The sequence below is a fragment of the Lepidochelys kempii genome, chromosome 1, assembly GCF_965140265.1.
Source record: "Lepidochelys kempii isolate rLepKem1 chromosome 1, rLepKem1.hap2, whole genome shotgun sequence".
In the NCBI taxonomy this organism is placed as follows: Eukaryota; Metazoa; Chordata; order Testudines; family Cheloniidae; genus Lepidochelys; species Lepidochelys kempii.
This window is the reverse complement of record NC_133256.1, coordinates 256,660,177-256,797,288: the sequence shown is the minus strand read 5'-3', so window position 1 is coordinate 256,797,288 and position 137,112 is coordinate 256,660,177. Positions and strand designations below refer to the sequence as shown.

At 53.3% G+C, this 137,112-nt stretch overlaps 9 protein-coding genes across 16 annotated transcripts in view; 4 read left to right on the top strand and 5 right to left on the bottom strand.

The window, feature by feature from the left end:
• The window catches only part of LOC140903872 (arf-GAP with dual PH domain-containing protein 1-like), a 9,834-nt gene extending 5,118 nt beyond the window's left edge, over positions 1–4,716 (top strand). The window contains exons 6-11 of the mRNA XM_073325792.1: positions 322–468; positions 1,063–1,146; positions 1,806–1,868; positions 2,436–2,507; positions 3,140–3,371; positions 3,494–4,716. Of these exons, the coding sequence (XP_073181893.1) occupies positions 322–468; positions 1,063–1,146; positions 1,806–1,868; positions 2,436–2,507; positions 3,140–3,371; positions 3,494–3,522 (627 nt within the window). The 3' untranslated portion in view covers positions 3,523–4,716. The remainder of the gene's footprint in view (positions 1–321; positions 469–1,062; positions 1,147–1,805; positions 1,869–2,435; positions 2,508–3,139; positions 3,372–3,493) is intronic.
• LOC140908649 (urotensin-2 receptor-like) lies at positions 4,554–8,861 on the top strand. Its single transcript, XM_073336275.1, has 3 exons — positions 4,554–4,610; positions 7,249–8,133; positions 8,811–8,861. Exons 1-3 carry the CDS (start codon positions 4,554–4,556, stop codon positions 8,859–8,861), a joined length of 993 nt encoding a protein of 330 aa, XP_073192376.1.
• Positions 8,862–11,205: 2,344 nt separating this feature from the next.
• On the bottom strand, positions 11,206–15,527 carry LGALS1 (galectin 1). The gene is made up of 4 exons (XM_073330347.1): positions 15,445–15,527; positions 13,399–13,478; positions 11,722–11,893; positions 11,206–11,412 (listed from the first exon to the last, which is right to left on the bottom strand). Exons 1-4 carry the CDS (start codon positions 15,451–15,453, stop codon positions 11,266–11,268), a joined length of 408 nt encoding a protein of 135 aa, XP_073186448.1. The 5' UTR covers positions 15,454–15,527; the 3' UTR covers positions 11,206–11,265.
• Positions 15,528–24,389: 8,862 nt separating this feature from the next.
• On the bottom strand, positions 24,390–27,503 carry PDXP (pyridoxal phosphatase). The gene is made up of 2 exons (XM_073325786.1): positions 26,852–27,503; positions 24,390–25,977 (listed from the first exon to the last, which is right to left on the bottom strand). The coding sequence occupies exons 1-2, from the start codon at positions 27,447–27,449 to the stop codon at positions 25,652–25,654; spliced, it is 924 nt and encodes a 307-aa protein (XP_073181887.1). The 5' UTR covers positions 27,450–27,503; the 3' UTR covers positions 24,390–25,651.
• A 2,412-nt stretch (positions 27,504–29,915) lies between these two features.
• Positions 29,916–51,144, bottom strand: SH3BP1 (SH3 domain binding protein 1). The gene is made up of 18 exons (XM_073325722.1): positions 50,739–51,144; positions 48,829–48,871; positions 47,923–48,027; positions 47,304–47,380; positions 46,568–46,679; positions 46,264–46,340; positions 45,519–45,654; positions 44,439–44,507; positions 44,056–44,146; positions 43,350–43,492; positions 43,152–43,263; positions 42,660–42,741; positions 36,683–36,763; positions 36,089–36,205; positions 34,990–35,087; positions 33,279–33,408; positions 32,257–32,357; positions 29,916–31,309 (listed from the first exon to the last, which is right to left on the bottom strand). The coding sequence occupies exons 1-18, from the start codon at positions 50,798–50,800 to the stop codon at positions 30,882–30,884; spliced, it is 2,064 nt and encodes a 687-aa protein (XP_073181823.1). The 5' UTR covers positions 50,801–51,144; the 3' UTR covers positions 29,916–30,881.
• Positions 51,145–55,163: 4,019 nt separating this feature from the next.
• GGA1 (golgi associated, gamma adaptin ear containing, ARF binding protein 1) lies at positions 55,164–72,728 on the bottom strand. Of its 3 annotated transcripts, XM_073325735.1 has the most exons (17): positions 72,519–72,726; positions 70,152–70,236; positions 68,288–68,363; positions 67,522–67,620; positions 66,826–66,949; positions 66,138–66,238; positions 64,298–64,378; positions 63,591–63,728; positions 63,336–63,417; positions 62,736–62,843; positions 62,212–62,367; positions 61,054–61,109; positions 59,201–59,373; positions 58,788–59,077; positions 58,412–58,581; positions 57,516–57,626; positions 55,164–57,302 (listed from the first exon to the last, which is right to left on the bottom strand). In XM_073325735.1, exons 1-17 carry the CDS (start codon positions 72,547–72,549, stop codon positions 57,192–57,194), a joined length of 1,992 nt encoding a protein of 663 aa, XP_073181836.1. In that variant the 5' UTR covers positions 72,550–72,726; the 3' UTR covers positions 55,164–57,191. The 3 variants fall into 3 exon arrangements, with proteins under 3 accessions (XP_073181836.1, XP_073181846.1, XP_073181855.1); XM_073325745.1 differs by lacking the exon at positions 67,522–67,620 and having other exon boundaries at positions 72,519–72,728; XM_073325754.1 differs by lacking the exon at positions 62,212–62,367.
• Positions 72,343–87,844, top strand: LOC140903857 (uncharacterized). 3 transcript variants are annotated; one of them, XR_012156353.1, is made up of 2 exons: positions 72,343–73,893; positions 87,188–87,844. XR_012156353.1 is itself a non-coding variant. In XM_073325766.1 (2 exons), the coding sequence occupies exons 1-2, from the start codon at positions 86,206–86,208 to the stop codon at positions 87,799–87,801; spliced, it is 1,017 nt and encodes a 338-aa protein (XP_073181867.1). In that variant the 5' UTR covers positions 86,124–86,205; the 3' UTR covers positions 87,802–87,844. The 3 variants fall into 3 exon arrangements, 1 of the variants encoding a protein (XP_073181867.1); XR_012156355.1 differs by lacking the exon at positions 72,343–73,893 and adding an exon at positions 83,494–83,916; XM_073325766.1 differs by lacking the exon at positions 72,343–73,893 and adding an exon at positions 86,124–86,608.
• A 10,013-nt stretch (positions 87,845–97,857) lies between these two features.
• LGALS2 (galectin 2) lies at positions 97,858–100,481 on the top strand. Its single transcript, XM_073330332.1, has 4 exons — positions 97,858–97,905; positions 98,276–98,358; positions 98,903–99,062; positions 100,277–100,481. Exons 1-4 carry the CDS (start codon positions 97,900–97,902, stop codon positions 100,421–100,423), a joined length of 396 nt encoding a protein of 131 aa, XP_073186433.1. The 5' UTR covers positions 97,858–97,899; the 3' UTR covers positions 100,424–100,481.
• Positions 100,482–102,401: 1,920 nt separating this feature from the next.
• CDC42EP1 (CDC42 effector protein 1) lies at positions 102,402–113,602 on the bottom strand. 4 transcript variants are annotated; one of them, XM_073325709.1, is made up of 4 exons: positions 113,410–113,602; positions 108,126–108,469; positions 107,379–107,844; positions 102,402–105,536 (listed from the first exon to the last, which is right to left on the bottom strand). In XM_073325709.1, the coding sequence occupies exons 3-4, from the start codon at positions 107,809–107,811 to the stop codon at positions 104,710–104,712; spliced, it is 1,260 nt and encodes a 419-aa protein (XP_073181810.1). In that variant the 5' UTR covers positions 107,812–107,844; positions 108,126–108,469; positions 113,410–113,602; the 3' UTR covers positions 102,402–104,709. The 4 variants fall into 4 exon arrangements, with proteins under 4 accessions (XP_073181810.1, XP_073181783.1, XP_073181800.1 ...); XM_073325682.1 differs by having other exon boundaries at positions 107,379–108,469; XM_073325699.1 differs by having other exon boundaries at positions 107,379–108,321.
• Positions 113,603–137,112: the final 23,510 nt, after the last annotated feature.

Below are 137,112 nucleotides of genomic sequence, written 5' to 3'. Positions count from 1 at the left end.
GGACTCCCCTTGCACCTTCAGAGTCCCCCACGCTGGGACACAGTGCCCCTTACTGGTAAAAGGGAGATAATTTCCATTCTCTACATTCCCAGACGGATTCTCCCTTGGTGCTGCCAGCACAGCCCAACCTGGGGAGAGAGCCCCTACCTCGTGCCATGGAGACACACTCCCTCTGCTGGTGCTAGGAAAGCCTTTCCACTCTCTCTGCCCTGAGGACTCCTCTCTGCTTGCCTTGTCAGTGCCCCTCAGTCTCTAGCCAATGGTTTCTATCCCATCTGCATCTTTAGGGCCAGATCTCACCAATTCCATTTCCTTTCTCAGGCAAAAGAGCCCAAAATAAATATTAAAATTGACACCATCAATGCCACATTCCAGCCAGTGAAGATCGGGAACCCCAATGGCCTGCAGATCAGCTACCTCAAGGACAACAAGACCCGCAATATCTTCCTTTACCACAAGGATGGAAAGGTACAGGGGGCTGTCCTAGCCCCAGACAGCAATCCCAGCCTTTAGCAGTAGCAAGTGCTGGAGTGAATGGTGTAGGAAAATGCTGGCAGAATCACTGTATTAAATGTTGTGGGAATGCTGCATGTGTGTGTGTGTCACTGGAGGGAAAGGGGCTGGAGTACTGGCTTGGGGATGAATTGTTCTTGGGCAGGGGTTCTCAAACTGGAGGTCGGGACTCCTCAGGAGGTCACGAGGTTATTACATGGGGGGTCGCAAGCTTCAGCCTTCACCCCAAACCCCGCTTTGCCTCCAGCATTTATAATGGTGTTAAATATATAAAAAAGTGTTTTTAATTTATAAGGGGAGTCACACTCAGAGGCTTGCTGTGTGAAAGCAGTCACCAGTACAAAAGTTTGAGAACCACTGCTCAAGGGTATAATTTAGGAGCCACTGTAGAGACTGGTATATAGGCTTTTGGGAGGAAACCGAGGAATGCTGTAAGAGTGTGGGCCACAGGAGGAGCTCATACATATTCCCAGGAAGCTGTCTGGAGGGGTGGGTTGGGTGGTTCGGCACTGGTCACTCTGAAGTTCTCTGTCCTGCTTCCCTCCGCAGGAGATAGTGGACTGGTTCAATGCCATACGCGCAGTGCAGGTTCATTACCTGAAGGTGGCATTTCCCGTGGCCAGTGACAATGAGGTAAGAAATCACCTGAGAGTAATAACCAGCCCTCCTGCTGGTATCTAAAGCCATCCAGATAGAGGAACTTCTCTGTTCTCTGAGTCCTCTGGGGAAGGAGTCACTACTGTGGCTTGGCTAATGTTCCCTCAAATTTTTTACATCCATGTGCGGAATTAATTTTGCTATTTGCACCAATATGGAAGTGATGTGTGGTGGCAGTGGGGCCAAGGAGTTCAGAGTGTGGGAGGGGGCTCAGAGCTGGGGCAGGGGGTTGGGGTGTGTGAGGGTGGTGAGGGCTCTGGCTGGGGATGCGGGCTCTATATGGGGCCAGGGATGAGGGGTTTGGGGTGCAGGAGGGGACTCAGGGCTAGGGTAGAGGATTGGAGTGCAGGGGGGAGGTAAGGGCTCTGGGTGGGGGTGCAGGCTCTGGCATCCTAACAGTGGTGCGGTTAGAGGGGCCTGAAATGGGCAGAGAAGAGCTGCTCTCTGACATATCCCACGGAGATAGCCCTCTCCCCTGACAAAGCAGGGAAGGTGACATTAGCAGATGGAATTTAGAGAAGGATAGAGAAGAGAGGAGTTGGAGCGCTGAGGGCAGGCTGAGAGGGAGGGAGTGAACAAGAAGAACCAGCTAAAGTGAAAGATGTGCTGGGATATACCATTCTCCTTTTATGCAGATCAAAAGCCGACTAATGCAGAAATTCCTGAAGGAGGGATACATGGAGAAGACTGGCCCCAGGGTAAGATGGGATGACACAAGAAATCTAACAGAGGGGGAGTTGCCACAGAGAAACTAGGGTTCCTGACCTGCCTGGGTTCATTTCAGCATCCTCATGTTTGTCTTCATATCCCCAGACTTCTCCAAGATCCACGGCAATGCTGCTCTGTGCCTCAGCTAGGGCACAGCTGGGGTCTCATCGGGGAGCAGTGAGGGTGGCAATGAGGAGATGCAAAATTAGATGAACATGGAGGCTGAATTCCTCACTCATCCCACAAGAGTGGGTTTATTAAGTGTGTGTACATGTGTGCATGTGGACCTTGGAGACTGAACTTCCCTGTCACCTGAGCACAGGGGCACTTTGAGTGAGAAGTCTGTATGTTGGTGGAGACACTCAGGATTGAAAGAACCTGGGTACTGAGTCCCCTTCTCACCTCAGCAGAAGTGGGCTCCCTCCAGGGCAGGGATTTTGAGCCCAGTTTGTGTGTCTAGATGCAGCCCAGATTTAAATGAAATGCAGTAGCAATTCCCCTCTCTCCCCCGCAGAGGGCACTCTCCTCCTACAAATGTCCCCTCTTCATCTCCACAGCAGAGAGAGGCCTTTAAGAAGCGCTGGTTCACACTGGATCACCGCAGACTCATGTACTTCAAGGATCCATTGGTAAGTCAGAACTTGGATTGCATCCAGCTCTATCGTGCTGTGCTCTGGGGCAAGGAACAGCCAAAGGGTTCCTTTCCCTAGTGAGGTGGAGGTGAGACACAACTCCCCAAATGTCCATCAACAGATGCTTGGCCTCCCCATTCCACACACATCTCTCCCCACCCACCCAGTCCAAGCCCCCGTGCTTGCATCAGTCCTGCAATCAATGGGAACAGGGTTATAATAGCGACATGGTGGAAGTGACGCTATCTCAAGATAGCAGAAAGGGGGACAGGAGACCCTTCTTATCCAACCATCCTCTGCGTAATCCCCCCTTCATGCCCTTCCAGAGCCTCCAGTTCCTCCCTCCACATTCTTTGGTCTCTTATTCCAGAGATCATTGCTCAGTGCCCCCATCCCAGATCCCATCCCTTCTTAGTTGCTTCCTCTGAATATAACTCCCCTGGTGTTCTGAACCTCCAGTTCCCTTTATCCCGTTTGTTGTCACCCCCCCTCCCCTTGGACCTTCTGCACTCATCTGCTCTGCCCTGTCTCGCAAACTCCCCTAGCTCAGGCGCTGCTGGGACCATGACTGTTTGGATGCCTGCAAATCCCTCCCCATGACAGATCTGTCTTTCCCTCTTGCTGTTCAGGATGCATTTGCTAAAGGCGAAGTGTTCGTGGGCAATAGGGAGCATGGATACAGTGTCAAGCAAGGGCTGCCAGCAGGGGCTCAGGGCAGCTTCTCCTGGCAGTACGGCCTCACCATCGTCACCCCCGACCGGGAATATCTCTTCACCTGCGAGACCGAGAGTGACCAGCAGGACTGGATCGCGGCCTTTAGTCAGGTCATTGAACAGCCCATGACCCCCCAGGAGTATGCAAGTAAGTGTCAGGATGGTGTTCACTTCTCTCCTCCTGCGCCCGCCCACCAGCCTCATATCAGACAGAACTGAGGCTAGCCTAGCTCCCTGCTCTGATATACCCTCTGTTTGCCTTCCCTACAGTTGAAGCCTACTTCAAGCTCAGCTCCTAAGAACCCCCCGGAGAACCTGACTACAGCTCTATCTGCCTTAGCCCTGAGAGAGGGTGCTATGGGAGAGAAGAGGAGCTGTGCACCAGAGAATCTAGACTCTCCCAGTACATCATGGTTTGGAGCACTTTTTCTTAAACAGATCAACCAACCTCCCTTTGTTGCTGGGGGGCAAATTAGGCTGTACCCCTTTAAATGGAAGACACATTCCAAGACTGAACACTCAAAGCAACTAGTCACTGAGACCACTCCTAAGCAGTGTTGTGATCGAACTAGAGACTGGAAGGGTCTGTCATCCAATCAGGCTTTGAAGGTTTGCGTACCACAGGTGGTGAAGGAGGCGGGGGGGTGTTGTCTTTTAAACTTCCGTTATTGTACCTTACTGGAAAAGGGGAAGCCACCATAAAAGTGGAAACAGCCAAGCACGCAGTCAACATGGGTGGTTTGCAGGGTGGAGTGCAGCTCTGGCAGTCAACAGCTATAGCCTTGTCAAGTTACATATTCACAGGCAACCTTCCTCCAGAATTCTGCTGCAAAGATTAAAGTACTGTGCATGTATAAATTAGGGGATCATTGATACGAGTATGGGGAAGACACTGTATGACTATCGACAGTATGGCAAAAGCTGAGACTGTTTTCATTCTGAGCTGTACGTTTTAACAGTTGTGTGCATTCCATGATAATAATACCTAGCTCTTATCTAGCACTTTTTAGCAATAGACCTCAAAGCACTTTACAAAGGAACAAGTATCATTATCTCCAGTTTACGGATGGAGAAACTGAGGCACTGGGAGGTGAAGTAACTTGCTCAAGGACCCCGAGCAGACCATGAGAGAGCTGAAAACAACCCAGGTCTCCTGATTTCTAGTCCAATGCTCTATCCACTAGGCCACACTGCCTCCATAGAAGTGTAATCCACTGGATTGGCATGTGGGTTCATGTTCTCCTATTAGTGCCTGGCCCCAACAAGTATAACAGCCTACTACTTACACATAGCTAAAGGAGTTCTTCACTAGCTCAAGCAGTAAAGGCCCATGTTTTGGATTTGGAAGTTGCAGGTTCAACCCCTACGGATATCTGATGTCTCCCTGGTTTAGTACACAAGCAGCATGTGTATGTACATAGTGTCTATTAACAGGGGCTAACTGGACTTAATGGTGCATTCAGTAATGTAATACACAGAAAGAAATTAATAAAAAAATCTCATTGTAGTTTATCTTTGGTTAAGTGAACTCCTGTTCTGTTAAAAGGTAACCCAAAGGACTCCTTCTTGGAGGAAAGAAGATAACATGATAGCAGCATAAAGGGGGCAGAGTCTGTATTTTTCTGCAGTGATAGGCGATGACTATTTCCATCAGAGTCAAGTGACACCCTACAAAGAATTAATGTAGCCAGGCTTCACTTTCCTTCTCTGCCCCTGTTGGGGGAATCCCTTTCTTCCTTTTGGCCTGGAAACACCATGATCTGAGGGACTTTCCATCTTCTGACGGAGATCACCTCACCTTCAGGGACGAAGACAGGGGTTGACAGCCTCGCTCCCCTGGCATGATGGCACTTTCTTCCATGAGGGTAAAGCTCATCTCTGCAGGAGCCAGAGCTCTCTCAGGGGCTTGTCTGAGATTGTGGCATGAACTCCCTCAGGAACTAAGGACCAACACAAACCCCACCCCTTCCTGTGTAAGTGCAAGGTGCGTTTCTTTGCCCTGCCTTCGCCAGTAAAAACAGCAGTGTGTACATTAAAAAGAACAACCCCCCTGAAACAAAACCTTACAAAAACAAAACACTCCACTGCACACTTAATTCTCCTCCTGGGGAGAGGATGAGAGCAAGAGAATGCACCACGTGACACATATTGGTCATAACACTTAGTGAATCCTGGGACGGCACTCAGATACTACAGGGTTGAGGGCATTAGAGACCCTGTACAGACTGCTTCCCCGACCTGTTGTTGTACACTCTAATCCCTGCGATACTGCCAATAACTAGATACAGTCAGGGGGATTTGGCTCCAGCGCAGATAAGCAACAATACTGAGGATGGAATCCAGTGGATCAGGAGGCTCCCAAGAAGCCTCCCCAATATACACACAATGGTACATTTGATAACTTTGGGTTACATGTAGGCTTATACTATGCAAACCCACGCTTTGCTTATGTAACCCCAGCCTCAAACCATGGCTGTCCCCAACTGGATAGCGAACATGGCACATGTCTGGGCAAAGGGGATGGATGTGGGAAAGTTAGTAAGATGTAGTAGAGTGTGTGGACATGCACAATCCAGTTCATCCCATATCTAAAGGAGCAGCTCCAGCAGCTCAGCTAGCAAAGGGACGTTACCCTCTAGAAAGGCAGATCCCTCATATTCCACTAGGGGGCAGTGATGCAAACAGAGACACCCCATTGTAGGTACACTGGGTTGAGGGGTAGTGGACAGGGTATCACATTTTGGGGGTCTATGAGTGGTGCTCACACCCCATAAAGTGCTGTTGAAAATGGGACAAGTGGTGGACGCCAGCCCCATCAGCAGCAGAGGGAAATCTTGCCCCAGTGTACGGCTATTGATGGGGCATATGTGGGGCTTTACAGTGCAAAGCACCTACTGCATTGATTCAACCCCAAATGCCACTCCACAGTGTGCCCAGTCCACCCAGGTCCCCCTTGGAGAAGGAAGCAGAAAAAAAGGCCTCTTTTCCCAACCCCTTCCAGGTTAGGGGCAGAAAAGCAGTGTGTTGCCTGCCCTGACAACTTGTTCCCTATGAACACATTTCCAACACTGACCCTGGCATTTCTAGTCTGACTCTGGGATGCAGTGACTTTCCCTGATGCTCTCAGCCAGCCAAGGGAGTGGGAGTGTCATCCTAAGGTCTAAAGCCTCATTCAAAGGAGTAAAAGAAGAAGTAGCAGCTGCAGAGGGGAAAATTAGAGGCAGGACCAGAAGAGTGAAAAGAAAGAAAGAAAAGCGACAGGAGGAAGAAAGAAAAGGAGAAAGATCTGACAGTGGGTGGAGGAGGGGGAGAAATCTAATGCAATTCCTCACCTAGTGGCTAAGAGCCCAGTACAAACTCTGAGAGCGCTGACACTTGGGTGTTAAGCTGTGAGTTATACAAGTTCCTCTGCCCAGAGGGGATGATGGGATAGTTTTGGGGTGGGGGCGGGGCGGGGGGAAATCACAATTTTTCCTGTGGTTTTCTCCAAGCTGAGAGGAAGGAGAGATCCAGAAGAAAGACAAATTACTTGCCCACTGAGGAGGAATTTCTGTTCGTCTCCAAGTGCCAGTGAACACTAGGGAGGGGAGATGAAGGTGAAGGTGAAGAGAGCAATGGCACCTCACTGGACATGGAAGGGTATTTAGCTACCCTGGATCTGAAGGCATACACCTCTTCTCAGCTCCATGGTGGTGTGACAACTGGTAAGGTATCCTGCTGAGCCGGGCTTGTAAAGGATTGGGACAAACTAATGAGCTGTATTGTTTGGTGTGAGAAATAGACTCTCCCTGAATGTTTTAGTGTCAGGTCAGCCAAGATCTCTTCTCACTCCTTCCTTCCCTAGCTGTCCCTACATTGCGTCTACCGGAGTCCCACACACCAAGGGGAAATGTATCTCTGGCAGCGCATGTTGTAGTTTCTCTCATTACCAGATCGTGTGTTGTGACCCTGGGCCAGTGATGGCAGAGACGGGAGAGGAAGCACAGTGTGGTAATTTCTCAGATGATGGTCCTAATTTAGAAGAGGATAGCCCAGTTACTGGGCTCTTGGGCACCATCCTGACAGTCATGTGCCTTTTTGGGATGACAGGGAATGTCTACACACTAGTGGTGACATCCAGAGGCGTGTCTGGCCACTCAGCTGGCTCCCTGTGTGTCTATGTGGTCAACCTAGCCCTGGCTGACCTACTCTACCTCTCCACCATCCCCTTCGTCGTATGCACGTACTTTGCCCAGGATTGGTTCTTTGGGGATATGGGCTGCAGACTTTTGCTCAGCCTGGACCTCCTCACCATGCATGCCAGCATCTTCCTGCTGATGGCCATGAGCCTGGAGAGGTACTGGGCAGTGACTAGGCCACTAAGGGCCAGGCAGACCGGGAACAGCTGCCGCAAACTCACCAGCCTGGCTCTCTGGCTCCTCTCGCTGCTGCTGACTGTGCCCATGATGGTCATGATCCAACTGCGGGACAGCAGCAGCCACAACAAGCGGATCTGCTTCCCCACCTGGACGCCCGAGGCCTTCCGCGTTTACCTCACGGTGCTCTTCATCACCAGCATTCTGGCTCCTGGCCTGATCCTAGGCTTCCTGTACTGCTGCCTTGCCCAAGCCTACTGGACCTCAGTGGCGGCCATGCAGCCGCGGGTGACAGGCCGGGCCTTGAAGCAGAAGCTGTTCTCCAGGATTTTCAGCATCATTGCAGCCTACTGGGCCTGCTTTGTACCCTTCTGGGCCTGGCAGCTCGCTAAGCTGTACTGGAGTGAGGGCCTGGGGATCAGCCCTACCGCCCAGGCATACCTTAACTTTGGAGTGACCTGCCTGACCTACGGCAACAGCTGCATCAACCCATTCCTCTACACCCTGCTCACCCGGAACTACCGAGAGCACCTGGCCCATAGCGGGGAGAGGCAGGCTGGGGAGCAGGCCTTCTTCTTGACAGGGAACCAGGGTAGGGCCCAAGCAGAAGGCATGCCCATGGCCTCCAGGGGACTGCCAGGTGCGGGACTTGGGAAAGGAAGGTGGGGGGAACCTCTGGCAACTAAACTCCAAGAACAGCTGCAGCCAGGACTTAATGCAGCTTTCTGCTGATGCTTATAGTCTCCCAAGGAATATTAAATCCATCTCCAGCTCTGCCTTCTGCACTTACCTGCAAGGTCTCCTGTTCTCTTACCGAGCAGCACTGATTGGCTTTGACCTGGCACCTCCTCCTTCCCAAATATCTCAGAGCCCCTGCTCATTCGCTGTCCATTATAGCCCTCCCACCCACTTAACCTACTACCAGCCCTTAGTGCTCTCCAAGAAAGAGACACTCCTTTGAATGTTAATGGTTCCTCTTGTGGATTCTTACTTGGCCCTCTGCTTGTGGGAGAAAGGGAATTCAACCCTAGGCTTCCTCCCCCCTAGACACACAGTTGAGGCCTCTCACCGAAAAGCGAGCAGGTGGAGAGAGCAGGAGGACCAGCAGCTGATTCCAAACAGGGGGGCAGACACACATGTGCTATGAGTGTCTCTAGTGGGGAAGCCTGCTCCCTCCACTCTGGCAACAGGCTGAGCCATCCTGAGCTCTGGCTAGCAATGAGTCACTGCAGGCTCTGGGGAAGATTAGCCTGCAGAGTCATTTCCAGCAGTACCCAATTTAGCATCAAGGCTGGACTAAGGGGCCGGGCTCCTGGAATCTCAGCTTTCAGGCAAATAAATGGCGCTCCAGGTGTGACCAACGCACTGATGTTTGCATGAGATGGCCTGAAACAAGGGCTAGGAGAAGCATGAACAGCTGTCATTCATTTTAATGGGGAAGGGACTGAACCCCCCCCCCCCGACTTCTTGCGGGGGGGGGGGGGGAGGAATGAGCTGTGCACAACCCTCAGCAGAGACATCTGAGGGTAGAGCCTCCCTAACACCCCTTCACAGGCAGGGTGAGAGAAAGTCCTGCTCAGACAGGCGGAGAGACTGTCCTACCTCCTCCTAGAGATATGTGTCTGCCTAAAGATAGAGAGTGATGGTCTAGGGAGCTGGATGAAGCCTCCATGGCCCAAAGAGCAGGCCCCTATCCAGCCCAGTAGACAGTTTTCTTGTGGGTGGTCCCTGCAGCTAAAACCCCCAATAGGGGCATGGCTATGGCACAGGCTGGGAATTGCCTTAGTTTGGCCCTGTTTAGCAATTAGCATGAATATGGGGACAGAGTCCCTGGCTTTCCCATGTTCCCCACCCATGGCAAGCCCTCGCTTTTAAGGCAACACAGATCCAGCAGGAGGGGGGTAGAACCTCGGTGGAGGGCAGGGCCAGGCTCAGGCCAGCTGACTGGCTTACCCACAGCAGGAAGAGGAATGTATCATGTGTTTGTAACATACCTCATCATCACATGCCCAAGATGGAAGGAGTAGGGAGTGGGGAGAGTCTCACCATGCCAGGACTAGCCTGAAAGAGGCACACAGGGTCACTGGCACATTAACAGGGATGACAAAAGCACAGCTTACGTGCCTTGCCCTAAGCAACAGCTCCTGGGAGTAGGAGTGTGGCTCACACTCAGTGCTGACAGTGCAGTCTAATTTTGCTGTGGGAAGGGGAAGGTGTGGGCAGGGGTAGACGTATGCTGCAGCCCAGCCAGCACGCTGCATTACCTTTTCTGCACAAAGGAAAGCAGTAAGCACCACAGAAAGTGGCTCTTATGGGTGCCACAAAACAATCCGAGCCCACTGTCGTGGCCCCTATTTCCCCCTACCTCCTAGTCTCTGACGGATCCGTGCAGGAGCAAGCATGCCTAGCCTCTGCTTCCACCTCCATCGTTCTTATTCTGCAAGCACCCAAGTGCTACAGCAGCGCACGTGGTGAAGAATCTCTAGCCCCCAGGAGAGAGCTCTCTGGTCAGCCCAATAAAACCACCTCTGAGCGGTGGCAGCTATGTCGGTGGGAGATGCTCTCCTGCCAACATAATGCTGTCCACCCTGACGCTTAGATCAGTGTAATTAGCATTGCTCAGGTGGCTTATTCAAACCCCTGAGCGATGTAGCTCTAGTGGCATAAGTGGTAGTGGGTACAAGCCCTCAGTGCCACATAGATGTCATGCTTGGACTTCAAAGTAAACTAGTAGAGGGGGACCCTAGTGTAGTCTGTAGCATGGGCAGGGTACACACTAAGCAGGGACAATAGGTCTATTATCTTGGAGTGTGGCTGGCAAAGAAGTACTGCACTGCTCTTAGTGTAACCCACACCTCTCCTGGGTGTGATGTTCTGTCCCATCTAGTGGCAGCGAGACCACTTAGAGAGGTTAAGGAGTCTGCTCTATAGCCTTAGCTAATGGCCACTTGGCTTTTAGTTCATGCAGTAGAGGCTCCTGCACTAAGCTCCAGAGGTCCCTGGTTCGATCCTGCCCACTGATGACGGCAGTCTGTCAGTGTTACACTAGTGCTCCTTCAGGATGGCTAGCAGCCCTGGGAGACAGTACAGTGTGTGTTGTGGGAGTGAGAGGGGCCTTTACAAACAAATGTAGGTAGAAGGGAGACAAACCTAGTACACCCCACTCCTATGCCTCCATACAACTCTACACATTCAGTGTATACATGGGAGCAGCCACCGTTATTTTAGTCGAGGTCTTAGACCTCTTGAGCTGTTTAGTGAGGTGTAGAGTCAGGACTAGACACATTTACCAGACTCCTCTCAGTCTGAAAGAGTGTGAAGCTAGATCCTGATATTAAAAAAATTAATGCAATAAGCTAAGTAGAGCAGCTCTTGCCTTTGTTAGTGCCAAGCACAACCACACGGCTATAGAAAGTACTTTGTTATTGATATTTTGGTCACATTATCCTAGTCCTTCAGGAAGTCCACCCTCCAGTGTCCCTAGAGAGGCTATTGGGCAACAAGCCAAATGCAGGCCCAATTCCACTCAGCTACACAAGGTGCCATCAGGTCTGACAGAAGGAAGTGACAAACCCAGGGAATGGCTGTGGGAAATGCAGCAGACACAAGAAAGAGCTAGTCACTAGGTTTAGTAGACCAAATTCAGTGGTATTTATTGTGTTTCCTTTTAAATATCCCTTTGGGGAGTTATTCCAACTGGATGGATTTGATTGTGAAGTCACCTTCTGCATTCAGGAAATCGATGACCTGGAGACCCAACCGGTTAGGGAACTTGAACTGCTGGTTGTTTGGCAAAGTAATGGTTAGATTACTTGGGTCATGAGTGAAGAAGATCTGCAAGGGAGGAACAGAGGACATGTCTGCCAGGGTCTGCTAGATGTCCATCTTCTCCTCCTGCCCAGGTAGCAGGATCTTTTAGCTAGAGCATGGGGCTGGAGCAGCTGATTACTGGTTGTCAGGACTGTGTCTAACCAGCTTGGATATGTGGGAGGTGGGTGTAGTCTCCTGCCCAGACAGGGTCCTGCCCAACTCCTTGGACTGAGCCCCCTCTGTGTAATACCTTAGCTGTGTCCCCAAAAGGGAGGGCTGAGTGTGTCCCATGCACAGGGGCATCACCCAGATCCACATCATTCCAGGCCTCACCTCCACATTGGTGCCCTCCTGGAAGGGGAAGGCTGATTCCCTGTGCTCAGCACCCCACTCCCCTTTGTCCTTGGAGTTGCACACAATGGTGTTCACATCCCCATGAGCATCAAAACGTGGGTTGAAGTGCAGCACTACGTTGGCTTGGTCTTTCCCTAGGTTCAGCACAAAGCTGCAAGATAGAACAAACAAGTGAGATACTGGCAGCCTCATGCATGGCACCCTAGACTGTGGCAGCATCACACACTCTTACCTCTAGGGCCTGTGGCCTTGGTGGTCACCTCAATCTGACCAGCACCAGGTCAGAATTTGTATAGAGCCCTTCAAGAAAGCCCTAGGATTCTGCAGGAGGAATTGAGGAATGAGTAGGGGGGTGCTCTTTCCTCAGAGGCACTGCCCCAGAAGAGTGCAGTCTTTTGGCTAGAGACAGAGGCCCTGGGTACTTGGATCCATGGCAATTTTCAGAAGAGTGGGGCATTTGCCCTGACCAGCTTGGAGAATTGCATTCTGCACCTTGAAGTCCCCCTGGGGTTTCAGTTGGGTGCTACATTCTTCCCTTCTTGTCCTAAGGAAGTAATTGTTGCTGTACCCCATTAAACAGCTGCCACCTTCCACCACAGAGGCAGCTGAAGGAAGCAGTTACCAACTTTTATTAATAAGCACCTCTCATCCCACAGGATCTTCCAGGGGAAGAGCCATTCTTCCCCATGGGGCCCCTCCCTCCCTTGGGGCCACCAGTCATGCAGACAAGATCGTACTGTTTAGGGAGAGGCAGCCCAGAAAGATGTGCACAGATGCTATCACACTTCAAAGGGAGCAGAAAGAGTTGGGACATGTTGCTCCTTGGAATGCCGGTCTGTTCCCAGGGTGGGAGCCAATCTCCCTTCCCACAAGGCAGGAAAACCCTGCCAACCACACACAGAGGAGACAGACTTGCTGGGTTTTGGTGGCCAGACCTGCTGGAGAGACTAGAGGCCCTCCGAGAGTAAGTCTACACAGCAAAAAAACCCAGAACAAACCAGAGCAGTTAATCTCAGAGCCTGGGTCTAGAGACTTGGTTGTGCTATGGCACTGAAAGATAGCCATGGAGATATTCTAGCTCAGATAGGAGAGTGGGTTTCAGAGCCTGAGTCACTGTCTATATAGCCATTTTTAGACCTGTAGTGCAAACCTGAGTGTGGAGACCGGGGCTCTGGCCACAGGATTTATGAGGTTTTTTTTAAATTGCTGGGTAGAGACCCCATGGGTATGTCTAAGCACCAATTCTATCAAGGCTGCCTCTGCCTGGCAGAGCTCCTGCAGATCCAGTTGCCCTCCTCTAACCAAAAGCCCCACTTGCCTGCTCACCACACCCTGAGAGAGGCCGTTTCCTTTCTTCACACAGAGCAGCTCCATTTCCCTTCTCTGCACTACAGGGGATGTGGTTGCTACCAGGGGAGGGGACTGGTGGACTTGCATCTGGTTTTACTTATCTTCTTGGCAGAGGGAAGGAAAAGATTGCCTCCATGTATATTGGGAAGTGACTCACTGGAAAGTGCAGCTTCAGGCATTAACCCTTTCAAAGCCACTCCCCTTTTCCACAGCAAGGGGGAATCCTTCCCTCCACCCCATAGTCAAGAAGATCCTGCCATGTTCCCTAGACCCCTCTGTACATTTCCCCCGCACAGCATGACTTACCTCTTGGCACCTGCCGAGATTTCACCCTTCACACCAATGCGCTTTCCAGCCTTGATGCCCATATTGGTACAAACTATTCCCTGAAAAATCCAGAGAGGGACATGTTAGCCCCAGGGGTTCTGGCTCGGTTAGCTGCTCCCCTTCTGTACCCCACCCAGCCTGCAGTACAAAACAGGGCATGGGTATGGAAGAGAGACTGAGCCTTTTGGGGACAAGAGAAGATGTTGGCACATTACTTCAGGCAGTGAGACAGCACCACCACCCCACATGCCCAAGAATGCGTGCCAAAGACTATACCCCCTAGAGAGGTGACCTATAATGGTTGGGGCATTCACTGCTTCCCCAGCATAGTTTCTGTAGGGGAACAGCTGTGAACTTATTCACCAAGGGGGGTGAAAATAAAAATCTTACCCCACCTGGCTTACCTCCACAAACGTGAGTCCTAAATGGCTCCTGAAATGTAAGCCAGGCTACACACCCCTTATGCAAAATGGCTCTAGCCACACCCAACTCCCCTCACTTAGCAGCTCCCAAGTCTTCACACACTAGTCCAGCTGCATTGGAGTGGAAGCCCCTTTGGTTAGGGAGCACAGACTCCCACACACTGGTTACAGCCCTGTTGTGGGTTGGTTGCAGCTGAAGCTTTTGCCCCAGGCTAGCTACTGTGAAGCATGCTTTTGTATGGTGGGGTGGTCCAAATGGGGTTGTCTGCATCCGCCGGGTGACTCAAGTGGTACTAACTGGCTCCTTGTTGCAGCCTCAGAGCTAGGATTGGAGCGGGCACGTGTCCTTGAACTCACTCCTGCAGAACTGCTCCCCCAGGCAAGGGCTGACCACGAGGTAACTGCCAACTGTGCGGGCCCTGCTTTGTGGCCAGAACCCCTCTGCCCCACCCAGTTTCTCAGCCCTTGCAGATCAGTAACTTTACCAGCCTAGAGGTTCTCTGAACTGCTCTTCCTCCTCTGCACCACTAGGGAAGCAGGAGAAAGAGGGCTACCTGCCCAAGACCAGAGCCTCAGCAGGAGAGTCATGCCCACACCCATTCTAGAACTGCCTGGAGCCACAGGGTTCTGATGAGGACTGCAAGGTGCTTTCACGGTGGCTCAGACATGTCACCCCCTCCCAGGCCCAGCCTCCTAGCTGTGGACTCATTGTGCAGTTTCCAACATACAGGGTTGTAGCCACACACCCCTCTCTGCCCCCAGCAGCTAATGAGCAAACAATACCAACTAGCTGGAACAGAGTCCCTGGGCACAATCTATGCATCTGGGCTGCACTAGCTGAAGTCATTCCTCCTCCCACCACTCTAGGGAAGAGAAAGGAGAGAGAGAGTATTTCCTAGTCATCCCCCCTGGGGGGGGGGAGGGGAGGAAGAGAGAGACCAGTAGGAACAACAACCCCTCCGGTATTAGCACCTTCAAGCAATGCCCTTGCAGCCACTCCCAGTTACAACTCCACCCCGCTGGTCCCTTCACCCTCAGACACCTTTGAAAGCAGGTTAAAAATCAAGAACTTTCTGAAAGTTTCAGGCCACAAGTACAAGTAGTGGGGGGTAGGTATTCTAGGCATAGGATGTTCAGAAAGAGCCAGCTGCTGTTACAGTAGTATCCCATCTGCAGGTAGGAAAGGGGGAAGTTGCTAGGAGGCATCATGTCAGCCTTGAGGCAACTCTGAACTATTTCCCACCCAAAAACCCCCACCCCAAAACCCAGCTTCCCCCATGAAAGGGGCAGGGAAGAGCCTTCCTGGGGAAGCAGAAACAGACCCCACTGCTCTCATCAGAGATCAGTTCTTGTAAAACATCATCACTACCCCACCCTCCTCTTAGATTACAGGACATTAAAAGGGGACTGCACAGCCCACTTCACATCACACCACCCTTTCAGGCAGCACAGACAACCCCTCAGCAAAGCCCCCACAACTCCCTCCAGCTTGCCAGCAGTAGTCACCCTTTGCAACACACCACTGATTTCATCCCTCTATTCCTGCAGCCAACACCCCAGGCACAAGCCTGCCTACCTACCTCCCTCCCTCCCCTTCACTCACACAAGACATGGTGGTGGTCTTCTCACTCTCCCTCCAGCTACCAAGATCTATCAAACAGATGTAGGCAAGTACTGTGCTGCTCCCATGCCCTTAAATAGTTGGGCAGCTGATGAGTCATACACTGAGTCACCCCTCCCTTCAGCCAATCAGAAATAGCTGGGGGGGGGGGCTTGGAATTTTGATGATAGGTCACACCCTCCCAAAAGCTATCAAGGCAGAGCTTTCTCCCCAGCCTCTGGATGCTAAACCCCACCTTCCCCAAGCAGCCAGCCAGTCACTGGAGTCAGATCCAGCTCCAGTGGCCACAGAGCCAGTGGAAAATAGCTTTAGGATGAGAGTGTTTTAAACAAAAATCCAAGATGTTTAAACAAAAATATCCCAAACCGTTAAACCGTATGAGAATTGGCAGGGTGGGGCGGGGCAGAGCTAGATCCTTCATTCCAGACAGCCTTGGGTGGCTAGAAGCACCAGAACCAAAGTGGTGCACGGGGACCTGGAAGCGGTCCATGCAAAATGAAATGGGAGCTTCTCTGCCTATCCAGAGAGCATTGGGGCAGGATCCTTGGGATCTGAGCTCCATTCTCAGCTCCTGACATTGTGGTCACCAGTGCACACCCAACTACATTCCAGATCCATAGAGACTTCTGTCAAGTCAGGGGGGACGAGAGGTGTAACAGCTGGGAGGCAAGTGACTCCAACTCAGCTGTCCTGCATGGTGCATGCCCACAGCCATTCTGGGGGGACAGGGGTGAAGCTTTCTAGGGCACCCAGTGCTTGTGCAGATCTGTCCCGAATTTCAAATCCACCCCTGAGTAAACAGTGTCGGTAGCATTGTGCCCAGCCACAATGGACCGTTCCCATAGGTTCTGCACATTATTTACCACATCAGGTTCGGTCCATGTGAGGGTGATTCGTTGTGGAGTGAAAGGGTTGCTCTGGAAAAAGTTACTTCATTGCAAAACGGCTCAACTATAATTAAATCTAAAGAACAGAGTGAATCTAGGCAGCTGGCCAAGCCTCTGCTCTTGTGGCTTACGGCTTCGCTTGTATTTTTTTGTTTCTAAATCACAAGGCAGGCTGAGAGGCTCCTTCAAGAGTCCCAGAACTTAAATGCACGCGTGCTCACTCTCTGAGAGGCTCTCAATGCCCCTGTTTACTGTGTACAGGAGTCTGGAAACCCCCATAATGGCTGCCATCTCCCCCACAAGGATAAAATTAACTCTAGAGTCTATTCAATTCCTTGATAATAGGGGTCAGGACAGAGGATCATCAGCAGAGCTGGGAGGGAGGACTCAGGACTGGGATAGCAGGAGGGGCTGCAGGTCAGGAATCAGGCATCTGGGCAGAGCTGTGGTGTGGTGCAGGGCAGGATTGGTACAGCAGGAGGTATTGTAGTGCAGGAAAGAGGCACCATGGCAAAGATGTTGGAGTGCTGCAGGTCAGGGCTGTGGTGCATTGGCAGAGATCTGCATATGTGTAGGTGCTGGGGAGGGCAGGGGGACCTCGGACATGCTGCAGGGCAATAGACACCCCCAACCCTGAAAGAATCAGCTACTCCTCGGCCAAAACGGTGGGAATGCTGTCGCCTTTTATATTCAGTCGCAGGCTCCTCTTTGCTGACCCCCCCTCACGAGTCAAATAGCAGAGCTTTCAGCAGATGCCAATGATAAAAGTCAGCTCCTGGCTGCACCTCCCTGGGGTGACTCATCCGAATATGACTGCGCATAGAAATTGAATTAGCAGCTGCAGGAGAGCCTGGTTGATTCTATGCCATGGACACAATCAGCCAGACTCAATAATAGAAACAGTGTTACCAGAGGATGAAAGAGAGAGGCATGATTTCCCCAGTGTGGCTGGGGAAAGAATGGGCCCAATTCAGTGAGACTGTATGAGCATGCCAAGCTACACACGCGCTGCCATAGTGTAAGAAAAAGACAGGCCTCCTCAGTGATTGCCCTTGACTCCAGGGTGTCACCCCAGGACTGGCCTGGGACCAGTGTGTTTGGGAGAGAGGCTCAAGAAAGAGCAGAGGGTGTGCCATTCCCCTTCCCAGCCAGCACTGGGCAGAGCTCCCTTCCCACCTCCAAGGCAGAGCAGATGACAACATGCTTTTGAAAATGCACCTCTTCTGGGAGATGGCACTTCCCCTGGGCAGGGGACTGATTTGTGTCTCATTTTCTCCACAGCTCTAAAACCTCCCTTTACAGATGTAAATGTCAGGGCCCAGCTGCTCAACAGCTGGATTTTGCCCTGCTCTTTCCTGGAAGGGGCTCGGCAAGGCTGATGGACAGGAGGCTATGGCTATACAAGAAATAGCTGCACACAGGTTCCTGGACATTAGATACATTGCATTTGCCTCCTGCCCCTCCCCACAGTCATCTAGTCAGACCCCATCTAGTTACCCAATGTCTCAGCCATGCCCATTTGCTTGTTCTTGAAAGGGTTCCTTGGTTATACCCTCTCACCCACCCCCACGGGGGGACTCTCCTTCTGGCAAGGAGGGCTGCATGCCACCCTTCCTTTCATCAGCCACAGGGAGGCAGTTCCTGGCACATGTTGCTAAGCCTTGTCACTCCTGAGCTGTCTGCACAGCACCCCCAGCCCAGAACAGCGTGGGGCCCTTCCCTCCCTTCAGATGTAGTTTGCAGATTGAAAGGCGCTGAAAAACCATCTGCCCAGCTGTTGTCACAACCACCACCGTTGTGGTGTGAAGCGTCCCGCCTCTTCTTCAGCAAGGGCTTGTCCTCAGTGCCAGTGGCCAGGCTGCCTCGGTTACCAACGTGTGGGAGACCCACTCGACACCTGGGAGAGACCAGCGGGTGAGGCTGCCTACCCCTCAGGAGGCCGTATTCTCTAATTGCTTGGCGAACCCACGCCAGCCCCGCATTCTCAGGGGTCTAAATTGAGCTCAGCACTTGTAAAAGGTGCTGCCCAAGTGCTGGGCGGCTGTATCACCCACAACAAATAGGGCCAGTGCAAGCTTCCCCTGCACACCACCCTGCCCATATGCCTCAGCCCCGCTGCGAAGGAATGTCCTTTGGGATGAGCAGGGAGTTCCTCCTCTGTGCTCCATTCTGCCCTGGGCTTTGGAGGTAGGAATGTTAACAAGGGGGCCGATCACTGGACACAAGTCTCCCTAGGACGTGAACATTGCAGCTCATTGCCGTCCCGATGGCTGAAGTTCTCCATTCCTGCCAGTGGGCGCCAAAGAAGGCCAGCTCAGGGTTGCACTTTAATATGTACAGACAGATGGAGAATGGCAGAGGCACTTCACGGGATTAAAGGGGTGAACACAACCGCAGGATCCCCCCTAGACAGGGCTGTTCTAAGCCGATAACAGCTGAATGCAGCTCTGCATCTGCCTCAGTTAAGTCAAGGCTGTGTGTGCGTGTGCGTCACTGGAAAGAGATGGGTAAATGCACCAACATAGAACAGCAAAGCTGGGCCTTATCTCATGTCATCTAATTTCCGTGCAGTCTCTAGCAGCTGCAGGATGCTTTTAAGATCAACAGTAGCTGATAAGTCATGTGACCACTGGGTGGCAAAGCAGCTACATTTGCAGGGTGAAGAATCCTCCTTCAGCAACAGAAAGTCCCCAGCACCTATGGGCAGGGTGACCCCAGGCAGCAGGAGGAGATGGCAAGGGGACCAGCTGGATGCAGTGACTGCCCCGTCTCCACCAGCTGTATTCTCAGATGCCCAACTTGCTTTTGGCAGGTCTGCCCTATCCCCACACTAGGCTCCATAGTGAGCTCGGTCCTGGCAAGAGGCACCAGTTCAGTGGTCTGGGGGACCTGAGAGTCCTCTCTATGCACAGCACGGGAACAGGACAAACAGCAAAACTGCCGGCTTCCCACATATATCACCCACTGTAGGGGACACATACAGGCTAGAATGGGGAATTCACTTGAGCTCCGGCCACCTTTAATGTTTCTGCTTGGACTGTCGCTAAGGGAGGCAAGTGGGCTAAGATTTCCAAAAGTGACTAGCGATTTTGCGTGCCTTGGTTAAGAGGAACCCAACTTGAGACAACTTTAGGGGGCCTGATTTTCAGAAAGTGCTGAGCACTCAGCCTCTGCAAATCAGACCCTGCTAAGATGCCACATGTCCCTAATTAGGTACCCAGAATCACAAATAACTTTGGCAGATCTTGGCCTTAGCTGGCGAATGGGGTTTACGTGGCATAGCCACCTACTGGAGGTGGACTGAGACCACCAACAGCCTTGACAACAGAGGTTGTGCATCAAGTCCCACAACTATTCCAGAGCAAACAACAAAAGAAAGAGAGGGAAAGCTGCACTTCCTAATTCATTCTCCACATAGGACACTGCCCCATGGGATGAGGGCAGCCACAGGACCCCTTCTTTACCCCCATTGCCACATGCTCCTACAACCACAAAGACAAGCTTGACCCAGCTCCCTCAGGAGGGCTTGTCGCTGGGAAGCGAGGCAAGGTTTTTCCCTGCCATACCCCCCACCCCAGCTCCTTTGAGGTTCCCATTGATCAAGAACAGAGAGATGGGTCCAGTCCAGCAGAGCCTCTCTTGAGGCACCTTCCCCAGCGAGAGGATGCTTTGCAATTTGAAAACAGCTGAAACATCTTTTAGGCAGCAGCAGTTGCCCTAACCACGACATTTGGCTTTCCTTTATCCTGTGGCCAGGGTGTCCCAGGTACTCCACAATGAGAGGAGACAGCACAACCCTCAGCAGGAGGTGGCCCCACCCTCTTCCCAGATTGCACTCTCTTAGCCACCCTTGCACACCGCTTGGCAATGCACACCAACCTCCTATATGGAGGTCAGCGCTTACGAAACTTGTCAGGCTGTCAGCACGACAACCTGGGCGGCTCTGTTAATACACAGAACAGGTAGTGGCAATGCAAGCTTCCCACATGCACCCTCCTCCGCCGGCCACCATGCCTCACCCCTGTTCTGGAGGAACCATACATCGGGCCAAGCAGGGAGTTCACACTTCATGGCCCATGCTGCTGTTGGCTTTGTGACTGATGCTGCCAATGAGGGGGCCAGTTAGGCCCAGACCCTCAAAGGTATTTAGGTGCCTAACACACTGATTTCACACAGAAGTGAGGTGCTGATATACCTTTGAGGATCTGGATCTTAGTACCTACTAAAGGGCACAAGTCTCACTAAAATGGCCACAGCTCACTGCAGTCTCAGTGACTACGATCCTGCACGTATAGCCCCTGCCCCCTGGAAACTAACCAGATGGCCCAGTAAAGAAGGCTAATTTCTGCCTAAGATCCCATTCTACTCTGTATAGACAGAGGAGTATCACCTCATGGGCTTCTAGGGGAGATTATTGGATTAAACTCCCCCAGCTCATTCTCCTGTACATGCCCATGGCTTAAAGCAACACAGGCTGGATTTTGCTCCCCAGATGCTTCAGCTGAGTGCAGGTATGTGTGCGTGCTGTCTGCATGCATTACTGCAAATGATACTGCATGACCCTCTGCATGTAGAAAGAAAAGGAGTACTTGTGGCACCTTAGAGACTAACCAATTTATTTGAGCATGAGCTTTCGTGAGCTACAGCTCACTTCATCGGATGCATACCGTGGAAACTGCAGCAGACTTTATATACATGTACAGACCCCACCAGCACCATAGAGAAAATTGAGGACCCTACCTCATAGCCCCTCTTTGCACAAAGAAGATGCTTTTTAGGTCAACAGTAGCTGTTAAATCACCAGTGGCAAAGAAAGTAACTTTGTAAAGAATCCTTTTTATATTTCAGTCCCTGTGCCTTTCGGTAGGGCGTCCCAGTTAATAAAGAGTGGGAGGAGATAGCAAAACTCCCTGCTGGGGGCAGCAACTGACCCGTCCCCCTAGCCCCTATTCATCCCTCCCCTCCTCTTGCTTCCTGCAAATCTGCCCCAGCCCCATTCTCAGTGCTCCATGGTGAGTCCGGATAAGATTTATCCAAGTATTTCGTCAGCTTGAGATGCAGAGAGGCACCAGCTGGGAGATACAGAAGGGCCTAAACAGATTAGGCCACTGGCTCCCATTGTTTTCCCTCTTTGCCAATCTGGCCTATTAGTTTTAAGGAAACATGCCTATTCCACAGGCTGGAGTTCTGTAGTAGAGAGCAGAGACAGAACAAACAGCAGGACTGCAAGCTTCGTCCTCCCACTGCCTGTACGAGCCACCTATAGTACCTCCCACAGGATGGCGATGAGGGCTCCAAGCTGCTACAAGAATGAACGAGAGGGAAAGAAAAGTCCTCTCCCTCTGATTCTACCTCTCGCCTTTCTGCTGAGCCTGACCTCTAGGGGAACACTAGTGCGAGCAGGGTTTGTTTGTCTCATTCTGAACTGGCCTAAGATCCCCATCTCATTACCCTAGTCCAGTAACTGTACCACACTCCTAATCGTAGCAGCTGCATGCCTTGCAGCAGTGCGCTTGGTGATGTTGCTGCCATCTGTCATGCAGGCTGATTTCCCTCCTCCTCTCCTTCCTTCCCCGGGGGAAGTTGCAGGTGGAATTAAAATAACCTTTTCTCTTAGTCTGAGCTATGCGTGAGGATGATGAAAGGCAGGGTTAAAGCAGCAGTGCACTTTCTGCTTGGAGTGGAAAGTGCAGAGGCTTGTGGTGAATGCATTAGCCTTGATAACACCACTCCCCCCTCCTCTCTCCACAACTATCCTCATGTAAACACAGGAGATAGCAGGAGAATACCGCCTGATGTATCCTCTGCGTGGAGAGCCAAAGTACAGGGTACACAGGGTGCATGTGACCAAAGAACCCAGTCTCTTATCCATCTTCCCATGCCCCAGCCCTTGGAGACTCGATGCAACTCACTCAGGGCCTCATCCACCCTGCTCCTTCAGTTGGCCAAAGGAGGGTTTGTCAGTGGAAAGGCACATGAGGCTCCTCCACTCTGCATGCACAGCTCCCACTGAGTCAGGGGAGCAAATTGGGTTCTTTAACACAGAGCCTCCTTTGGGGCCACAGCAGGAGGATGCTTTGCAGATTGCAAACAGATACCCCATCTCAACAACAGCTGTCACAACAACCAGATGTGTCTCAAGAATCCCCTCCCTCCTTCAACAGTGGAAAGGCTGCAACACCTCTGGCCACAGCATCCCCATTAGCCAAAGGCAGCATGACAGGTTGAGCCCTGCAGCTAGTCTGTCCCTGCACTGGAAAAGGGCAAGCATCCTACACACACACCACGCCCTGGGGTCTGGAACCACCCTTCCAGAAGAGAAAGGAGACCCTTCTCCCTAAGGCACTGGTGGTAGCTTTGGTACTAACAAGAAAAGGGCTGCTTAGCACCAAGGGGTATCAGTCCTACTAGCAACTACACCAAAGCCATCAGCTCATGTCATTTCCGAAATGTAAATCCTCCATGTGCCCACATAACTGTCTCTGTGGAAACCCCTGCAATGGCAGAATAGGAAAAAAAGGTCTGACACAGTCACCCTTATTCTGTACAGAAAGATGGTGTCAGAGAAACAAGCACCGAAACAGAGGGTTGAATTCCTCAACCTCCTCCTTCCCCATCATACACATCCCTGCCCTGAAGCTGAATGCAGGTCCCTGAAGGCTTCATTAACAGTGCTGCTGCCAATGCCTGGGGATGGGTAACTTGAAAGCCTTCCTACTGTAGCTGACTATGGAGCAGATGTGATAAGCCCTGGGAAAGTGGTGCAAGGCATCTCCAGCCTACCAGGCTCTCACTCATCACCTCAGCAGCCCAAGCACCGACCAAGAATCCTTAGAGTCAAAGCTCCATAGCAAGAGACTGCTTTGTGAATCAAAAGTAGTTGTAAAGCCATGGGAAGTGCTGGTGGCCCAGCAACCACACGCAGTGGACATCTTCACACCTGGGAGCAAGGCACCCCTGTCACTGCAGGGGAGGGAGACATCAGTAGCTCCAGAGGGTTTCAGCCACTCTTTACACTCCTTGGGTTTCCTTCTTCCCTTTGCTTGCCCCTCTCATTTACAAGAATGCAGGCTGCATGCCGGACACCTGTTTATCCACGGAAGAGGTGCAGCACACAAGGCATCCTAGGACAATGCTGAAGAGGCCACCTCCCCTCCAGGGGACAGATGGAGGTTTATACTTCATGTCCTCTCCAGTGCTTGAGATTTAGAGTAGATAAGGATAAAATGTTAAAAGCTTTATTCAAAAGGTGCTTTAAGTCTTTTCTTGAGAGAGATCAGCGCTTCAGAGCTGTGGTTCTCAACCCGCAGGAAGCCCAATCAGCCTACAGCGGCAGCCCACGTGACATCCTCAGGGCCACACCAGTAGTATACATAGTGTGGTTGCAGCCCACATAACAGAGAGAGCTGCATGTAAACGGTAAATAGGTTGAGAACCACTGCTTCAGAGTCACGTTCCATTAACCTTAGCTCTCAGCGCACAAGAGCCTGGAACAATTTGGGAGACCCTGATGAGTTGCTACAGATGCCTGACAGATACAAAACCATTTGATTAGCAGCTAGCTCAGCATCCACGCATGTGAGGCAGAGTCATGCTTCCTCAGCCAGAGCCCTGAAGATCTGTGGCCAAGACATCGCTCTCATTCCAGCGTGGAAAGGAAACAGGCAGTGGAATCACATGGCCAATCCACTGAGCTTGGGTTGTATTCTTGTAGCCACCCTCAGATGCAAGCCAACCAAGCCTAATTCAGACACCTAGCATGTGCGTGTGCAATTAAAGGTGCCAGATAGCCACACCAACCGGAGGCCATCATCGCGCCAGGCAGCAGTAGCATAAGCTTCCAATACGCCCCACCCCATGTCCTAGGGCAAGAAAGGGATTCCCATTACATAATCCATTCAGTCCTCCAAGGGGGAAGGACCAACAACTCCTGCCCCCTAGAAACTTGACTAAGACCTCCTAATTTCAGTCCTACATTCGTCATGTTTCTCTCCCTCCCACCCCTCCGCCCACCAGAGATGGGGGAATGAAGGAGGCCAATTCCAGCTCACGCTTGCACTTTATTATATGCTGAAAAATGGCGAGTGTCAAAGAACCACAACAATATGGGACAGAAGCAGCGAGAGGGGCCCAAAAGCACCGTCCCCACCCCGGCACAGCCAATCAGCAATAATTTATACAAACACTTCCATAAATAAGTTAATTCATAAATAAAATTGTAAAAAGACAAAGCAGCAAGGAATGATTTCTGGGGCTGTGGCATGTTCACAGCACTGACAATACCAACGCTATCCCGCACACAGCCACACAACAGCAGCGAGGTAGGGACACATCCCTTTCCCACTGTAGTCGTGGGATCACAACCCATCAGACACAGGCAAAAGCTACACAGTTTGTTACTGATACACTTCACTGGTCTGGCCAGAAGAGCCTTTTCCCTACACTTTCCTCCACGCACAGGAAAGGGTGTTTGGAGGTTGTTCCCATCAGAGGTGAACTGTAAGAGTTACAGCAGGTCTGGGTCATTACAGCAGAGTCACTAGGACAGTCTCTCTCCCCTCACCCATCCAAGACACCAAACTAAGTTAGTGTTATGGCAGAAGCGTCAGGGATACTGGATAATTCAGGACAAGAGACAATCCTTCCCTTCAGGGCAGGAGATCTACGCGCCTCCTCTGTTCATCATTCTCAGAGGAAAAACAAGCTCCAGATGCCCTCCCAACCCCTTTTGAGGCCTCGGTGGGGGGATCCTGGCACTGGCATGGGGTAGGGACAGGAAAGGGAATAAGACAACAGCAGTGACTACTCCCCTGGCAGGGGCTCATTGGCCCATTTCTGCTTGGAAACAGCAGACCCCACGGGGACCACAAGAGCTGCAGCTCAGAAAAGAGAATGAAGGGCATAGCAGTAAAAGGCCGCCACTGGTTATATACAAAAGAAAAATAAGACAGCCTGCCCTCATCCCACAGGGGAGGGGGAGCAAACAGACAATGGTTAGGCTTGTACATGCCCCCGCCCTGCTTTTAACACAAGGCTTCCAGTTCTCCTTTAGAGTCAGTGGTAGCAGGTTTAACTGAAGAGGAAGGGTTCTATCAGGAAAGTTTTGTTTTTGGCAGGAAAAAGAAGGAAAGACAACTACTCACACCCTGCCCCCCCCACCCCCCTGCAGAATAAATGAATAAATACTGGACTGGGTAGAGCCAGAAATTGAGAAAGACGGGAGAGAAGAATGGGAAAGGGTGGAGATCTGGACTGGGACTCAGATTGGGAAAACCCCCCCCCCCCCCACTTCACCTCACCCTCTACTCATCCAGGCCTGGTATCAAGTCTGCAATGCTGTCTACATAGTAGTTGGGCACCAGGTCCTTTGCAGCAGGGTTCTCGCTGGCCATGTAGGCCTGTGCCTCCTCCAGACGGGACACACCAGTCAGAGTCAGGACCGTGGCAAGCCCACAATTCTTGCCGAACAGGATATCCGTCTCCAGCCTATCGCCCACCATGAGGATGCGGGAAGGGTCCACATGAAAGCGCTCTACAATGCAGTCAAACATATACGTGTTCGGCTTCCCCACCACCATCGCCTTGCGCCCCGAGGCTGTTTCCACTGCAGCTGTGAGACTCCCTGTCCCTGGGAAGGAGAGAAACAGGCATTCACAAATCAATATGAGATTTTAGCTACTATGGGACTCAGCCACCAGACACAAGGGAGAAACTCAAGAAGAAATGCTTGTTATCCAAGAACAGACAGCGAGTTAGCAGCCCTACCAGTCAGTGGAATTCAAAGGTCTCCTGCCTGCCTCTTTGAGGCTCGGAGCACTTTATATCCAGAGACTCAGGGGTAGCACTGTCCCTCTTATTCAAGATGGGCCCTTATGGTCAGGGGCAGGCACCAGCTTTTTGTTGTCTGTTTGTGAACCACCAAGCACCATGGGGTCTTGGCTCATGAATGGCACTTCTAGGCACCGTCACTAAAACAAATAAAACTATTGGTGGTTCAGTGGTGTTTAAGGATTAGATTTGTCTTTTCTAGATAAAGAGAGGGAGAACCACTGTCAGTCATCACCATCTGAAGGGGCATGGCACCTCTCACATAAAGGTCCCTGGCCCAGTCCAGCCACTGGCTGTGGGAAGTGAAATTAAAGCTCTGGGTGCAGTTTCTAGTGGGATAGGTGGCTTTTTGTAACATGGCCCCATCACCACAGAAACCAGGCCTCCTTGGCTGTGTCTCTCTCAAGAAGGGACCGAGCCATTCAACCCTCTTCTGGCCCACGGGGCTAGTCCCAGAGATCAGGGCAACTGCTGCAGCTGCCCAGGGAACACCCTGGGGCTCAGCCCAGCAGCGTCAGTGTGGCAAGAGAAGCAGCAGCGCCCAGGCAGCCCCCCACGAGCAGAGGGCAGGCCTGAGTCTCTGGGGGCCCGGAGGCCGTAGCGGCCGCGGAGGGGGGGGGAGGCCCGGAGACCCGCCCTCCCCAACTGGAGATCGCAGCCCCCGGGCCTCTCACCCGGGGTGCGCTGCCCGTCGCTGAGCGGGTGCCAGGGGTCGGGGTCGGTGGCCACCAGCAGGCACTGTGGGTCGCGCAGGTAGCCGCAGGCCTCAGACAGCTTAGCGAAGGTGAACTGATCATCGTAGCCGACCAGCACGGCGCGCACCGGCGGCTCGTCCTTCCCGCCGGCCGGGCCGCCCTCAGCGGCCAGGCGCAGCCCGGCCTCCCGCAGCTCCCCGCGCAGCCCCTCCCCGCCCAGCACGAAGACCCGGCCGGGCCCGGGGCAGGCGTCGCCGCCGCCGCCGCCGGCCCCCAGCAGGCGCTGGCGCAGGTAGAGTGCGGAGCAGAGCGCGGAGCTGAAGACCTGCTCGGCCCGCACGCCGCGGAAGCCCAGGCGGCTGAAGCGCCGCTCCAGCTCGGAGACCGAGCGCCGGCTGTTGTTGCTGACGAAGAACGAGGCCTTCCCGCTGCGGCTCAGCCGCTCCAGCAGCTCGGGCGCGCCGGGCACCGCCCGCTCGCCGGCCCACAGCACCCCGTCGCAATCGAACAGCAGCCCCTGCGCCGGGCCCAGCACCTCCCGCGCGCTCGCCCCGCTCAGCCGCCGGCAGGCCGCCATGCCGCTTTCTCCCGCGGGAATGACCTCAGCGCCGGGCGGGGCGCCGCCGCCGCCGCCGCCTATCAGCGCGCGCCCTCGGCCCGATGGGCAAGCCCGCGCCCCGCCCACCTGGAAGGGGCCGGCCAGTGCAGCCCAATCGCCGCGGGAGGTGGGGGAAGCGTGACGGATAAATGCGACAGCCCCGCCGCAAATCGGGGGCGAGGCCTCAGCGTCCAATCAGTAGTGCGGACAGGGTTGACAGGCAGGGAGAATTAACCACGCCCATGCAAGGGGAAAAGCGAGTGGGGACAGGAGGGCGAGATTCTGTTTGAGTTTCTTCGAGGGCCAATGAGAGGAAAGATAGGGAAGAATTGATAGGTGTTCTGAGCCAATCAACGTCCGTCCACACGCCGCTCTGACCGAGAAGCCGGAAAGAACCCCAGCCGCCATAGCCTATTACAGGGGGAGAAAGTTCTAGGAAGGCGGGCAAAACGAAAATGGCGGCTACATTAGCCTCTCAAATAGTAGGAAATAAACGAGAGGGCGCGGCAGTAAAGATTGACAGACTCATGAGCCTATCAAATATTGCAAAATGCGCAGCCGGTGGAGAATGGGAGGAACGACAGTTACCGGTGGGGCTTTCAGTGACAGTGGCCAATGAGATGCTCGTACCATTGAATGGGGGTGGGGCTAAGAGAGTGACAGGCTCACGGGCCTGTTTAATTTCATAATACCCGAAACAATGGAGAGGCGGGGTAAGGGGAGATGATTGGCAGGCGGACGGTGCGGCCGAAGCGGGAGTCGAGGCCGGAGGCCCGCCGCAGCCAAATAGGGCTGGGCCCGGGGGGCGGGGCCACGTGCGGGGCTGGCCGTGGCTGCAGAGCTGCGGGTGCGAGGCTTCCCTGCGCTCAGCCGACCCGCCTGGGCACCGGCCCCCAGCGTCTGCCCGGGTCGGAGGACCCGCCCCCCAAAGCAGCAGGGCCCGCCTGGCTGCAGCCGGGAGAGGGGACCCCTGTGCCAGGCGCTGTACAAATACCGTGGGGGGCAGCCTCTGCCCACAAGAATAGCCAAGTCAGCAGAGCAAGGGGGAGGGGGGTGTCCTACATGCTAGCAGCTGTGGCCCCCGCCCCACCCCAGCTCATTACAGCCCCCAGTGGGCCGCAGGGTGCTCAGAGCTACTACAGGGAGGGCCGCGGAAGGAGCTAGACATGGAGGTGGACAGATATGCTCCTGCCCGGGCGGCTGCTTGGCCACAATGGTGCAACCACAAGTGGTAAAATCCATAGACTAAAGTGGCCAGTTCCCTTGGCCGGGGACATAGCGAAAGCAGCCGGAAGGAAACAAGTGCTCTTTGGGGGCTGAGAGAGAGTTGCCACAGACCTCAAACCAGGGTGTCGGGGCAGCCCCGCAGAAGGGATGCAGTTAACCACCCTTATGGAACCCAGTGAGAAGTCACCTCTCACCTTTTTGTTCCCTTGCCTCCATGGGCCAAGCACCCACGCCTACTGTGATTTCCCACCCCCTAGAACCATGGGCCCTCTCAGAGGTGGTGGCTGCTGGCCCATATACAAAAAGGCAGAAAGAAACCTGTTAGGAGTAGGGAATGTGAGGTTGCAGGAGGCTGGGACCTGCCCCCATTAGTCATCTAACAGTTCTAACCCATGGTGACTGTAATAGTACCCAAGCTGCCCAGCTGGTACCTTCCAGGTCCATGCTTAGGGTGCACTGCCCATCTCAATTCTTATGGGTCAGTCCTGTATCCTTCACTTTAAACAGGATTTTCCACCACCACCCCGCCTACCCCAAGAGTTGTAATAATTTCGGGCTTGCCTGGGAGGAGAGAAAACCCAGAGCTTATGTGATTTTCATGCACTGTAGAGAACTAAATGCTGTTGTATTCTCAGAGGCTAGGGGAAAACCGCAAGTGGGGATAGGGGAACCCATTGTTAACTCAGTGCTGGGATGGTCCCCTACCTCCAAATATTGTCCGTGAAGAGCGGTGGAGAAGCAAAGGAAAGGAAGGGATCAGCCCTGCAAGCATTCAGTGTGACAAAGTTGAGACTTTTTCTTTAAAATATATGTACATATATATTTGTAAAAGTACATTACCAAAGGAAACCGTGAGATACCGCAAAACACAACAGACAGAAAGCAGCAATTATTTTACTGGGTTTTCTCACATACAATCCCAGGACCAAATTCAGACTTGATGAGTGCAGACTTGATCAACCCACTGAAGTTAGTTAAGTCGTACTTGCTTATACCAACTAGAAATTTGGCCCCAAGTCTTTAAATAACTTATCAGCAACATATTAAAAAAATAGTCCTACCCCAAACCTCACCATGTCAATGTCAGAGATTCTTAGTGGGAGGATTCAGAATAGCAGCCGTGTTAGTCTGTATTCGCAAAAAGAAAAGGAGTCCTTGTGGCACCTTAGAGACTAACCAATTTATTTGAGCATAAGCTTTCGTGAGCTACAGCTCACTTGCTTATGCTCAAATAAATTGGTTAGTCTCTAAGGTGCCACAAGTACTCCTTTTCTTTTTAGTGGGAGGAGTTTATCAGAACTCATTTGAAGGCAAGGTTGGTCCCAAAGGTAGAGAATTATTGCATTGCGTACGTAGAAAACGTCAGAACAACCCTGTGTATCCAAACCTCATCAATTGGCGACTCATCTCCGTCATGGCCTCTGCTGTGTGAATCAATTGCAATTCAGTGCATACACTCCATTTCTCTGAATATGCGTTGAATGGTTCCAAACCATTTTGGATACAGACAAGTTTCCTGTAACTGAAATCCAGTCTTTAAAAGAAGGAAGAGCCGTGAACTCCTTGCTCTCTAGAGTCTGCAGGGTCCTTTGAAAGTGCGAGAGGGGATTTATGAAACCTGAGATTAGTTGAATGAAGCAGAATCATTTGGGAAGGCTAGGAGGGGAATGCTAGATAAACATCTAATGATCCCCTATCTCCTTAGATTGTGGCAGGATCCTAGAACTCCAGGAGCTGGAGTTCGTGTCTTCCTATGGAAAGTTTCTGGTAGCTGGAGGGGAAAGAGAAAGTCCACTGGTACTTTTGCGAAGGCATAGGTAATGAGGTGCCAATAAGGAGAGACGAGGGAAGCAGTGGGAAGAGTCGGGTTCCCCATTTCAAGGGAGAGATTGGAAAACACAGAGACGCACATGCAGGGAGTGTTGGGAAGAGAGATAAGGGAAGCACATGGAGGAGAGGGGAACACTTTCAAGGCTGGAGACTTGTGAACTACCTTCCAGGAAACATAATCCCATGGATCATCCTGGTCCATCTTCACAAGGTCCCATCCGAGCTGCTAGATAGATTTTTGCCATATGTGGTGTGCCAGACTCTGGAGGAGCACCAGTCCATCTTCCCACCTCCTCCCTGGATCCTTGGCAGGCAAGCAGGCAGAACTGATGCCTTCAAAGCTTCCAGTGGGTCTCAGTCATTTTCTGGGGACTGGACCATTGCCTGGGGTATGGCTGAAGAGCGTGACCCTCCTGGAGATGATGGCTCCTTCGGCCCTTCTATCTCTGGGGTGCAGTTTGCAGCAGTTTCTGTACTGTAGCTATGTGCAGGAGGTTGGCCAGCTGCAGAGCCCTCATCCCTCATGGTGTCTGGAGGCATCTTGGGGGTCACTGTAGGCTTGGGGGACAGCGGAGCACCTCGACTCTGGCGTCTGGCAGGCTGGGGTGGAAGCGGAGGTGGGACAGTGGGAGCTCGCATGCACCCACTCACCATTCGGCGAGGGAAGACTTTGGGGTTGGCAGTGCTCTCAGGCACAGGTGGGTTCTGAGGTGTGGGAGTTTGGGTTCGAGGCTGCACCTGTGGCGGGGGCACCATGGGTCGGACTGGGGCAGCTCGCTTCACTGCAAAGCAAACAAGGAAACAAAACTCCTTTTACCAGCTTGTTTTCCATCCCTACGGTCCCTACATGGCAGGCCTGCAGCCTGACTCCTGGCTCTCCCATCCTGTACTCCCATGCCCAAGTCCCATGGCGCAGCTCCTTGCCTTCCAGCCAGGCTGAACTGGACAAGGCAGGGTCCAGCTCTCCATGATGCATTCATACAGTGCCCAGCCCAATGGGGCCTAATCCCTGACAGGGACCCCACAAATAATTACGGGACTGCCCGTAGCAGCTTTGGCCAAAGGCACCAGTGCAGAGTGCCAAGACCTTCCCCATGGCCAGGGGATGAGCTTGCTGCCTCCACAGAAGGGGCAGGATGGGTAAATTGAGAGGCTTATAGGCATTAATGCCCCACAATGGTGTTCTGTTTGCACTAGATGGGCCACAAGTCAAACTGCATTAGAGACGTCTGTGGCATGACAGAGGCTGGTCCTATGGCAGGGGAGAAGCCCAACAGCCAGAGAGGCCAGAGGTCACCTGCCCCAGCTCGATAAATGCTCCCACGTCCATATTGCGTGTTATATCCCAATATGTCCAGCCAGGACCAGCTCAAGTCCCCGGGCCAGTGCCCCTTTCCCCACAGCTCTGGGTCATAGCCTTCCTTAGAGACAGTCCCCAACATTATCACCTGCCAGCATCCCCTTCACTCACAGAACAAGCAGGGCTGGTGAGGGGAAGCCAACCTTGGAACAGGGCAAGATGGGAGCCAGCACTGGTGGGGCCACTCAGGCAGGTCCCTGATACCAATGTACCCCAGTGTGGGCCTCGCCCAGCTGAGGCATACCCCTCAGCAGACTGGTGAGCCCACTGAGCTGCAGTTCCATCGGCAGCATGTCGGTGCCTGGGCCATGCACCAGAAGCGGGACAGATTTTTGTACGCATCGAGGTGTGGCAGCCCGCCAGACTTACTTTTGCGTGCGGTGTCATCAGCCGAGGGGCCCGCAGCCTCAGGAGAAGTTCTGCTCGCCTTTGGGGAGACTGGTCCAGAGGACATTTCGGGGTCTCTTCTGCTGTGGGAAAAGGGCAAGTCAGGTCTCTGTAATCACATCAGCCGGAGACATGAACTATGAGCCTCAAATACGTGTGTCTGCCAGAGACACTTGGTGTGACTGTGGCCGGCACATGGGGTGACACACCTATCATCTGATCATGCTGTTAGCTGCATGGGGTTGTAAATGCGCATGTGCAGAGTTCCGGGATGAATTGTACAGATCGGGAGGTGGGATGGGGTGAGCAGTTACTGGTGCAGGGTGACTGTGCTAAAGACATGTGTCACTGGGGAAACAGATGGAGCTCTCCTCTTGTGACACTGGTGGCAAGGGGTTCCCCTCTCAGACACCCGGGTGGGATATGGCTAGAAGACAATGGTGTTCGATGCAGAGGCAGCTATACAACTGACATAGGTCAGCAGTGCAGCTTATCCAGGATGCTGAGGAAGGGGGACAGAGAAAAAAGGAGAAGATACTGAACATCACTGTTGTAGGATCTATTTATATGGCCTCCTTTACCATAGCATTTGAGTGCCTTTGTAATCGTCAATGTACTGAGCCTCACTGCACCCCTATGAGATAGGGCACTACCATTATCCCCACTTTGCAGACAAAGTGAGGTGCCCATGGTCATACAGGGAGTCTATGGCAGAACAAGGAATTGAACCCACATTTCCTGAATCCCAGGCTAGAACGCTAACGCTGGACCATCCTTCCTCTTGCTCTACCTCAAGAGAAAGCACATATCAGGGCACTGTGAAGCACTCTCTCTTCTGGTGGTGGGCTGTGTGTGCCAAACCTCAAGGTAAGGGAGGAAGATTCAGTTCATATCTAGAGTCTCCTACAGAAGATGACACTGTCTATGATGTGGGGACCCCATCTCTCTGCAGCGGGCAGGGAACAGACAGAACAGCACAGCCTCACTCACTGCCAGACACTTACGCTTCTCCAGCTGTTAGAGAGGGAGTGCTGGCAGGAAGGGGCTGAGGCGACGGCTCTTCCACTGGAGGGGCTTCGCTGGATTTGATTTCCGTGGGGGGAATGAACATGCCCGAAACATTGAAGACTATCTCTTTAAAAAAATAAAGGGAATTAATGCAGCACAGAAGCACCCTCCTCTGTGTCTGCACAGACACTCCCCACACCCAAAGCAAAGCCACCCCATGCAGAGTTCTAGGGGCCTGATCCAAAGGTCACTGGGAGAATCCTAATAACCCTAATGGGCTTTGGATTGTGTTCTGGGAGAGGGCAGCCAACACAGACCATCCTTCAGAACCCACTCACCTACCCACAGGAACCCCTCACTCTCTTCTTCTCGAGTTACTCACAGGGGAATTCTGCGACACTGCACACATGCAAAATTCATGTCCCCTGCAGAAAATACATTTTGCCAGGGAGGCACTGCAATTACACCTTTTGCCCACCAGTGGCTGCTGTGACACCAGAAGAGAGGGCAGCTGGCTCAGAGCTGGAGCACAGCCAGCTATGGAGAGGGAGTGAGCAGTGGCTGCCTTCCTCTCAGTGCCCTACCTGTGGGGCCAGGTGAGGAAGCACAGGATATGGTGGGGACACGAACACTGTGGGGCACCTGCTGGGAGGGTCACATAGATTGGGGTTCAGAAGGGCTAGTGTGGGGACAGAATGGGGCTGGGACACAGAAGCTAGTAGGGTGACAGCATTGAGCTGGAATGGGATTGGGGGTGCTGGGTCAGATGGGGACAGCTGGTAGAGGGGTGCAGGGCCACATAGAGACGGGAAGGAGGGGTGGCTGACAGGTGTTTTGAAACAAATTACGAAAATAATTGAAACTCATGATTACGTTGTGTTATTTTGACAAATAAGATATGCGGAATTTTAAAATATTGTGCGCAGAATTTTTAAATTTTTGATGTAGAATTCCCCGAGGAGTATTGAGTATATTGGCCTCAAGTCTGGGAGCAGGCAGCGCCCCCATCACAATGCACCGAGCTTCCAGAGAACAGCTACCCCCTTATCCTCTCTCAGCCTGGAGGCAGACAGCTCCCATCAATATAGACTCTCCAGACCCTGCATGACATCATTCTCCAAGAGCCCCACAGCCCTCCAAAAGCATGCACAGCAGGTCCCGGGAGCTGGTGCCTCGAGTGTGGAGTGGCTGACAGAAGGACGCCACCTGCCAGAAGGCAGGTCACTGCCAATGTCACTACGTTAGCTCGACCGTGGAGCCCCTGGGCAGCCTTTTGTCACTATATGAGGTTCCCAAGGGTTTCTCCTTGTTCTCACCTGTCCACTTCTGAAACCAGGATCCCAAATTTCACAGTGAGCCATTTGGATTTCCAAGCCCCTGAGGGAAGGCCTGGGTGGGGAGCCCAGCTGTACCGCCTCAGAGATCTCCCTCTTGCCCAGCTTTAAACCATTCTTCATATTCGGCACTGCAGCCGCCAGCCTACCAGTGAGGGCAGGGGAGGAGAAGGGAACCACCCTGGACAGGACACCCCTTCATGTCAGCGTGGCTCACTCCTTTGAATTTGTACCCTTCTCATCTCAGACTCTGAGCATGCAGGGCCTGATTCTGAATAGCACTCAGTCCTACCTGTTCGACTCTGGTGTCACAGCACTGGCTCCACTGGACTTGCCCTAAGAGAAGCCAGGATCAAGACGAGCATTGCCTTACCTCCAGGGAAGAGGGTGTTGGCATTCTGTATCAGGGCCTCCACGATGCCCACCACCTGGATGGAGGACACGGAGGCCATGTCTAGCTGCAACGGGTCTCTGAGGGATAGAAAGAGAGAGAGAGAGAGAGAGAGAAGCCATTAGGATGGAGCTAGAGATGGACAGTTAATGCAGCTGTTGCTCCTCCTCTGGCAACAGCGCTTGCGACTGTCTGTCTGCTGAACATGGGCCCTGTTTGGAGGTGAATCATGGAAGGCAGCAGGATGAACCCATTTTATAGCTAGTCAAAAACTTGTGGGGTGCTATTAGCACCAGGGGTTCGCAGCAGAAAGCGCAGCCAAGGGGTGCAGCTCTGAGGTTGGGCTACGTGGTGCTGTGTGCAATGAGCACACTGCCCCTTTCACCTTGAAAAACCTGGATTCAAGCCCTGTCATAGGTCACACGTGCCACGAGTGTGCTGGGTCTCAGCCACTGCCCAATAGATATTTGCCCCCCTTGCATAAACTCCCTGTGGATTGGCAGAGCTATGTGCTGGGGGACGAGACTTGGCAGAGGGGCGCAGGTCAGCAGGGAGTTGAATCGGTAGAGCTGATCCTCGCAGTGGAACAGTGGGGGGTGTTTGCAGATCAGGACAGGTGAAGGGGCTGAGGTGTGGGATGGGGGCAAGATAATGAAAGGCCAGGATTGAAGTACATTATCACAGCTGGCTGGTGGGGCAGGACTGGAATAGAAAGAGGTGCATCCAGTAAGGATTGGGGTGCAGTTGCAGAGCTGGGGCAGCGGCCTAGAACTGGAACAGCGGGGTGTGGGTGAGATCAGGAGTGCGGTACATTAGTGGAATTTAGGATGGGAATAGCAGCAGGTGCTGCTGGTCAATACTAAGCTCTATGGACCATTGGGGTTAAAAAAATTCCCTTTCTTTAAAAGTTCTCAAACTGCCCTTGATGGTTAATAAATCCCAGCCAGGGCTGGTTGCTTCCCAGCCACAGCTCTTGTTTTGTGGGGAGGCTGGTAGAGGAAACATTCAGAGGTGGTGGTGGGGAGGTTCGTGCCCTGGATCACCCCCAGCTGCTGACACCCTGGGGAGTCCTGTGCATTACCCTTTGCTCTGCTGTGACCACAGCAGGTTGGGGCCCAGGACGATGGCAATGTTGCTAGGGGTCATTTTATTCACTTCCTGATGTTCAGCCAGCTTGGCTAAAAACCTGATCAAATACCTGTTGAAAAAGGCAGGGAGTTAGTAAATATCAGGGGAATGCCACTCCTCCTGGCCCTAGGAATCAGTGCTCTGCATAGCCACATGGGGAGACGGGGATTCCCAACTGAGTCTCTCTCTCCCTCCGAACAAGTGGGGATGCCAGTAGCGTGGAGACCAGGCCCTGGTCTCAGTGTGAGTGCTGTGCAGGAGAGCAGGGTTCCACTCCTGGGGTTAGCAGGGGACATGGCAAAGGCTGTGCCCACTGTCAGAGGGGTTGGCATTGTCCACTGTAACACACCAAACGTCATCTTAGGAGTACCCCCCCCATCCTGGTCTCTGACTGCCGGGGAGACATCCAGAGGCTGAGGCCAGGATGCTTTGAGGACCGTAGCCCCTTGGTCTCAGGACAGGGGATTGCTCACCAGCTGAGGCACTGCAATACCACAGAGATGGGCAGAATGTAAAGCCTAGAGACTGATGGATCCCTGCCCCCTACCTCAGGTTGTTGTAGTTGTCCTGGGGGAGCCGGCTGCAGGTGTCTTGGAGGCTCTGTAGGCGACCCTCTGGCTCCTTAAAACTGAGAGAGGAGAGAGAAAAGAAGAGATTCCATCTGGCCTGAGAGAAGGAAGGACGGAGGCAGTGTCAGAGGGAGAGGTGAGAACCCTGTTTCCCTCTCCATTCCAATACAGGCTGAAGAACAGGGGATCAGACTCATTTGGGGAGAGGGCTGAACTTATTCCTATGTGCTCTGCACATGTGGAAAGCCCTCTGGTGTCAGCTGGGGCTTGCAAAGGGATCAAGGGGAGAATACAGCTGTTTATTAGTTATTCAGTGCATTCTTGTTGCATTCACTACGAAGAAAATCTGCTTCTATTTAGATCACTGATATTCCTGCCCTTTGTCTCTCTCCCTTCCCTGTCTTTGTGAGTCTCCTCTGTTCCTTCCTCTGCATTTCCTTCCCTGCAGCAATTCCCAAATGCCAACCCAACTTGCTTCACTCTCACCACCCCACCCCCATTCCATTCCCTAAAATGACCAGCCATTAAATAGCTAATGTTGACAAAGCATCATCATCACTGCACTTTAAAATTGATACTCCAATCAGATGAATAGGGGCCAGCAGATTTCAATCCCGAGTCCTTGGCTCTCTGCACACTCAGGCAGACAGCACTGCATGCCTTCAACTCAGTTCACATGTGGAACATTCTCTCCGCAATCAAGGGGGCTAGAAACATATTTTTCTTTTTTAAAAGGAAAGCTTAGACTTTGGGCAATAGGAATATAGCGCTGCCCTCTTTCAACCTGAGCAGCTAGTCAAGTCTGGGGCCCCGGGGACGTTCCAGCTGTGAGCAGGAACTGGTATGTGCAGTGATGTCACAGCCCTGTCAGTCCCAAGATATTAGAGAGACAAGGTGGGTGCCGCGCTATAGTGCTTCTGGTGAAGACGCCTTGCGGAGGTGGAATTATTAAGCCAATGGCAGAGCTGCCCCAGTGCAAGTTGGTAGTGTGGACCTGCCCTGTCAGTAGGTTTCCCAGCCCCGAAGAAGAGCTCTGTGTAAGCTGGAGAGCTTGTCTCTCTCACCAACAGAAGTTGGTCCAATAAAAGCTATTACCTCTCCCACCTTGTCTCTCTCTTATGCTGGGACTGACATGGCTACAACATAACTGCACAGCTCCAAGTCACAGGGAGGAAAGGAAGGTGGGGTGGGGAAGAAAAAAGCAGCTGGGGTGTGTGTTGTTAGTGGGTTCCAGATTGTTGCAATAATCCAGTGTCTCTGTTCAGTCCATGATTTTTTGTGTCTAGCAGAGTAGTGAATGTAAGCTCCCAGGCTCGTCTTTTGAAGGTGTTGGGCAGGTTTCCTTTGAGGGTGAGAACTGATAGGTCAGATATTGAGTCACCGCTCTTAGAAAAATGTTCACTCACCAGTGATGTGGTGTGTTTATCCTTTATCTTTTTCCCGTGTGAGTTCATGACAGAGTGTAGTGATTGTCCGGTATCACCCACATAGTTGTTATTGGGGCAGTTAGTGCACTGGATGAGGTACACCACATTTTGTGACAGGCATGTGTAGGACCCATGGATGGCAATAGGTGTGTTATGAGGGGTGTTGATCATTGTAGCAATGGAGACATGTCTGCAGGTTTTGCATCTATTGTTCTGGCAAGTCTGATACCACTTTGAATTGGTGCGTCCTGGTCAGAGGGGAGCTTGCTTCTGATGATGAGCTTGGAGAGGTTGGGGGGATTGTTTGAAGGCCAGAAGAGGGGATTCAGGAAAGATTTCTTTCAGGATGGGGTCTCCATCGAGTATGGTTGTAGTTGTTTGATTATACCCTGTATGGTTTCCTCCATTGTGGGGTGATTGGTGACAGTTAGGGGTGGGAGGGAATTTTATTTCTGTATTGAAGCAGGTTCTCTCGAGGTATTTAGGTGGCTTGTTTCATGATGCAATCTACTTCTCTGGTGGAGTGTCCTTGTTCGGTGAAGGTGGTTTTGAGTGTATTAAGGTGCATATCCCAGAGCATATTCTGCGGTATGCGAGTGCCTGGCAGTAGAGAACAGCTTTCTTAGTGTGTTGGGGTGGTTACTGGATCTGTGAAGGTAGGTGTGGCAATCTGTCGGTTTTTTGTATCTAGCTGTCTGTAGGGTTCCATTGCTGAAGCTGATTGTCGTGTCCAGCAAGTGGACTAGCGTGGGAGCATCCCAGAGAGGGTTTAATGGACGGATGCTGGTAGTCGTAGTTGTGGTAGAAATCTGTGAGAGAGTTCAAATGGTCTGTCCAGAGGATGAAAATATCATCCATGTAGAAACTGGTGACAGTCAGGGATTTCTTTGGTGCAGTTTTGCTTATTTACAAAGAATTTACAAAGTTCTGTGTCTCTGAACGCAGAAGGAATCAGATAGCAGGACACAGCTTCTTTTGCTCACAGCACCAAGAACATTTTTTTCAGCCTGCCCCTCCTCCCCCAAAAGTCCTCCACCCACTTAGTCCAAACTCCCGGGTGGGTTCACAAACCCCTTTTTGTGTTAGGTGGGGGAGCTTCTGATTAACTCATCCTGACAGTTATGTTAACTGAAGAGTGTATTCACACTCAAAGAGGTTTGTGATGGAAGCCACCAGTACCTCTCAGCATAACACTCCCCCTATTTTAGCTCTGCCCATCATCCTGATGATGCGCCAAATGGTGACACCCTGTATGACCCATCCCAAACAGAAAGTAAACAAACAGTTTAGCAAATTAAAAATTATACAAGGTGAATGATTTATATAGATACAGTGGCCTTCTGTCCAGGCGTTTTCACATCACCAGCCCAAATTGCTTTTTATTCCCATCCAGTAGCCCTCTCAGATTTTTCGCTCCCCGCACTATGGACTTTCTTTAAACAACCGGGGAGAGGGCCCCTTTCAGTCAGCCCCGGAGGGATGCCTGTTGTCTCTGTGGAATTTTCTGGCTGAACCAGCCCCTGCTTATTGTTTGAATGGGGGATTCACCTCTGTAATAGCTTTTCCAGCCTCAACTTCCACAGCTACATTCTCAGATTTGAGGGGATGGGGGAGGGAAGAGCCAAACTGAAGCTCTGTCCCCCATACCATAAGCCCTAGCATCTGTGTCCAGCATGAAAGGGGTTTTGAAACACGGATAGGCCAAGACAGGAGCAGTCATCACCAGAGCCTTTCTCAGCTCTGAAAATGCTAAATCACACCCTGAGGGCCAATTAAACGGTTTCCCTTCTTCACTGTTTGCTACTTGTCAGAAACATTCAGCAAATGAACAGAAATCAATTGCTGTTTCAGATTCACAAGAGCTTGAGCAGCTAAGAATTCCCTGAGATTCTGGGTCTCAGAACAGGTTTCAACCACTCCCTTGCTGGAAAGCTACTGCAACATGTACTTGTAATAATGGTTGCTGCCCCTGGGGGCAGGATAGTTCACTCACTGTAAATCAATTGCCTACATACCATTTGTCTCACCTGCCTGGCCCATACCTTTAAAGGGCAATTGCCACAAGACTGACTTTGTAAGGCACCTTTCCTGGCACTGATTCCACAGGCATTAGCCATAATGAAATCCAAGCCAATTCTGAGTTCATGCACTATGTCAGCCACCCAGACTTCTTGCTCGAATTCCAGAGGTCCATTCTTCAAACCCAGTTTGGGACAGGTGCCCTTGCCCCAGTCATTGTCTCCACTTGAAACCAGTTAGGTGGTTCGGTTTGGGAACCCCGGTCCCCAAGATGTTTTAGTGTATCTGGTTTAATAAGCAGCTGTGTCTGAGCCAGTGTCAATCACCGCTGTGCATTCTGCAGATCCTACTGTAGTCAAACTCCCATGATTGTTGTTCAAATGCCCACATATAAACAAAAATGGTGGGGCTGATCCTGGTACCTCCACCAAGCTTTGCCCTTGCAGCTTGGGGTACCCCCATTTCCCAAACTGGGAGAGAGAGAGACTTTCACTAGCCACTTGTGGCAGTCTGTGATGGCCTACCTGACATTTATAACAATCCTTTTTGTGGCCAGTGTTGTCACAGTACCAGCGTTTAACTGAACCGTTTCCTTTAATTTTTACGTACAGGTCAATTTCTCTTCTTTTACAAATCAAATGTGTCAGTTTTTGCCATCATTCAATACGGTCACAAACCAGATTAAAATCCCCTCTTTCATCACACACATCAGACGCAGAGCTGTACTTACAGAGCTCATGGCAAGCAGTTTCCCTCTTCCTCACTAGCAGATGCTTCCTTCCTTGCCTGGTGAACTGCTGCAAGAAAATATTCAAATTCTGCGGCCAATTCCCCCAACCTCTCAGTGTGTCTTTGGCGTCCTTTCGCTGATCTTGATCTTGATCTGCAAGTCCAAGTCCCACTGCAAGTCCAAGTCCCCTTGGTGTTATCTGGGTATGCCATGAACACAAGTCTCTGCAGGCCCTCTGCCAGTTCAGATGGAGTTTCTTCTTTCCCTCTCTTTCTAGCTCTTAGCTGTGCCCTGGCCAGCTCAGGTTGATGACTAGCTCCAAACCACATGTTAAGGGCTTGTACCAGGTCTGGATTACACAGTCTGTTTTCTAGGGGTAAGATCTGCAGCACAATCAGAGCTGGGCCACCCATGTGGGCTGTGAGTAACACCCCTTCCTGTCCTTCCTCCCAGCCATTTATTGGCACTATAATGTTGAGTTGAACCACATAAGCTTCCCAGGAAGTTTTTCCCTGAACGATTGTGGGGTTTTGCCTCATTTGAGTTGGGACAGACCAACCTCTCCCCTCTGGGCCGCTGTGGATTACAAACTGGGTAGAAACCTTGTAAATGTCTGGTCTTCCCCACATCCTCTGGCTGCCTCAATTCCTCATACAGGCGGTGGCCTTCCTCTGTGGTCAGCAACCCTTTGGGTTCCTCTGGACCTGAATTTTCAGCTCCTTAAGTCCTTGCTGCAGCTCATCTCAGTTAGCCCATTCCCGGTTGGCTAAAACTTTCTTGGCTCCGCTGTTTTGTGGGAAAACTTCTGGCCTATGGCAGTCCGATTGTTGGTCACCTCATCAATCTGTTTCATTCCAGCCTGGGTGTGTTTCAGCCGGGTTTGCCAACCTGCCCGGGCACTTCGTCGTTGGTGCTCCAACAGGGATCTCATCTTGGCCTGCAAGTCATCTCTGAGCCCTTTCTGGGAAACCTCCAGCTCTTGTCTTAATGCCTTTTGCAACGTCTCCAGCTCCTGTTTGAGGGCTTGTTTTATATCCTGCTGGCCATTTTTGATTTCTGCAAGCTCTTCCAGGATTTGTTCCATCTTGGTTCCAAGCTCACAGGCTCTCTCCTTGGAAACCAGATCCCACGCCTGACATGAGTGTTGCCCCTTTTCAACCCAAAATGTGAGGCCCTGGGCATGGTTCAGTTGAGAGGAGAAGTTGGTGGTAGTCAGGTATTTCTCCAAGGTAGTTTTGTTTAGTTACAACAAAGAATGTACAAAATCCTGTGCCTCTGAAAGCAGAAGGAATCAAATAGCAGGAAACAGCACCTTTTGCTCACCATACTAAGAACACCCTTTTCAGCCTGCCGCCTGACCCGAAAAACCTCTCCCCAGGCTTCTTCCAAGGTCAGACTGTCTAGACACCGTGCTTTCAGTTGCTCCTTTCGTCACAGACACGCACAAAACACAACAATACTCAGCAAAAGCCCTCTGCCCACTCAGTCCAAACTCCCAGGGCTGATTCACAACCCCCGTTTGTGTTGGTGGGGGGCTTTGGATTAACTCATCCTGGCAGTCACGTTAATGGAAGAGTGCGTTCTGCTCAGTCTCAGAGAGGTTTGTGACCGATGCAGTCACCAGTACCTCTCGGCAGAATGCTATCCATGCATCATGCAGGCCAGATCTAACCTGCGGACCCCTATGTTTGACACCCGTGCTGAAGAGTCCATAATCAGAGCGGTCCTTTTAATAATTTAGCCTGCTTAAGAATGTCCATCTCTCTGGTTCTTTCTTACCAGGCTACTTTAAACCAGTCATCGTAGAGTTCATAGGTCATCAAGGGTTGGGGCAGCTCTCGCAGGTAGGATTTCAGTGCACCTGAGATGGAGGCAAAGGGTCATGCTTTACAGAAGGGGTTCTCAAACTTTTTTTTGCTTGGAACCCCTTTGAAATTATTTCAGGCTTTGATGACCCTCCCATACCATGCCACCCTTACTTTTGCACTGCTGCTGGGGCCAGTGCTGCCTTCAGAGCTGGGCACCTGGCCAGCAGCCGCTGCTCTCTGGCCGCCCAGGCTGTGAAGGGCTCTGGCTGTCAGCTCTGTGCATGGCTGACAGCCAGAGCCCCAGCATGTGCGGGGGCTGACAGCTTGCCACCTCCCCATAATAACCTCATGACCCCACCCCCAGTTTGAGAACTGCTGCTTTAAAGATAATACCATGCTTCTGGGGCTGCCACTCGTCCAGTCAGTGTCTCCGGGGCCCTTACCTTGGGCCTCCAGCACGTACCTGCAACAGCGTGTGGGTCAGAGTAGAATTCCTCCAGTGCGTTGGAGCCACTGGCCAAGCTGCACTTCAGCTTCCTGAGCACCGAGGCCCCCGCTGCCAACCTGAAGAGCCCCTAGAGGAGGGAGGTGAGAGACAGCGTGACAGCAGGATGGACTGGCTGTGGTTGGGGGAAGGAGTTGGGCAGCAAGCGGCACCTACCTCCTCCCTCATGCCTGACGCCAGCAGCATCATGACACAAGCTTCAATGGGAAGGGCAATCTCCCGACCCAAAGTCCTCAGGTGCGTCTCCAAAGGCACCCCATAATACCCCGACACTGGGGTATCCACGGAGAAAGGGGGCTCTGGAAAAGAGAAGAGAGATCAGGAGGGGGTGGAGGACAAACCCCCAGTGGAGAGGGTGCTTGAGTCTCTCTCCTAGTCCTCTGGTTCTAGGCCAGGCTCAGGCTGGGGAGGGATCAGTGCTCATCACCATCCAACAGCCAGCTCTGTGGTAAATGAGGTGAGAGGGGTCAACCCATTTCCTAGCAGGACAGGGACTCCAAACCGCCATCATCACGCCTGGTTGTAAATTGCCCTCCGATCGGCAGTCCCAGCAGGGAGGCCGAGGACCAAATGAGCTGTGGGAGCCAAATTCTCCTCTCACTCCAAGCTCCGGTCTCTCCAGTGAGGACTGAGGTACATTGGCAGGGGTCAGTTTGGTGCACAAAGCTTGCCCTGCTGCATTCATACAATCCCAGGATAACTGGGTGAGGAAGAGAGCTGCCCAGCAAACAGGCTCAGTGGGAGCTTGGAGACACCCTGAGGAAGCAGTAGAGAGAATTGACCCCTTCTGCCTACATTCCATGTGTAGTTACTCACACTGTCATCCACAAAACCCTGCCCCAGCCCGGCTCGTCCCACCCACCTGCCTGGCTGTGGGTCTCCTTCAGCTCTGCCAAGACTGTATCCAGGGATTCCAGAGACTTCCGGTGGTACTGAGCTTGGATTTCCAGCAGCTGCCAGACAGATCACAGGCAAATCGCAAACCTTTACTCTGCACAGTATCTCTCAGAGACACCGGATCTTGGGGGATTTGACAGGGATGGGTGCTTTCAGATGGGACGTGCAATGCAAAGGAGAGTGACGAAGACAGAGTGGGAACAGCAGGGGAGAAGCCTCTTTTGCCAGTAGCGGCGGGGCAGTGGGATGGGACCGAGAAGAGACCAGTGCAACATGGAGATCCTAGGGGACTTGTACACAATGGGAATGAGCTGGGGTGAGGGAACAGCACGGAGGGATGGGACTTACTTTGATGAAGTAGTTAGCATAGCTGTCCTCCTTGGTAGAGAAGTGATAGAGGTCAGCCATGTATTCATCCTGGAAATGACATAGAGCGAACATTAACCTTCTCCTCAGCACCACCACAATGAAGGGGGCCCCCCATCAGCCCTCATCATTAATCCCACCAGTCCCCCAGACAGTGCTCCCATCGCCAGATCTGGGCCATGAACACACAGCAGGCTACATCAAGAGATGCAGGGGGTCTTACTGGCATTTGGAGCAGAGGCAAATGAAGACAGCAGCCCAGAGGAGCTGGCTCGTTAGATTTGGGGTTACACTGGTCAGCATTCGCATTCTCCCTTCAGCCCCCCAGGAAATAAGTCTATGCTTCCTCTTTGTTATTAGGATTGGGGTTGAGGCCCCAGCGAATATCAGGGTCCCGTTGTGCTGGGTGCTGCATGAGAAACAGTCCTTGCATGGAGGAGCTCACCGTCTGGGTCAACAAGACAGACACAGGCAGGGAGGAAGGCAGAGTTGTCACCCCCAGGGACCAGAGGCACAGAGAACTGAAGCGACTTACCCAAGGTCCCCCAAGGAGTCTGTGGCAGAACTGGGAGCTGAATTCAGATCTGCTGAGTGCCAGGCCTGTTTCTGAGCCACAAGACGGACCTTCTGTTCTACAATATGTTCCTCTTTGCTGCAGGTTTCTCAGCTCCATGGTGAGCACCCCACCAAGCTCTCCTGCAGTGGCTTTACTCTCGGACCACCACACTGCTGCTCTAAACCCTTTCCTACTCGATTACACTGGAGCCTGGGGCTGGCATTGGAGTTCGCCAGCTGTCTATCCCTTCTGGAGTTTGGGACACAGCCATCTTACCAAGGCCAGCATACCACTGGTGCTGGCTGCATCTGGACCAACCCTCTCACTCTAGACAGAGCTCTAGCCTGTAACTAGTGACTGACTCCTGAGGCCTCCCGGGACACAACCGCTAACAATGAGTGGATCGGTGCCCAGCTCTCAGAATGAACCCAGACCTGGCCTCCTTTCCCCCACTTCGTGTCATCAGCTTCCCCTCCCCAAAGAGGGCGGACTCATTTTCCACTTGCCTTACACTGCTCCACCCTTCGCTTCACCTCCTCTTCCTCTTCCTTCAGGTTCTCCAGTTTGATGGCAGCGGACGACCCCCCGGGGCCAGGGCCAGCACCAGCACTGTTACTGGAGTTCTTGACAGCTTGGTTCAGCCTTTGGGTTGCAAAAGAAGAATCAGGCCGACATCCTGGAAGCCTGATGGCATTTAATACCAGGGATGCTGACACTTTAAATGGAGAGGCACAGACCCTCCAGCCCTCTCCTCCATCCACATCAGAACTCTGGCCGATATGTAAATACACCTAGAAGCGGGAGGGTTGCCTCTCTCCTTCCCCTTGGCAGAGCATTTACTTGTGGGTTAAACCCTCCATTTCTGCCCCGGCACAGGATTTGCTCATTCAGAATGTGTGAACATAGATAAACCTCCCCCAACCCCTGGTACCAGGACCTGCCCTAGGGGCATGGGCATACAGGCCAATAATCCCTGCACCAGCTGGAGTCACCCACACGAAGAAGAACTGAGCATTTTGCTGCCCCAGGTGACTGCCTGTTCTGCTTGTATAGCAGAATCCACAGTGTCTTTAACAGGAAGGGACTTCACGAGTGCACACTGCATCTGGACTCATCCTTGTGTGTCAGGGACTTAGATCCTTTCTGATCTGAGGGTGCAGCTGTCAGCTCCCCCCGCCCTCAATCCCCACTCTCAAGGGGCAATCATCTGGATCACAGCTGCAACCCACCACTCTCCCCCTCGCTCAGTACCTGCTTTTGATGGAGTTCCAGTCCGAGATCAGCTTCTGAAGATTCTTTTTATGTTTCAGGATGACAGGCAGCTCCTCCTAGCCGAGATTGGGATGAGGGAGTTAGTTACAGATCCTACCCCTGTGCTGCCAGGAATGGCTGCGTTTATGCTGCATTTTGTGCAATCACAAAGAGAGAGAGGCAAGAAGGTTGGGGAGAGAGCAGAGGTGGGCCAGAGAGCACAAGCAGGCAGGAGAGATGGAGGGAGAGTGAGCAAAGAGGGGATGGGGAAAGCAAAGATAAGAAAGAGAAAGATCAGGGCTACCTCACTCAGTTTATTCAGAGGCTGTAGGACGTCTCTCTCTAAGGTGATTTCAAACTCAGACAGGACTTTGGCCAGCATGCTTTGTATGAAGCAGCTCATCTCTAGAGCTCTCCTGTAGGAATGGAAGGGGAGAATCACAGCAGGTCTCAAACACCCTCCCCTCTCCCTGCAGGGTAGTGCATCAGGGAGGCAGGCAGTGCCCATCCTACTGCACTCAGAGATGGAGAGCACAAACCCCCCAGCGTGCGTGCTCAGGGGTGGGGTGCCGCCCTGTGGCTGGCAGCGTTAACCTTGATGCAAGTGCTCAGAGGCTCAGTCTGGGAGCATGAACCCCTGAACCAGTGCCCTGGGGATAGGGTGACCAGGCAGCAAATGTGAAAAATCAGGACAGGGCGGATAATAGGAGCCTATATAAGAAAAAGACCCAAAAATTGGGAAAATTAACAGGAGTACTTGTGGCACCTTAGAGACTAACAAATTTATTAGAGCATAAGCTTTCGTGGGCTACAGCCCACTTCATCAGATGCATAGAATGGAACATATAGTAAGATTATATATATACAGATAAGTTGGAAGTTGCCATTCAAACTGTGAGAGGCTAATTAGTTAAGATGAGCTATTATCAGCAGGAGAAAAAAACTGGGACTGTCCCTATAAAATTGGGACATCTGGTCACCCTACCTGGGGAGTGTGTGCTGATTGTACCATATGCACTGATACTTTTCAGGGCACTTACCCGAGGCTGGAATCGGTGTCTAGTTCTTTGAAGCTCTCAGCCATAGTCATGGAAAGAGCCATCAAGGGAAGCTTCTTCTGCACAGAACCAAGGGGTGGGGACGGAGGGGGGGAGAGAGGAAACAATGAGCAGACAGGTCAGATCCTCCCTCCCCCTCCAGTGTGGGAGTGACACCTTCAGCACCACAACCTGCTGATGGCAGGGCCAGCCAAGGAAGTGCCACCTCACACAGGACACATTTCACATCCGTCCCCACCTCACAGTCCCTCCTCAGAATCCTCCTCACCAGCCTGAGAATCAAAGCAGAAGCCAAGGAGATACACGGGAGGGGTTATGATGCAAATGGCTACTATGGTCTTTAAGGCTCCATGACCCTGCCTCACTCTCTCCAACTAATCCCCACCCTGCACAGATCAGACCCTCCACGGTGGAGGGGAATAAATGTGCCGCTGTAACACTCAGGTCTCAGGCGCTTTGCACCCTTGAAGCATCTTCCACCCAGCAGAGTCTCGCATGGAGCAGCTGGGCTTGGCTGCTGGGGGAGGGGCTGACAACCACTTCATGGGTAGGCTGAAGAGGCAGCTTGCCAGGGAGCGGAGCCAGGGACAGAGGCACTTACCACTCGTTTGTCCATGTCGGCCCCGCACTGCCCCTGCAGGCATGCCTGGAGCTTCTTGGATACATTGTGCGCTGCCCGTTTGGCTGGCTCAATTCTCTGCTCTATCTAGAGAGAGGGAAGAGACTGGGAAGTCAGTGGGGCTGGGCTGGGCGATTCCCTTCCCCAGCCACCCCCCAGTGTATCAGGTTCCAGGGTTGCCTTGGGGTCTCTCTGCTGGGGTTTCCTAGCTGGGAAGGCAGCTGTGTGTTGAGGGAAGAGAACTTCCGTTCTTCCAGTGTGGAGGGTACGGGGTGACCCCCTCTGCCTATTGACATCCATCCATGTCCCTCTGGTGCCTCCCCTGTGTGTGCGAGATCTGGTGGGGTGTTGTGTCCCCATCCCACACCACTGCCAGAGAGGGCTGGACTCTGAAGCCTTGCCTACACTATAGGTACAGCCTGTTTGCATGCTGACCCTGTTCTACCACCGCTTGATTTTGCCTGTGTAGACTGGACCCATGTCACATAGTTTCCTTAATGTGGTTATAACACGGTTTTGTCTGGTCTACACGGGAAAAAAACAACCCACGTTCCAGTGTGGCTAGGCTGTGTTGTAACTGGGGTCCCTAATGTGGCTAGAGACATAGTGTAGACAAGGTCTCAGCAGCAGAACTAGCATGGGAAGCAGGGCTCAGGCTTGAGGTTAGCTCTGTCCCCCACTGATGTAATCAGGGAGGCTTGTCAGAGGTCTATCACCCACTACTGCACCTAGGTACCATTCCAGGATGCAGAAAAATCCAGGCTGAGGCTTCCCTGTAACTTTGTTATAAACATGGAGAGAGAGTAACTCATACACAGACACACCAGATGTTCGCCCCACATGCAGGCACAGGCCCACACATGCCCATGGACCGAACCCATGCCTTACCTGCAGCAAGTCTTCAGTCAGGAACTCTGCTGTTTCTTGGGCTCTGGTGAAGAGGGCGTGGGAGGGAGAGAGAGAGAGAGAGACTTATTACAGTTGGTGACCTCCAGCCAGCCTCCTCCGGAGGGAGGGCTTTGAACCACAGCGGCTCTGGGTGGGTCCAGGGGGATGGGAGATGGTGGGTCCTGAGTCATCCCGTCTAAGGCTGGGCTTGACTAAGAGGAGCTTTCAGGTGGGCCCACAGGAAGTGGATGTGAGGCATGAGAATGGCTCCCAACCTGAGAGCAGAGGGGGCTGGGACTCAGGCACAGGGCAGAGTGATAGCACTGGAGGTCCACGCTGGCTCCTTCTCAGCTGAACAAGGGATCTAGGTCAAGATTTTCAGAAGTGTCTAGTGATTTGGGGCACCCCATCAGAGACACTTGATTGTCAGGAGGCGCTGAGCTCCCACCCTCTAGTGATCAGGGCCCTTCAAGACATGTTGGGGTTGGGCACCCAAAATCACTAGGCACTTGAGCAGCTCTTGGCCCCAGTTCTGGTTCTTCTCCTCCTCCTCGTACCAGGGGCTGCCAGCAGAGTCCATCCAATCCAGGGGCTTCTTCTTTCAGGGGCTGTGCCCAGTGTGAAGGGCAGGTGAAGAGGAGAAGACCACTTTAATGCAGAGGATATGGGGAGAAAAGAGCCGCTGCAAGTGCCCTAGTCCTTACACAGGGGGAAGGGGAATTGAGGGAGGGGACTGCTTTGGGGTAAGGGGAAGACCCTGCAGCAGCATAACCTATTGCTCCCAGTGAAAGACCCACTCGCCTGGCCTGGGGGCTCAGGCAAACAGTGAGATGAGTTCAAGCCATTCTCAGCCTCCTGACATTAGAAAAACCAACGTGGGTGTGTGGGTGAGAACTGAGACAGGAGAGCCCAGCCCTGCCAGGGCTTTCAAGGTTTTGCAAGAGGAACAATTAGAAAGAAAAACAATCAAGCAGAGGTGGCACTGGGCTGGGGAATGGCAGGAATGGAAATATAGTTAGAGACCCAGAGAGGAAAGGTGAGCAGGGCATACGCCCAGAGCCCCCTCCCCTCTCATCAGCCTACCGAGACACTCCCCGCGCCCCTCTCCACCTCAGGCAGGCTTTTCTGAGACACTGGGGGATACAAGAGGAAGCTCCCATGGTACCGTGTGGAGGATTTAGCTCCAAATGGGGCCTCCAGCCCAGGAGGGAGAGCAGCTCTGGTAGGGAATGTTCCTGTAGTCTTGTTACTCCTTTTCCTGCATCTTTGTTCCTCTCTACCCCAATGGGGCCTGGGGGATTCCCTCTGCTGCGGACTTTTACACTTCCCTGGCCCCAACCCCGGCTGCCATCCTGCCACACAGAGGGGCACAATGCGACAGGCCCTCCCTGCCTAGCCTGTCAGGCTTAGGGTCGCCCCCTGGCCTGATTTTCATGGGGCTGAACCATACCATCGAAGCTGAGCTTACAGGGCAATTTGGGGCCTGGCTGGACGGAGGGGCCCTGCTGCTTGGTCCAGCAGGACAAGTGGAGCCAGCCAGCTGCTCTTGGTTAACCTGGCTTTATAAACGACCAGAGGGAGTCGCTACTGAGCACCGTTGCTGTGCCCCTCCAGCTCTCCCAGCCAAGAGGGCCGAGTTAATCAAGCCCCCCGGGGGTTAGCTAAAGCTTCCCCAGAACTGGGGCTGCTCCGAGCAACCCCGGCCCCCTTCCTCGGTCGCTCAACCGCAGGGCCTCAGTGGTCGTCACAGCTTCTCCCCCGGCTCCTGGCCCGGCATGCATCCGGCCTACGACCTGCTGCAAGGCTAGGGGGTGGCGGTGGCGGTTGGGCAACGCTCTCCGGTGCAGCTTCCTGCCCTCCCTGGCAGCCCCACCAGCGGGGAGCTGGCGGGCTCGAGGCTGGGTCCTTACCGTCCCGTGATGCTGGGATGGGAGAGCTGCTGCCGCATCCGATTGAACTGCCTCTTCATCATCTTGGGAGCGGAGAAGAGAGCGTGGCACCGACCGCCCCCACGAGTGGCTTCCCCCACTCAGCACCAGCCAGCTGCACTTGTCATCGGAGGAGCCAGAGCCCACTGCCTCTTCCTCCCCGCTGCGCTTCTCGGTACTTCCCTCTCTCCTCTCCTCCCTCCCCGCTCGGTTCTTTCGCTCCGCTCTGACTTCGCTTTGGACTCCCGCCCTTTTCTCTCCTCCCTCCTCCGGTGCCCTCACTCCTTCTTGCTCATGGATTTCCTGCCTTGCTTTTCTCCTCTAGCCCTTTCTCTCACTTCTCCTTCCCTCCTCAGTTTCCTCTCTGGTCTGGTTCCCACCCTCCCCCTTCCCCCGTCACTGCTGAGCAGGTAAGAGCTGTCAGTGCTCCTGTTGCTGCTCTCTGTTCCTGTCACCACCCCGCAAGTATAAATAATTTCAGCCAAGCCTTAAAGGGGAAATCTTTTTACAGCAAACACATAACAAGGCAGAACAAGCATCCGCCACCGCCTAACCAGAGCGCAGGACCCACATGCTCTCCCTCTCGTTTCCCACGCGCTCTCTCCACCGGTGCTTACTCTGCCTTCCTTACGCCTTGTCAAACTCGCTTGGGGAGCCAGGCGATTGATCCCACTAGCTAGAGGCAGGGACGGAGCGGGCAGGAGGCATGCTAGTGTCCCAGCAGCTCTGCCAACGCACCTCAGTCGTGACCCACAGCCTCCCTGGCCAGCTCTGCCAATGCCCTTCATTCCTGGCTTTTGGTCAGATGAAGAGTTTATTTGCCAAAAAATGCAGTTTTGTTTGACCCAAAACCATTTGTGAATTTGACACAAATTAACCAAAACATTTTGGCCATTTTTTTTTCAAGACTGAGGTGCTATTCATAAAATGGGGGGACCCCAGTGTCTTCTAGCTCTGTGGTCAAGGTGCTCCCCTGGGATTTGGGAGGTTCAACCCCCCCTCGGCCCGAGATGAAGAAAGGATTCAAACTTAGCGCTCCCACCCTGCAAGTGAACACCCTAGCTGCAGAGCTATGGGATAATCTCTGCTCCAGCTCCTCTGTTGAAACTGTTCCTCTTTGTATAAATAATGTGCCATCAGAGAAGGGACTTGAACTTGGTTCTCCCATTACCTAGGTGAGTACCCTAACCCCCACGCTGTTCCCTCCTCCTCCTCCTGCCTGATGACTAGTCATTGTTATTCATTATAGCAACTCATGGTCATTCATAATGACAATGACTAGCCATACTGAGGGAGGATGACTCTGCAATCTGGTGGTTAGGGTCTTCCCACAGGATATGGGAGACCATAATTCAAATCCCTTCTCCACATAAGGGGGTGGGGGGGGCGGAATTGAACCTGGCTCTCTCACCTCCCAGATAAATGCCCTCACCCCTGAAAGTTATAAACGGGTGAAAGTTATAAGGAGGGCACTTTCTTCTCCTGTTTTGTGAAGCCTTCTAAAGGCCTGAACCAAAATGTGTTGGGTCCCACACTTTGCGTTGGTCACCCCAAATGGATTTGGTTTCAATTTGCTGACTTTTTCTGTGATTGCTATTTTCAGATTTGATTCAAGCCAAACCATCGTTTTCCCTGAAACTATCAGCAAACCAGCGCATCAGTTATGCACCCAGCTCCACTCCGGACCTGCTGCACTTCCTGCTATTCCAGTCCAGCCCCACACTGCGACCACAGGGCTTTTGGTGTGTTGCCCTCCTGCCCTGACCTAGCTGCTATTCCTGTCCTGCCCTTGCAGTATCGCCACTCTGCCAACACACCCCAGTCCTGGCCAACAGAAGTCCCTCCTGCTCCAACCATGATCTCCTCCCCACCTCACTCCTGTTGTACGGCCCGTCTAACAAGGCAGGGATGGTCATTTTCTATGTACAGCACCTTGCACAATGAGACACCAGCTTTGCTGGCCTCTAGGTGCGGCTGCAATAATAAATTATAGCCCATTGCAGTCCTGGGAGCTCTCCCCCAACAGCTGTCAGCGTACCTCATGCCTGATCTGCAGCCCAGGCTGTGATTCCTGTCCCGAGACCCCCACCCCAGTCCTGATCTGCAAGCCCCTTGCCATTGCAGCAAAAAGATTCTAATCTGCACCCCCAGGGTGATAACAGCGGTGCTGCCGGCTTAGGCTGGGTCCCTAGGTGTTGCTTGTGCACCCTGTAGAGAGGCTGTGGCAGTGGGCTCACCACCGCTTTATCCGTAAGGTGCACTGCAGCACCTCCCACGCACACGTCTGCAGCGAACCACTGGCAGGGGACCGCAGTGTTGCAAAAGCCCTGCTCCAAGCACAGTGGGCATTTCAGCACTTAGCTATCAACTCTGCAACCTCCCTTGGTGCCTTCCTCTGCAGAGCCCAGCCTCCCTAGCCACAGCCCGCAGCTGCAGGGCTCTGAGACATGCGGCACCTGGGCCCAGCTCTTGCCCTCCCATTGGCTTTATTCACATGCTAGAGGGAGACAATCTGTCAGATTTCTTTCCCTGCTGCGAGATCATCCCCAAGCCCCTCACAGCCAAGAGCAGCCTGTCGAGAAAGAGAACTAGGGAGGAAGTGTGGTCAGCCTGCAAGGTCAGTGGGAAAGCTCAAAAGCTGGGACAGGAAGTGGTCAGAGTGTGTGTGTGTGTGTGTGTATAAAGAAATACACTGTATAATTGTCAAGGAGGGAGAGAGGCAGGAAGAAGTGGCCCATCGGACGGAGCACCGTTCCATGTATGGCCCACAACTGAAATAAACAGCGCCCCTGAGCCCTTATATGGTACTCTGCACCCAGAGATCTCATCAAGGTAGTTATCACCCCCATTTCACAGATGGGAAAACTGAGGGGTAGTCACCCAGTACCCCAGGGCTCCTCGCTTGCAATTCAGTGCCCTAGAGCCCGGACCATACTTGATTCACCGCTATTAGAATATAAGCAAACAAGAGTGAAGTTTACGGGCAACAGTGGCCAGACACCGAGGCAAGGCAACCCCAAGAGGGAGTCTCTGTACTACTCTGTGGGACTAAGCTGCGTGGTACTAGCGTGACTACCCCTTTCCTCCCCTGACTCCTTAGCCAGATCCACAGGGATCGAACCCAAAGCCCAGAAAGCTGCTTGCTGAGCTTCTGCACTCAGAGGCCCTAGGTGTAGGGGCAGTAGCGGAAGCTGTTGCACACAGGGTGGAAACCCCCAGCAGGGGGCACTCCTGACTGCTATGGGATCCATTTAACGAGACCTCCCTGCCACTCCTGGCCTGGGATTGAGGACCCAAACAACCTGTGCACCATGGACTTTGGTAGCCACCCGAGCTGGCATTTAGTGGCGGGAGTTGGCAGCAGAGACACAGCCCGCAGGCCAACCCCGCTATCTCAGAGACACAGGGCTACAGCAGGGATTGGGATGGGAAAACCCCTCCCTCACGTTGCAGCCGACCGTTACTGCTACTTCCCAAAACCAACCATCTTCCCCGGCCCCCTGGGAGGCCGGCGGGGCCTCGCAGAGCAGCTTGTGACACACCATGCTGCAGCAGCCGCTGCAGAGGCTCCCACAGAAAACCCCAGGGGAAGAGGAAGTGGGGACAGTTACTACCAGCCAGCCGAGCCGCTTGGCTGCAAACAGCACTTGAACTTGGACCAAGACTGTTCAGTCAGGGGCCCCAGGAGTTCCTAGCAATCCCCTCCAGGGTGAGAAGGCTCAGCCCCGCACAGTCCCCTCCCGCCATCCTCCTTCAGCCTAGGAGCAGCAGGGGTGGCAGGCAGCACTTCCTGACATCAGCCTTGCACAGAAAAAGGAATTGAGAGAACGGGGAGGGGCATTCCAGTCCAAAACAGCTCCCAGTCCAGTGAGCCAAGACCATGAAATCCAGAGCAGCCCCTGCTAGGCAGCAAGAGGATTCGCTGCTCTCATTTGCACTGGAACTTGGTTCCTGCAGGGCAGTTCAGTGAAGGAGGTCCAGGGAGGCTCCTGAGTTTCATGGCTAGGCTAACTGAGCGTCAAGGCCAGGTTTGGGTTTGACCGCAGGTTTGGCTGTCGTAGACAGAGCTCAAAGCGGGTGGAGGGCACCATCCAGCCCCTGCCTCCCCGTTACTGGGGATCCAGGCTGTATTTGTCTAGGCTGTAGTGTGCTGACATGGGCAGAGGGAACGGGGACATTTCCAGCACGTTAGCACAGTGTTCTCCTCAGGTCCGGCTGCACTGAGAAGAATCCCCACATTAGGGATGGAAAAGTCTCCCTGGCACCAACAGGGGGCACTCACCTCAGCTGGGAGGGCGTAGGGACACTGACAGTGCAGGGGGCGGAGTCCCCATGGCTTACAGGTGTGGGACTCGCTGGTGACAGCAGGGGACGCTCTGCCCAAGCCTGGCTCAGGAAACACAGACATCAGGAAAGAACACTCTTTATTTCCCATAAATACAGCAGATTTCGCGCCGGGCGGTTTTTTTTAAATCCTTTTCCATGTACAGAATTTGCACCGAAAAAATATATATACAAGTCTGTTCGAGAACCAACAAGATCTGCAAAGAAAATCCATACAAAACCCCTGAAAGAGACCAGAAAAGAAAATAAGACACAGCAGAGCCCCACCTCACAGAGGCCTTCCCTCCCACTCCATGCTCCATCCCCCAAGCAATTCTGGTTCCCCCAAGACAGGAGCACAGCCCCACTGGTTGGCCTCTGACATTTGGATCCAGCCCTCACTCCTGGGCAAGGTCCCTATGCCGGAGCCCTCTTTCCAAAGCATCTCCAGGGAGAGGTTTTACCTATGACATGCAGGTCAGTTGGAAATAGACAGAGCCCTCCCAGCATAGGGCCTGAAACCTGCCTGGGGGTGGGCAGGGGAAGAGGGGTTAGTGCAGCCTGCAAGCTGATCAGCAAGGTGAGGGTGTGGAGGGCAAGGACGCTGCTTGCAGCTCAACTATTAATCCATCCGCTTCCCTCCGTACCAGCATCATGGTCCAGCAGATACCAGTTTTGTGTCACAGTGATTGAACTGCTGGAATCCCTGATGCACGGAGACAGACCTGCCCCTTATGTCAGTCAGACAGATCAGGAGTTTCCCATCTCCCTCCAAAGAGCCCACTGGAAGCTGTGCTCCCTCATCACTAACCTGCACTGAGTCAGCCCCTCCGGGAACAGTGCCGAGAAATGCCCCCTTCCCTTTCTCCCGTACCAACAAGTGGGGCTCTACCAGCAGGGAAGCAGGGTCCCCCTTTGCATTCCTCAGACAACTGCCTGCACTCTCCCAGGTAAGAAGCGGGTTGCGGGGGGACTCCCCTGCTGGCCCATCCTCACAAGAGGAAGGAAATAAAACCCTCAACCCAAGGAGTTCACATGGCGAGGTGGAAGAAGGGCCTTTAGCTGCTTCTCACCCCAGGCTCCTGCAACAGGTGGGGAGGGGAGCCTGCGGGTTAGAACAGCCTGGCCCAAGCGCAGGGGTGGAGACATGCTTAATACCCGCTCCTTTTCCTCACCGCTGTCCAAAAAGGCCACGCTGCTTTCTTGCTAGTCTTTCTCGCATATGGCATATTGCCCCCCTGCCCCATCATGCCCCTGACCACTCGCTGCAGTGGGACAGGGTCTGACGGGGCACGACCAGTTCAGAACCCCCTTCCCCTGCTCGAGTCAGCGGCTGGGAGCCAGGATGCAGCCCAGGTGCCATGGAACTGAAGAACTCCCTGCTGGCATTACACAGCCTCCATGTCACAGAGCAGCCAGCCTCCCCAGCACAGCTCTGCCCCTGGGCGGGAGCCAAGGACTCTGGGAAACCTGCCCCCAGCAGGGACGGATGCCTGCTCTGCAGTGAAGGGTGGTCAGGGCCCCTCGCCCAGCCCGCTCAGCCTGCTCCACATGGATTCTCGGGGTGATCCCATCGTGGGTAGGGAATCATGACGGGGTGGGGAGAGACAACTTGGGGCCCAGCGGCAAATGGGGAGCCCCCAAAGAGTTACCCCCAGAGGTACCAGAGCAGAGTTTGCTAGGAGTAGGGACTGGTTGGAGAATCTGAAGCAGCTCCAGGGTGGGGAGCAGCAAAGGCCCTATATGAGAAGAGGAAGGAGGATCTCTGGATTCTGCCTCCAGGCCAGGGTTCGTTAGTGTTACTCTCAGCTGATCGCTACGCCTGCTGCTGAAGGGGAAGCGGGGTTAGAAGAGGAGCAAGATGGAAGGCTGGATTACAAGAGCAGGGAAGATGATCAGAGCAGCTTCTTGCTCCATCCCCCACCCCCACCCTGTACTGAGCCGACACCCTCCTCCTCTTGGCTCTGCTCTCATCCGCCGGCCTTCACGCACACTGCTGCTGCCCTGGTCCCCAGTGGCTAGTTCCAGAGTCAACGCGCCAGCCCCAGGGGACTCCAGTCCTGCAGGCATGCGGAGTCCTTGGGATTCGGGAAAAGCACCCTAGCCGTGGCCCTAGAGGCTGCCCCAGGACTCTGGAGGGGGGAACTGGTCCACGTCCCCCATTTCATTGTAGGTTTGCTCCCCCATGGTGAAAGTCAGCTTGTATCGTAGTCTCACTTTCTCCTGGGAAGAGAAGGGAAACGCGGTCAGGAGGTGGGGCTGCGGGGTGTGGTTTGAGAGACCCACACACAGGAGGGCACAAGGGGCTCGGGAGAGCTGGCGTGAGCATGGGAATGAGAGAGGGAGCTGCAGGTCAGGGAGAGAGGCGTCAGCCCTACCCGGCACAGGGAGACGCTCGCCCCAGGGGGCTGTGTGCAGCAGGCGAGGTACCCTTACCTTCTGCGGGTTGGCGAGCAGCAGGACTTGGGTGATGGCAGTCGGGTGGACGATGGGGTTAAATGCTGGGAGCTCTGTCCCCGAGGGCGGCTGCAACTTGACCTTCATCACCTGTAGTGAGAGACCGGGGGTGTCACCATCCGATACCTCCAGAGGAGGGCGATAGGGCCCAGCAGTCTAAACCCAAGTGTAGACACTGCCCCATGAGGGCAGGCACCCCCACCCGAGCCAGAAACTCCCCAGAGGGCACTCAGTCACTCCCAGCCCTCACTGGTAACCTAGCTGCCCCACAGCTCTCCCTGCCCACTGATCTCAAAGCGCTTCCCAGAGGACGCGACACATCGTCGCCCTGCTTTACAGAGAGAGATGCTGAGGGGAAGTGACTTGCCAAGGTCACCCAACAGGTCAGCGGCAGAGCTGGGACTAGAGTCCGGATCTCCTGGCCCTCTTCACTGGATCATGCTTGGCCCCTGGACCAGAGATTTCCATCCACCGGGTGCGGAGGAACACAGCTATTAGCCGTGGGGTGGGGAGAGGAGAAGGAATGAACTCAGCCCCTAGCTTGGAGCCCTCCCCACCCCAAATCTGCCTTCATTACAGCGTGCAGAAACAGACTGAGGATCTAGGGTTTTGCCCACCCACCCCGGAGCAGCCAAGCACCGAGATCACTTGGTTAGTGACCTGTCCAGACTCCTTCCTGAGAGAGATGGGCTGGTTCACTGACTACGAGCAGTGTGTGGACCATTCCCATTGCTGTGGGAGGGGCGGGGCGGGGTGGGGCAGCAGAAACACAGCCTTTGCAGGCTCCCAAGATTGGGTCAGGAGCAGAAAGAACTTCCCGACCCCACCCCCCAAGGGGATCCAGCCTTCTCCTCCCCCTGTCCTGGGGACGCTACCTTGGGGACAGCAGACTGAAAGACGATGTTGCGGATGGGCAGTGGGGCCGTGCTAAGCATGGAGATCACCACCACCAGCATGTCAGGCCGCTCGGGCAGAGAGTCTCGGGCAAAGTGGAAGAGGACCCGGAAGCCGTGCTGGTCGTAGACCGTCACTGGGAGGATGCTGCCTGCAGGGAGGGGAGGCCAGGGAACAGCATCAGTAGGAGCAGAGAGATGGGCACTGGGCGGAGCCTATTATGCTACACAGATGTGGGATTAATGGAAACCCCCAAACGGGACACCCAACACCCTGGGCCCTCTCCTACACCCAGTCAGGGGAGGATTCCTTATAACCCTGCTGCCCTCAGGCAGCAGTCCCCTCCCGCTCACTCACTCGGTTTGATGGACTCCAGAGGCACTGTGATGTTCGCCAGCGAGATCTCCTGGGGGGATGTGGGAGTGGGGAGCCCCAGCGGGGGAGGCATAGCTCCGGCCGGCGTGGGAGTGGTTCTCGGAAGCATGGCAGGGGCAGGCTGCTCCAAGGGAGGGGGTAGGGGGGCTGCAGGGCTTGAGGAGACGCTCCGGAGCAGGGTGGGGGTGCCGCTGGTGGCAGCCACTGAGGTACCAGAGCTGGTCTTGTTCTGGAGGTCCCGTAATGTGAGCCGGGGGGGCGGCTGCTTCTCCCTGGCGGTGGAAGAGATAAGGGAGCAGGCCATTGGAACAAGCGTATGGTGCTTGGAAGAGGGCAAAGGAAAGGCCGGCTGATCCCGTCCGTTCCTCACCCCCGACCCTGGCCCTGGCTCTTACCATCGGACTTGCTGCGACTCTGGAGGCAGGGACTGTTGTAACAGAGTCTTCCCCAGCAGGTCCAGGTCATCCAGGCCACTGGTGACAGGGGAAGGGCCCGGGGCGGATGTTCCTGCCTCTGCTCTACGTGCAGGAGCAGCTGGGATGGAGGGCAGGCTGGGCTCACTGCTATCCTGCAACGAGAGCCAGAGGGCACTACAGCAAGGGATACGCCTGGCTCAACAGCCAGCCTGTACCTGGGATTTGTACAACACTGCTCCCCAGCACTCTGGGCCTCTGCTCCCTACACAGGCCCTCCGCCCCCACGCCACCGTCCGCGTCACACACACGCCAGCCCCCCCTTTTGCCACACACGCCACCGTCCGCGTCACATACACCACACCCCCCTTGTGCACCACACACCACCATCCAATTCACACATGCTGCATCCTGTGCCCCACACGCCGCCATCCCCATCACACACCACCGTCTGCGTCACACATGCTTCACCCCCCTCTGCCCCACACACCGCCATCCGTGTCACACAGGCTGCATTCTCTGTGCCCCACACGCTGCCATCACCTTCACACATGCCGCCCCCCCACACCACTGTCCACATCACACATGCCGCTCCCCCCTTGCCCCACACACCGCCATCTGTGTCACACATGCCGCTCCCCCCCTCTACTCCACACGCCGCTGTCCCCATCACACATGCCGCACCCCCCTCTGCCAACACACTGCCATCCTGACCACATACGCCACACCTGTGCCCCACACACCACCATCCACATCACACATGCCACACCCCAGTGCCCCATATACTTCCAACCCCGTCACACATGGGGCTCCCCACTCTGCCCCACGCACACCACCGTCCCCGTCACACACGTCACACCCCCATGCTGCCGTCCCCGTCACACACGCCGCTCCCTGGTGCCCCATACGCCGCACTCCCTCTGCCCCACACACTGCCGTCCCCGTCACACACGCCGCTCCCTGGTGCCCCATACGCCGCACTCCCTCTGCCCCACACACTGCCGTCCCCGTCACACATGCCGCTCCCTGGTGCCCCATACGCCGCACTCCCTCTGCCCCACACACTGCCGTCCCCGTCACACATGCCGCTCCCTGGTGCCCCATACGCCGCACTCCCTCTGCCCCACACACTGCCGTCCCCATCACACACGCCGCTCCCTGGTGCCCCACACGCCGCCGTCCACATCATACATGCTGCCATCCGCGTCACACACGCTGCACCCCCCTTTTGCCACACACGCCACCATCCCTGTCACATACGCCACACCCCCCTTGTGCACCACACACCACCATCCAATTCACACATGCCACACTTCCTGTGCCCCACACACCGCCATCCCCATCTCACACACATGCCGCTCCCCCCCGCCCCACACACCGCCATCCACATCACGCATGCCGCACCCCCTTCTGCCCCATGCACCGCTGTCCAGGTCACACACACATACACACTGCTCCCCCCTCTGCCCCACACCACTGTCCACTTCACCCATGCCGCTCCCCTCTCTGCCCCACACGCCGCCATCCCTGTCACACATGCCACACCCCAGTGCCCCATATACTTCCATCCCTGTCACACACGGGGCTCCCCACTCTGGCCCACGCACACTGCTGTCCGTGTCACACAAGCCACACCCCCGTGGCCCACACGCCGCCGTCCCTGTCACACCCCGCACACATTCCTTCCGTCCCCATCACATATGCAGCACCACCCCCTCTACCCCACCATTCCCAGTGCGTATACATCAGCGCCCCATGTAACCATAATGCCTCATCTTGACGGTCTCCTCCTCCCTTTCTCACTAACTACTGCCCCTCTGCTCTAAGGCCATTACCTGGAAACTGTTCCAGCCACTGCTGTCCACAGCCTGGGGGGACGGGTCATTCAGCCCTGTGAGAAGGAAAGAGCCAACGTGAGAAAAGAGTCCGTGGGTAACTGAAGCGGGGGCTAACAGCCTGAGAGGTGGGCAGCTGACAATCAGAGCTGTGTGGGGTGGAGAAGACATGCACAGATGGAGGGCCAGGAAGAAAGCAAAGTGCCCCTAGTTTCCAGCCCTATCAGGTCTGGTCACTCCCCACTCTCTATCACCTTCTTTCTCTGGTTCCAGGCTACTCAGTCGGCCTTCAGCACAGAGGGGACAGGCAGGGACCCAAGAGAGCCAATGGCACAAGGTGGCCCCTCAAAAGGAGAGTGCTAACGTCACTTAACGATCCTACCCGCCAAGGCAGACGGAGGACAATCACTAAAGGAACATCTTCAAAGCCCCTAAGTGATTTAGGAGCCTATGTCCCATAGCAGCCTCCTTGGGAGCAGCATTCCCTGGGATCTACTCTGCTTCAGCAGCCTGCAGTGTCTGTTGGCAACATATCAGGACAAGGCAGCTCCCCGGGACAACGTCAGCAGCCCCAGCGACAGAGTGCGGGGCCCTGGGGCAGAGATCCCCACCCCTCTGGGTTCGTAACCATTAGCTCCTGTGCTACGCTGGTGTTTGTGCTCTAGAGGTTTATTTCACTCTAGGAAACAAGAGCTGCTTGTGAAGGGCCCAGGTGCTTGCAAGGCATGAAGACTCAGAAGCGAACGGGGGCAGTGCAGAGCAGTAACCTCCCAGCCTGCCAGGACAGGTCTACACTCCCAGGCTGGGTAGACAGATTTGTGCTCGCGGGGCCGAGCTCGGGCGCTAACAGTAGCGGTGTGGATGTTGCCGATCAGGCTCTCACGCCCACGTGACCCCTGGGTCTGAGCTCGGGGCGCCAGCCTGAGTCTCTGCTGGAGCCACAACGTCCCCACTGCTATTTGCAGTTAGCTCGAGCCCCGCTAGCGCGAGTCTGACTGCCCTGCCCAGGTGGGGCGGCTCGCTGCCAGCTGCAGTGCAGACATATCCCCCTGCCCCCCCAAAACACTCTCAGCCTTTTGCACCAGCAGCTCTCCCTCCTCGAGGTGCTGCTCGTCTCCAAACCACTCAGTAACAGCTGAGCGTTTTCTCCCTCCTCACCGAGAGACATGAGCTCGTCATCCAGCAAGGAGACGGAGCTGGCTGGGTCAGGCACAGGGAGCATGGAGCCACCCAACAGGGTAGGTAAGGCTGGGTAGGAGGGGCCCGGAGCTGGCATGTCCAGTCCTGACAGGTCCAGGAGTGCTGAGGTGCTGCCTGTAGGGAGGACACAGAGGCTTTGACCACTGAGCAGCTGTAAGAGAGAAGTCCTGTCCCCCCCTCTCCCCCCCGAATCTTCTCACTCTGCTGGGAGCTGGCTTGGTCACCAATCCGCCTTCTTACCCCCGCACCCCTCTCCGCTCCCCCTTCTGGATTCAGCCTCACCCACAGTCTCTGATCTCCCCCTCCCAAAGCACTTCCTGCATGTCATCTGGCTCATTAAGTGTCTTCCTCATCCCAGCTTCCCAGTTACCCTGCTCCAGGCCCCCGACCGCACCCTTCCACCTCCTCTGGGGCCGCACGACTGCCACCTCCCCTGGCTGGATATCGCCCTTAACTCCCCTCCCTCCTTGAGGGCTCCTCACCTTGGAGGGGGCCGGCCACAGTCTCTCCATTGATCTCCTCTCCTCTCACAAGCTGTTTGTACAGGTTGATCACCTGGGTCAGGTTGTCATTGGCCTGCAGGATTTCCGCTGCAATAGAAGGGGAGGGGGATTTGAAGGCAGAAGAGGAGGTGGGGTGTCAAGTGGCAGCCCAGCCACATGCCCTGTCCCTCTACAGATTGGGGCAGAGGAGAGCCAGGGAACTGACTCTTTGCTTTGGCAAAGAAATCTTTGTTATCGCAGCCCCGTGACCCAGAGCAATCGCTCATTGCCCAGGTTATCCTCCAATCTGCCACACACCCCTCCACCATTGCACTTTCAATGGCATGTTCTTAAGGGGTGAACGTAGGTTCCCCTGATTCACTGTGTGGCAACGCACCACGCACAGCTGGGCTTCCCCCAGCACGCGCTTGCAGATCAGCCCCCCTCATCCCAGGGGGGTGGCACAGCGGAAAGGGTGGGGACGGGGTGCAGGCTGCCTAGCAATGCAATGTCAGCCACAGCTGAAGGGGAGGTTCACTGGGGCCCGGCGGAAGGGTAAGCGAGGGAGGCCGTGCTGTGCTGGTGGGTGGCTCAGCTTACCTAGCGCCTCGTCGTTGTCCTCTGTGTCGCTGGCGAGCCGGAAGAGCATGGGCCTCATGCGCTCGCAGCGCTGGTACAGCTCCTGGGGGAGAGAAAGGGGGCGGAGGTGGGCGGCGGGGAAGCGCTTGGGAGGGGACGGGGAAAGGGAGATGGCAGGAGCTGCAGAGTAAAAACCCACTTCACCCTAGGGCTCCTCTACCTCACCCTGGTGTGAGACACCGAGGGAAGGGACTCTGGGGCAGCCCCCGCCCTCACCTTCATGAGGTCCTCGCTGCTCTCCGTCGTCTCCCCCTTGCTGTAGCTGGTTACCATCTCTGTCAGCAGCTTCACGTTGTTGTTCACCTCCTCGATGGCATTCGTACGCTTGGAGATCTTCTCCATTCGCTTCTGGTCCTGGAGCGGGAGGAGCAGATGGGTGAGGGCGGTCTGACGTCCTCCCTCCCCACAGGTTGGGACTGGGACGGCTACGATAGCGGGCACAGAGCGGCTTCCCCCTTCGAACAACATCTGGAGAGAGCAGGGGTGGGAGGGGCTCCTCCTGGAATGGTTTCAGCTTGGGTGGAGAGATTCAGTTTACACTGGTGACTATCCAGCACTCACTGCATGGCACAGGGGCTGGGACTGCACCAGCAGAAGGTGCCAGAGCAGGGTATGTGCTCCAGGAACGCCCTCTGTGCCCATGTCCCATGCTCCCCTCCACCTGATTGGGAAGAGCAGAATTTACTTCCAAATACCAGGGATCTCTCTCCTCACCCCCCTATTGGCCCCCGCCCCCGATGTCATGGGAATTGGGATCCCTTGCTTGTCAGGTCAATATGGGGATGCAAGCACACTGGCCATATCCTCCACCCCATCCCAGGACCTCTTTGCATCCTGTGCCAGGCTTCTGCTCCCTGGGGGGTGGGCGGAGGATAAATCGTCAGAGCCCCTTCCCTGGTGAGAGCCTGTACGAGGAAATTCACCTCCTGAACCATTTCCTTGATGAGCTTGTTGGCAGCCCGGAGGTCCTCAGAATGGGAGCTTTTCAGCAGGCGAGCCAGCATCTGCAAGAGAGAGAGGAAGGCATGTGGACTGGGGCAGAGAAGACAATTCCAAGCCTAGGTCGCTGGCAGCAGGGGTCACTCGAAAGCAGATGGTTCCCAGACAGACTGTTCTGTTAACCCAGAACTAAGGCTGGGGGATCGCTGGTAAATGGAACTCCCAGGCCCTCAGCACAGGGAAGACCCTGAACGTTTGAGAGTCCAGTTAAAGGGCCACAAATGACCTCAAAGGCGAGCAGCAAAGGGAAACATAACTGGGCTTGTGCCTTTGTTTGTGTGCTTTTTTCTGGTACATACCAAAGAACCTCAAAGATCACCCAACACGCCACACAAACACATTTTTTTTCCGGCTTGTTTTATTACATTAGAAATTCCGGTCTTGTCTGTCCCGGCAGATGGTATGGGGAGCTGGAGAACGACTTCCCCAGCACAGAGAAAGTGAAACCCGATTAACAGAGAAAAGTGACACCTGACAGAAGGGATTTTCCCTCAGGCCCAGTCTACACACAGTTTTGGTCCTAGTGCAGCTATGCTGGCTGGGGGAGTGTTTTCCCTAGTACCAGGAATGGCAGCACAACCCCCTAGAGTGGCATTTATACCATGTTAAAGGCTCTTACAGTGGCCTACCTTACTCCCCATCCCATACGAGACTAGCCATACAGGTCAGCACACAGCACAGTTACACTGGTATAACTACATCCACGCTGGGGGGGAGTGGGAGCGAGAGTGAGTGAGAGCATGTGTGTGTTTGTGGTTCAGCTTTAACTCTACCAGTATCGGCAAAATACCACAACTCGTGTGTTTAGCCATGCCCCAGACTCGTTAAAGCATTGCTTTCGTCAATGCCAATGAATAACCCCCTGGGAGTAAAGCTCTCTCTGTTAGCTTCCGACCCAGTGCCCTTCCCATAGGGACTCTGAAAGCTCCTGGCACACCCATCCACTCACCCTCACACCCACACTTTGGAGTCATCACCAAGTAGTTGTTCCAACAAGAGGTGACTTTCAGGAAAAGGGAGAAGGCCACTTTTCCAGACACTTCTCTACAAACTTTGTCTGATCAACACTGGACCCTCCCGCCAAGTCTTCGGTGCAGGACGCTGCACAGTGAAGAGCTGGGATCCCGGCCTGGCTGCCACTGGAAATGGCAGGACCGCCTTGACTATGGAGTTGCTGCCAGAGGAGCCTGATTCCAGCTCTCCCCGTTTTAAGAGCATTGGCACTGCCAGAGCGGAAGAGAGCCGTGGCTTATCCGTCTGGTATCCCAGCTGTGAGGGAGCCAATGCTGGATGGTTCAAGGAAGGGTTAAACAATTGGGCCAGAAGTGTCCTGGGGGGAGGGAGAGGAAGAGTGTCTGCGCTCTGAGCTGCAATCAGTTTATGCCACGTGGCAAGAGGAGCCATCTCCCCGGTAATATTAGGGTGGCTGCTATTCATTCATACGAGTGTCAATGCTAGGTCATACTAGTCCCCTTGCTATTGCCCTACTCAGTATCCAGTGGCATCAAGTTCAATAGGTCAAACAGCAAGTCTCTCTCTTTCTAAGGGCCCAATTCAGAGCCCACTGACATCCGTGGGAATCTCTCTACTGGTTTCTTTTGGATCACGCCCTAAGTCTGTTCCCTTCCTGAGCACAGCACACAGCAGGAGAACGAGCTCCTGGTCTTGTTGCTGCGCCAGCCTGCCCCACGGGTGGAGATGCAGGAAAGATGCACAGATGCAGGAAAGCCAGGCCTTCTGCTCCTCCTCCCACAGAGCCCTCACCTTGGACTTCTCCTCGTCATCAAAGATGATGTTCTTGGGCCGGGGGGGAGGCAGGGGCAACGGAGCCTCGTCCGGCAGCTTCGGGTCGCACTTCACGATTCCTGCAGGGGAGAGGAGCAGAGACATCAGCAGGCCCAGCCCTCACCTTACTGGGGCAGTGCTGGAGTTACCAGATGGCTCTTCTGCTACCCATTCTCCAGGAAGCCCTGCTCTAGGTCTCACACAATGGACATCTTCTTTCACTCTGGCTGGGCCAATCCAGCTCTGAGTCAGGTTTAGGGGTGGGGGGCATGCTCCACCCACCCCCTGCTCCAGCTGTGCATTGTCTGCAGCATCTCCAAGTCCCCACTAGCAGGAAATCATCCCAGTCATTCCATGCATCACATGTCCTGGTCTGCCATAACCCTATTATTCCTATGGCCCTACCTCTTATGAAGCCATATCTGCTGAGGGCTGGTGAGGAAGAAAGATGTCACATCTCCCTTCACCCCACACACAGGTCAGACCACCAGTGACTTTCAGGAAAAAATCCCTCTTGTTGGGATTGCTCCCTCCGGCCTCTGAACTGCACAGCCCATACAGCAGCTAGACCAGGCCCGAGCACGGAGAAGGCTAGAATCCAGCCTGGACCCAGCTTCTGCCACAGCAGAGGAAGGCCCTTGCCCCAAAGGAGATACCTGGCTCTCACCTTGTTTCTTCAGCATCTGATAGGCCTCTGTGATCTTCACTTCCTGAGGCAGCCCCAGTGTCCAGCTGTACATAAGCTCCAGGATTTTCAACTTCACTTTCTCAGGAGTCCGGCTGCCTAGGTACTGAGGGGAGAGGTGGGCAGAGCTGATCCACACACGGCCAACCTCTCAGGGAGAAGTGAGATGGCTCCCAACGGACAATGGAAGGGAAGGAGGAAGTGAGTAACGGCCCTTGCAACATGCCCCTTACTGTGGCTGGCCTCCAGCACAGGGGGGCTGGGAGGGTGGGTTAGGCCCTGAGGGCCAGAGTTTATATGAGATCCCAGTCAGTACCAGCCAGTGTGGGGCAGCCCTCAGAAACAGTGAGATGAAGGGCCAGTTTAAGTCCCATCTGCCCGGCAGGGGGAAGGTGCATACGGGGAGATTCCTCTGTAGAGGAGAGTTTATAGTGGCCAACAAGAAGCTGCCTTGCTATGTCCCAGTGGATCACAGAGGGAGGTAAACTGAGTCCCCCTCCACCAATACATTCACTCCCAGCAATGGCCTCCTTTGGGAGCACACAGAGAACGTAGATCTGCACAGGTTGGGGATGGGGGAGTTGGGAAATCCCTACCCCAGCTCCACCTCTCTCTATGTCCTGCGCTGGCTCCTCCCAGCCTGACACCCAGCCCTGCCAATGGGGTGCTGGCACCCACCTTGGGTGACACCACCTTGATGAGCTCGTTGAGGAAGCGGAACTTGCCCACCTCGTCGTGGAAGCGCTTGCCGCAGTTCTTCATGCAGGTCTCCAGCACCTGAGAGAGCAGAGGCCGAGTCCCAGTCAGCAGGTGGAGGAGCCAGCTCCCCTTGGCAGGACTGACCCCGCAGAACGAGGGAAAGGGAAAACAGGCCCCACATCCTGGCTCGTGGGGTCAGGGTCACCGGGGAGGGACCCCCTGGGTGCCTCTGTTGCTCCCTTCCATTTCATATCACAGGTGCCAGCCTTCTGACTGAGGGGAACAATCTGTCCCCACAAAGGGTGGGTGCAGAGGTGGACATGGTTGCCTGAAACACACAGCAGACCATGGGAGGGGAGAAACAGCTGGTGGGAATGTCCTCCGGGCTCCCTCCCCCACCACAGAGAGACAAACAGTGAACCTCCATGCCCACGTGTGTGTGTATCCATCAGAGACACGGAAAACACGGGCACTCACAGCAGAGGCATTCACAGCACTAGCTCGGACTAGTCTATGAGGGGCCTGATCCAAGGCCCTTTTAAGCCGCGCCCACTAATTCCCTCTGGGGTAAGATTCCCGCACTTCACCCATGCGCAGAGCTCTACCAGCCCTCCCTGACAGCCTGGGCGCACCAGGGCTTTAGCTGAGCAATACGGGAGAGTCCCCACAGCCCAAAGAGCAAAACAGGGCACCCCCCACCCTGGCCTTTAATGTGTCTAACCCGTCTGGAGAGCCTCTCCCTTACCGTTAAGGCCTGGATGGCTTCCCATTCCTGCGGAGACTGGATCTTGTGAGCTAAAAGTCGGGTGGCAAGCGGGGGACTGGAAGAGGAAAAAGCACAGTGGTTGTAGGGAGACAGCGTGACCTAAAGGATACAGCTCTGGACTGGGACTCAGGAGACTGGATTAATAACCTGGCTGTGCCACTGGCCTGCTAGGTGACCTTAGGGGAAGTCACTTTCCCAGTCTGTGCCTCAGTTTCCCCATCTGTAAAATGGGGGCAATAATACTGGTTTCTATTGTAAAGCACTTTGAGATCTACTGATGAAAAACCTCTATATAAAAGCTAGGTATTATTATTATTAATGAGAACTGGACCTGCATCTCTCCAGGGTACACAGGTCTTGCTCGTACCACTGGGTATTCACCAAGTCCTTACGGGGCCCCTGAATGTGCTTGGGGCAAAGGGGCTAGTTTTAGCACACGACAACTTCATTAATTAACTGGATCTCAAAGTCCTATACAAATCTCTGTAGGAATCCTTCCCTGCCCCACTAATGCAGCTGCGATTCCGCACAAGCAAAGCTACACAGCAATGTCATAATTGGGGGGGAGGGGGGGAAGGCGGGGGAAAAGAGTGATCTCCCAGTGTGAAACTTTAAAGGCACTTTCAGGTTGGCAGAATGTAACTATCTTTGTAGGAATTTGGCCAGGACTCCTGTTCTAGCAAAAAGAGCCATGGGCCAGAAGCAACCAGGACCTCAGTTTTACATCTCATCAAGTAGCAACATCCCCCCTCTGCTCCCCCAAACACCATGGCAAGCGGAAGTGCTTGAAAGATATACTGAAAGTACACCTTAAAAAGGGAGGCATCAATCCAACAAACTGGGAGGATTTGGCGCAGAACAGAATACAGTGGTGCCACACCATACCACAAGCCACAGCTCACTTTGAGGAGAGCAGGCGTGCTCATGAGACAGAGAAGCGACAAAGGAGGAAAGAAAAATTATGTCTCCTCCAAAATTACACCTGTCACTTCTGCGGGAAAATCTGCAGGGCACCAATTGGGCTCCTCAGCCACCTAAAAACCCACCAATGAACCCCCTTGGCACCAAGGGGCAGCCAAAGAGGAGCAAGGCACAGTACCGCCTCAGAGAGAAGAAAGAGTGCCACGTACTGGGCTTTTATGCCATTTCCTGAAGCAGAAGGACTTTTACCTGAGAGGTTCTCCCTGATTCAAGCACAGACTCGGAAGGACCCTGCTTAGCTTATAAGATTGTGCATTTGGAATCTAGGTGCGTAACCTGGAGCTGTTAGAGCAGTGGTTCTCAACCAGGGGCACACGTACCCCTGGGGGTACGCAGAGATCTTTCAGGGGTACATCAACTCATCTAGATATTTGTCTAGTTTTACAACAGGCTACATAGAGAGCCACGGCCTTCCCTAGCGTGGTGTGGGGCCCAGGGCAGAAGTGACGAATCTCTGGCCAATCCCAAAGCGCAGGGCCCGGAGCAGTCGCCCTCATTCGCCATACCCAAGGGACGGCTCTGTAGAGAGCACTAGCAAAGTCACTACAAACTAAAATGTCACATAGACAATGATTTGTTTATACTGCTCTATCTGCTATACACTGAAATGTAAGTACAACATTTATATTCCAAGTGATTTATTTTATAATTACATGGTAAACATGAGAAAGCGAGCAATTATTCAGTAATAGTGGCTGTGACACTTTTGTATTTTTAGGTCTGATTTTGTAAGCAAGTAGTTTTTAAGTGAGGTGTAACTTGTGGGTACCCAAGACAAATCAGACTTCTGAAAGGGGTACAATCGTCTGGAAAGGTTGAGAGCCACTGTGTTAGCGGGAGGAAAGAGAAAGAGTGTACTCACCCTTCTAGCTCCTTATTCAGCTGCTCACAGAAAGCATTGATGCTGTCCCAGTCCAGATCCTTGTTGAGAGGATTCGTAGCCCTGTCTGGATGTGAGAGAGAAGAAAAGAGAGTATCCTGTCAGAAAGAGAATCTCCCACCCAGTGAGCATCAGCCACACAGGTTGTAAGGGTGGGGTGTAATATCAACTCCACCCACTAACTCATGAGTCTGGCCTTTCACAAGCTGCATTAACAGAGGCTCACACTGAGGGGAGAGCAGACCCTCCGCATGCCTCCCCCAAAGGGGTCAAAACTGGAACTGAGATGGAAGTTCATGAAATACCATGGCAGGAAGTTTGCAAACATTACCTGCAGATGAAGTCAAGGTGGGGGAGGGGATCAGAGCCACCTCACAGAGAATCACTGAGGTGTAGGGCTAGAAGGTACCTTGAGAAGTTATCAACTTCAGCCCCCTGCACTGAGACAGGCCCAAGTAAACCTAGACCATCCCAGACAGGTGTTTGTCCAGCCTGTTCTTAAACTTCCCAAAGTGGGGATTCCACAACCGCCCTTGGAAGCCTGTTCCAGAGCTTATCTACCCTTCCAGTTAGAAAGTTTTTCCTCATATCGAACCTAAATCTCCCTTGCTACAGATTAAGCCCCATTATTTCTTGTCCTACCTTCAGTGGACATAGAGGACAAGTGGTCACCATCTGCTTTATAACAGCCCTTAATATATTGGAAGACTATTATCAGGTCTCCCCTCAGTCTTCTGTTCTCTAGTATAAACATGCCCAGGTTTTTTAACCTTTCCTCATAAGTCAGGTTTTCAAAACCTTTTATAATTTTTGTTGCTCTCCTTCCTGGCTATCCAATTGGTCCACATCCCTCCTAAAGTATGGTACCCAAAATTGGACCCAGTACTCCAGCTGAGGCCTCACCTGTGCAGAGTACAGCAGTACAATTACTTCCTGTGTCTAAGGGCTTGCCTACACTTAGTGATGTGTGGTGATCAATGCATCGGCGGTGGATTTAGTGGGTCTAGTGAATAAGAAGCACAAGGGGATTCGATGGGAGAGTGTCTCCCTTTGACATAGCGTAGTGTGGACCCTGAGGTACGTAGATCTAAATATGTCAACTTCAACTACGTTAGTCATGTAACTTAGATCGATCTCCCCCCCGTAGTGTAGACAAGGCCTTACATACGACACTCTTGTTCATACACCCCAAATGACATTAGCTCTTTTCACAACTGCATCACCTTGTTGACTCATTCAATTTGTGATCCCCCAGAGCCCCCCAGATCCTTTTCAGTAGTGCTACCACCTAGTTTCTCCCTATTTTGTAGTTGTGCACTTGATTTTTTCTTCCTGAGGTACTTTGTACTTGTCTTTATGGAATTTCATCTTGTTGGTTTCAGACAAATTCTCTACTTTGCCAAGGTCCTTTTGAATTCTAATCCTGTTCTGCAGCATGCTTGGAACCCCTCCCAATTTGGCGTAATCCACAATTTTTATAAGCATACTGTCCACTCCATTATCCTTCATTAATAGAGCATAAATGAATGATGGGACTGGATCTGGATCAGAGTGTGGGTGGCAGGTGGAGCTGTATTGTGGCAGTACAGAGGCCCCAACCAGACATCAAGGCCCCACTGCACTAGGCACTGCACACACAAATATGAAAGGAGACACCCTGCTCCAAAGAGTTTATAATCTAAAAATCTAAAATGTATGATTGAGAGACAACAGGTGCACACACCAAAGAGATGGAGGAGCACAAGTTAACATCAACAGGATAACAAACTGTGTATCTGAGCGTGCAGTAACTTGAGAACAAGCCTAAAAAGAAAAGGAGTCCTTGTGGCACCTTAGAGACTAACCCATTTATTTGAGCATATGCTCAAATAAATGGGTTAGTCTCTAAGGTGCCACAAGGACTCCTTTTCTTTTTGCGAATACAGACTAACACGGCTGTTACTCTGAAGCCTAAAAGAGAGGGACACTGACACCCCACAGATCAGAGTTGGGGGCGGAACTGGTCACGGCAGGGGTGGGCGCGTTTGGGGGAGTAGGGGCCAGGTGGCGGGGGGCAGGCGGCAAGGTGGGCTCTCTGGCTTGGCAGGGGTGGGGGCGATCGGCAGGGGTGGATGGCCTACGGCCCAGCTGAACTGGAACGTGCTGTGGAAGCGATCAGAGAGTGGGAGGGGTTTGATCCGGATCACACGGAGGCGCCGACGGAGGGACGCTGAGGGGGGTTGATCCGGATCACACGGAGGCGCCGACGGAGGGACGCTGGGGGGGGGGGGGGGGTTGATCCGGATCCCCGGGAGGCCGGGGCCGCAGGTGTCCGCGCGGAAGGCCCCGTTGCCCCCCAGCCCCACTCACTGATCCACGACTCCAGCGTGTCCGGCTCCATGGCGGCTCGTGCGGCCCCCGCCGCCCCTTGGCTTAAAAGGGCAACGTCCCTTCCGCCCTCCCCGCCCGGCGGCGCGGAACCATCGAGATCGGGGAGAACCGTCTAGAGCGCCGCTACGGAGACCATGGAGCTCCCCACGTCCGCATAGAGCGTCTCAGGAATCACAAAGCCGCGCGACCTTCCGCTAGAGCGCCGCCGCCTGAACAATAGAGTTGCCACCTCCCCGTAGCGCGTCAGCGCCGGAAACCATAGAGCTCGGGACGGGAAAAGTCCGCCGCGCCACGGGCCAACAGAAGAGACGAAGCGGAAGAACTGTCTGGAAGCCGTTGCGGTTGTGCCATAGAGACCACGTGGCGGCGCCAGAGCGTCGGGAACAGGACGGCGCCGTGGAGCCCAACTTCCGGGAGGGCTTTTGTCCCGGTGGCTGGCTGGCTGCCGGAGACTGGGGCCGGAAGGGCACGGGAGAGGAGAAACGGGAGAGGAAGGGGAACTTCCGCCTCGGGGCGCGTGTCCTTTAAAAGGGCGTTGGAGGGGTAGCGGGTGGCGATGTAGGGCCCTTGGTACCGTCCACCCCGACCCCCTCGGGGAAATGGACTCCTCCTCCCCCCCCCGCTGCCTGGGCCAGGCGTGGTGGGGGGAGCGGGCGGCGGCTGCCGGGGAGTTCTGCGCAGGTGAAGAGCAAACCCGCCCCGGGAAGCGGCAGCCTGGGGAACTACCGGCCACAAGGCGGGTCCGGGTCAAGCGCTGGGGTTGGCTTGTGGAGCCACAGCTGCCGGAGCTCACCCTGAAACAAGGGGCTGACAGGGCTGCACGTTCTTGTGCTCTGGGGGTCTCGCCGGTCTGTGGCTACTGGGGGGTGGGGGCCCCCATCACAGCCTGCGGGGAAGGGCCTCGTATCTTCACCGGGATGTTCCTGCTCTCCTTATACATATCCTTCCCCCCCCCCACCACCTTAACTCTTACCCTGTTCTTGGGTCTCAGCGGTGTCATGTGGCAGTGAGTTCCACAGGCTATGGTGGTTTGTCTGGGTGTTAGTTAAATTAATCAGTATTTACATTTTCCTTTGGAATGTCCCACATTTTAATTTCAGCGAGTGGCCCCTTGTTCTTGTGTTATAAGACAGGGGTGATAGAAGCTTTCAATCCCATCCACCTTTGCTATGCCATTCATTATTTGATATACTTCTGTCATGTTCTCTTTCTAAGGTGAACATCCTCAAGCTTTTCATTCTCTTTATACGGAATTTGTCCAGGCCTTTGATCATTCTCATCGCTCTTCTCTGAAACCCTTCCGGCTTTGCGCTATCCTTTGTGAGATAAGGTGCCCAGCACTGCACTATTCAGGGTGAGGTTGACTTATATAAAGGTATCATTATGATTTTTGGTAGTACTTTCCATCCCATTCCTTACTAACCCTGTTAGCTGTTTTTGACCACAGTTATGCATTGGGCAGAAGTTTTCATTGAGTTGTCTGTGATAATGTCCAGTTCCTTTCTTGGGTTAATGAGTGAATTTAGAATCCTGTGAAGTATATTTCCCCTGCAATGTGCAGGTATTTCTCCTGCAATGTGTGCCTTTTAACACCAGAGTTTGTTTGCTCATTCATCTAGCTTGGTTAGCTCTCTGGTCCTGACTAACCTAAATAACTTTCCTTGCAACAAAGCCTGTTGCCAACTGTCCACATATCTGTTCAGGGGACACCATCATAGGGCCTAATCACATCAGCCACACTATTAGAGGCTCGTTCACCTGCACATCTGCCAATGTGATATATGCCATCATGCGCCAGCAATGCCCCTCTGCCATGTACATTGGCCAAACTGGACAGTCTCTACGTAAAAGAATAAATGGACACAAACTAGACGTCAAGAATTATAACATTCAAAAACCAGTTGGAGAACACTTCAATCTCTTTGGTCACTCAATTACAGACCTAAAAGTTGCAATTCTTCAACAAAAAAACTTCAAAAACAGACTTCAGCGAGAGACTGCTGAATTGGAATTAATTTTCAAATTGGATACAATTAAACTAGGCTTGAATAAAGACTGGGAGTGGATGTGTCATTACACAAAGTAAAACTATTTCCCCATGTTTATTCCGTTCCCCCCCACCACCCCCGGTTCCTCACACATTCTTGGCAACTGCTGGAAATGGCCCACCTTGATTATCACTACAAAAGGTTCCTTCTCTCCCCCCCACCACCCCGCTCTCCTGCTGGTAATAGCTCACCTTACCTAATCTCTCTTGTTACAGTCTGTATGATAACACCCATTATTTCATGTTATCTGTGTATATAAAATCTCCCCACTGTATTTTCCACTACATGCATCCGATGAAGTGAGCTGTAGCTCACGAAAGCTTATGCTCAAATAAATTTGTTAGTCTCTAAGGTGCCAGAAGTACTCCTTTTTGCAGATACAGACTAACACGGCTGCTACTCTGAAACCTAAATAACTTTGTCATCCGCCAGTGTTGCTACCTCACTTCTCACCCCATTTCTAGACCATCAATAAAAATATTAAACAATAAAGGACCTAGTACAGAATTTTGAGGTGCCCCACTGTTAACCTTCTGCCATGATGAAAATCAATAATTTAATCCTAATCCTTGCTTTCTGGCTCTTAGTCAGGTTTTTAACCAGGACTATATTTTACCCCTTATCCAATGACTGCTTTGCTTCTTTAGTAACCTCGTGCTGAAGTCTAAATAAATCGACAACTGGTTCTTCTTTTTTTCACTGCTTTATTAAGAAGAATTCTGGTAGAAATTTTAGAGGCAAGGTATTGGAGTGGTTTGACATCATGTTTGATCCAAAAGGGCAATTCCAATATTTGTTCTCAATGTCTCTGGTTGCTGGTAGGCCAATCTTTTTAGTGATGTGGGCCGCAGGCATAGCTGTGTGGCACTTCCACAGGCAACATACAAAAGTAAAATGGCATCCTCTATGTGGTTTGACCTCACATTTAATGTGCGAGGTCACACTTTGCAGAGGATGCTATTTTGCTTTACAAAATGGTGACCTCCATACAGCATGATCATGCAGTACAGTGTGTGTGTGTGAGGTGATGCTGCATGGAGGATCCCATCTTGTAGAGCAAAATCATGTGGGGCTGTACAGAATCATCCCATGGGCTGGATTTGGACCACAGGCTGCCAGTTGAACCACTCATAGCTAATGTACCCTCTCCTCTCTCTTGGGCTCAGAAAACATTGTGTGTTACTTATTGCACAGATCTGAAATGATGCAGGTGCAGCTTTAGCATTTCCTTCCTCTGGTTTATTTAAAGTACACACTCCAGGAGCAATGCCAGTTTGGCCACACTGAGCCTGAATATTAAGATATTAGAGTTCACACCATCTGCAGGGCTGTAAAATGACATCTACTGTAATGTATGTGCAAGGGGCTGAGTCACAGATGCTGCTGGAAGCTTAAAGGGATACTGACCTGAAATCTAATCAACTTAAAGTGAGTTAGCAGTAATTTCAGCTACTAAACTTGCCTGAGTTCCCCTGGAAACTGGCTTTCTGAGGACATTTTTCTATCTCAGTATTTTCCTTCTGTTTCTGTGGAGACACACAAGGAAGTTAAATCCACAACTGATTGAATATAGAGAGGGAAAACTGAAACTGACTGCCCACAAAATGCTGCCAAATGTGTAAAAGAAGCAGAATGAGGGAGACATTCTTTTCTCCTCCCCTTTCCCCTTAACAAAAATTATTTGTAACCTATTAAGTATAAAATTTTCAAACTGAGTTTTTTAAGTGAATGGTTTCCCTTTCCCTTTGAATTTTTTGAGGTCTTCAGTCTCACTGCAGTTCTCTTACATTTAATTTACTGTAAAGAGTGAGAGCTCGTTGTAGGAAATGAAGGTTTAAAAATATAAAAACCGGAATGTGAGCTGCTTCCCGTCCTGGTTTACTTTAAAGTGGCTGGATACATCATTAAACAGCATTCCTTTCTCTTTTAATTTGGAATGTACTTTTTCCTCCTTGTTTGAACAGCTGCTGGGAAAAATCCTGGAAAAAAACCAAATCAAATTCAATGTGTCCTTACTGCTTCAATAATCCAGTATGGCTCTGATTATGACACTTAGTAAGTGCTGGTTGTATTTTCTGGGCTCTTGTGGTCTTGGACGGAACATTCTCTACACAGTGCCTTTTTAAAAAAATGTCATGCTGGCGAAAGATGCCAACTTGATGACTTTGGAAAGTAAAGACCTCAGCTTAGTTGTAGAACGGATACTGCACAGTATGGGCTGGGGTACTCCGAGCATCATCTCCGCTCACCAGCATGTCGGGACTTGAAGAACCACCTGTAGCACTAAGAAGAATCCAGTAATCCTACCTGGTCCATTCAGTTATAAAAGTCCAATCCCACAGGCTCCCACAGAGCCAATTTACTCGTGTATGGGATTACAGAGGGGTACGGTGATTCCTGTGAAAGTGCCTGCAGAATTGGGCCCACAGGTGCTAGAGAGGGAAATGACCTATTAGGTCACATTTAGTCTGTCTCACCCCACTGTTCTCACATTCTGTCAGGCTGATCTTAAATGCCTCTAGCCACGAAGGAGACTAATCTGCCTTATTGTTAGGAAGTAGTTCCTGGTGTTCAACCTTCATATTTTCTTAATTTTATCCCATTACACCATTGCACCATTTCTCCCTTATTATGCCCTTCACAGATACCTGACAGCTGCCATATCCTCCCCGCAACTGGGTTCCAGTACGTTATACATTAGCTAGTGTAATTTTTCCTTATGAGTCAGTCTTTTGGGCCCCTTATGCCTCTTGTTGCATTTCTGAGGATCTTTTACATCTTTATGGTATCCAGAGTGGAACCTGGTATTCTAGATACAGTTACATCGGAGCTTTATAGAAAGGGTGTATCCTCTCCCTGCTCCATGAGGTGATGCTTCTGTCTATGCAGCTCAAATTTACTGACACTCTTGGTGCAGGGATCACATCGGTTCAAGTCCATATCTGATAGGCTGTTGATCGTCTCTAGCTTTAGCATTTTGGCATTACTGCTTTGCTCAAGTGTGCACAGGTCGTTAGGACAGCCATGCCTCTCAACCAGTGCTCTCCTGGACCAGATTTGAACTGATGATGAGCGGAAAAGCTCCATATTATTACTAACTCCAACCCAGAAAACATTCCCTCTTACAAACTAGTATTATGATGTATAACCATTGGCTTGCGGTTGCTAGCCGGGGATGTCACCACATGCAAACTGGAGCACTTTGTTGTTTGTGCACTAGTAGGAACAGAGAAAATACTTGAGAGTTAGGACTGATGGCGGGAGCAGGGCGCACAGCTTTGAGCAGCTCTGATGCTTTCCATCCAGCAGAGGGCAGTGGTGGGAAGGCAGGAGAAAGGCGATTGAATGTTCGTCAGTTTTGAAAGATCTGTGAAGTTGTGCAGTTGAATCACAGACCCGCAGGATTACATGCACAGCAATCAGAAAGAAAGAGAATGTTTGCATCTGGGATTTCCTCAGCTGACTCCAAAGATCATGTGGAAGAAAGTTCTAGCAGCCAGGGCTCAGCTGTGGTTTATCTGTGCATCTCCCCGGGAACACATCAGTCCTTCCTCTCCCCCTGCCCCACCCACAGGCTCTTTTGGTTTTGAATAGTTGTCTATGTACAATCCAAGCAGTATTGCTTGTCGCCATCTTCTGACACCTCCTACCAAGCATTTCACCACACTGGGTGCTAGATCTTCAGCTGTAGCCTGTAAGGGTGGATTCTGTTTTACCAGCTAGGTTACTCCTTGATCTGTGATGCGTTATGCTGTACCACTCACTTTTGCAGACGCTGTACTGCTGTGCCTTTGTTCTCTTGCCATTTGCCTCCTTTAGCTGACTGCAGCAGACGGTTCCTGGATTTCTAGCTGAGTTGCTGCTGCCACTTTCCCTTGAAACAGAGCCAGCATCTCCTCTTCTGACATCACCTCTGCCCATGCGTTTTACACAGTCTTCTGGATTTGAAGCCCCACTATTCCCTGACCTCGGCTGTGCCCCACCTCTGGAAGAGTTTTCAATGCTTTTCCCCGTGGAGGGTTGCTATTTAAGAGCCAGCGACCGAGTTGAAGGTTTCAGGCTTTTCCCTGTTAGTCTAATAGGAGTTTCTGTCAGCAGCTCCTAGGGGACTGATGTGCAATAAGGAGCATGTTCCGAAGCTGTCCAGTCCCTTTTCTTCCACACTGTAAATTCTTAATGCAGCAGGTTCCTTTTTACTGTAGGATGATGGGTCCCTTGTGATCAGGGAAACCATGCTGCAGTCATACTAGCATGAGTCTGCTGAGTAGCTAGGGAACTGGCCTGGGAATCAGGAGCTGCTACTGTCCTGCTGGGTGACTTTGGGCAAGCCATTTCCCCTCTCTGTGCCTAGATGAGATAATTACACTTATCGCCTTTCTTAAAGTGCTTTCAGATCTCTGGATTGAAAACCTTTTCAGAGAAGTATCCTAGCAGCAGATGGGCCAGAGAGACAGGGAAGCAGAGGAAATGAATGTTATGGGCCTTTGGAGGTGAACATCAGCATCTGCTCTCCCCCTCTCCTGTGCAAACCCTCCCGCCGAGTCATCCGCCCAAGGGGTCCCCTGGTGCCTTTGAAGAATCCCCGTCAGTACCCTTCTTTCTGCCTCTCAGCCGCGTACTCTAGGAGAAGATGGTGCATACAGTGGGAAAGAGGACAATTGAATTTGCTCTTGCAGAGGGGCGAGAGTTAGTGAGCTTTACGAAGGATGGAAGACTTTAACATGGTAACAAAGAGATAGTAACAGGCTGAAGAGTACAGCAAGGAGACTTGTTGAAAGCCCAGATCACAGACTCGGCCTGGAGACTGAGGAGCAGGGATGGGTTGTGTTCCTCTAAACCAGAAACGAAACGGGGAGGGTGAAACTCTTGTCAGGTTAAGCGGAGAAGCGCAGGTGTTCACGAGGGCTAAGTGAGCCTCTTTTAAGAGCAGAAATCCTGTGTACAAAGCCAGGCCTGGATCCTGCCAGGGGAACCTCATTGAAGTTGCTGAAGCACGGAGCAGCTTGCAGGATTGGAGGCCCCAGTTGGGACAAATGCTCTGCTGGTGAAGTGCCCACGGCAAATGATAAAGGCAGAGGGAGGCTATTGAAAAGATGAAATGGATTCTCTGTTAGAAACCAGATGGCTTGAGTCATGGCTTTCATCCCTGCCACTGCCAGAGAGGGGAGGGAGGGGTTGGAGAAGGGGGGAAGTAGAAGAGAGGTTAAATGCATTTCTTTGATTTATTGCTATCCATTTTTGCCATAAAGGGTGATGGGGGGAGGGTGTGGGGGGGAATTCCTATTGAAAAAGCATATTCCATGAGCAAAGTCTGGCCCTAGCACAGAGTACAACCTCCAAGGTGGAAGTTACAGAGCAGCATAAGAAAACCAAGCGCAGTGACTCACCGGGGCTGGATGGTAAATACCTCTACGGGTCGCGGTGGCAATCAAGTGTGAAATAGCAAAGCTACTCTTGGGGATGCTAGTCCCACAGCCGTCTGGGAAGCTTGGAAAGTCAGACCTATGCAGTCTGGCTTTAACATGGAGCTAAGGGAGGTCCTAGGAGTTACCGCCTCTAAATGCCCCATTGCTCGAATACGGTCTCAGCTGTGCATCTGATACAGGGCTAGTTTGAGTTTGACTGGCAGTCCTTGGCCCCAGCTGAAAATCCCATACCTGCTATCCTGCCCGAGGCTCCCTGAGAAACTTCAGGCCTGGCCTAAGTCAGGACTGGGAAGCAGCTGGAGGAGGCTGTTCCGCTGCTGCCGGCACTATCTATCCTGGCTGCACTAGAGCCTCGCCCCCTTCCATTTGCCACATGCTGCCAGCTGCAGCCCTGGCTGCCTGCTGCTAAGGGACAGCGGGGGTGTGGCTGCTGGCTGAAGAGGAAGCAGCCCAGCAGCTGGGGGATGCAAGAGAGCTGGGCGTGGGGCACAAAAAAAAAAAAAAAAAAAGGCAGAGAAGCCTTAAAGGAGGAGAGACCTGAAATGTACCTGCATAGGTGCACGCTTCTCTCCAGGTGGGGTTCGGTGGCCCCCAGCTTCCTGCCTTTGGAGAACTGTTGTGGACCATATTTATCCTAGACCCCCTCCAGCCCCCCAGGCAGGACTTTGAGTGAATCTCCCGCGGAGGCCTTCTGGGGCAGCTGTAGTTTGTGTGTCCATGTGCATGGTGTTTCCTGCGTAGGCTCTCCGGCAGCTGGCCCAATCAGAACTAGAAGCCCTTTGTATTTCCCAGCAAGCAAGCTGCTATTCCTTCAGCTGCTCCCAGGGGAGCTGTGACATGGGGGTGTCTGTTCCTACCTGCCCTAGCAACCCCCAAAAAGGGTCGCTCTGTGTGAGCGGGGATAGGTGAGTAATTGTTGTGTCTAGTGTGCGGGTGGTGGGTGGTGTTGGTGGTCCATGATTTACAGGAGGTCGCACTAGATGATCTGGTGGTCCCTTCTGGCCTTAAGCCCTATGACGCTGTGAGTAGTGGGGTGCCCCCCCCCGTGAGTTGGGGGTGGGGGTGAGAGTGATGGAATCTGTTGGTTTATATCTCAGGTGACACCTAAAGCTGGGGGATCCCCAAGAGCATGACAAACTATAAATCCTCCCTAGCCACAAATGTAGGGCCAGATCTGCAGCTGGGGTAAAGCACCATAACTCTGCTGCTGTCAGTGGAGCCACACTGGTTCACAGCCGAGAAGGATCTGGCCCATGATTAATACGATTATTTATTTGTATTGCCATGGTGCCTAGCAGCCCCACTCCTAGCCTGCACCCCGTTGTGCAAGGTGCTGTACGAACACAGTCTCTGTGCCAATTAAACCCTCGCGCCACAAAATCTCCATGACACCGTACTGTACTTCGAACGATGCTGGCACAGCCTAGAAATCATTTCAGCCTGTACGCTTCCTGTTCTGATTTCTTATCTGTATCACCTAGGAGCCCCAGCCTTGGCCCAGGACCCCGCTGTGCCAGGCTCTGTGCAAACACAACACAAAGAGATGGTCCCTGCCCCAACCAGCTTACCATCTAAGTAGCCCCGGGGCTGTTTATTCCTTTCCCAACAGCTTGTGCTTTGTTTCTTCCCACTGGGGCCTTTCCTTGCTGGTGCTATGGCAGGGGTTAAAATGAGGTGAGTGCCAGTGGAGCAGCACAACCCGCTCCCCTGCTAAAAACAGAGGGCCCGCCCCCTGGCACAGCCCCTCCTTTCCCCCTGCCCTTTGGCTGGTACAGCAAGGTGGGGTTCGGTGGCCCCCAGCTTCCTGCCTTCCCCTCTGCTGTTTCAATCTCCCGTAGCCACTGTGCTCTGTTACTGCAGCGGGGTAATCTGATGTCATGTAGTCTGTGTCCAGATTAGATGGCAGCATGTTTTAGTAATTTCTGGTCCCTGATCCACAGGGAGCTGGTACCATGGAGCTGTTCAGTGACTATTCACTCCCTTGTTTTAACAAGATGCAGTGAGTCATAGAGATGCCCCTGTGCTGTACTAAGGGGCTACATGCAGGCTCAGGAACAGAGAACAGGCCTCCACGGGCACTTGCACTGCTGTTGTGTAGTAGATGGGGATGCGTGTCCCATCTTGGCAGCTGAGGAGATAAGGCTATCTCTGCACTGACGGGTACTGCCTTGCAGTTAGTGTTGCCAGCTGTCCCACTGCTTTTATCAGATCTCCCGGCTGGGTGAGTTTGTTTGTTCCTGGGTGGATGGCAATGTTTTGGCTTGTTCAGCCTGGTACTTGATAAAACTTGTCTGGCCTGATCTGCATTCAGGCATTTAACTTGTAGTACTCTTTCCCTCTTGTGGGAATGAGTGTTTCCCAGCCAGCAATCTGAAGCCAATAGAAGGAACGGATTGCTTGTGGTGGCTTGTCTCCCAAGAAACCTGGGGGTAGGCGTAGACGTAAGGCTGGATTCAGCCGGGGGTGTAGAGTGGCTCCTGCAGGTATAGCACGTAGGGCAGAAAGTCCACTCAAGGGAGGAATTGTGGCAGGCCAAAGCAGCCCCAATCCCCCTGCTGTAGGGAGGCTGGCATGGGGCAGCTCCGCCAAAAGAGCCAAGGGCTCTTGTCAGGACAGTTAGGCAGTTTCTTGGCACAGCCGACTGCTGGTGGTTTCGAAAGCTGCCCTGCCCTGATGGAAAACCCTGGGGGAGCGCACTGGGAGTTGCTGTCACCTGTCCTTCCTTGGGGAACAAGGAGGATGTAATGAATGCAGAGTCTGCCATATGCTCTCAAGATCCCCCTCTGATCTGCAATAACTATGTGGTTGTTGTCTGAGGCCTGGTCTGCGCTAGAAAAGTAGGTCAGGTTAACGACATTGGTCGGGGTGTGAAACCTCTGAGCAGCGTTGTTAAGCCGACCTAAGTCCTGGTGTACGCAGCACTGGGTCAATGCAAGAATTCTTCCGTTGACCTAGGTACTGCCTCTTGGGGAGGTGGATTACCTATGCCAACAGGCCAATCCCTGCTGTCAGCAGAGGTAGTGTCTACACTGAAGTGCTACAGCTGTGCCACTGTAGTGTTTTAAGTGTAGACAAGCCCTTAGTTATCCCCTGGGGTTTGCAGCTGAGGTTCAGCTCCATTCCCAGTAGCTTCATTTATTTTTGGTGTTTCTCTTGGCAGCACGCTCATTGCATCGACCTGGGCTTCTCTTAGTTCTCTTTTGGCTATCTGAGGTTCCCTTTTTTAGAGGCCTGTTTCCCAGCGCTGAACTCAGTCATTTGGGGATTTCAGTTCCCTTTTCTAGCAGGCTTTTATTTTCAGTTTTCATCCGGTTCAGTTTTGCCGTTTCATTCCGTAGGCAATCAAAGGGAATTTGTTCTAGTTAATTTCATAGTAACATATGGTTTCAACGTGACATCCTCTCCTGCCGATCTAAGCCGTCATTTAAGCCCTGGATCCTGCCAGGCGCTGAGTGCCTTCAGGCCCCGTTGAAGCTGGTGGGAATTGAGGATGCTTGGCATTTTTCTGCATGCTCTCAGCACCTTGCAGGATCTGTCCCCTTGGACTCTGGCGCTTTGATGACCAGGGAACAGACATTGTTTGCTCTCCCTCTTGGTGGCTCATGAGCTACAGAGACTTGTGGCTTTTCTCAACGTGTTATTTGAACTTTAGAACCTTTTCCTTTTTTTTCCAGTTGATGAGTCACCCTTGGCATTTCTGTCACACGTGACTCAGACAGACACTTTCTGCCTGGCTTAGGGATTTCTGTGCGTCTTCAGATTTGACTAGGCTGCCTTGGATTATTGCTGCCCCTTTCTGATGAATAGCCCCAGTCACTGATAAATGTGCTATCAGCATTGGCTGCATCTGGCTGGATGTAATGTGCGTGCCGTGATTTGTCTGTCACCACCATCACGTTTCGGGTGAGTGTTTGTGAAGGATGTGGAAATGGGCGGATGCTGCTCTGGTTACAACGCTAGGGCGGGGCCCAATCCACAGCCTGCTCAGCAATTGCAGATGTGTTTTTACTGCATTGAGCTCAGTCCTGCAGCCTTACGCAGTCCTTTCTACGGGAGAAGCTCCCCTCAAAATCAGTGAGAGTTTGGCCTGTTAGACCCTGGCCTCAATTTTGAAGAGTAGCCACTAACTTTGAATGCCTCTGTTTTTGGAGGCCCATTTTGAGACACCAAGGGACTGATCTTCAGAGGCAGTGAGCATCTCCAATTCCTGTTGGCCTCTACTCTGAACGCCAGGTTGTCTAGGCCAGATTTTCAAAAGAGTTCAGCTCACATTTAGGCTCCTAGGGCAGATTTGCAAAACCAGACCACTCAGCATGTGGGAGATGCTGGGGGCTGAGCTCTTTGGACAGGCTGGCCTGGTGTGTCTCAAGTGGAGCACCCCAAATCCCTGGGCACGTTTCAGACTGTAGGCTTGACGTTGTCATGTGCCTCAGTTTCCCCCATCTGCTAAAGAGGAGACTAATATTTCCCTTCCAGCAGGGCTGCGGTGACAGTGCCTTAACCTTTGTACAGAGATCTGATGAAAGGTGCTAGGGAAGTGCAGGGTCTCACAAGGCTTCCCCTCCTCCTGGAGCCCTGTGAATAGGTTTCTTCTCCCCTCCGTTTGCCTGGCAGTGTCGCATCCTGTCTAAGTGGGTGAGGCAGAGCAAGAGAGCCATGGAGCAACCTCTGCATTCTCCCCTTTGCCAGCGGGAAGGCCTGAGGACAAGCATTCCTCTTACCAGGCCCTGGGAGAGGCCTTGTTGAGAACCTACCCGGTGCTAGTGCTGACAAGCACCTGCAGCCATTTCCTCCAAACTTGCAGTGTGCATGCCACTGCACCCGGTCCCTGGAGAGGCCTTGTACCACCCCAGCAGCAGGGCCGCTGTGAATGAAGGGGATGGGCTGCTGGTTGCACTCCGCTCTCCAGTGTCTTGTCTAGTCCAGTTGGCAATGAGCCAGGTGATGGGACCGGCACCCCTGCCCTGAGGTCCACAGCCTGATGCATCTTCCCTGCAGGAGCTGTTTCCTCGCCAGATTTCTCCTAGTTCTGCCACCCTGCACGATCCCCTTCGGTTGTTGGTGTTCACCCCCCCAAGATGCATGGGCCTGGTTAGCCAACCAAATGTATTTAGATAAGCCAACCCAGCTCCTGCCATCTTTTGGCTTATCTAAATCCGGTTTTTGCTTCTAGTCCTCCCCGTCCATCCCTCCCCCCTTATCAAATTGGCTGATCTGTAGGGTTTAGGGCTGGGCTGGCTGAAGGTAGGAGTCTAATCTGATTGGAATCAAACCCATACCGCTCTGCAAAGGAAAAATTTTTCCCGTCTTACCTGTTCGGGGAAGTTTTGTGAAGGGGGGGAGGAACTTACGACAATCTTAGATGAGGTAGTGAGATAATAGCATTGATTTTAAGCCTTTGCATAGCACCTTTCCTCTTCCCAGCGTTACCCATTCTAATGTGCAGGTGCTCAGATAGTACGCCCAGAAAGGATCTATTCTCAACAGAGTAGTAGGGCCTGAATGAATCTCCCATCAATCTCAGCTGAAGTTGTGCAAGCTTAGCTCTTCTGCAAACCAGGATCCTCTCACTGAAATCCTCACCATGCCCTGGTGAGACAAGAGAGCAATACTGTCCCAGTTTTATACTAGGGGAAACTGAGGCCGCATCTGTACTATGCCCTGGTCTACACTAGGAGTTGAGGTTGAATTTAGCAGCGTTAAAATTGATTTAACCCTGAACCCATCCACACGACGAAGCCCTTTTTTCAACTTAAAGGGCTCTTAAAATCGATTTCCTTACTCCACCCCCGACAATGGGATTAGTGCTGAAATCGGCCTTGCTGAGTCAAATTTGGGGTACTGTGGATGCAATTAGACGGTACTGACCTCCTGGAGCTATCCCAGAGTGCTCCATTGTGACCGCTCTGGACAGCACTCTCAACTCAGATGCACTGGCCAGGTAGACAGGAAAAGGCCTGCGAACTTTTGAATTTCAATTTCCTGTTTGGTCAGCATAGCAAGCTGCAGGTGACCATGCAGAGCTCATCAGCAGAGGTGACCATGATGGAGTCCCAGAATCGCAAAAGAGCTCCAGCATGGACCGAACAGGAGGTATGGGATCTGATCGCTGTATGGGGAGAGGAATCCGTGCTATCAGAACTCCGTTCCAGTTTTCGAAATGCCAAAACATTTGTCAAAATCTCCCAGGGCATGAAGGACAGAGGCCATAACAGGGACCCGAAGCAGTGCCGCTTGAAACTTAAGGAGCGGAGGCAAGCCTACCAGAAAACCAGAGAGGCAAACGGCCGCTCCGGGTCCAAGCCCCAGACATGCCGCTTCTATGATGAGCTGCATGCCATTTTAGGGGGTTCAGCCACCAGTACCCCGCCCGTGTTGTTTGACTCCTTCAATGGAGATGGAGGCAACACGGAAGCAGGTTTTGGGGATGAGGAAGATGATGATGATGAGGTTGTAGATAGTTCACAGCAAGCAAGTGGAGAAACCAGTTTTCCCGACAGCCAGGAACTGTTTCTAACCCTGGACCTGGAGCCAGTCCCCCCCGAACCCACCCAAGGCTGCCTCCCGGATTCGCCAGGTGGAGAAGGGACCTCTGGTGAGTGTACCTTTTAAAATACCATACATGGTTTAAAAGCAAGCATGTTTAATGATTAATTTGCCCTGGCATTCGTGGCTCTCCTGGATATACTCCCAAAGCCTTTGCAAAAGGTTTCTGGGAAGGGCAGCCTTATTCCACCCACCACGGTAGGACACTTTACCACACCAGGCCAGTAGCACATACTCGGGAATCATTGTAGAACAAAGCATTGCAGTGTATGTTTGCTGGCGTTCAAACAACATCCGTTCTTTATCTCTCTGTGTTATCCTCAGGAGAGTGATATAATTCATGGTCACCTGGTTGAAATAGGGTGCTTTTCTTAAGGGGACATTCAGAGGTGCCCGTTCCTGCTGGGCTGTTTGCCTGTGGCTGAACAGAAATGTTCCCCGCTGTTAGCCGCGGGGAGAGGGTAGGGGCTAGCCACACGCTGGGGAGAGGCAAAATGCGACCTTGGAACAAAAGCACATGTGCTATGTATGTAATGTTAACAGCAAGATTTACTGTGAAAGAGTGTACCCATTGTTCTATAAAATGTGTCTTTTAAAATACCACTATCCCTTTTTTTTTCTCCACCAGCTGCATGTGTTTCAAGGATCACAGGATCTTCTGCTTCCCAGAAGCTAGCGAAGATTAGAAGGCGAAAAAAACGCACTCACGATGAAATGTTCTCTGAGCTCATGCTGTCCTCCCACACTGACAGAGCACAGACGAATGCGTGGAGGCAGACAACGTCAGAGTGCAGGAAAGCACAAAATGACCGGGAGGAGAGGTGGTGGGCTGAAGAGAGTAAGTGGCGGCCTGAAGAGAGGGCTGAAGCTGAAAGGTGGCGGCAGCATGATGAGAGGAGGCAGGATTCAATGCTGAGGCTGCTGGAGGATCAAACCTACATGCTCCAGCATATGGTTGAGCTGCAGGAAAGGCAGCAGGAGCACAGACCGCTGCTACAGCCCCTGTGTAACCAACCACCCTCCTCCCCAAATTCCATAGCCTCCTCACCCAGACGCCCAAGAACGCGGTGGGGGGCCTCCGGCCATCCAGCCACTCCACCCCAGAGGATTGCCCAAGCAACAGAAGGCTGGCATTCAATAAGTTTTAAACTTTTAAAGTGCTGTGTGGCCTTGTCCTTCCCTCCTCCACCACCCCTCCTGGTGCTTCTCTCCTCCACCACCCCTCCTGGGCTACCTTGGTAGTTATCCCCCTATTTGTGTGATGAATTAAAGAATGCATGAATGTGAAGCAACAATTACTTTATTGCCTCTGCAAGCGGTGATCGAAGGGAGGATGGTTAGCTTACAGGGAAGTAGAGTGAACCAAGGGGCGGCGGGTTTCATCAAGGAGAAACAAACAGAACTTTCACACCGTAGCCTGGCCAGTCATGAAACTGGTTTTCAAAGCTTCTCTGATGCACACCGTGCCCTCCTGTTCTCTTCTAACCGCCCTGGTGTCTGGCTGTGCATAACCAGCAGCCAGGCGATTTGTCTTAACCTCCCACCCCGCCATAAATGTCTCCCCCTTACTCTCACAGATATTGTGGAGCGCACAGCAAACAGAAATAACAGTGGGAATATTGATTTCGCTGAGGTCTAACCGAGTCAGTAAACTGCACCAGCGCGCTTTTAAACATCCAAATGCACATTCTACCACCATTCTGCACTTGCTCAGCCTGTTGTTGAACAGCTCCTGACTACTGTCCAGGCTGCCTATGTATGGCTTCATGAGCCATGGCATTAAGGGGTAGGCTGGGTCCCCAAGGATAACTATAGGCATTTCAACATCCCCAACTGTTATTTTCTGGTCTGGGAATAAAGTCCCTTCCTGCAGCTTTTGAAACAGACCAGAGTTCCTGAAGATGCGAGCGTCATGTACCTTTCCCGGCCATCCCACGTTGATGTTGGTGAAACATCCCTTGTGATCCACCAGTGCTTGCAGCACTATTGAAAAGTACCCCTTGCGGTTTATGTACTCACCGGCTTGGTGCTCCGGTGCCAAGATAGGGATATGGGTTCTGTCTATGGCCCCACCACAGTTAGGAAATCCCATTGCAGCAAAGGCATCCACTATGACCTGCACATTTCCCAGGGTCACTACCCTTGATATCAGCAGATCTTTGATTGCATTGGCTACTTGCATCACAGCAGCCCCCACAGTAGATTTGCCCACTCCAAATTGATTCCCAACAGACAGGTAGCTGTCTGGCATTGCAAGCTTCCACAGCACTATTGTCACTCGTTTCTCAACTGTGAGGGCTGCTTTCATCTTGGTATTCTTGCGCCTCAAGGCAGGGGAAAGGAAGTCACAAAGTTCCATGAAAGTGCCCTTATGCATGTGTAACCCTTCTGCCCGTCAGAGTTGGCAGCAACAAGGGCCGGGTTCAGTATTTAGGGGTTCCGTTCCAATAACACAATGCAAAACTGGCTTGAGCCCCCACCCAGTGATCTGGGAGAAATATATACCACCCCCGCTGGGCGCCTCCAAGAGGCAATACTTCCCCTCTCGCAAGCACATAGTCTGAGTGTAGCAAAAAGCCCTTTAATAACAGAGAGAAACAATGTGGCATTATGTTGGGGAAACACCACCAACAGGATTCATAACACAACCCATGAGCAAAACCCACCCCAAGCAAACTGGGGCATGTCCTTTCCCTTTGGTTCTTGAATCCAGCAACCCAAAATCACCCAAAGTCCCCAAAGTCCAACGACCCAAAAGTCTTTGTCCTTGGTCAGGGCAGCCCCAGAGTTCAAAAGTTTATCTGCAGAGTTTTACCTCCCAACCTGGGTGGAGATGGGGGAGGGGGTTAAGGGGCACCTTACGTGGTCCAAAGCTAATGGCCCCACCTCTCCATGGGGCTCCGCTCTGCCAGCTACCCCATGAGCTGCTCTAGGCATCCGACAAACTGCTCTGCTAGCCGCTCTGCTCGCCGTCCCACAAACTGCTCTGCTCTGCCAGCCGCTCTGCTCACCGTCCCGCAAACTGCTCCACCATATAGCTTCAGGCTCTCCCACTACTTAATACAACACTCAGTGAATTCAGCTCTTAGTAAGTTTAGCTCTTTTGTGATTTCAGCTTGTAGTAGAGGAGCTTCAGTGCTGGTGCACCATTAGCCCAAAGTGAATTCAGCCCAGCAGCCTGTAACTAGACTCCTAATAGAATCAAAATTAGCTCTGATATTCTACAGTGGAGAGAGGAGGAAGTGCAATTAACGGGGGGGGCCTGCCACCAAGTATTAATACCTGTCCCCAACCTCTCTCAATTCACAGAGTTTTGGAACCCATGTCCCTTGCCTAGCGAGTGCTACTTAGTTGATGGCGACTCCCTCCATCATAACAAAAGGCCAAGTACAGTTCCACTGTCCTTGATTCCCATAATCAGGGTAATAATTTATTCTTCCTGCCCCAATAACAGAGACACTGGGGATCCCACAGCAGCCAAAGTGACCATTTGGGCAGCTATGGCCTCATTCTAGGCGGGGTGGGTGTGCCTATGCAAATGAGATCGGCCCCTGAAGTTCTTTTCCACAACTTGCCACACCTCATCACCAGATGTCAGGGTGGAGCTCATCCTGACTCTGCTTACACATGCAAAAGTTTTGCAGCCACTGGGAATCGTCCCAGACCTGCAACACTATGCGGTCCCACCAGTCTGTGCTTGTTTCCCGAGCCCAGAATCGGTGTTCCACCGCATGAACCTGCCCCATTAGCACCATGATGCATGCATTGTCAGGGCCCGTGCTTTGAGAGAAGTCTGTGTCCATGTCCTCATCACTGACGTCGCCTACTCGCCCGGTTTCGCTTTGCCTGGTTCTGGTGCTGCATATACTGCTGGATAATGCGTGTGGTGTTTAATGTGCTCCTAATTGCCAAAGTGATCTGAGCGGGCTCCATGCTTGCTGTGGTATGGCATCTGCACAGAAAAAAGGCCCAGAACAATTGTCTGCCGTGGCCCTGATGGACAGGGAATTAAAATCAACAAAGGGGGTGGCTTTGCGAGAAACTGAATGGCCCCCTCAAGGATAGAACTCAAAACTTCAAGGATAGAACTCAAAACTGGGTTTAGCAGGCCGTTGATTTCACAGAGGGAGGGAGGAGAAAATGAATACAAAACAAATCTGGTCTATTTCTTATTTTGAGCCACTTCATCTATCTTTATACATCTTGCTGGCAACAGACTGTGCAGTCAGACTGCTAGCCATCGTCATCTGCTGGGTGCTCGGCAGAAAACGGTGCAGTATGATTACTGGCCATCGTCTTCTGCTAGCTGCAGATTAAAAGACAGCGCACTGCCGATAGGATTCAGTCGCCACGAGATGAATGGGAAATGACCTGGCTGAGTCACTCCCATGTTTGCCCAGGCACCTGATTAAAAGAGCACCCAGGACTACGTCTACGACGGCTACCAGTCATGCTGCACTGTCTGCTGCCAAAAGGCAATGGGTTGCTGCTGCTGTGTAGCAATGCAGTACCACGTCTGCCAGCACCCAGGAGACATACGGTGATGGTGAGCTGAGCGGGCTCCATGCTTGCCGTGGTATGGCGTCTGCACAGGTAACTCAAGAAAAAAGGCGCAAAACGATTGTCTGCCCTTGCTTTCACGGAAGGAGGGAGGGAACGGGGGCCTGACGATATGTACCCAGAACCACCCGCGACAATGTTTTAGCCCCATCAGGCACTGGGATTTCTACCCAGAATTCAAATGGGCGGCGGAGACTGCGGGAACTGTGGGATAGCCACCCACAGTGCAACGCTCCGGAAGTCGACGGTTGCCTCGGTACAGTGGACACACTCCGCCGACTACATGCACTTAGAGCATTTGTGTGGGGACAAACACAATCAACTGTATAAAACCGCTTTCTACAAAACCGACTTCTATAAATTCGACCTAATTTCATACCGTAGACATACCCTATGGGTGCTATAGCGGCATAGCTACTGCGCTACAATCCCATAGTGTAGACATTGACTCCAGTGACAGAAGGGGTTTTTCTGTTGCTGTAGGAACTTCACCTTCCTGAGTGACGGTAGCTAGGTTGATGGAAGCATTCTTCCACTGCCCTAACAGTGTCTACACCCGGGGTTCGGTCAGCTTAGCTGCAGTGCTCGGGGTGGGCTGGGGGTGGATTTTTCACACCCCTGAACGCCATAGCTATGTTGACCTACATTTTAAGTGGAGATCAGTTCCTGCAGAGAAGAGAAGTGACTTGCCCAAGGACATCACAGGGAATCACTGTGTGTGCCAGGCTCAGAACTGAGCCTTCTGGCTCCCAGGCCTTGCTTAATTCATGTGGCTTCTTGATTTTTATTTGGGTTTTTAAAAATCGCTTGCTGAAATCCTTCCCAAGAGCCTATTCAGGGAAATAAATAGTTGTTGGGTAAGGGGCAGCATCTTGTCAGGGAGTAAAAATTATTTTAAGCGCTAGAAAATAATGTCATATGAATGGCTGGGACTCCAAGCAAGAGTGTGTCTTCTCTCCAGCTCTTTTAGTATCTTGAACAGGCACTTAGGCCTGGTCCACACACAGCCTGGCACCGAAATAATGAAACCGGGTTTCAGTCACAAGTTTTGTGATTTCAGTGCAAGTTTGTTTGGAGACCAGGCCGTGCAGAGGAAATGGTGCTGGTGATTTACTAGGGGGCACTGTTCCCCCTGAGTCTGCACTGACCCAGTCCCCAGCATAGTGCTAGGAAGATGCTGCAGGTGCTGCCATTTGGATGAGCTGGGAAACTGAGGTCCGGATCACTTGTGATCATTAAAAGCCCCCAGACGCTTTTCACACATGTAGGGATCATACCGGCCTAGAGTGAGAAACTGAAAAGCCTTGGATGTCCCTCTTGGCTCCATGCTCACCTGGTCTTTCTCTCCCATTAAGAAACAAATGCACCTAATAATGTCCATCTCTTTGTCTGAAATCCATGTAACAATCTCTCCCCTGTTTTAAATGAGCTCTGACAACAGCGAGGGATCAAGGATTAAAGAGCTGTTGTCTTTGCAGCCCGTCAGGGCAGGACTGAACTCTCTATTCCTTCTCTAAAACTATTGAATGCCATGTTCAAGGTTGTGGTTGCTACAGCCGGGACATGTATGTGACACTGGCAGCTGTGTCCACCTCAAGAGGTCTGAGATTTTGAAAGCACTCCCAAGGGCCTAAGAGATCTCCTCGAAGCAAGGGGTTAGGTAGCCTTATAGGGATGTTAATCTCAGTGCCCTTGTCAAATTCCAATTTAGTAAATGCATTCTCTGCTTTTCTCTTTAGAAATGGTATTCTCTTCCCCTTCCTGGCCAGAACTGTTGCTGCCATACACTGTTAATCAGCTGCCCTGTTCCATCCCAGAGGTGTCTGCCTCTCAGTGTTGTGATTCCTATGTACAGTTTGTAAAGCCCTTTGGGATGAACAGGACTATAAATGTAAATTGTGGTCATTAGTAAGGTGTTAACTCCCATGCTCTTCTCCATATGACAGTTAGGTCCCCCACCTCTCATCTGATTGTCTCATTTTAGCTGTGCTGAATTGCAGCCTCACATCCTGTTGAAAGCCTGGCTCATCCTCGCGAGGCGTGTATGGCTGCTGGTGACAGTTAGTCACTCTGGGGTGAGGGCTCCGCATGGTGCTGCACAGCGCCCCCTACTGTCCTTGACCATACATGGAGCTGCAAAGCGCACATTTGGTTAGGGTAGAGCGGGGCGGGCACACTGTTTGGTGTGAGGGCCACATCGGGTTTTGGAAATTGTATGGAGGGCCGGTTAGGGGAGGCTGTGCCAGGCTGTGCCCCCACCCCCATCCGCCCCCACTTGCATCTCGCCCCCGATGGCCCCCCCGGACTCCTGCCCCATCCAACCCCCCCCGTTCCCTGACGGCCTCCCAAGGACCCCTGCCCCATCCACCCCCCCCACACTCCCTGTCCCCTGACCGCCCCCGGAATCCCTGCCCCTGACTGCCCCCCACCGCCCCATCCAACCCCCCCACCCTCTGACTGCCCCGACCCCATCCACACCCCCGCCCCCCTGACCACCACCCTGAACTCCCCTGCCCTCTATCCAACCCCCCCCCCGCTCCCTGCCCCCCAGAGCGTTGCGCCGGTGTAGTGCAGTAAATTGCTCCCCGTAACTGCTACCAGCAGCACGTTCCTACGCGGAGCCGTTTAATACACGACACCGGCAGCACAACGCGCTGAGGCTGTGGGGAATGGGGAACAGCGGGGGAGGGGCCGGCTTTCTTGGGCCAGGAGCTCCGGGGCCAGGCAGGAGGGTCCCACGGGCCGCAGTTTGCCCACCTCTGGGATAGAGGCTTCCCGTGGCTCAAGTGGGTTAAACGCTTCCTGCCATTTGTGGGGTCTCCCTTCAGGCATGATTCCCACAGGGTGGGGCTGCATTCACCCGCACCTGGGTGCAGTTTGCATGCCCCCTCTGTGTCCAGGGAGGGGGCATCCACCACCACCAGGAGAGGGCAGCCAGTGGTAGGCCCATTGCCCTCCACCAGGCATCCAAGAGGATGTGGCCTGGAGGAGGCTGATCCAGGCACTGGTGGAGCTAGGTGTATGGGCAGCTCGGGTTGCTGGATCCCCACCATTGGGGGCTGCAGCCTGGTTTGTGCTGGCCGACAGAGCTGCTTCCTCCTTTCCCCCACAAGCTCTCCTCCTCCCTTCTTCCCCCCTCAGCTCACTGCACAGACCATCTTCCTCCTTTGCAGATGCCCTTCAGCGGCGATTCCTCTGTGACTCACCTTCACAAACCTAGAAAGAACCAGAACAAGATTATCATGTGCTGGGACTTCTTTTGGGGCCTGAGACTTGATTCTTCACCAACCTGATCTCCAGCTAAAGGGGAGACTACACCCTGCATCCCAGTCTTCAGATGCAAGTCAGCAGTGTGGAGATGCTATGTTGCAGAGACAAGCCAGAGATCCACCTGTAGTCTCTCCATCAAACACCGTGGAGGCCTCCCTGCAGTTACAAGCTCTGCTGACACATGGCGGGATTCATTCCGAGCCCGGCGCAGGGACCAAGAGGGCAGGCAATGCACCTCCCCTAACTTGGGGCTGATTTCGCCCTTTACTGTCAGTCAGGGCAGCTATAATTTACACAATGGTTGCAACAATCTCTGTAGACCACTGCACCACTGCCAAATAGCTGGCATTCGGGAGTGCCCTGTCCTCTCCTGCTCCTCCACCAATGCCCCTGCTCCAGGGTTACGGAGCTGGCTACACTGACTGTGTGCCCATTGGAGACGCCTGCTACGCTGCGGGTTTTCCCTGAATCTATATGGCACATGGCAGGGATGAATTCCCCCCTCCCCAAAGCACCACGAAAAGGGCTCTCTCTATGTGTATATATATGTTTCAGTTGTGGTGCTGAAAGGCCTCTTGTTCTGGTCCAGGGCCCCACAAAACCTTAATCTGCCTCTGTGTGGAGGGAGCAGAGACTGTCCCTTACCATCTGCTTTGCAAGGACAGTGTGAATTTGCATGCAGCCGCTATCTGAAGTGAGAAGGAAGAGGGGGATTTCTGGAGTAACTTCTGTCTTTCGAGCTCTTGCTCCCTTTTTTGGGGAAACCCCCATCCTCTCCCATCGACCACATCGGAGCGTCCCCTCTGCGCCTCGACAAGATCATTTCCCTCCATGAAATCTGACAGTCCCAGTTTCCCACTGAATTGTAGCTGTTACTGGGGGAGGGGAGGCTAAAGGGATCAGCCAGGCCAATGCTCCCTCCTGGGAGGAGAGCAGCTAGGACATTACTTTTTTGTGGGGTGGGAGTGGGAAGGAGCAGATGGGGTGATGGTCCTGTGACGTTGACAGACCAGGTGCCAGCTCTTGTCAAGGCCCCTAGGCCTCACTGAACACTGACAAATGCATAGCTGGATTAGTCTAGGTGTTAGTATTGTTAAAATAGGTATTAGATTTATAAAAACGTATTTCGTGTTTAGACATTATGAAATGCTTGTGAGTTGCTGCATGTGTTAATCTCACTTACAGTAGCTGTATCCCGTGTTAGACAATATTAAAGAGTTGGCTCTGAAATTCTAAATCTGGAGAGCAGCATTACCAAGTGTGAAATACTGGTTTGCCACAAGAGGTCTCATCTCCTGTCCAACAAAAGAAGGCCCATAGACACCAGACAAGTCATTGTGGAACATCAGAGGACAAAATACTTTGCTGATTGTTTCCCCCTTCAGCCATGAACCGGGGACATGCATGTGGACTCGTCCCATCAGCTTGAACTCTGAGGGAAGCGAATAAAAATTCCTGACAAGGAGAAACTGTATCTTTATGCTGCTTATGCATCCGATGAAGTGAGCTGTAGCTCACGAAATCTTATGCTCAGATAAATTGGTTCGTCTCTAAGGTGCCACTAGTCCTCCTTTTCTTTTTATGCTGCTCGGATTCTGAGGGGAAAGGATTACTAAGCATAAGCAAAAGATCCCCAGCGCTTGGCCTGGGTTAGCCCTTAAGGACATATAGAGCTTGCTTATTATAGATGCTTCTGCCACCGGTTGGAACCTAAGACTGTAACTCGTGTGTGTGTGTGTTTACCTGCTTTAACCTTGTCAATAACTCCCTTACTTCTTTTTCTTAGTTAATACATTTGTAATTAGTTTATTATAGGCTAGTTTATTCTACAAGTGTCATCTTTGGAGTCAAATCTTAAGTGCAGTTGTCCTGGGGTAAGTGACTGGTCCTTTGAATATTATGATTTTTGGTGTGAGGGACTGGGAGCTCTCTAGGAGTGTGGGGGGCCACCGGCACCTGGACTGTGGCCCTGCCCACAAGGTCCCACCTCTGCTTGGCCTCTCCCTCCCGAAGCTCCATCATCACTCCACCTCTTCCCGCCTCTTCCCCTGAGGGCCCCCCCGCCACTCGCTCCTCTCCGTTCCCTCCCTTGAGGTCCCCCTGCCCACCACTTGCTCCTCTCTACCCCCTTCCCAGAACGGGGAGCAGGGGGCCACAGCCCCATCACTTTTTCCTGCCCCAGATGAGTGACGGAGGGGAGGGGGCAGAGAGAAGCGAGCGGCGGGTGGGGGGAGCCTCGGGGGAAGAGGTGGCGTGAGGGCGGGGCCTTGGGGGAAGAGGCGGCGTGGGGGCAGGGTGGAGTGCAGGCGGGGTCATGGTTCGGGTGCTGGTGCCGCCTCCCCACTTCTGTGGAGCTTCGCTTCCGGTGCTCCGAAGGCGGTGGCAGGCCAGTGTGCCTTCGGAGGGGTGACCCACGCTGCCGCGGCATTTCCCCCCGCATGGCCAGCTGTTTTGGGGTAGGCTTAACCTCCCCTGGCCTCTTCTACACGCCGCCCATGGGGGTCTCCACCCCCTCACAAGACTTGGATGGCAGTTGGGCCAGTGAACTCCCCAGACTTCACCTGCAGGAGGTGCCAGGGAGCAGGGATTAATTAGATGAGACTCAGCTGGGCAGGAACAGGAGGGGCCTGTATAAAGCCCGGGAGTGGGGAGCAGAAAGGGGCTACAGGGAAGTAGGCTGCAGTCACTGCCTGGCAGAAGGGCGGCATGGTTGGGACTACAGAGGCTAGTCCACAGTTACTCCCTGGGAGGTGGGAGTTTGGGCTGGCAAACCCAGGGAGGTGGGGAGAGCCAGCAAGGTAGGAGAGGCTTGGGGGAAAGGCAGCAAAGTCTGGGATAGGTCAGAGGGCCCCTGAGCTGGAGCCAGGAGTAGAGGGAGGCCTGGGTTCCCCTCACAGCCACTGGGGAAACGGATCTGATGAGGTAGTGCAAAGCAGGCTGCCTGGAACAGTTTGCCCCAAAAGCCTTTGATATCCCAGAAGGGGAGGACCATAGTGGCCTGGCCGCAGGACCAAGTCACAAACAGGAAGCTGCAGCTCCTGGAGCAAGAAGGGCTGAAGGGTGAGAGAATGAGATGAGCTGAAAGACTGCCAGAAGAGGCCACAGCACCTGGGAAGTGCTAATCCCTGGAGTGGCCAGGAGGAGGCTCCTCTAGTGGTGAGTGTAATGTCAATGTCCCTTAGTGATTAAACCCCCTTGGGGTCAGGCAACTGGAGTAACTTTCCTGAGTCATTAGAGCACTGATCCCTTATCAGGGAACTGGGCCGGGGCTGGGGCAGGGTATTGATCAAGACCCGTCCATTCTTGGTCAGAGGAAGTTGTGGAGCTGATAATTCTTGGGGTCAAAGTCTCCTGGTTTACAGCCTTCCTCTATGGCTTGGAGGGGTGGGAGAGAGCTGTTAATGTGTAACTCTTGGCGACACTAGGCCTATAAGATCTCCTGTGGGGAGGTGTACCTGAGCCAGATCCTCTGTAGCTCCCAGCCGCGTCTGTCCAGCACCAGCAAGGAGGATGTCTGTAAGGATTGCGGTGTCTCTCCATCTTTCCTTTTCTTGCTCTCAGCTATTCTCCTGTATCGGTGGGCTCTCACATTCTGCCTTTGTGTTTGCTGTCATCACACCCGCTCAGTCGTTCATTTCCCCTCCCCTTGCCAGTTCTCTGGTTTCCATGCCCAATCCCACCTCTTCCTCTTGCCAAGCAAGGAGTGCAGGCTACCAGGATGGTCCTGGCTCGGGGCCATGAGGTGGCAACTGGAGGGCAGGGGACCTGCTCCTGGCCTTTGTCCCTGCTTAGGTGGAATTGCTGAGCTTCATTCCCTTTCATTTGGGTCAGGGGGCGGGCATGGGTCACCCAGGGAGTCTTATGACGTCAGGTCTCTCTGCTGCAGGAGAAATTTGAAATCTTCAACCTGGACTTGAAAGCAGGGAGCACCCTGAAGATAAAGGGCAAGGTCTCCAGTGATGCTGAGAAGTGAGTGTGAGAGAGCTGTCTCAGATGAGGGGGGCATGGGCTACAGAGATGGGGGCAGCATGCCAGTTTCCCTGGCTGTACCAGGATTTTGCTGTCTGATGCAGAGATTAGTCCTTCAGTCCGTCTCTCTGTCTTATACAGCCCCCATCACCCTAGTAATTGAGTGCTCAACAAATGTCCTCCCTCAACAAATGCCCTGTCTGTGGATGGGGAAACTGAGGCACAGAGGTTAAAGTGACTTGCCTGTGGTCAGCCAAGGTGTCTGCAGCAGAGCTGGGAGCTGAGCCCAGCTCTCCTGAGTCCCAGGCTGGTGTCTGAGCCACAGGCCTGACCTTCCTTCAGGGAAAGTGGCACTTGGGCCAGAAGTCCCAGCTCTCCCTAAAACTGGCAGGGCGGAGCCCTCTGCCTGCCATGAAGTTGGTAAAAGGAGAGGTGGGTGTAACTGATTCAACTGCCCTCCTTCGGGCATGGGTGGGGCTCCTGTAGCAGCAAGTCTGGCTCCGTGGGGGGATTCTCCAATGCCTGCTCTGCTCCCACCCTGCAGCTTTGCGATTAACCTTGGCAAGAGCACTAATGAGCTGGGGCTGCACTTCAACCCTCGCTTCAATGAATCCACCATCGTCTGCAACTCCAAATGTGCCAACTGCTGGCAGTCGGAGTACCGCGACAGCCACCTGCCCTTCTCCAGGGGCTCGGAGGTCAAGGTGAGGGGGCTCCTGGGAAAGCGGGGCGGGGTTGGCTGGATGAGCTGCCAGGTGCTTACTCGGTCCCCCCTTCTTCCCCTCCTGGCTGGCGTCTGCAGGTGTTGTTTCTCCCCACCAGCGTCTCTGGCTCCTGCGACCCTGAACCCTCCTCATCGGGCTGCTCGGAGTCCCAATCCCCACAGACCCTGTTCTCTCGCCATTTAACCCTGCCCTTGCTGGAGGCCTCCTAGAGGCTGCCTGTGACCTGCCTTCAAGACCCCTGTGCCTCTGCCCAGCAGGTGCTCATGCCTTCGCTGGGGGAGGGAGAGGGCTGTGGGGAGCAGATCCCTCTTCCCTCTCAGATTAGTATCAATCATTCTCTCCCTGCTCCCACCCCTTATTTTCTTCCCTCCAGTGCTTTGTGGAATGAGACTCTTGGGCCCCTATTTATAACCTCCCTTTGCCTTGGCCAGCTCTTTGTTTGCCTCTTAGCATTGCACAGTTCGATCACCCTGTTTCTCTGTGGCTTGGAAACGGTTCCTTCTCCTTGCTCAGTGCTCCCTGGGCTGGGCTGGGTGGAGCAGGGGAGTACCCGTGGGAAGGAGATGATTCATTTCCAGTGATCAGTTATTAGTTTTGTTCTTTAAAGAGACCCAGGTCTGTCCTGTCCCCTCACACTGTCTGCGCTGGGGGCTAGAAGTGGCATTTCCCCACTGTTGGTAACCCCAAGTCAGATCCACTGGTGGGGTAATAGTGGGCGAGCCAGTGGGGCAAAGCTCCCGCAGCCGCTGGTATTTCATGTGCTGTCCCGCCCGGTCCAGAGCAGGCCTAAGCAACGCAGTGCTTTAAAACAGTGGCGGGTGCAGGAGCCTTGACTACACTAGGGCTCCCTGTATTGCCACCGCCCGTGCAGTTGAACCAGAGTTAGCAGCTGTGGGGGAGACGTTGTCCCCAGTCTCCCAGTGTAGGCAAGAGCTCAACTTCCTGAGAGACAAGCTGGTCGCTCTGATTTCAATGGGAGTTAGGTGCTTAAATACCTCTGAGGGTCTGGGCCTCTGGCACGCAACCCTGCAAGGCATTTACTGAGCTCAGTTCCCAGCACCTTGCCTAAGGCCAGCAGAATCGGGGCCTCTCCACCCAGGCAGTAGGGACAGGTGCTTGCTGTTGCCAGCCAGTTGTTTGCATTTGATGCTAACTCCCCTCCCCATTCCTGTTCTTGCTCCCTGCTCTCACAGTTTATCATCAGCTTCCTGGGAGACAAGTTCAGGGTGAAGCTGCCAGACGGGCACGAGGTGGAGTTCCCCAACAGGCACAACTACGACAAGATCAGCTATCTGAGTGTGAAGGGCGGGTTCAAAGTCATCTCTTTCAAACAAGATTGATGGGACCTGCTTCCCTCCTCTAATAAAAACCCCACAGGAGGGGTCGTTTTGTCCCAACTGTGCTGGCTCCTGTGATGTCCTTGGCCTTGACCTTTCAGCACCCAGTGCAGGAAAGGTTCTCATGGGAACGCCCCAAACCAGGCTCCCCATCTGCTGGGAAGAGGCGGCTGTCCACTATTCTGGTAGGACATCTTCTCTAGGCACCAGTGGGTGTGATTAGTGGAGTGGGAGACGGTGGCTGGGATGAAAATGTCTCCAGGGCACCAGAAGGGGGCGCTGCCCTGGGGTGCACTGAAAGAGTGGAGAGGAGCTCCCAAGCCTGAGTGTGCAAAGGAGGGAAATGATTCTTTGGCAAGGTTAGGGTGCGCTTTCACCAGGCTGGGGTGAAGTGATGGCCCTGTGGGAGACCAAGCCCAAGGCTTAGCTCAGTAGGAGGATGGTAATGTCCTGCACCTGCAGAACGCTCGGTCTCAAGGCTGGGGAACCCTGCCAGTGCAGGGGGAGATTGTCTCTCCTTGGTACTAACAGGGGATGCTGTCCCTAACCATGGAATTTCCCCACCAGCTGGTGTCAGAGGTAGCTTGGCCTTCCCCCTGGTACCAGGCACAGCATCCAGGATGAAACTGCACAGGTGTTAATAAGCCTTGTATCCAGCAAGAGATAAGGAGACTATTCCTCTATCACCTCCCTTCTTATCACTGCAGTCTCTTATCTGCTGGAAAATTCCAGCCAAGTTATCCATTGCCCAGCCTTTCCCATGTCTTATCTCAGTGTGGGCAGGAGAGAGGGGAAGGCTTTGGAATTGCCAAGGAATGAAACCTGTGTCCACTTGAGTCCTTCACATGGGCTGGCACTACCTAAATGTCTGGTGAAACTGCTCTGGTTAAAGTTACAGTGACTCACTCTAGAGGTCCATATGCCACAGGGGGACTGGCTCTGGAGAAAAACTGGCTCGGAGCATTATGGGTAACTTCCTCCTCCCCTCCCCCCCATACACCTGAAATATAGGAACAGTCTTTGGTACCAGCAGGGGGCAGACTTACCCTCTGACAGTACAGGACAAGGGGTTCCCAGCACAGGGAAAACAAAGACATTAGATGTGACCCCCCCAGCCCCACAAAGGGACATGCCTCACCAGGTTTAAAGTGGCTTCAGAGAAGAGCCAACTTCTAACAATGAGGGGTCAGGAAGGGCTCATCCATAGCTGACTAGTGCAGGGTTCTTACCCCTTCCTCTCCAGCATCTGCTGCTGGCCACGGTCAGGGACAGAATACTGGGCTAGATTGCCCTCGGGTCGGATCCAGTCTGGCAATGCATACAGCTAATGCTATGCTCAGGATATACAGATGGCAAATGTTAAGGTTATTTAGTCGGCTAAGGCCAAGCACTGAAGAGGCTGATATTTAGAGAGATTCTAATGAAGGAGCATACACTGCTCCTTCCCTTCTACTTCCACCATGCTCCAGTGTCTGAGAGAATCATTCAGCAAAATGCAGAACAAATAACTTTCATAAAATATGTTGTCAGCCTGTGGAACTCACTGCTGTAGGCTCAAGCGCTAGGGCTGATTGATAACATTTGTAGCCAGGCTGGCTATGAGCAGGGTAATCAGGGCTCTAGATGTGAGGGGTAAACTGGTCTCTGCGGGGGTCAAGATGGAATCTCCTCACCCTGGCCAGCGTTACTGGGGTTTTGCTTTCCTCTGATGCAACACGTATGGGTGATGGCAGGAGTGTAGGGACCAAAATGGCTGGTCCAGTGATCTGAGATGGGGTAGCAAATCCTATTTTCCCTGGAGCCCCAGAACTAGAAGTGCAGAGCATACCAATGCAGGGAGGGGGTTCAGGCACTTGGTGCTGGGAGTTGATTCCTCCCTGGAGTCTGAAAGTGCAGAGAGAGTAGACCGATGTGCTGCTGTTCTGCAGGCTGAAATCCTGGGGCTGGCTGGGGAACAGGGAAGAACCACCAGAGGAGAGGCTAGTATCAAAAACAGTTTTAATAAGATCAATCATAAGTGCACAGGCTGCAGAGGGAGACAGCTGGGACGTTCCTTGTGGGTGGATCTTTGGTATGAAGCTTCTGTGACAAGCTGGAATGAGCAGGGCAAGGGGCCGAGCCTGAGGAAGACCCTGGGTGGGGGCAGTGAGGGGTAACAATGGTTGCAGGCTCTGAACTCTACACTCAAGAGCCCTGCTGGGCATCTGTAGTTCCCGTTCACTTCAGCTTCAGCCCGCTCCTAGGGGCAGCCTCCCCCCACAGCGGAGCAGCTGCCTGCAATATGGCTGAGGGTGCTGGATGAGATCAGTCAGCTGGCAGCTCCAGGGCCTGTGTGGGAAGCAGCATGAGCTGCTAGGATTCTTTCTCCCCCTCCCCCTGGGGCATCCAAGCTTGGTTGTTATGCTCTCATGTGTTCCCTGACAGATACAGACCCCGGGGCGACTGGGCAGCGGGCGTGTGGGCCACAGGCTCGCGGGCCCTGGGTGAACAATGGGCATGCTGTGCGGGCTGGCAGAATGACCTCATCCCCCAGTCATTCCTGCCGTGGCACAAAGACCCCTCTGTGTGAGCGTGGCCACATGCAGGACAGCATGGGGAGTGGCTACTTCCAAAGAGGCTGTGTTGCCCAGAGACAGAAGGAGCACAGTGAGCAGCCCCCACCCCCCGCCGGCAAAAGGATACCGGAAGAGGGAAGTGTGTTGGAGGGGGGTGAGTTTAGACCCTCTAAATAGTGTCAGCGGGAGCCCATTCCTGGAACAGCTGCCCAGACCAAGGGCAGCCCCTATTTCAGCTCCCTGGGCTGAACGCTATAGCACAGAGAAAATGTTCTTGTTCTAAGAGGGGGTGAAAGGGAGTATTGGGAGTTTGGGAGTGTCCCCTCTGGGGTCTACAGGGGACAAGGGCAGCTGGACCCCGGTATCTCCCTTATTCTGCCTGATTACTGGAGTCACAGCATTGCCAACGCTAACGACTTTGTTGCAACTCTTGCGCAATTTGGTGTTTCCCCTGAAGGCCCACCTCCCAAAGCCACTTACTGCCTGAGCCTCCCAGCTCTCATTACACAACAACAGGAAGTGTCTAGCTCTCCCGGTTGTGGGAGAAACCTTGAAAACCGGCCCCCTGCACAGTCCAGCACCGGAGGGCAAATGGAAAGAACCCACCAGTTACATCTTTGAAAAATCACGACTTTTGGCACCTGACTCTGGCAGGGCTCCTTGGTGCCCAGGTTAAGGGTCATGGCATGATTTCCCCGGCTGTGCTGCATTCGGATACCGAGTCATTGCTGGCTGCACCCCTGCCGAGCCACCTGTATTGCTGCTCTGAACACCTCCCTGAGGACAGTGTGGCAGGAACTTGGGGGGTGGGACAGTGGGCGCTCCTCCCCAAAGCTGGCTCTCTGGAGCCAGCCTCAGAGCCTCCAGCTCACCTCAGTGCTGGACGATAGGAGCCACACCTGCCATTCTCCTGGAGCACAGCCCTGCATCAGCTCTAGGAAGGAGGGCTCCCCACTCTGCTGTCTGCTCCCTGGGGAGGGGAGGAGAGGGGAGAGGAACCGGATTGCTGTGCCCCTCGAATGGCCTCTGGGGGCAGGGGAGGCCCCTGAACTGGATGGCTAGGGCAGGCCTTGGCAGGAGGGAACAAGGAATTAGCTAGCCCAGCTGGCATGGCAGCTGGCTGAAGGCAACAGAACTGGTGAGGGCTGGTACGAGCTGCGTGAGACTTGCGGACAGTGCTGTGTGGTGCTGCATGGCAGAACCAGGTTCAGTACCCAGGCCCAGCCTTGCGCTGGGAGAACGGCCAAGAGCGCTCAGGCCCCAGGGAGAGGGAGAATGCTGTCTTGCTCCAGCCCGGGGTGGTTGACTTAGAAAGCAAACCTGCCCCAGGCCTCTAGCTCAGGGGGACACGGGGGAGCGAGCCGTGCGGCTGGAGTGCTCTCTCTGATCAGCTCCTCTTCCTTGCTTGCTGGGGGCTCGGTGACCTGACAGGAGCATTCCCTTACCAGCCCAGCCTCCCAGGGGGACAGGCACCTCATTTCGAATGACAGCAAGCAGTGGGGGGAAGGAACATGTGATCATTGCGATTTCCCCATTAGCACGACCTGCCTTTTTGGGAAAGGCAGGGCCTGCCCAGGGTGCTGGGCGGATCAAAGAGCTGCTTCCCCTGCTTCCATCCCCACCAACCTTCTGCGGCAGGAGGGTTCACAGCTCCCAAGGGGCACTGGCCCCCAGACAACTGACATCTCTTGGGGAGGGCTGGGGAGTCCCAAGGCCACAGGAGACGGTGGCTGTTCAGACCTTCACTTCATCATCCTCTTCCTCCTCGTCGGCATACTCAAAGGAGTCGCTGCGGCCCTCCCTAGCTATGGCCTCCCCTTCCTGCACAGCTGAGAGTGCGGCCTCCTCTTCCTCCTCGCTGTGACCCCACCCAGACTCGGCCGCCCGCCATGAGCCGACAGCTGGGCTCTCCCGGGGACCCTCCTCCTCCTCCAGGCTGCAATGTGCACCTCTCGTGCTGTAGTGGCGAGCCAGGACCTGGGCAGCCCGGTGAAACTCTCCCGCCTCCATGCTGCAGTCATTCCAGTGCCCCTGCCACAGGCTGTCTTTTGGGAGCGCCCCCGGCTCCTCAGCGGGTGCTGAGCCCCATGCAGGGCTCTGGTGCCCGCTCCCAGCATAGGCAGGCCCCTCCTCAGCATGCTCTAGGGCATAAGCATCTCCATTGGCATGCACCAAGTGTCCTGATGGGGAGCTGGCCCCCTGCCTGGAGCGGCCCCAGAGGCTTTCTGCCATGTCGCCCTCTATACACCTGGCATGGGGTGTCCCTGATCTCCGAGGGACACCGGCCTCAACCCATTCGCCATGCAGGGCAAGGGGCGATGCAGCCTGGCTGCCAACCACGGCTCTGTCTTCCTCCCTCTCCTCCCACTTGACACTGCTGTCCATGGCTTCTGTGAAGCTGATGACCTGGAGGAGCTCGCTCATCAGGGAGGGCCCAAGGTCCAGGCGAAAGGACAGTAGGGAGTCCGAGCGCTGGAGCTCCGCTTCTGCGGGGAAGGAGCTCTCCCGGGCCTTCTCCGAGCGCGGCACACGTGGGATGGTGCAGAACCCGGACTCCAGCCCTGAAAGGACAAGGAGCCTTTGGTGAGAGGGAAACCTCTGGCGCCGCGCAAGAGCCAGGGGGAGGCAGCGACAGTCACACGGGGTGGGGACGGACTGGGCTGTACTATGGGAGACTGGGACCGGTGACTGTATGTGAACGGGGATAGACAAGAGCCAGGGAGAGGCAGCGACTGTCACACGGGGTGGGGACGGACTGGGCTGTACTATGGGAGACTGGGACCGGTGACTGTATGTGAACGGGGATAGACAAGTCATGTCAGCTGGGGTACACTGGGATCATTCACTCTCATATGGACCACTTTGCTAGACAGCCTAGAACCAGTTTCACCAGTGAGTGACTGCTCTGTATTGGGAAAGTCTGGCCTGTACTAGTGAAAACTAGCACCAGTTACATTCCATTGTAACGTGACTAGCCTGTACTGGGGAAGATGGGAATCGGTCCCACTGTTAAAGGACTGTTCAGTGCTGGACACCCATGGCCCAGTCAAATCGGAAGAGAACAGCACAGTGCTAGAACTGGTCTCTGCCAAGAGTTGAGAGGGTGATGGGTGATCAGCTCTATAACCTGTGACCAGCAGGTGGCAGCATTGCACCATGCCACCTTCGCTGCCCCCTCGGCTCAGGCTCTGTTCCTCCCTGGCCCAGGCCCAGCCACGCCCGCACCGGTCACACTGACCTGAGCATTACTGCCCCGGGAAATGCTGAGCTTGGAGAACGTGGCCTTTGTGCTAAAGAACCCAGCCCCCGGCACCCGCCAGAGCCTCCCTCAGACATAGCCAGGACTGAGGGGCCTGGGCAGGGAACCAGGGCTGGAACAGGACAACCGGGAGGGGCATCAGCAGAGCCACAGGGGCATGGAGGGGAGGCACTGGATAAGCAGGGGGAGCTGCAGGCCTGGAAATAGTAACAACGCTGAGCTCTTACGCCATGCATTTCCTCAGCAGATGTTAAAGCGTTTTACATCATCCCCATTTTACAGGTGGGGAAACGGAGGCATGGGACAGGGAAGTGACTTGCCCAAGGCCACCCAGCAGGCCAGCGACAGAGTTGGGAAATAGAGCCCAGGTCTCCCGACTCCCAGTCCAGGGCTCTAACCATGAGGCCACTGCCTCCCACCGGGCTGTGTGGGCAGAGCTGGCTGGGGGGGCATCGCCTGCTGCCTACTCTTGGGAGCAGTGAAGTTCACCTAAAGCACCCCCCCCCTTTCTTCACTGTGCTGCTGGAGATGGCCCTTCTGTGTGAACGCCAGCAGCTCAGCCTCTCCCACGGGGCTTCCCCTCCACACCGGACAGACCAGTCCCAGAGGGGCACGCAGGCTCGGTGACCATTCTCACCCTGAGGCTGCCAGGGGGACAGTGAGTCTCCCTTGCTGTCTGTGAACACGTTTCTCTTATAGGAGGTGGCTCGAGACCTGCCCCCACCCACCGACTCATTTCCCACAGGCCACCAATTGGCCATCGGATGGGAACGATCTTGGTTACTACCATCCCAGCACTGGACTGGAGCTGGTGGATCAGAGGTGAGAAACTATATCCCACCCATAATGGCTTGAGCTCTCCAGGGCCTTTAACAGGTGAAGTCGAAGGGGAAGTGGGTGCGGGGGAGGAACAACTGGGGGGCTAGGGGTGTATCTCAGAAAGCATCATTCTGGGATTCATTGGGACCAGGAACTCCATTGATCATAGCTCTTAAATAGTCCGGTCCATCCAGAGATGGAGATTGTACAGATGGGGAAACTGAGGCACGGGGGGGCAGGGCAGGGACTTGCTCTGGATTCAGTGACACAGCCGGGAATAGCACTGAAGCCTCCGAAGCCCATGCCCCCCCACAGGACCACTCACCGTAAGCATAGTGTGTATCAGACACGTTGTTTGGAGTGCTCTTGAAGGCGAACTTTCCAGCCGGGCTGCTGCCCCCGTAGGTCCCCTCGTTGAGCTGCGGCAGCGACACGGCGTTCTTGATGATGGGCGAGATGTCTGGGGGGGCGGGTGAGGCTTCGGCTTTGCCCCCGCTGCCCCGGTTCCTCAGTGGCGTCCTCCGCACGTGCCGCAGGGTCCGGGCGAAGAAGTTGTTGGCTTTGGCCGTCTCGGTGCCGCCATGGTTGCTGAGGAAGGAGGTGTCCCCGAAGACGTCCCCGCCGCGCCCCACGTGCATGGTGTGCCGGAAGTCCCCCAGAGGTGGGCTGATCATGTCCGGCGTCAGCTCCGATTTCAACCGGCGTTTGCCGTGGGAGCCCGATACCCAGCCGAGCACCGGTAGCTTCCCAAGACTCATGTCACACCCCGTTGTTACTCCACACCCTCTCCCCTAAAACACAGGAAACCGACCTTCAGTGGGGAGGGGTGCAAATTCCAGAGGGGTCACAGTGGCTTGTCACGCCCCCGGACTCCCCATCACTCATGCTACCCCCTCCTTTTGGCTGTGTCGTGTCTTGGGCCGGGCAGCTGCTTCCGATCTTTGGAGATGCCTCCGAGCTGCTGAGGGGGAGTGTGGGCCTGTCTTTTCTCTGGTTCAGCGTTCCTTCTGGATAATTGCTCTCCACAGCACTCATTAAACTGCCCAGGGGAGGCTTTTCCGAACCGGCTCACCGCTGGCAGCTTTTGCTATTGTGTGCAGGCCTCTGGATCCTCATATCTCCAGGAAGAGCCCCAGGGTGGGTGCAGGGAGTCCCACTTGGCCCTGGGCAGGTCGGACAGCAGGGCTGGGGCAAAGGTATCTCCAAGAAGTCAGTCGTCACCCTGGCTGCTGCCGTTGGAGCTCTCGTGCGGCTGGAAGTAAGCAAAGCTGGGGATTAATGTTAATCTGCCGTCCTCCGTCTCCCTGCTTCCGCCCCCTCCGCCTGCTCGCGTGGGAGCGGCTCGCAGACAGGACAACAGGTCACAGCCGAAGGGGGGATCTCAGGGCAAACTCCTTGATCCTGATGTAAGATGGCCTAAAAATGACAACAGCAAAGGTGAAGGCTCAGGCTGAGATTTTCTGACTGTTTTGGCTGCAGGAGCGAGTTACCAGGATGCTCCGCAGGGTTCCTGCCCTGAATGGGTAATGCCAACGCCAGGGGAGGGCTGGGCCAGGTGAAATACGAATGGACACTCTGGACTTGTGCCCGACCCCACCACTGTGATTGCACTTCCCTCTGAACCTGTGTTCAACCCCCAACCTGCCCCCGACCCCGCATCTGCCCCCGCCTTCGAACCTGCGACCGACCCCACCCCGACCCTGCATCTGCCCCCGCCTTCGAACCTGCGCCCAGTCCCACCCCCAACCCCGCATCTGCACCCGCCTTCGAACCTGCGCCCAGTCCCACCCCGACCCCGCATCTGCACCCGCCTTCGAACCTGCGACCGATCCCACCCCGACCCCGCATCTGCACCCGCCTTCGAACCTGCGACCGATCCCACCCCGACCCTGCATCTGCCCCTGTCTTCGAACCTGCGACCGATCCAACTCCGACCCCGCATCTGCCCCCGCCTTCGAACCTGCGACCGATCCAACTCCGACCCCGCATCTGCCCCTGCCTTCGAACCTGTGACCGATCCAACTCCGACCCTGCATCTGCCCCCGCCTTCGAACCTGCGACCGATCCAACTCCGACCCTGCATCTGCACCCGCCTTTGAACCTGTGACCGATCCAACCCCGACCCTGCATCTGCACCCGCCTTTGAACCTGTGACCGATCCAACCCCGACCCCGCACCTGCCCCCACCTTCGAACCTGCGCCAGGTCCCACCCCGATCCTGCATCTGCACCCGCCTTTGAACCTGTGACCGATCCAACCCTGACCCTGCACCTGCCCCCGCCTTCGAACCTGCGCCAGGTCCCACCCCCAACCCCGCACCTGCGCCCGGTCCCACCCCTGACCCCAAACCTGCGCCCGGTCCCACCCCCGACCCCAAACCTGCGCCCGGTCCCACCCCCGACCCCACACCTGCGCCCGGTCCCACCCCCGACCCCACACCTGCACCTGCCTTCGAACCTGTGACCGATCCCACTCCGACCCCGCATCTGCACCTGCCTTCGAACCTGCGACCGATCCAACCCCGACCCCGCATCTGCGCCTGTCTTCGAACTTGTGACCGATCCAATCCTGACCCCACATCTGCCCCCGCCTTCGAACCTGCGACTGATCCAACCCCGACCCCACACCTGCCCCCGACCCCGAACCTGCACCCGGTCCCACCCCCAACCCCGAACCTGTGCCCAGTCCCACCCCTGACCCCACATCTGCACCCGCCTTCGAACCTGCGCCCGATCCCACCCCGACCCTGCATTTGCCCCTGTAGCCACCCCCGACCCTATGCCTGCCCACCCTCGTACCTGCGCCTGACCTATGTCCAACCCCACTGCTGAACTTCTAACCACCCAGACCTGTGCCTGAGCCCAACCAGGAGGGTAGCTAGCAGGGAAAAGAAATACATTTATTATGATTACTAGGGAATTTGTTTGCATTTCTACAGCAACTTCTCTCCAAGGATCACAAAGCTCTTCACCAATGCTACTGTATTAAACATCAGCTCCTGGGGCCCCCATTCTGGAGGCAGGGAAACTGAGTCACAGAGAGGCAATGTGACTTGTCCAAGGTCAGCAAGCCAGCCAGTGGCCAAGCTGGGATTGGAAGCCAGCTCTCAGTCTGTGCACAGATCTGTCCCTAAATATTACAGCGATAGGCATGCTGGAAATAAGTAGGGAGACTGTGTCAGTAGGTCAGGTTGTCTCTGGACTCCCGGTCCCAGGTTAAGCCATGTTTCTCTCCTAGCAGACTCCCAGTCTTGCTTTCCAGACCTGAATGGGTCGGGGTAGCTGTTCAGATCCGCTTTGCATTGCGGGGTATTGCCATCTCAGAATCTCCTGGAGGCTGCTCCACTCCTTACGTGGGCAGTGGGTTCCACTCCAGGCCTCCACTGAGCAGTCCTCTGCCAACACAGCAAGCGCATATTCAATGGGTCAAAGGCCACTGGCACTTTGGCATGTTCCCCCTGCCCAGGTAAGCTTAGCCCCGGGGCCAGAGGTTGAAGACACCTTGGTTCCTACACTGAGGGGCAGGGCTGGGTCCTTTCAGCAGGATTAGCGGCAGGGAGATCACGCTGCCTTGAGAGCGAGCCAGACAGGCTGCTGGCTGGGCTGGGGTCTGGAGGACTCTTGGAGCGTTGGGGGTGAGATTACCTACAGCCCAGCCCCTGAGGTTCTGCCTTGCAGCTGGAAAGCACAGATACCCTCTGTGGCTGTGTGTGTATGGGACGGGGGCGGGGGGTGGTGATGGTGCGGAGGAAGTAGGGTGGAGGAGGAGGAGGAATGCCAGCCGAGACTCCAGGAGATCAATGATAAACCCAGCTGATACCCCCCACCAGTGGCATTTCCAGTGCTCTTTGGCCCCCGTCCCCAACAGAGCCACCCTTTGTCCTGTCCCCAGCCGCGCTCCCAGCCCATTTCAGCCTCCCGCTTTGTGCTCCCCTCCCCGCCACGTGCCTCTGTGCTGCCACCCGCAAGTCACCTTGACGGGGAGCAGGTGCCAGAGAGGGCCATGCTCCGGGAACACTGGCCATGAGTCTCCGTCAACGCTGGCGCCACGTGTCCTTCCCTACCCCAGCCTTGTTTGCTCACCCAGGGCCCCTCTTATCTGCCAGGGGGTAGAGGTAGGCAAATGGAAAACAAAACTCCCCTTGAAATCCACTGCAACCATTGGCTGTTTCCCTGGGGATGGGTGGGGGGGCAGGGAGCCTGTTTCCCAGGGTCCTCTATCCCCATGGCTCCCAGGGCCCTGCCTCCTTGCTAATGGAAAAACTGGGGGAGCTCTCCCTTCTCAGCTGAGACCTGCCAGGCATGTGGTGTGGGTGGGTTTGAGGATCAGCCAGGCCTGGCTACAATGGGGATCCAGGCTTCCCCTCTGGGCTGGGCTCTTACAGGGCTGGGCTGTGTGAATTTCCCACTGCCTCCAGCTGGGGGGGTTGGCTCCGCCCCTCCCCCCATGAAGACCCCCCTCACCCCATCCACAGCTTGCACCTGCTGGGCCAGGCAAGAAAAGGATGGGGGTGGGGAGAGCAGGGGAATTTGCCGGGGCCCTGCCTGCCCCCTGCAGCCTCGCTGAGCTATCCAGGGCCAGGAAGAGCCGAGCCCCCCGTGCAAAGCAGGCAGTGGGGCAGCTGAGACGGTTCCCAGCACTCCAGCTCCCCTGGCCTTGGGCCAGGCTCAGAGAACAGGGAGAGGGGATGAGCTGTGCCCCTGCATTCCCCACCCAGGAGTCTCCCTCTCCTTGAGGCACACGGTGCCCAGATGCTCAAGGCTACAGCGGGACTCAGATCAGAAAGAAGAGGGAAAGGGGGCAGGAGAGAGGTGGTGTTCAGCAAAAGGCCCATCTGGGCTGGGGGTTGTGGGCCCATTCCCTGCTTGGCGGGATCCTTGGAGGGGGAGGCGGGTCCTTTTCTCCCCTTCGTTCTTTCCCTCACTACCACAAAAATGACTAGCCCACAACCACAGTCTGGATTTCAGCAGCTCCCACTGCCTCTAGCTGGCACTGCCCTCCCCTGCAATGCCAAACCCAGGCTGCAGGGCAGGCCTTCTGTCTCCTGCCTGTCCCCGTCACCCCTTTCCTTCTTGCCTGTCAGCCCCCGCTGGTGTGTGGCCGCCCAAAGTCAACAGAAGCTCTCAGAACCCTGCCCGCCCACCCGGTCTCTCTCGTTTTCAGCTCCACTCCATTTATTCTTTCATCCAAGTGAAACTCGTGATTCTCTGAGCAAAGGGTCAGCCAGGGCATACGTTCTATTCCTCCTACTGTCTCTGTGTTACAGCCCATCTCTGCAACGGCTGGGCCCTTTCCCTCGCCAACAGCCCCGCTTCTCCTTAATCCTCCCCCCATCTTCCCTTCCCTCAAGAGGCCCCAAAAGGCAAGCCACCATCAGACTGCCAACATCTTTCCCCCTCTTAAGCCTCCCCACTCCCTAATTTCAGCTGGTTTCCACTGGTTTATCTCCCCAGGAAGGAACTGTTATTCTCGCTGGGATGGGCAGAAAGCAGAGAGGGGAAAAGTGATCCAGATGGGCAGGACTGCCAAACGCAGACTCCCCCACCACATGCCCGCCTCAAGGGCGTAAAGGCCCAAGAGGGAGAGAAGATGTCTAGGGTGATCTGAGGAACAATGGGATGGGGAGGAGCAAAGGGAAATTTGGGCTGGAGACTGGGAGAACATTCCTAGCCGTGAGGGTCTACCAAGCTGTGGAAGAGTCTCCCAGAGGAAATGTTAGCAGCCCCATTGCTTGGGTCACGTAGAGCCAGACCGGACCACGCTATAGGGGATGCTATAGGGGACATGCTAGACAGGACCATCTCCAGCTCCTCTGAGTGCAGGAGAAATGCAGGCTGCCGTGTGCTGGAATAAAGCGACTCAGCTCCCGGGCTGCCTGCTGCTATACGTATAGAGCACCTAGGGGGTTTTCCGAACAGACCCACTTTGAGGCTGAGGCTGGAATTCCAAACGCAGCACTTTTTGGCCCCCCCTGCCCCAAAATTCTCCCTTTCCTGTTAGGAGAAAAAAAGTCTCTCTCACACCCTGCAAGAATGGGTGGTCATAGGAAGGCAGAGAGAACCCTACAACCCTCCCAGCTCTCCTGCTGCCTCAGTGCCCTTTCTTCCCCCTCTTCTTCTGCACCCCTCCCTCTACCCCCCCATCCAATCTCTTTTGCCATATCCCCCTGCCTCTCCTCCCGCCTCCTTCCACGTTCCCCTCTTCCCTTCTCCTGCCATGTTTCCCTTTCCCCCATTCCCTACCCCCTCCTTCAAGCCCCCTGTTCTCCAGCACCCCCAGATGCGCTTTCCTTCACTTGCCCTCTGCTCCACTGAATGTTCCCCCCATGCCCGTCAAGTCTTAACTTTAGCTTTTACCTTTTTGAAAAAAAAAAGTTTTTTAAAAAGAAAAAGTTCCCAGAGGTTTCAAATGTTCCCCATGGCTCTCGGTGAAGTGCTGCCCGCGTCGTCGCTCCCAGGGGAGGGGACCCCCTTTTCCCACTACTTGAGGGCTGGCTCCTCAGCAGTCTCCCCCTTCTCTGCGCTGTTCCTTGGCCGCTGTGCAGGAGCCCTGGTGCCAGTGGAGGGAGGGAGAAGGGAATGGGGAGGGGATGTGGGAGCAGTGGGTGGGGTCTCCGCATTTACTGACCAATCCCCAGCTGTCTGGGAAAGGAGGCCAGAGAAAAAGAGGGAGTTAGTCCAATTGTCCAGGAGAAAAGATTGCAGTAGCTCCTGTTCTGCCCTCCCACTACCCCTTCTGCCTGGGTCGGCAGCACCTCACCCTCATCAAGAGGGCAGCCTCAGAGAACGCCAGTCTCCAGTTGAGTCTGTCTATCAGGAAGCCATGGTTGGGTGGGAGGTTCCTTGCCCCAGCCTGTATGTGCCGTGGGACAGCACTGCCCACAGGTGACTGGGTGTGGCCAGCAAGGCTAAGAATTGCGACAAGATGCACACCTCACTAAGAACATGTCTGAGGGCGTCCCAGTCCTTGAGAACTCTGAGATTCACCTCCCCCACCACTCTTTTACTCCAGGATCGCCCCTGCCACACACATCCCCTTCTTACCAGCAAGGAGAGGGGAGAGCTCTGGCTGGCTTGGAGGGAGGGTCCCATTAGTAGAATTGAGCAGGATCTCTGGGTAGGGTTGGAAGGAAGGTCTTGTTAGGCGCACTGAGCAGGGTGGGGACGGAGGGTTTCACTGGCAGCAGTGTGCAGGGTCAGGAAAGATGGTGTTATGGAGCGGGACATAGGCAATTTTGCCTAGAGGTCAGAGCAGGAGTCCAGGTTGGGGAACAAAGCCAAGAGTCTGCACGAGAGTCAACTGCCAGAGCTGGGGCCAAGTCAGAGTTGGGTCCGAAGTCAGAACTTGGACTGGTCACTGGAGGCGAGGCATAAGGACAGGAACGGGAGGACAGACAAGGATCAGGCACAGAGCAGGAGCACCCCCGTGGGAACGGGAGCCGAACAGGAACCAGGTTGGATGCAGGAGGCAGGCACAAATAGGGACCAACACAGCCACAACAGGAAATCATCTTGTCACTCAGACAAACTTCCTGTGCCTCCTTCTGGCTTAAAAAGTGTGGTTGGACCAATCAGTGGAGCTGGGGGATCCTCCATTCAGGGCTCCTGTGGGTGGTGCCTTGCCTGAGACTATAGTCCTCTAGCTTCTCAGTCCACCAGGTTTTGACAGACCTTGGGAGGCCAGGACGTGGCAGCTGTCTGGGGTGGCCCAGGCCTGAGTTCAAGACCTGGGACATCACCGAGGGTCTCATTAGTGGTCCTGTGCAGGGTAAGGCTGGAGGGTCTCATTGGTGGCACTGTGTAGGGTGGGGATGGAGGGTCTTATTGGGGGTACTGCGTAGGGTTTCTGCACCTGTATGGATCATCTCCATCACTAGGGGTTTGTCCTTTTACAGGAGTGTGGTGGAAAATCCTGCTGGAGGGAATGTTGCATTAATGTCACCATGAGGGGAGTCTCCTGGGAGAGGTAGGGCGGAATGTCTATAGGAAGTACAAGGTAGAGGTGGGATGAGATACTGTGGCTCTGTGTGGGAGCTCTGGGCCAGAATGGAATGGTGGGTCCCATTGCTGGCACAATATGGGGCCTGTAGTTAGAGGAGGGGAAATGGGGCTCTCTGGCACTGAGTAGGCCAGGCATGAAAAAATCGCTACACAGCTGCTAGCCAGAGGGAGAAATGGAAGATGGGAATGAAGCTCAGACCCTTGGCATCTCCACCTGGGTGCTGCTGAGATTATGCCAGGGTGCTGACCTTGGACTCTGCTTGGGAAACTCCATCTTTGATATGGGCCTCTGTCTACAAAGTGTCTGATCAGTTTGAAGCTCTACCCTCTTCTAGTTCCTGGTAGGGGAAGATGTCTATCTCTTTTACACTCTCCAGAGCCTCTGCTGCTACCACTTCTTCACCCCTTCCTGGGCCTCTGCTCTTTGGTTCCCCTTTCCACATGACTAGCGCCAATGCATGAGCTGCTTGGGGAAGTTAGGAGCTGTATCACCTTCCAGAGTCTGCAGACTACCCTGAGTGCCTCTATAGCTGCTCTGAATTTTTCCAAGCAGCAGCACAAAATTGATAGGATTCTGGGGAGTTTCACTGTTATGGCTGCTTTCTGCTGAAGTTTGGATAGGCTACTTGTGGCCCCATGTAATATCATGGGCCTGGGATGGGATGGAGAGTCCTACCAATAGCACTGTGTGTGAGTACATTCTCATGGGGCAGTGAGACCTGGGTTAGTGGGGGAGGATAGCCTTGGGGCTAAAACACAGTGTGGAGAGTTAGATTCCATTCCTGGTTCTGCCACAGACCTGGGCAAATCAGCCTCAGTTTCCCCATCTGTAAAACAAGGATATTTTTTTCTGTCTCATGGGGGTGAGGGGAGATCAGATTCATTAGTGCAACATATTATTAACATGCAAAGCCTGCGTTCCTGGAATAGTTATTAGGGGGGCAGCAAACCTGCCAGCCCTATAGATTTGAGGGGTGGGAGGTGATGTCTGAAACACCTCTTTCTCCCTGGCAGAGGAACTGCCCCACTAGAGGAAGCCATCTGAAGTGGGGAGAGGGGCTGGATAGGCCCTCTCATCAGATCTCATTCATCCCCAGAGGGATCTGGGAATCCTATTCCCTGTCATGGTGCATCCCCTTCAGTCTGCATCTCTCCCAAGCTGGAGCCACTCAGCCAAAGTTGGCTTTGGCTGGATGGGTACTTCCACGCCTACATTGTGGTCTCAGGGCCCCCCAACTCACCCCGGTGCTGGCTGTGCTGGGGAGCACTGATTCCAGATGAGTGGCAATCATCTCTGCTTGGGAATGCAGAACAAATCTCTTCCAGATGGGGGTGAGGGCAACACTCCACAGGGAGGGGCTGCAGGGAGTCCACTCTCTCTTCTTCCTGCTCTCCGTCCCCTCCCCCACCACGCTCTAAGCATCTCTGAGCTCCAGGGCAGCAGGATCCACTATGTTTCCAGGAAAGTGAGTGGAAATCCAGCTGGTGGTTTTGCAGCCAAACCACCCATCAACTGAGCAGGATTAGGTGGGGTGCAACTGGGCTAGGAGACTTCCAAGGAACATGCAGGCTGCCGCAACCAGAGGCCCTGGCCATTCAGTGGGGTCGCTCTGAATCAGAACTGAACCCAGGCCCAGCACAGTGGAAGGGGTGCTGTGCTGTGGAAAGTGCCTTAAAAGGGATCCAGGACATTTGATCCCTGGCACAAACACAGGGGTGTTATCCCAGGTAGCCCCATTCCAAAGTGGGTAATTACATTCCACCTCCATACAGTCCTCCCTCCACCTCTAGCCACCTGGAAAATGGGGACACAATCCTTCCTTTCCTGTACCCTTTGTCTGTCTTGCCTATTTAGACTGTAAGCTCTTTGGAGTAGGGACAGTCTCTCACTATGATACGTGCAGCACCTAGCGCAAAGGAGCCCTGATCGCAGCTGGCACCTCCAGGCACTCCTATAATACAAATAAATAATAATATTAATAATAATTAATAATCAATAGGCATTTCTACCCTGCCTTTCAGGTGTCCCCACAGTTTCAGCTGGAGATGTCATTATTAGCTCTGATTTCTGTGGCATCGAAAGCATGGAGAAAACGAGGAGACACGGTCCCTGCCCCAAGGAGTTTACAATCTAATGCACAGGTGAGGGGTGAGGATGCTATGAAAAGCCAAGTGACTGGGCAGCAGAACTCAGAGTGTGTCTTGCTAGATCCCCATCTGGCTTTGAGTTTTCGTTGCCCTATGTCTCCTCCCTCTCCTCATGTCTGCTGTGGCCGCACGCCTAGAGTTTGGTGGAGGTGCTTGTTGAAAGATGGGATTTGAAGGAGGCTAGGGTGCTGGACCTGATCAGGAAGGAGATTCCAGTTATTCTTCTCTTCCTTGTCACAGAGATCTGCTGGGTGCAGGATGGCTGCTGAAGCTATGCTTAAGGGTAATTGCCTTTCAATGGCTGGGTATCCGCCTGCTCTCCATCCACAGTGCAGTCTGTAAAATGCTTTAGGCTCCCGGATGCTGGAAAGTGCTCTCCGATGGTAGAGGAAAAATCATTTATTAGTGGCCTTTGGCCTCTCTGGGATGCCCTTTGTCTCTCCACCTGGCCTCCTTTCCTCCCTCCATGTCTGGCCAGTGGCCCTTCCCTGACCCATGTCTGTGAGCCAAGGAGGGCCGTGGGTGTGTGCCAGGAGCCCACGCATAGGTGACAGAGCGTGTTGTGATAGTGCTCTCTGCATGGCCAGGGCTGGAGGGGATCTCCCTCTCCTGCGAGCGATGCTTCTTTTTGGGCTTGCTGCTCTCCTTGGCTGCTTTGAGGGTGGGCCGTGCTGGGGGCTCCAGGGCTCCATCCACACATAGGCGGAGTGGGGTCTCTGAGCGCCTGGTCCCTGAACAGTTATTTGGGAGGCCGGAAGAGAGATGGTGGGGGCAGGGGCAGGCGTCTGGTTCGGCACACGAGAAGCAGATATCCTGTTGCTGCCCAGGCTCCTTGGCTCATGTTTCCTCATTAACTGGGAGTGCCGTTCATTTGCGGGCGACTTCCAGATGTTTCCATTCTCCTCGCAGCGGCTGTGAGGTCGCATACCACACGGTCTGGGAATAACTGCAGGCATCTGGGCAGAGACAGCCCCCTGCCACAAGTGGAGGGGAGGGGGCCTTCCTCCCCACACCCTGCCTAGGGTTATCCAGCTTCCTTCTCCCCCCTCCCCACCAGGGCCAGTCTGTCAGGCCCTCTCCTAAGCCTCTGACACTGGGAACTTGCCCCCTCTCTGTGTGTCTCACGGAGTGACAGTAGGACTTTTTTTTGGAGGGAGGGAGGTGACTTCTAACCTTTCCTTCACACACACAACCCCCCCCCCCCAGCTTCTAGATCTTGGGGCCATTGAATAGCAGAAGCTAGAGTAATTCCAGGGCTTTATTCTCCGATCTTCCTCTTCCCAATGATCAGAGTTTTTGGCCACGTTCCTCTTGTGGCCAGGGGGTTAATGGGGGAGGAGGTGCCTTTCCCCTGGGAGTTAGGGAGAGATGTTGAGAACTCAGGCATCACTGTCTGCCAGATGCCAGCGGAGGGCTGAGTTCCCAGGCTCCCTCCCGCCCCCTGCCCAACCTTTATATCTTGGTCTCTTCCTCTCCCACCCATCCTTGCTTCCTACCAGCTCTGGTTGCATGGTGGAGGGGAATGTGCTGCAATGCTGGTGTGCCTGCTGTGGGGGATGGGCATGGGTGTGGTGAGGGCAGAGGTGGGCTCAGAGGGCTGGAGGGAGTGAGGTGCAGAGGAAGGGGCAATGGAAAGCCCTGGGCAGGGGCACTCTCTGCTTGCCCCCTCTGGAGGGGAGGGTGGGGTTGTGTCCATGGGGTGGGGGGCTGTAGTATAAACTAGAGACAGTAAGTGGAGATCAGGAACAGCGGCCGGGGGGCCCGGAAACGCCTCTGGAATTCCAGGCGCCAGGAAAGGATTTTTTTCTTCGTCTTCTTCTCACCCCACCCCCCACCCCCCAAAATCCCTCTTAATTCTCAGGTTCCTGTTCACAGGCCCTTGAGGGGCCAGGAGGGGCAGAGGGGGGGGCTCAGATATCAGCTTTCTTTCCTGCAGGAGCCTGTGTAGCAACAGAGTGGGGGGTGGGGGGCATTTCTGGGTCCACTTCCCCGCCCCCGAATGTATTCCCTGAGCAGAAGATGTGTGGGGGGGGGGTTGCACATCTGCAGGAGTTTAAAGCCTGTCTGTGCTGGCAGGAGGAAGGGGGTGGGGGACTGCTAGGGGGTGGGCAGGGGGAGACTGCAAGAATAGGAGAGATGGGGGGAGAATGAGGGAGACTAGGGGGACAGGGAGGGGGAGATTAAGGGGCGGATGAGAACAGGGAAGAGGGGACATGGAGACTGCCTGGGCATGGGGAGGAAGGGGGAAAAGGGGAGATCGAGCCGGAAGACTGGAGGAGAGAGATAGTGAGAGGGAGGTAGACTGAGGGGAGGGTGCCTGAAGGGAAGGTTGGGGGTTGGCAGTGGGTGCCTGTAGGTAAGGCAGTGAGACGGAGATGGAGGGGGGAGATGTGTGTGGGGACAGGGGGACTGGGGTGGAAGTGCAGGAGGCAGGGGAGGCTGGGAGGCAGGCAGCTACGGAGGGGCTGGATGGCTATTTTATCCTAATTGCTCTGCCTGTCCCTCCTGCTTGGGTATTTTTGGCCTGGGGAAGGGGGGAGGCAGCTAAAAATAGGGGTCTCCCCACCCACCCCCTGAGGCGTCTGCCTGCCTGCAGGGATGCTGCAGGGTCTGGAGGAGGGGAGCAGACCCGGTCTCCTCCCCGAACTGTCTGGCTCTGCCTTTGTTTGTGTCTCAGGCTTATGAGGACAGGAAGAGGCCGTGAGGCTGGGAAACAATGGCTCATTCTCCTGGAGTTGGTGCCTGCGGAGCAGCGATAGGGATGCGGGCGGGCGGCCAGCAGGCGGGCAGAGCCTTTGACCGCCTCTCCGGCGGGTGGACACGGGCTGCGGTCAGGGGAAGGGGGGATGAACAAACAGTTGCCTTGGGGCCTTGTGCAGCGCTGCGCTGGATCCCGCCGCCCCAAAGGGGTGCCCTCAAACCAGACAGTGTTCTGGGAGGGGCAAACAGCTCGTTATGAGATACACGGCCAGTAGGTGGTGCTCAAGAAAGCGCCTCAAGTGGGGCTGTGGCACATGGTGCCCCTTTCCCTGTACCTGCAGAAGGTGGGAAATGTAGCCAGAGGTGGGAGAGGGAGCTCTCCTAGGGGAATGAACCCAACAGGACTGTCTGTAAGGGGATGATAGAGCCTTTCCCCCAAACTGCGTGCCTCCTAGTGCTACTAAGGAGACCTTTCCAGTTTGTGTAGACTCAGAGCTGACGACTCCACGCCCCTTGAGCTGTCCTGTACCCAGCGTCTATTGAGCATTTCCCTGGTTGGAGTCATAGGCAAGCGTCCATTCTTCTCTTATGCTGAGTCCTGGTTTCTCAGGTTCTTCTCCCTCGGATCCAGCCTGTTCGGACTACCCCCTGGGGAGGGCAGGGGGGTAGGTGGCACAATAGAGGCTCTTCTAACACCCAGTCCTGGGGACTCCTCTCCCCATGTGCACGCTAACCCCAGCTTGTGGCAGAGTCTCTCCCAGAATCCTGCTCGGCATTTCTTTCTGGGCCTCACTGGGGTCCCCTGAGCTGGGCTGTGCCAGGTCAGATCCCAGAGGCCTTAGCTGGAATGGCCTAAATAGCCCCCAGCCATGGCAAGTGTGTGGGTCATATGTCCCTGGCAGCTCCCTTCAGGGCCTGACCTGATGGGGTTAAAAGGGTGCGGGGACTAGTGCTTGAGCCTCGGGAGAGGTTTGTAGACTTTGTGCGGGGGCTCTCCACCCCTCCATGAGGTCTCTGACTGTGGGGCTGAATGCCTGCCAGAGTGCCTCTTGTTTACTTAGCTGGGAACTGACACATCCAAGGTCTCTGCTGATTCCAGTTTCCCACGTGCAGCTTGCTGCTGCATTCCTGGGGAGAGTGGGAAGGGGTGGAGAGAGGAATGCGAGGGGGTTTCGACTGGGGACCCACCCCTTTTCTTCCTACACCAGACAGGCAGGGAAGAGCACCACAGCCAGTGAGTGTCCTGTGGGTGGCATAGAGCACTGTGGGAGAGAGGATGGTACCTGTGGAGTGGTGCCCCGGACCTGCAGAACTGGGGGCTCAACTGAGCCCTGCCTTATGAGCTGAAGTTACTACACAGCAAGGTGGGTTGGGCTGTGCTTGTTCCTTCCTGCTCAGGGTTAGTGCTCTGCACTGCCATGTGAGAGACCCAGATCCCAGTCCCACTCTCGGGGTCCTGGAAGTCCTGTGGCCATTGGGCCTGGTGCCCAAGGAGTTAACACACACATGGGAGACCCAGGTTCCACGCACAGTCTTGTGTCTTGGTCCCCTGAGCTGGATCGTGCTGAGGAGGCCCAGGCTAGTCTCACTCTATAGTGGCTTGGCAGGGGCTGGGACAAGCTGCGCGGGCCAGTGCCTTCGGGATCAGCGCTCCATGCTGCCAGGCAGGAGACCCAGCTTTGGTCTCAGCCCTGAATCCTTTGCCTGCACCACGGTGCAGTGAGCCAAGGGTTAAAAGTTTTGGTCTCCGAGAGCCAAGGACAATCCAGCTCCAGCTTGGCAGCATGAGGAAATGAGCCCCTCCCTTGAGGGCACCCTCTGCAGCTCTCCAGGCCCTGCCGTGCACGCCCTCCTCGGCAGCTGCCAGGCCTGGCACTGGCCCGGACGCCTTTGGTTTTGGGAGGGAACACCACAGAGCTTTTAAAAATAAGCCTGGGAGCAAATGAGGCTCTTTGGAGTCGACTCTGGCCCCGTGGCTGGAGAGGAGCCCTTGCCCTTTTGTGCTCTGTGCTCCCTTTCACTATGACAGGTTTCAGAGTAACAGCTGTGTTAGTCTGTATTCGCAAAAAGAAAAGGAGTACTTGTGGTACCTTAGAGACTAACCAATGCATCCGATGAAGTGAGCTGTAGCTCACGAAAGCTCATGCTTAAATAAATTAGTTAGTCTCTAAGGTGCCACAAGTCCTCCTTTTCCCTTTCACTATGTGCCAGTAACCTCCCTTCCTAAGGTGGAGCACCCAAGTGAGGCTCAGGGCATGCTGCCCTCTGGGCTGGGGACAGCCACGGGCACATGCAGTGTTGTAGGGCCCCCCCCCTCCCCTAGGTGGTCACTAGGGGTGACAGAGAGGGGCTGGGAGAGCCTGGGGTGACCTCCTTTCTCCCTGCATCTGTCTCACGTAGGCCCTTTTACACTGAGACATGCTCTGTGTTGAGAATAAGGGGCTTAGTCTCCCGCTGAAGCGGCCACGGGAAATGCAGAGACTGAGGTCGGGGCAGCCAACAGCCCTCCCCCAGGAGGCCAGGCGCACAGAATACAGGGACTTGTTTAGCTCTGAAGCGGGGGGAGGGCCAGGCTCTTCCTGTTTATGTGATTAACAGACCCCCCAAAAAGGGAGGGAGCCAGGGAAGGAGCGCTCACAGCTCTTCGTCTGTCGGTATATCTGTGGCTAGAAAGACAGGCTGGGGCATGACTCCCTGGGGTAGGGCTGTAGTCCTGCGCTGCTGAGACTGGGCTTTGATTTGTAAGGCCATGAAGCTGACTGTGCCAGGGAGTCTGGGGTTAGATTGCTCAGCCAGGACTGAGCATAGATCTTATTGGGGCAGGGAAGCTGGGGTTAGTTTCCCAGGGGCTGTGGCATAGATCTGACTGGACCAGAGACTGGGGTTAGATTCCTAGGGGCTGAGCATAAATCCTCCCCATGTGGGGAATTTGGGGTTAGATTCTTGGGACCTGAGGCATAACTCCTGCTGCACCGGGGGCTGGGCCTTTGATGTGTCTTGTTTTGTTTGTCTGTGCTGAATGTGATCTTGTCTGTGTCCTTGGCTGGTGTTGGTCTCTGTGGGATGGCCGCGGGGGGGTGGGGTGGATAGATTGGCTCAGGACACAGGAATGAGAAGCCTTGGGAATGGTCAGGAATGTGGGAGTCGAATATTTAAAGGAATTGTACAGTGAGTTAGCAATGAGGACGCCAAAGCTGACCCTCTGCAGCCCACAGAAGAGCTTCAAGAACCCCCTCATTATCTAGGGTCACTTCCCAAGGGACAGTTGGGAGGGGGCCTGGGAAGATGGATGTAAGGGATGAAAGCACTGGCTTATCCCTCGAAAGACCTGAGCCCCAATTCTGGCTTATGTCAGCAGTGTAGTGAGTTTGATGGGTCTCAGTCTAGGGCTTTACAAGTTGCCACACGGTCCTCTGGAGAGGCCTAGAGACAGCAAGGTCAGGAGTGGATGAGTGTGCACATGCAGAGCCCAAGGCTGAAATAACAGGGGGTGTTGCAGGTCAGGAGTGAGAGGCACCGCCAGACGCTTGCACAGCACTTGGCTGCACTTTCCAGCCCTGGCTTTCATGAGCAATCCAAATTCTTCCCTTCCAAGAAGATCAAAAGCTATTGCACCAGCCCTTGCTTGCCACAGGCTTTCCCCTCTTTGCCTACAGCTACATGAACTCCCCATGCCACTTAGCAGCAAGCCAGCCAACATCCTGCGGGACACCCCCTCCTCCCTTCCTGTCCGAGTGCAGGACAGAGAGAGGGTGACACCACCCTGTGGCTCGGTGATGGCAGTGCAGATGTTTATTGTGTTGGCTCCCTTTGATCTCTTCAGAGAAAGCAGATTGGGGTCCGCCCCATGGCTAATTGCAGAGAGTGCCTTACATCCTAGGCAGGAGATTTGGCTTTACCCCATCTGTGTCATGGGTAGTTTGAGCTCTGACGCAAAGAGGGCAGGTCACTCTCCCCTTTGTGCCTTTCCGTGTGTGCCGTAGCGGAGTCTTGATACTCCTGCCCTCCCCTGAAGCTGCATCTCCCATCTCTCCAGGGTGACCAGATTTTCCAAGTGCAAAAACATAGCCCAGTGCACAGGGAGGTGGGGGACAGGGGGCACATGGGTGAGAGTTCAGGAGGGGAGTCAGCAAGGTACATGAGGGAGGGTTGGGCAGCTTTGGGAGAGTGGACAGGTGCCTCCTTCTTCCTCTTCTCCTGTAGCAGCACAGCAGGGCTAGGAGGGTCTCTGACCTGGGTTTACCAGCCTCACTGCTCAGACCCTGGGCTTACAGCCGTAAACCCTTGAGGGAAAAGTGCTATAGGTTGTAATGGGCACGTATACTGTCCTCTTCTGGTTGGGCTGCCTGACCTGCTCAGGTGCTGTGGTCACGTCACCCTCTAGTGGCTGCAACTTTTGGCAGCTATAGCCTCTGCTATGACTACAGTTAAGAGACCCTCCTGCCAGACGCCTGTGTGTTCTGGGAGCAGGACATCAGAAGCAATGTCTCCTCTTATGATCATGAGACCAGGGGATAACTGTGTATCTTGCTAAATGTATACAGCCCCATTAAAGATGGCCCCCATGTATAAATTTAGGAAGATACGTTTCCACAGCCTCAGAACTTATATGAGCAAATTCCTTTTTCAGCGAATTGAAATTTTTTTGTTAACACTGTGACACTCAAGCAAGATTTGGGAACATTTATACTAGGGCTTTGCGCAACCTGTGTGTCCAGTTTCACCACCAATCTCAAAACGGCACCAGTGGGTCATGAATCTGTCTCGAGTGGCCATGAGCAGGAGTTTGAATTAGAGGGACTGACAAAAACATTGGGAGCCGGACCTCAAAAAGCTGAGAGCTGACACTCCATGTGAGGAGGCTGAGTTACCTCTTATCTTCTGTTTGTACTTGCAACTCCATTGGGGCTCAGCCATTAAGTTAGGCTGAGGCTTGGTCTGTACTCGGATGAAACTCCACCAAATAAAGCCTAGCTATCTTCAGGCGGTGGTGGCATTGGCTCAGTAGGCAGTGCTCTTCCCTCACACTAGGTATTGAGCCCAGTGCCCGAGCAGAGCCTTGAAATGGGGAGATGCTGTTCTGCTGGATGTGCTGCCTTTCAGCCAAAATGGAAAGGTGACACTGACTGCTGGAGTCAAGTGGAAGAAAGAGGTGCTGTACCTTGGGAAAAGTATTTACAGGCCTGAGTGTAAGGCCTATGGACACTAGCATCCTGGAAGGGATGGGAGTAAGTGTGGCTTAGCTGGAGCGGAGGACTGAGTGACCAAAGCAGCTGAAAGGTGCTGGTGGCTGGGTGGAGCTAAGGGAGACCAAGGGGAAATGAAAGCAGAGCTGCTCCGCTGCCCTTTTGTGTTGTAAGGAGGTGCTCGAGGCCAGAGAGTTTTGTAACACACACTTATTAATCAAATACATCAGAATATATTCTTTCTTCCACTGCTAGTCTGCTCACCTGTTATGAACTAGGCATGCCAACCTCTTGTACTCTGTCTTACCTTCAATTTTCAGGCTGGAGACCTGACTTGACCTTCCTGCAGTCCCACTCTGCTGCTGCTGCTATGGGCAAGTGGCCATATCCTTCCTAAAAGGTCCAGAGATTACATCCTAGACCACCCTCCATCCAGCAATGAGCTAGAGAGCCAAGGCTGTTTTCTCTGTGTATAGACTAGTAACCACAGTGTAGCCCTCTCATTCACCCTCCCAGTGTGGCTTTGAGACCCCCTCCCTCTGGATATGGGTCAGATATGTGCCTTTATCCCATTCATTCTACATGGATTGGCTGCAGACACGAGAGAAACCTATTCAGAGAGATAGGCCTTTCTTAGTTCCCATGGAGGAGAGATGGGAGCCCGCATCTGTAGAACATCCCTTTTCATCTGTAGCTAATGGGTCAGATCCTCAGCTGGTGTGAATCAGCATAGCTCCATTGAAATCAATGATAGGAAACATATCTAAAGTTTTTGGACTAGCAATGATATTCCTGTATCTATTAGGAGGGTTACGGGCATCAGAGTTTAGGTTGGGGAACCTTAGCTTTGAATGTTCTCACTTTCAAATATTTGTATTTTATAAATACAATGTTCTATGGTGATATTATTTTAATGGCATGAATATTCATTTACCTGCAACCTTAAATCTATCTCAAAGTTGTTTTCTAGGGGGAGAAATTACAAACTACATCTGTATGTCTGTTTTTCCATAATGTTGCATATCGGTGCCTGGAACATCTGGTTTGCACAAGTTGATGTGGCCATGTTACCCTCTAGTGGCTATAGCCTACCACAGAAGAGTACTACTACACAGGCATGAAAGTTTGAGGGGATACTGCTTGTAGTAGGGATTACCAACCCCATACAGACCAGCACCTTTCCTGCTTATAGGCAACCGGGCTGACCCTACCTCAGCTGGTATGAGGTATGACCCTACCTCAGCTGCTCGAACCACCATTTACGGAGACAAGTACCCTCAGCTGGGACCAACAAGGAGAACAAGCCCAGCGATAAAAGGAGGAGAACTGAACAAGGAAGGAAGGCAGAAAGAAAGGCCTGGGATGATAATGTGGAAACAGCCCCATGCAAGGCTATCTCCAGGAAACTAATAGGGAGGTGGACTGCAAGCCCTGGAATTTAAGGTTGGATTGATTTGTTTTATCTTAAGTTGATTGACTGGGCTGATTTGACTTTACTAGAGGAAAAGCCAGTCAGGTGAAAGTTGGGCTATAATAAAAGGGACTGTACACATAACAGTTGACAATGCTACTATGTTAATAGTGTGTGGCAATGTCATCTTTGATCTGTTGCAGCCTGCAGTTAGTGTACAAACTGGATTTGCCCTAAATTCTGTGGGTTTGCTTTGCTGTCACCTTGCCCGTTATGCAATGATATATAAATAAATAAAATGAGAGAGATTCTGTAGCACAGTGCTCAGAGCACCCCCATGGGAGACCCGGCATCCAGTCCCCCTACTCCAATCACTTTCATCACTTATCCACAGTGGAACAGCTTCACCAGGGGTGACTGAAGTAACCCCCACATCAGAATATCCCATACCTCTGAGGGCGGAGCCCACACCTGAGAGATGGGAGACCCCTGATCAATCCTTACCCCCTCCCCACAATCAGGCAGAGGGGGAACTTGGGTCTTCCCCATCCCAGATGAGTGCTCTACCCACTCAGCTAAAAGTTGTAAGGTGGGCACTGGCACCAGCATCGCTTCCTTCTCTGGGCCATTTTGTGTAGTGCAAGGTAGGCACCGAACCCATTCCTTCAAGAAACCGCTTAGGTACCTACACCACCTGACTCCAGGTGGCAGGTTCCCACTTACGGATCGCTAAGCAGAGCGGGGCATCTCCACACAGCCTGGATTCAGGTGCCTATCTCCAGGAGAGGGGTGGGGTTTAGCACACACCCCTCTCCTTGGCATCTCCTGTTGGCTCGCTTGGGCAGCTCCCCCTCTAACTCACTGACTTTTTTGTGGATCATGTTCTAGGCACCTGGCTCTCCCCATTCATTGCAGAAGAGCCCTGGCGCTTAACTCAGGCTTTGTGGATCACCGTGTTGTTCCTGGGATTTTCTAGGTGCCTAAAAGTTGGGCACCGCCATCCTCGGCACTGCAGCGCCGGTCCATTTGTGGATCTGTGCCTTAAGTTCATTCAGGTCTGTAAAGTACTAATTATACAGTACCCCTATGAGGTGGTATTATTAGCCTTGTTTTGCACATGGGGGAACTGAGGCATGGAGGCTTAAGCCAAAATGGTCATGTCAATTCATTTTGGGTGCCCAATTTGAAATGCCTAGGGCCTGATCATTCCAGGTCAGGCCTGCTGATGGAGGGAGGGGGCAATTGCCCAGGCTGCTGCCGCAGTATCAGCAGCCGGGAGCCCTGGGCCCTTTTAAATCACCTGGGCAGGCCGCAGGGCTCCTAGGCTTGGGTGACTGGCCCGGGAACTGCACTTTGGGGGGCCCTATGGGCTGGCATGGGGTGGCCTGGAAGTGACTGAGTCATCACTTCCACCCCGGGCCCTGCCCACCCAAGGATAACCCTGGCCCTGGGGCCCAGAATTCCTGTCGGTAGGCCTGTTCAGGGTACTTTGCGTGTACAGCACTTTATTCAGAGAGGAACTCCCCTTGACTTCTGTGAGTGCCCAGCACTTCTGCAAATCAGACCCAGGTGTTCCAAGTTGGGTGCCCAGAAAATGAGGAACACACAGCGGCTACCTGGGAAAATGTTAGTTTATGTGACTCACCCCATGTCTCACAGGAACTCAGAGGCAAAAGCAGGGAGATAATCCATCTCCCCAGGATGTCACTCAGCTGCTTTAGCTATGAGACTATCCTGCCTCTTCCTGCAGCCCCTGCCTCTTTCAATACACACCTTCCAACCCACTCAGCAAATGAGGCAGGGCTCCTATAGACAACAGCCTCCTTCACTACACAGCCCTGATTCATCCTTGGAGCACCATCCATCCTGTAAAACTGAGTAAGACAGGGCTCTTATGGAAAAAACAGTATGTAATCATGTAATTAAAGACTGTTTCATAATGCATAACACAAAGGGGCCAAACGAAGGTTTCATGGGCATCTTCAATTCTGCTATTTCCTAGTGTTGGAGTGCTTGACTTTGCAACCTTCATGTTTTCTTCCCAGAATTTTTTAGATATAACTTCCTAATTTTGTAACAAAATCTTACAAAAATTTAAAACCCAAAAATTTCAGCACCTTGAACCATGCTGACGCCACACACCGGTCATCTGCAGGGGTGGGATCTTTAGATCCACAGCACAGTCATCTTCCATGTGAGCTAATGGAGTAACCGGTAGCAGTGGACAGCTGTTATCTTCTACATGGACCTGCTACTAGAAGAGCATGGACATAGGTGCCAACTCACCACTCACTGGCACGCACTACTGATCAGCTCCTCCCCCTCCCCCAGCACCTCCCACCTGCTGCTGATCTGCTATTCAGCAGAAGGCACTGGCTGGGAAAGGGGAGGAGTGAGGGCAGGAAGAGGTGGAGTGAGGGTGGAGCTTGCTTTGGGGAGGGGGCAGAATGGGGCAGGGAAGAGGTGGGGTAGGGTGGGGCTTTGGGGGAAGGAGTAGGGTGCGGGCGGGGCCTGGGGCAGAGGAGGGGGGTGTCGAGCACCCCTGAAGAAATGAGAAAGTCCGTGCCTCTGAGTGTGGAGACAAACACTCTGCCAGTAGTTTTCACAGCTGTTTGCCGCACACTAGAGAATGCGGAGATTCAGGAATGCTAGGTTCTATTCCAGATTCTGTAGGGAAATTTTCTCTAGTGGTTACAGACCTTCCTCCCCCCCACCTCTTCTTGTCCCTTTCTGCTCCTATCTCCTTCTCCCCAGCTCCTGCCCCCATCTTCCCCTCTTCTGCAACCCCCCTGGTTCGTGCCCCCTGTTCCTTCTCCTCTCTAGGGTCCTGCTTCTTAACCCTTCCCTCCTCCCACCCTGACCACCCCACACTTCTTCCCTTCCATGCTGCCTGGGCAACAGGGGAGCACTGAGTGCATAGGGGAGATTACCACAGCAGTCCCTGGCAGCTAGGAGGAGTTATTTCAAGGAAAGTCCTGCTCAGCCCCAGGATGGATAGAACATTGCTTAGTTGCTCTGTGATGACCGTGCATGTGCAATCCTGTCACAGGTGGGAGATGTGAATGGATGACGCATGCTCCATTGCTCTGTGTGGATGGCACATGGGCAGTCTGCTGGTCATGGGAAAGCTGTGAGGCAATGGAGCGTGCTCTGTGAGGATGGAATCTTCAGAGAACCTAGCTAGTAAAACTGAAGTCTCCACTGAGCATGTGCAAACTGAGATTTTTCCGATGCTGATAAATTGGCCCAGTGTGGCGGAGTTTTCACAGGGACAGCGAAAGGCGCATCTCTCATACCAGAAAAACTCCCCGCTAAATTTCAAGTTTGTGGTCCAAAGCTTGGAGGTGCTAGAGCTTCTCATCTAGATGGTTGTAAGGATTTTTTTTTTTTAACATGGCAAAACAATGTATTTTCCCCTGACTTCATTTTTGGAAAGGGCTGAGCTGTTTGAGCTGAAACTTTCCCAGAATATTCAGCCTAATGCATACGCCCCAGTGTGGAAAATTTTCAGCCCAAACGGTTAAAGTTTGGTAAAGTTATGAGTAAGACTAAGATTTCTGTCATGGATATTTTTAGTAAAAGTCATGGACAGGTCACGGGCAGTAAACAAAAATTCACGGAAACTCGTGGCCTGTCTCTGACTTTTACTAAATATCCCTGACAAAATGGGGAGCCCAGCTGTGGGGTCGCACACCACCTGCAGAGGTTGGGCAGCTGTGGGGGCTGCTCCAAGCTCTGGGGCCCCCCACCACGTGTGATGGCTTGGAGCTCCAGGGTTCACCGGCCTGGAGCTCAGGGTACCCCTGCCATCTGTGTCGGCTGGGAGCTTTGAAGAATCCCAGCCCCTGCGGCAGCTTGGAATTCCAGGGAACCCCTGGCCCCTGCAGCAGCTCAGAACTCTGGGATACCCTCGAGGCAGCTGGGAGCTCTGGGGGGCCCCTGCCGCTCTCATTGACTGGGAGCTGCAGGGGGGCCTTGCTGCGGCCAGGAGCCATGGCCTGTGTCGGCTGAGAGCTGCAGGGGGTGGCAGGGGGGCCACCACGGCAACTCAGCTGCAGGGGGCTGTCGCCCCCTGCTGCAGCCAGGAGCTGCGGCCCTGCTGTCCATGGTGGCTGGGAACTCTGGGGATTCCATGACTTCCACGACCTCTGTGGAAAAAATCATAGCCTTAGTTATGAGCAATTGAAAACAGGGTCTTATCATGGAAAGTGTTGGGCAGCCTTAACTGTAGGCTTCTCTACCAACTCTGCCTACTTTACTCCACAGTTTCTTTGTTTCTGAATTGGGACTCAGGAGATCTGGAAAGAGAGTCTGAATTCAGTGTTAATTTATTCAATCATTTGTTTCTTTTCTCTTTTGAAACTGGGCCAAATTTGCTCCCACTAAAAATTGGGAGTAACTCCATTGATTCTGGGTTGAATTTGGCTTCAAATTTGTAAAGACTATGGGTCAAATTCAGACCTGGAGTAAGCAGGTGCAACTCCACTGAAGTTGGTGGACTTGCTGTGTGGTCAGTATTTGGCTATATGTGACCCCTTTTTTCTTTTTTTTTTTTGCAGAGGATGAAGTACTTTTATAGTATCTTTATAAAGCGAGACATAGGCTATGTCTATACTAGAGATCTTAGCGCTGCACAGCTGTATCAATGCAGCGGCACCACTGTAAGATCTCTCGTGTAGCTGCTCTATGCCAACAGGAGAGAAGTCTCCCATCGACATAATTAAACTACCTCCAATGAGCGGTGGTAACTATGGAGGCGGGAGAAGCTCTGGCGCTGACATAACGCGGTCCACACTACCATTTATGCTGGTGAAACTTATGTCGTTCAGGGGGTGTGGGTTTTTTTTTTCCCTCATGTCCCCTGGGTGACAAACTTTGCCGACATAAGTGGCAGTGTAGACATGGCCATAGACTCCAAATATACTCTAAAATGGGTTGAGAGGTAGAGGCCTTAGCTTATGTGTGAGTGAGAGAGAGAGAGAGAGAGGAAGTTTTACAGTGATAAAAGCATTTGTGTCATTTTTAATAACTGTTTATTTAGGAAGTTTGAACAAGTTCACAGATCCTTGCCGGGTAAATATCGGAAACACAATCATTAGCTTTTGTTTAAAGAGACATACAGCAATATAGTCATCAGATCTTTCTATTTAATACACTGTTACCATATTACAAAGTGAGCATCATTACAACTCCTATAATATGTCATTTCTAGTGATTTTAAGTTGAGTGAAATCTCACTATACATGTTTAAGAGGCCAAGCATGGCTACTAAATGTTAATAATAAAAAACTGGACAAGTGTGCTGGTTTGTTTTTTGTTTGCAGCGAATGTACTTTGTTTGAGTATTGATTGAAAAGCAACCAAAGGGCTAAGAGCATTTTAAGCATATTAAGACAGTTCAGAAGCAGGGTTGGGTTAGGATATCTATCTGAGGAGATTTATGGTCTAATTCCCATTCTCATGGATTCATCAGTGGGGTAGGAATGGCTTTAGAATGACATAGTATACATTCCAGATCTGATTCCTTCATACATACTCTCTAGTTTGAATGTGATGAGCTCCAGAGTTTATAGATATAGATCAGAAGCTAAGAATTGTAAAAAATTGATAAGGGAAGCAAAGGGCCATAAGGAGAAATCTATGGCTGCAGAGTTAAGAAAAATATGGAGGAGTTTTTAAAGTATATTGTGAACAAAAGGAATCCTAGTAATGGTACTGGTCATTAGATGGAAATGCTAGAATTATCAACATTAATGCAGAAAAGGCAGACGTGTTCAATAAATATTTCTGTTCCATGTTTGAGAAAAACAGATGATGTAATCATATCATGAAGACAACACTCCTTCCATTCTACTGGTAGCTTGGGAGGATATTAAACAGTGGCTACTAAAGTTAGACGTTTTAAAATCAGCAGGTCAAGATAACTTGTCTCCAGGAGTTTTTAAAGAGTTGGCTGAGGAGCTCACTGGACCATTAATGATGATTTTCAATGAGTGTTGGAACTCTGAGGAAGTTCCAGAAAACTGGAAGAAAGCGAACGTTGTGCCAATATTAAAAAAGGGAAAATGGGATGACCTGGTAATTATAGGGCTGTCAGTCTGACATTGAGCCTGGGCAAGATAATGGAGTGGTTAATACAGGACTCAATAAAGAATTAAAGGAGGGTAATATAATTAATGCCAGTCAACATGGTGTGATGGGTTCCCCAGGGTGCAACCTGGAACTGGGGTACTGCTGAGCCCTCTGGCTTACCAAAGTGGACTCCCTCTTACCCTGTAACGTGTGACAAGCTGCAAACCTCTCCCCATACCTCACTTACACAGACATCCACAGGCAGGGATACTCCCAGCTGAATTAAATGAATGCTTGTCATGAACCAACAACAGACCAGCTTCAGCCAATTCCCCACAGCTTCCCAGCCTAGGACCCCAGAGCTCTACCATTTTGCCATGATCAGAAGCCTGACTAATGTAAGTTTATAACCCAGTCTGCCCCTCCCTCGATGTGGAGAAGACATGCAGCAGCTTTTGTTCCTGAGCTGAAATTTCCCAAGAACTTCAAGCAAAATACACTGTTTTAAGTAGATTTTAAGTGGTTCTAAGTGGTAGGCATGAAAGGACAGAGATGGTCACCAAAGAAAATAAAAATAAGCTTCCAATCTATATTCTATAAACTAAACAGGATTTGAATCAAGCACTATTCTCACCCTACTGTATGCTACAGGCCTTAATGCAGACTTCCTTCCTGAGGTCTGGACTAGTCTCCTCAGATGATCTTTGTCTTCTTGGTGTTCTGGTTGTTTCCAGTGTAGGTGGTAGAGGAAAAAGGCCCTGGCCTGCTGCAGCTGTCCTTTATTTTATACCCTTGGCCCATGTGCCTGGCAGATGCTAGCCCAGGCATGTCCTGGTGGGCTTTGCTGAGTCACAGTGAACAAGCAGTTCCTGGTGTGTGGTGCTTGCCTAATTTTGTCACAAAGTTGATTAATGGGTGGTCAACACCCACCTGGGAAGGGATCCGACACATGCTACAAGCAAATTTACAGCATATTTCAGTAACAACCATACAGCACAATCTCACAACTTTATACACACTAATGATAGACATATTTGGACAGTACAGTGGGTTTCAGATCATGACCTTTCATAGGATGCCTTACATGGCATGCTTTGTATGAAATATCACAGCCATATTTGAATAATGACTATGGGCGTCACAGGGTGTTGTTTAGGCGTACAGAGTGCCACACATGGGTTTTTGGAAAATATATCTGGTCAAACTGTCTTGATATATTTTTTTGATAAGATTTCAAGTTTGGTTGGTAAAAGTAATAGTGTTGACGTAATAGACTTTTGTAAGGCATTTCACTGGGTATCACACAACATTTTGATTAAAAAACTAGAACAATATAAAATTAACATGGCACATATTAAATGGATTAAAAACTGGCTAACTGATAGGTCTCAAAATGTAATTGTAAATGGGGATTCATCATCGAATGGGTATGTTTCTAATGGGGTCCTGCAGGGATTGGTTCTTGGCCCTACGCTATTTACATTTTTATCAATGACCTGGAAGGAAACACAAAATCATCACTGCTCAGATTTGTAGATGGTACAAAAATTGGGAGAGTAGGAAGTAATGAAGAGTACAGGTCACTGATACAGAGTGATCTGTATCACTCAGTAAACTGGGTGCAAGCAAACAATATGCATTTTAATATGGTTAAGTATAAATGTATACATTTAGGAACAAAGAATATAGGCCACTCTTACAGGATGAAGGGACTGTATCCTGGGAAGCAGTGAGTCTGAAAAAGATTTGGGAGTCATGGTGAAGAATCAGCTGCACATGAGCTCCCAGTGTGATGCTGTGGCCAAAAGGGCTAAAGCAATTCTTAGATGCATGAACAAGGGGATCTTGGGAGGGAGTAAAGAGATTATTTTGTATTTAGCACTGGTGCGACAGCTGCTGGAATACTGTATCCTTGAATTATGGGCACCAGAACTGAAGGATGTTGGTAATTGGAGAGGGTTCAGAGAAGAGCCGTGAGAATGATTAAAGACTTAGAAAACATGCCTTGTAGTGATAGATGCAAGGAGCTCAATCTTTTTTCTTAACAAAGAGATAGTTAAGGGGTGACTTGTTTATAGGCTGTAAGTATCTGCATGGGGAATAAATATTTGATAATGGGCTCTTCAGCCTAGCAGAGAAAGGTATAATATGATCCAATGACTGTAAATTGAATCTAGACAAATTCAGACTGGAAATAAGGTGACAATTTTTAACAGTGAAAATAATTAATCAGTGGGCAAATTTACCAAGGATTATGTGGATTCTCCATCACTGGCAATTTTTAAATCAAGACTGGATTCTTTTCTAAAAGATCTGCTCTAGGAATTATTTTGGGAGAAGTTCTCTGGCCTGTGTTATTCAGGAGGTCAGACTAGATGATCACAATGGTCCCTGTTGGCCTTGGAACCTACAAAGCTATGAATCTATTCATTTGTTTTCCCATCTAAACAAAACCAGATCCTCAAATGAGGCAAACATCATGGTAAGAAGAAAAGGAGGACTTGTGGCACCTTAGAGACTAACCAATTTATTTGAGCATAAGCTTTCGTGAGCTACAGCTCACTTCATAGAATGCATCCGATGAAGTGACCTGTAGCTCACGAAAGCTTATGCTCAAATAAATTGGTTAGTCTCTAAGGTGCCACAAGTCCTCCTTTTCTTTTTGCGGATACAGACTAACACGGCTGCTACTCTGAAACCTATCATGGTAAGAGTTCTTCCTGCTGGAAGTGTTTATACTGTCATTTGTTTCTGAAAAATAGACTCGGCTTGATCCTCTGTGCCTTGTGCAGTCACGTCCACCAGCGCGAGTGAGTGGGAAGCAGGTGAGCAGTGCTACCAGTTTGGAATGGTAGTGTCTGACATCCACGTTGTGCCGTGTAAATGGCTGCCTGAGGTCCAGGACATCCCTCTCAGAAAATCTTTTCATTAAACAGAGAGAGAGGCTGACTCTGGCTGGCTCCAGCAGAGTAACTAGCAGCAAGAACTTTCTCTGCATGAGTCAGTCTCAGTTCAGAGCAGCCAGCACTGCAGGTACTTGCTTCTGATCATTCATGTGCAACTGGTGAATTGATTCCTCTGACCGGAGGCAGCGGAGTGATACCGGCATTGAATGCCGACTGGAGTCTACGGGTTAAGTTCTCCCACCTCACAGTGCAGTAGCCAGGCGGTGACTGTCTCTGGGAAGACGGGGTGTTTGGCCCCACTGAGTGAGAATGAGTCAGAGACAAGTTAACTCTTCCTGCATTAACCAGAGCGTGGTGGCTGCAGCGCAAATACTGTGTTGCTTGCACAGCATCAGAAATAAACCAGGCCTCTCAGGATTTCCAGCAGCACGGAGGCCAGGCATCGCTGCCAAGTCTGGTTAGCAGAGGAATATTTAAGAACACGGGTGATAAATCAAGTCTTACAAATGAAGCATTTGACTCAATCGTTTTATCTCATCCTCGTGTCTGCGATGCGCTTGACCTTGAAAATAATGCAGCACCAAAGGCATAGGGCCTGTTTGCTAGCGGCTAAGCCTCTCTTCCCAAGACCAGCCTGCATAGCTGAGCTGAGAAGCTGCATGGGGACAAACGGAGGAATGCTACCCTCGCCAAGACAGAGAACCAGAGTCAAACCCAACAGCTGCTGCTCCAGCCTAAATGCTGGAGGAGGCGTCACACCCTCTTCCTTGGGAGGGGATCCAGGTAGCTGCAGCTTCTCTGGTCTTGCTCCCACCCACTCCTTGCAGGGCACTGCATAGAGGGTGCACCCCCTCCTTTGCCACTCCATCCATGGGAACGGTCGATGGGGCCATCTGATCTCATGAAAGAGGGGCCAAGGTTCCCTCGCACCGTTTCTCCTATTTTGTGCCTCTGTGGAAAAATAGGGTATTTTCTCCCCATTATGGGACAGATCACTGGTCCTCAGTCCATTCCTTTGCCCTGCTCCAGCAAAGCAAGGGGGTAGGAAGCTTTGGTAGCAGGGCAGATAGGGATTCCCTTTGCACTGGTTGGGGGACCCCACCCTCTGTGCCACTTGCTTCTGGCTCCTCCTGGCACAGGGGTGTCTTGGTGGTGAGAGGGGGAATGGCAGAATAGGCATAGTTTGACTTCTATATTTGGGGGGGCAGGGCAGGGAGGATTTAATCAGGGCCATGGGGTGGCTAATGCACAGGAGACACCAGACGGGGGAGGGGCATCTTGGAATCCTCAGCTGGAAACCACCCAGGGGTTCGGGGTGGGGCTGGGGCTGCCCCACTCCTGTGTCTGGGTTTCCTGTTGACTCAGAGCCGGCCCCGCTCGGTCACATGGTGCTGCCAGGCCCCCTCCCTGCACGGCAGCTGGCAGAGCCGAGCCAGTCAAGTGACCACAGCGGCCAGGCGAGCTGCAAGCTGGCTGTGTGAGCTGCGCCCCGCAGAGCGAGGCAGGAGCAACAGCTGGGGGCTGCGGGGAGGGGCTGCTGCTTTCCAGGAGGAGACGGAGAGTCAGGGAGGGGTCTGCCTGAGGCGAGGGGTGGTGATGTGCTGTTTGAGGGGCAGACGAACCTTTAAATTGTGCC

Excerpts from the sequence above, each read along its gene's own strand:
- LOC140908649 (XM_073336275.1), top strand. The coding sequence starts at position 4,554 with ATGTTTTGGATTTGGAAGTTGCAGGTTCAACCCCTACGGATATCTGAT. Across the intron at positions 4,611-7,248 it reads GGATATCTGATGTCTCCCTG|GATAGCCCAGTTACTGGGCT; the intron begins GTTTAGTACACA and ends AATTTAGAAGAG. Across the intron at positions 8,134-8,810 it reads CCCATAGCGGGGAGAGGCAG|GCTCTGGGGAAGATTAGCCT; the intron begins GCTGGGGAGCAG and ends GAGTCACTGCAG.
- LGALS1 (XM_073330347.1), bottom strand. Across the intron at positions 11,894-13,398 it reads ATCTCGGCAGGTGCCAAGAG|CTTTGTGCTGAACCTAGGGA; the intron begins GTAAGTCATGCT and ends TCTATCTTGCAG. Across the intron at positions 11,413-11,721 it reads AGGAGGGCACCAATGTGGAG|ATCTTCTTCACTCATGACCC; the intron begins GTGAGGCCTGGA and ends CCTCCCTTGCAG.
- PDXP (XM_073325786.1), bottom strand. The coding sequence starts at position 27,449 with ATGGCGGCCTGCCGGCGGCTGAGCGGGGCGAGCGCGCGGGAGGTGCTG. Across the intron at positions 25,978-26,851 it reads CGACGGGCAGCGCACCCCGG|GGACAGGGAGTCTCACAGCT; the intron begins GTGAGAGGCCCG and ends TCTCCTTCCCAG.
- SH3BP1 (XM_073325722.1), bottom strand. The coding sequence starts at position 50,800 with ATGATGAAGAGGCAGTTCAATCGGATGCGGCAGCAGCTCTCCCATCCC. Across the intron at positions 36,764-42,659 it reads GACTGGTTTAAAGTAGCCTG|TTTTAAGGAGCCAGAGGGTC; the intron begins GTAAGAAAGAAC and ends CTCCTCTCTCAG. Across the intron at positions 35,088-36,088 it reads TGGTCACAGCAGAGCAAAGG|AGACCCGTTGCAGCTAGACA; the intron begins GTAATGCACAGG and ends TCTATCCCTCAG.
- GGA1 (XM_073325735.1), bottom strand. The coding sequence starts at position 72,549 with ATGGAGCCGGACACGCTGGAGTCGTGGATCA. Across the intron at positions 64,379-66,137 it reads ATGACGAGGAGAAGTCCAAG|ATGCTGGCTCGCCTGCTGAA; the intron begins GTGAGGGCTCTG and ends TCTCTCTTGCAG. Across the intron at positions 61,110-62,211 it reads TGACGAGCTCATGTCTCTCG|GGCTGAATGACCCGTCCCCC; the intron begins GTGAGGAGGGAG and ends TCCTTCTCACAG.
- LOC140903857 (XM_073325766.1), top strand. The coding sequence starts at position 86,206 with ATGAAGGACAGAGGCCATAACAGGGACCCGAAGCAGTGCCGCTTGAAA. Across the intron at positions 86,609-87,187 it reads AGGTGGAGAAGGGACCTCTG|CTGCATGTGTTTCAAGGATC; the intron begins GTGAGTGTACCT and ends TTTCTCCACCAG.
- LGALS2 (XM_073330332.1), top strand. Across the intron at positions 98,359-98,902 it reads GTCTCCAGTGATGCTGAGAA|CTTTGCGATTAACCTTGGCA; the intron begins GTGAGTGTGAGA and ends CCCACCCTGCAG. Across the intron at positions 99,063-100,276 it reads CCAGGGGCTCGGAGGTCAAG|TTTATCATCAGCTTCCTGGG; the intron begins GTGAGGGGGCTC and ends CTGCTCTCACAG.
- CDC42EP1 (XM_073325682.1), bottom strand. The coding sequence starts at position 107,811 with ATGAGTCTTGGGAAGCTACCGGTGCTCGGCTGGGTATCGGGCTCCCAC. Across the intron at positions 105,537-107,378 it reads TGATACACACTATGCTTACG|GGCTGGAGTCCGGGTTCTGC; the intron begins GTGAGTGGTCCT and ends TTGTCCTTTCAG.